Here is a 113514-nt window from a genome sequence, read left to right as displayed (position 1 = left end):
GCGGGCCCCGAGCGCGGAGCCGTGCGGCACCTCCCCCCGGAGCCCCGTGCACCCTGGGTTTGAGCGCCTCCAGGGACAGGGGAGCCGCGGCTTCCCTGGGGAACCTGTGCCAGTGCCTCACGGCCCTAACAGCGAAAAGATTCCTCCTACTGTCTAACCGAAATCATCCCCTCTCCAATTTCAAGCCATTCTCCCTCATCCTGTCGCTCCATGCTCTTGTAAGCAGTCCATCCCCAGCTTTCTTGTAAGCCCCTTCAGGTACTGGAAGGTCGCTATAAGGTCTCCTCAGAGCCTTCTCCGAGCCGTCTCCAGGTTGAACAACCCCAACTCTCTCAGCCTGTGCTCATATGGGAGGTGCTTCAGCCCTCTCATCATCCTTGTAGCCTCTTCTGGAGCCATTGCAACAGCCCCATATCCCTCTTAGGCTCAGAATTCCAGAACTGGACACAATACTCCAGTTGAGGTCTCACAAGAGAGAAGTAGAGGGTCAGAATCACCTGCCTCGACCTGCTGGCCACGCTTCTTTTGATGCAACCCAGGATACTGTTGGCCTTCTGGACTGGGAGCACATGTTGCCAGCTCATGTCCAGCTTCTCATCAACCAGCACCCCAAGTCTTTCTCTGCAGGGCAGCTCTCAATCACATCATCCCCCACCCTGTATTGAAACTGGAACAGGCTGCCCAGGGAGGTGGTTGAGTCACCTTTTCTAGAGGTGTTTAAGGGATGGGTGGACGAGGTGCTGAGGGGCAGGGTTTAGTGATTAATAGGAATGGTTGGACTCTATGATCCAGTGGGTCTTTTCCAACCTGGTGATTCTATGAAACTGGAGGTTTCGGACCTTACACTTGGCCTTGTTGAACCTCGTGAGGTTATCAGAGGCCCACTTCTCCAGCTTGTCCAGGTCCCTCTGGATGAGCCCCTGCAGCTGAGCTCACCACCCCAGAACTGTGCCAGCATGGTTTGAGCAATAGTGGCTTGTAAATAAAGCAGGTGGCCACGCTGTAGTTTAAAACTGTGTTTGGTTTTGGGCCTCTCACTGGAAGATGGACATGGAGGTGCCAGAGCATGTCTAGAGAAGAGCAAAGCAGCTGGTGACTGGTCTGGAGCAGAAGTCTTATGAGGAAGAGCTGAGGGACCTGGGGTTGTTTAGTCTGCAGGAGGCTGAGGGGAGACCTTATCACTCCCTTATCACCCTTTACAGCTACCTGAAAGGAGGTTATGCCGAGGTGGGTGTTGGTCTCTTTTCACAAGTAACAAGTGATAGGATGAAAGGAAATGGCCTCAAGTTGTTTCAGGGGAGGTTTAGATTGGAATAATTTTTTAACTGAAAGAGTGGTCTAGCATTGGACCAGGCTGCCTGTGCAAGTGGTGGTGACACCATCCCTGGAATTGTTCTAAAAATGTGTAGATGTGGTCCTTTGGGACATGGTGTAGTAGGCAGGGTGGTGTTGGGCTGATGGTTGAACTCAATGATATTAGAGGCCTTTTCTAATCTTAATGATTCTACAAAAAGCTGCAGGGAAAAAAAAGGTATACCAAGAAATATATATACACACACTAAAAAATTGACTAAATTGTCAACTAAATTGACTAAAGTCAACTAACATCTGTTAAATGTGTAGGTATGTCTGCATTCACAAAGTGTTCATGTAGCTGCAGCCAGTGAGCACAGGTTTGTGAAGCTGTCTCCCACATCCTGAGAAACTGTTGTATCCCTGGTATCAGAAAAGACTAACATGATGTCGTTCATCTCTAGTTCAAAATTGTTTCTCTTTCCCTTTTGGCCTACTGCTTTAGCTTCCCGACTTCCCTTACTTCTGAGAAACTCTGCCTTTACCATAGTGACAGAATAATTTTTGCTTAAATTTCAAAGTTAATATGCAAGAAAATACTAGCCCAAAATATTTCATCCACAAAGGTGGGTAAAAAAAAATTCCTACTCAAAATCTGATATCAACAATAGAAACAAGATTTCTTCCCCCCCTACACCAGAGGTAGGGGAATAAAAAAAAGGTCTTGCAGTTGTATACAACCCACAACATCATGTGAGTATTTTTGGATAACCGTAACAGTACAGTAATAAAATACAGTTTTATAGATCCAAATGTTTCTAAATAGATGATTCACTTCTCAACAAAAATCTTAACTGTAGGTCTAATCTATCTATTATTTCATTATTTGGTATTATTCACTTGAAGTTGCTGTGGACCCTATATCATTGCAAGACACCAACATCACTAAAAGTCAACTCCTACATTGGAATTTTGGACAATCTATTTCCAGTTGAAAAGAACCATGCTGGAAACAGCAGAAAGTTACTGAAATCTCTACCATGCTCAGAGGAAAAGGTTCAAGTAGAGGCAAAAATAAAGCCAAGTGTTAGACTTTAACAAGTACAGAGGGCAGGCATCATTAAAAAACCATATCTATTGGAAAAAAAAAACAAACAACAAAAAGAAAACCAAGACAAACAACCCCCCCAAACAAATAAACAACCAAAAAACCCCAACCAGAACAGGAAAGAAAACTTTTCAAGTTAGCATGAAGATGCTCATGAACACACAAAATCGTAACAGTCCATATATAGCCTGAATATGGAGGTCTTAAATTAAAAGCAATCAGTGGCATAAAGAAGCTCATGACAGGGGTTACTAATGTGCTAAACACCAACATATGGTCAAATGCACAGTAAGGCAAAAACTCCTCCTGCAGCCAGTACTAAATTGTAGAGACAAGTAATTATTAACATGTTTATGAAGTTAGTAAAGAACATTTTAATTACAGATTTTTGTCAAATCTCTCAGGCGACATGTCTTTCAATTTTGTTGCTCAGTTGTGTAATCACAACTTTAATTAACATTCTTTAGATGACTTCTTGTAAAACAAGAAATTGAAATACCACAAGAGCAACCCTAAATGATACTATTAGCTCTGCAGCAATTATGCTAATAGACACTGCTGCACATGTATCAACACTGTAAATCTTCCCAAAGTTTGGGAAATGAAAGGAATGAAAGAGTTGTTTGTGGTCACACCATCAGACATATGGCAGTCATTAGGATTCAAGAAGGTAGGAGAAAGCAGAGAGCCTGGTTTGCATCAGATCTTGGGGAGTTTTGTCGTTGTTTCTTAAAGTTTAGTTTAACATGCAAAAGCAAAATTGTACACAACTGAGATCAGACACTGCCACTTTTTCTAGCCTTTCAGTTTCATCATAACTCGTAACACACTGATTTTCACTGTAAAAAAGAAAAAAATCAACACATGAAAAAGATACTATACATTAATTTCTGTAGAATTCTTTAATGCAATGGAAACATTGCTTTAGAGTTTACCACACAAGTATAAATTTCTACCCATGTGCTCTTTAATTTTGAATACTGTGAAGATAATGTTGAAGTTGTTCAAATTACAGTGTAACCATCCTAGGAAGATTAATTTTCATAAAAAATAAACATCGCTGAGTTCACCTGCCGCACTAAACAAACTGCAGTGAATGTAAGCCTCCTGTGGTTTAGGTCCATCTTTAAAAGCTGACTACGAAAATAGCGATGTGAAGATGAAAAAGCTTGCAAATTTGCAAAACCAAACCAGTGGAAACTTGGGAACAGCAACACTTCCATGTAGCACGTCAGGCTCTGCTTGTGTCCACTTTAAAACAAGCCCTTTGATGAAAAAAACTTGACCCATGCTAAAAACCAGCTCCATATAGCGTCAGCTGCTGGTACTTGTTACAGAAACCCTTGAAGAATGAAGACATTTTTATAGATAAAATATTACACACAATGCACGCTTCATTACACGTAGATCCTGCCCTTTTCAAACTCCATATTCTCCTCCCTCTCAGTGATCAGGTTCTCCCTTGACCCTGTTTCCTTGCTCCCTTCACTTCTCACCACATGGCCTGGCAAGCAGAGTGAGACAACGCAAGCAAGGAGGGAGGCTCCTTTGCCAGTCACTTCCTCCATCTGTTGGCACTGCAGTTAAGCCGCTCAACTTCCTCCTGGTGCTGTCATTCTTAAGGCAAAAAAGGATTTTAAGAAGTTCAATATAAGCCTGGACTTCACTGATAGATTTATCCCTATCTGAAAAAGAGTTTTCCTAAGCAAGACTTAATACTTTAACATTTCCATTTGAACCACATCTGTAATTTTACCCCTGAAAGTAATTGTTCTAGTGGAGTCCACATATCCACAGCCTGTACCCTTAAAATTGCTAGATCAAAGTCTCTGCCATAGCATCTTCATCTGATTGCCAGGGTTGTCTTGCCATTCTAGCGCTGCTTCATTTCTTCTCGATTGAGACCTGGGCCAATTTCCCCCCCCCCGAGTTCAGATATTTAAGAAAATCATAGAATCATAGAATGGTTTGGATTGGAATGAACCTTAAAGATCATCCAGTTCAACCTGCCCCCTGCCATGGGCAGGGACACCTCCCACCAGGCCAGGCTACTCAAAGCCCCATCCAGCCTGGTCTTGGACACCTCCAGGGATGGGGCAGCCACAGCTTCCCTGGGCAACCTGTGCCAGTGCCTCACTGCCCTCATAGTGAAGAATTTCTTCCTAATGTCCAATCTAAATCTTCCCCCTTGAAATTTAAAGGCAAATACATGTGAAAGAGTTTGAAAAACACTTAGACACTTAACGCTTATTAACAAATATCTGCCCCCTTCTTCCCTGTAACCATAGTATCAGAATACATAGGACAAACAGGGGCTTCTGGTATAGTTCTTATTGCAGAAATGGTGTGTTCTTATGTGTGTGGTAGACTATGCTTGCTTTGTGCCATATGTACTTTCCTAGTCCTTAGTATTAGACATGAATACACATTTTGTATTAGGCTATATTCACTTCTTTTGAGTGACTGGTTTGTATACATCATCTGGATGCCTTTCTGCATTAGTGATTATTCTGAATAACAATGGAGATTATTTGATACATTAAAAAAACCCTTCCTTACTCATGAAAAACAGAGCAACTATTATAAAAGTAATTATTTTTCAAACTTCCTTTAATTAAACAGAATATTTTTGGGGAAAAAAAAGATGTGTCAGAAAGACAAGAAATGAAAGTAAGACTTTGCCAAAAACTAAGTGTGTTGGGGGAAAATGTAACAGCCTGTATTCAGATTATTGTGATGCAGAGGGAAGAAAAACTGCTAAGAAAAGAAAAACCTGACAGATAGCGTGCACAGCACTGATAGTTTTTGAGAAGTATCTGACTGCAAGGGAGTTGGCCAGGCAAAGTTATTTCAGCAGCCCTGGGCAGAAAGCCCCTGCTAACAGAACTGATGGCATTCAGACGGGATGCTTTCTGAAGGAAACAGAAAAGGTCTATACGGCTGTCGGTTACCTGAACATAGTCATACCTATAAATAGAATATAGTAAATAAAGATATGCAGTTGAAATAAAATTCTCTTTTTTTTTTTTGGAGGGCTCTCTGAGTGGTTGTTTGGGTTTTTTTGATGGTTGGTTTGGGGTTTTGTTTTCATTTTGTTTTGTGGGGGGTTTTTTTAAAGCAGAATTTCGTCCCATTTACAGAACACTAATTGCTTGTTTATGTTTCCATCTTTCTATGCAATGTACATACTAAAAGAAAACCTCAAGATAGATCTTAGAACTATCAACTGGAAATTTATCCCTAAACCTGGAAAAAAAGGGTTGAAATTACTAATGAACGTGTGACCAGCCACACACCACAAAGTGCATTGTCACAAAGCTAGGTCTGGAATGAGCTTGCCCAAAACCATCTCACAGCTCAAGACCAGACCTGACCTGACCATAAATCAGCACCTATTCAGCTTCTTGCCAAAGCCTTTTGAGAGGGGACTCCCAGGGCAGCTCGGATGGCTGGCTGGAGAAAGAGAGGGACACCACATTTTCTGATCCGTAGTCTGATACTTTTAGAGATGGCCCTCTTCCTGCTACACCAAATGCAAGGATCCTGTACAAAGATCATAGACCACAGGTACCACTATAAAAAAATGGGGGTTAATTAAATTCATAGCAAGATGCGGCACAGCCTGTAAATGCAAATACCAAGCGTACTTGCATTCCAATCCTAAATTTTATCCTATTCCTTATACAAAGGGGAAACAAAACCACCACCCACCAACCCGCTACAAAACTACATTATTGCTTCAACTCTTTATATATTCTTTAAGCGTACCATGTTTCCAGAGCTTGTTGGTGCCTCTCTGGCACTGGCCACAGAATTTCTGTCTCCGCTTCTAAGCTGAGCACTGGAATTTGGGATAGCTGCAGTCACAAGGAGAAGGAAGCTCACTGCAAGGCAGGTCAGAGGCTAAATCCTGGTCCTGGTTGGCTCCTTCTCTATTTTCTTCTTTCAAAAAGTTATTTAATGGCTGAGTTTACTCTGTGCTCCCTCATATTGAGCTAAGGGTAACATTTTCTTTAGGATCAGCACTTCTTTCACTTACAGAGGAAAAATACCCAGTTAAGACACGAAACAGTATTTCTGCAATTTGGTTCCTAAACTTATATTTACTTACCTTAGCAGAAATGAAATTATTTTTCAAAAATTCTTGCAATTTCACTTACTTAAACAGGATACACCAGTGCGTTGAACACTGAAGTCTGTTCGTAAAAGATCATACAATGAATTTGTGTGACCGGGGAACAAGCAACTCTGTTACCCTTAATGCTAGTTAAACATGCAGCTCCACGCCTAAGTAGAGATTATGGAGCCTAACTCTGAACGCCATTTGTTTCAACATTTTTGTCTCAAATATGAATGATTTTCAAAAAAAAAAACCAACCTAAATACGTACAACCGTGATTTATATGCATTACTTTATATGTATTACTATCATTATGAGGATATCCTCAGCAAAGGGTTGAAGCATCATTTTGATGCAATTAACTCCAGACCCAAACCGAGCTATTCCAACAGGCCAGTAGTCCAAGGCATCTCCAAAATTCCCAGGCCAGCATTGTTCACTGCTAATAGGTAAGGGAAAAAATCTCAACCAAACATTTAAATTAGTCTGTGTAGTTTATAAGTGTGTAAATCCAGAGCACAAGTGCACAGAAACAAGTAGCAATTCATTTCTCTAAAGTATATTCCTTGGAAATAGCATAAAAATGTGAATTTTATTTGAAGTCTGGTGGGAATACAGGAAAAACAAGGCATAATTATACTTTTCCCCCTATTCTGGCCATCTATTAAGAAAATGTAGTAAAGGCAGCTTTCAGCTGCCCCGTTGTATTTGCTCGCATTCAGTACCAATCATCAGCTTTCCAGATACCAATGTCTTTCCTCTAAACAGGGTTTGAGAATAGGAATCTGTACCTGTAGCTTTAAGTATTGTTCCTTGGGCATCTCCCAGCACTGTTAAATTATACAGCTAGTCACACTAACTAGTTAGAGCTAGTTAAAGAACAGCTAAACTTGAATAAAATACTGAGATGCTTTAAAAGTACTTAGGCAATTCTAAAACTAATACTAAGCCTGGTTCTACTTTCATAAAGTCATATAATCCCTAGGTTGAAAAAGACCTTTGAGATCATCAAGTCCAGCTGTACCTGGCCACTGCTAAATTATATCCCTAAACAATATGTACCTTTACATGCTTTGTATTGCAGCTTTTAAATACCATCAGAAGACTGGCTCCACACGCTCACAAAGGTGCAACCAAGTCACCTGGGTATGCTGTTCAAGCCTCACATACTCACAGTAGCAAATTAACCAAAAATAACCTCAAGCAGCATTTTATAACATCTTATTATACTAGTACAAGTGGCCTTTCACAAATCGATGTGACACATTTTGTTTCATTGCAAGGGAAAGGCTTGGCCACAGCGATGGATCCTGTAAGAATCTTCAAGAGTGAATCAAGATGACTACTACAAATGCTTATTTTATAACTGCAAGAAAATTTTGTGAGTCTCCATTTTAGCAACATTGTTATTTTATGTTCTAAACTGTATGGATTTTTTTTTTCTATTCCATTTGACCAAAGTAAACCAAAATGTTTCAAAATTAGTAAGTATTTCTAATTCTATTTCTATTTACTTTTTGTTCTTAAACACAGAAGCCTTGGCTCATACTTTGTGGCTTAGAAACTGATAATTTTACTGCCTTACTAAACTGGGCATCACAGTGAGATACTTATTTTGCAAGATGGTTTTACCAAAATGTTCAGTATTTCTTAAGTTATGTGTGTATACAGCAGATTGCATGACTATACATTTCAGCTAACTTGTTTCTTACAAAAACACTGAAGCAGAGATGATCCCTTTCAAATAAAACATAGGAATTTTCTTTTAAAGACCATCTAAAAATAAACCCACCAGTATCGGAACAGTCTATCTCTGTTTGATGACAAAAGCCTTTCAGCCAGTCCTGCATGCAATACCTGCTATTCTCTCACTTATGTTACAGAAAATTACCGTACAGGATGCTAAACCATAAACATACGTGGGGAAACTTTTAACGTCAAATAAATTGTTCCAAAGATCTCAAACACCTTTTCTTTTTGTTCCACTCTGCACCTCATCAGGTTGAGGCCTGCACCCAAACTGCTTGTTCAGTTAAAACAAAAAGGGGAACAGAAACCTCACAACTCGGCATTTGGTTCATCTACACCCAATCAACTCAATGTTTTTGTGGAACATTTATTACACTAATTGCTGGACAAACCCTCCTTTTTGTGGTCACGGACCACATTAGTATTCCCATGTAATAAGACAGGAAACAAGAAATGAACCTTAAGAACTGGTGTTTGATGCCATACACAGAGACGAAGAGCAGATGCAAGAAATATGGAGGATAAACTCCAAATTTAAGTTCACCTGTGGATAGTGCTCAGCTTCATAAGAGTGGTAGGTGTAAAATACCCAAACAGATTAATTGGTATTATTGCTTTCTAAAATCACACACTGATATTGTACAGCAATACCTTTTTCTTGAGTAAATAAATATCCTTTGGCTTTTCATGACACAAAACTCTATAGGAAAAAGGAGGGAATGGAAGGTTTGTCCAGGGCTGCGAAGTTTCCAAAGTATTTTTTTCAAGATTACAATATATATTAATTGACTGCTGCACTCAGTAATAGCTAGGGTTAAATTTCGCTGCAATCAAAATCTTGGTTAGATCCTAGCGCAATGTGAAAACTATAGAGCTGCCCATCACTCCCTATTTAGCTACACGGAGCAATGAATTCTAAATTACTTAATTAAAACATCAGATTGCAATTTGCCTGTACGCCCTATGTGTGGCACTATGTCACAACTGCCTTACGTGAATGGACTTAATTATTTCTTTTTATGTAAACACAAATCTCAGTATAAAAGACTAATGATGACATTTATATCTGTCATCTTTTTTCAATGTCAGTTTACAAATTTTCAGCCTAACAGAGCAGCGGTGTTTGCACCTGCACTTCATGAGGGAATGGTGATTATGTCAGCATGTAGAAGTGTGGCCATTAGTACTTAGCAGATAACGCTCGTTAAGATTATAGCATGAAGTGATACCAAACCATCTGTAGAGTCAATCCTGGTGCACAAGGCACTGAGTTTTTCTTTTGATTTTTGCAAGCGAGATTTTGTACTTTTTTACAAGAATTTACGCGCACGTATTTGCAGTTTAAAATTACTTGTTAATGACAAATCAAATCCTGCCTAAATCAAACAGCTGCTATCTAATTTCTTTAAAACCCCGAGCCAAGGGCTGAAATCGAAGTGAAATTCTGTTTCACCCGGAGCGGGGGATGCCCCACGTCATAAAAATGATGAATTTTTGGCGAGTGCGGAATCAAACCGACAAGTTTGAATGTAAAAGGAGCTGGAAGGATGGGTTTGTCAGCACAGAGCTGTTTAACACCGTCGTCTGATTTGAGTAAAATGCTGAAATAAATATAGCTAACTTCATTTTTTTTGGTTTCTTGGAGTTTGCAGCTTTTTTTGATAGGAATGGTTGGACTCGATGATCCAGTGGGTCTCTTCCAACCTGGTTATTCTATGATTCTATGAAATACAGTGATGAAAACTATACGCATAAATGGCTATGCACTGTTTTGGCAAAACAAGAAAACTTACCTGTTTGAAGAACACTTACCAACCGACACTCAAACTACTTCTGCACCGATTTCTACTGGACTTTCCACCAGCACCCATCCCTCTAACTAGCGTCCCCGCAACGCTAGTAACTCAAATTTACACAAGGCTAACATCAGTCTAGCGTTCTTTCTACCACCAAAAGTAAGATTCACATTTTCAATTTAATATTCACATCCTTAGACCATCCAAGAGCTCAAACAGACCTGCAGCATGAAGCCCCATTCTAGCGTTATAGGTGAAAGTGAGCTGTATCATCCAGAGTTAATAACATGGCTGTGATTCTGAATATACTTTGGACAACATGTAAGTAGAGAAAATCTATTACTCGAATTAGAGGAAGAAAACTGCTTAGAAATCTAATTAAGGAGAAATTTTAGACTACCTCATCGAAAACATTATACTGTCTGTACAGGCTGAAAATTGCTGTTTTCCATAACAGTACGAAGAGAAAAAGCCTAGAAATGAAGAGTGGATCCTCAATCATAATAACAATTAACATTGTGAGCGCTTCCAAATTTAAAATTAAGAAAGAATAAGTGTAATCTGTTAACCAAGGACTAATACCAGCAAACTTAGAGCAAAACCATTTGTGTCACTACCTCAACAAGTGAGGCCAGCCTAGGAAACAGGTTGTTTTAGGCATTTATACTTCACTATTAGAGATGCTCACAACAGCAGTTGAGATCTAAATATAAGCATCACTGCTCAATAACAAAACCACAAAGTTTTAAAAATAACACATAGTTGGTAAATGTTTCAAGGACAGACGGATTTGGGTTAGGTAAAAGATAAGCAGCCCTTCCAAATCTTTTCCCTCAAATTATGCTGTCTGTTGAGAGAATAAAGAAACACGAGTTTGAAATATTCCAAGATCAAAGAAACATAAGTTTGAAATATTCCAAGATCATCTTACTCCTTGGGTGCACGTGCGAGTGCAGGAGTTCACAGTATGGATTCTTCTCCCCATTGACAAGCACCAGAACAATTATGTAGGACAAAGAGCGAAGAGATCATCTAACCACATCTGTTAATGAATAACAGGCACCTTAGCAATGGAGATGCGCTGCTGTCATTGCACTGATAAAGTGCTTAAAGCCAGTGTCCTAAAGCAAAACCGTCATTACATTAGTTCCTGAGTATTTGCCATGCCTAAGGATGCTTCAACTGTAGCACCAGGGAAGAAGAGCTTATTATTGGAAGACCACAGACGCAGAGTTGAGCTATAGCTCCAGAATCTTTATGGATTTGAGCTACATTTGATTGAGCCATCAAGGTCCCCTACTCACATCGCTACTTCTGGCTCCCAGAAGACTAGGAATTCAGATTATTTAGCTGCTTGATGCAGGATTTTAAATCAGAGATTAATTTTGAAAATTGTTTTAGCTGCACATTTTTTTGAGAGGTACAAAGAGGTAATTTACAATTTTGAGAAAGTGTGGTTGGTATCTAGGCACCTTCATAGAGGCAAACATGGGTTTGCTGTTTCAGAGGACAGAGTTTACACATCCAAACTGAACAACTTGATTTATTTAAAATTCACTTCAAAATGCATTGTGTTTAGTTCTTTTTTTTTTTTTAAATGAACATTCAAAGCATCAAAATATTACTAATTTAAAGAGAACCTTTGTTAAGAATAAGATAATTTACATACTGTAGATTGTGGCTGTGAGGGGAGGGAAACAACCAAGGGTAGATTAGACACAGTACTAAGGCCAACATGCCAGAAAACAACACAGCTTTATGCTCAACTGTTAAATGACCTGGGCAAAATAAAACAATTAGGTGGGAAAATAAAACCAACTGCTTCCTTGAGGGTGTTCGTGTGAAAAAAAAAAAAAAGGTGTTAGTAGGTTTTCTATCTAGACCTAGCTCATTCACATATTTAAAGAACTCTATCTTCTTCTAAATAACAAAAAATGTTTCTAAACCAAGGCAGATTATTATTTGGAACTGGCATAGTAAAATAAAGGATCACAGTATACAGAGCTTAAAATCCTGTACCAGGGAAGAACAACAAGTGGTTTACAAGGGGATCATTTAAGTATATTATCTAATTTTTAAAAACAGAGATATAAAATATTGGTTGCATAGGGATTTAAATATAAGGCCAAGCAGAAGATTAAAGTAAAATAGAGATCATAAGAAGGGCACTATGGTGTCAAAACATAGTATTTCCATTTGAATTAATGTCTAATTCAAAATCACAGTATTTTGCTAGTACTACAAACAGTGAATGTCAAACTGTCCCATTAATCTCGAACTGAAAACCGACATTAGAACTTCTAAATAGTACAAAACTAAAGTTCATTCTCTAAACCTGATCAGTGTATTAGCACAGTAGTGCTTGGTACGTACCTGATTTATTTACTCTACCTTCTGTAAATAATATAAAGGTTATTTCTTGTTAATAAAAGCGTGAGATCACAATATTGCTGCAGGCCATCAGTGGTTTGCAGCCTTACTTGATATTTAATTACTCAGTCTTTAAAAGTGTAAGATCCCACCCTGCAGAATCTTCACCTGTTGAACACAGAACACTGTCATTAATAAAATACAATAGAAGTTCCACCACTAACAACTAACACATAAGCCGGGGTTGTAGGTTTAAACCCAGTACAATTCATTATTATTAACTCACAGCAATTTTTGTTAGGAAGGTAACCTGTAGACTTCCAAATCATCTTGCATGTATTAAATATAAACAAGTATGTAACTAACTGTCGTCTCTTGGCATTTCAAGTAGATTATTCAATTGTGAAAGTATTTCTGCAAAAATCAATTTTAAACTGTTAAAATGATGTTCAAATATTAATTTCTGTATCTACATGTAGCTTAATTAACCTAAAATTGTAAGGAATAGTAGTGTAAGGAAAAGAGGTATTCTCCAGATGAATTAGGTGTTGAAGTACACTAACTGGGAATACCTGAACCAACATCATAACTGAAAAAGTGCATGAACATGGTAATACTACAAATGTGTTAACTACAGAACAAAAGGTTTCTGAAAGCTAAGCAATACTATTTTACATGTTATTTACAGGTTACAATTTTTCCAGAGACCACACAGCCAATTTATGATCTTAAAATTCCTTTGATATATTCAAAGCATCCTTTGGCTTCCATCCTATTCAGTCAAGAGCCTATTCACACACCAGTAAATCAGGTACTGTACAGTCGAACAACACTGCCATTGTGGTTCTGTAATTCTTCAAAATTCACTCCTTTCTGTTCTTTGAAGAAAAAGCAGTATTTTCATTTCACGCTTTTCGTAGGTGTTTCAGATTCCGTAGACTGTCTCCCATCAGTCCATGCCTCTCGTGTGCTCTTCAGTGCTAGTGTTTTCTGCTGGTCGACCACAACGTAATCAACTCTTTCATCTGCCACGCTGCTGCCCGAACCACTGCTCTTTTTCTGGGAAAGGCAAAAGGAGAGTGGAAAACATTTTAAAAATAAATTAACAACAAAATGTTAGCAGGTGTCCCAAACAGATACAGAACAAGCACAGGTTTCTCTAAAAAGTCTGAAATGATTTCCCCAACTGACTGCTTTACAGCTAATTAAGATGATCTTGCTAGAAAGTCCTTCTTTCCCAGCAACTACTTGTTAAGAAATTTTGAACTCTTGATAGCAAGAGTTGATTTGCTTACCTTACGAGGTGGGGTAGATTTTCCCGAATCCAGGTCCAGATCTAAATATTCTACTTGTTTATCTCCTTTAGGTTTTACCATAGGGCTGCTTCCTCCATCAAGACTGTTGCTTCCAAACAAATTCTGAAATTATAGTATAAATAACTTCAGCTACAAAAGTCCATGCTAATGATCCACATTATCAAATATGCTTATTATAAACTGCCAAAATATTAAAGGTTGAAAAATTGACTAGGAGCACTTACAATCAGCTAAACCATGCAAATTTCATTGGGATTGTATAACAAGGGGATATATTCTAAGTTAAAACTAAGACAGAGTTGAAAGCCAGTGGGGGGGGAAGAACCCCCAAACCAACCCCCCAAATTTGAGGTTGTCACCAAACCAATCTGTACCTTCCACCTAATGTCCCTTTCATATAATGAAATAAGAATGGAGTGTGGTTTGTTCTTTTTAAATTAAGTTGTTACATTTGGAATTAATGTATTACAAACTTTATTCCCTTAAATTGCTGTTAAATACCTTGCAAGAATTTCAGCCTTACAATAGTAGCAAAACTTCAAATGAAACTTTTACATTTTATTCAAAAGCCATCATGATTAAGCTGAAAATCAAAAAGTATTATTCAATTGATAAGACCAAAAGATTAAAACTTTGGAGAATTTGTGTAGTGTTGCCTGAACTGAAGTTGCATTGTATATGCCTAAATTTCAATTAGCCCAGACTTTTACAACCTCACCTCCTCTGTCCTCTCCCAGCCTGATCCCTCCCTCTTAACAGGTGTTATAGGAACAGTACAATAGAAGGACTCTTCTCTAAAAGATAAAGAAAAAAAAGGAAGACAGAGGGCAGCAGTCAGCAAAAAATGAAGAGGAAGACAGAAGGAAAGACAGAAGGGTAAGGCTGACAGCAAATTGAAAGAAAAAGCAGAATATTGCTGATTTTATTTAATAAAACAGAAATATGACATGTCCAAACAAGATGCTTCGAAGCTGAAGACAGAAAAAGATGAAAAAGCATGGGCTCCTTTCTAAGATGCAGTTGGAACAAATAAAAATTTCCAAAATATCTATGCGATTGGCACATTTTAAAACAAAGGCCTTGAGATAGCTGGAAACATTCGGGTTCTCTAGAAAATAAAATATTTTATGGGTTAAAAGCTTGATGGGATGGGCTTTTTAAATTGAAGTTATCCATTATATCTGTATCATCCAACTCATTTAATATTAAGTGCTAACGAGGACAAACGCAAACAACTGACACAAAGTTTATTTTTGTTGCCCAAATTCTCTAAACAAATTTCTGCATATTTAACATACAAAAGTCAAATTCTGTATCAACGTTTCCAGCCTAAATGAAAAAAAATACTACTCTTTAAACAAAAATAGTGTTATTTCAAATAAACTAGACAAGCAGAACATATGCATTATAACGCAAACTTTAAATATACGTCAACGAAAATGAAAGGAATTCTGTAGAGAACAACCTTGAAAAATGAACGGTGCAAGCAAACAGAAGATATTAATGACAAGCTGTCTGAGCTGTGATATTAATTATACCGTCTTGGCAGTGATGTTAAATCCCTGAAGTGGCATTGTAAGAATCAACAGTAATCCCCCATTTGAACTGCGATTCTGCTGCAGTGAGAACCGTGGGCATAGGAGATTTGAAACCCTTGTATAAAATGCATCTATAAAAGGGGATGCTACCAATTACTTACCAATGCCTCTTGCAAGAGAGGGGCTAAGTTTTTACATCCCCAGCTCCCCACTGCTGAAGCGCACTTCACCTGGGAAGCGCACCTGCACTGCCGGCAGGTCAGACATCGTACAGAGCACAGACCAGGATGCTCTGCAGGCTCGGGAGCTTGCACCGAGCCAGAGCTGCGGGAGAGAAGTCAGCAGGAGAGGCTCGCTCAGAGGGACCTCAGAGGCAGTATCGGTGAGCTGGAGGGGAGGGAGATTGGGGAGATCGGGGAGGGCATCCAGAGTAGCAGGGGATGGGGAAGCAAGCAGCACTGCAAGAGGAAGAGAATCTAGGGTGTAGCGAAATGGGCTAGCACATGCCAAATAAAGAGGCAGACAAACGAACAGAACAAAAAGGGGGCTAGACAGGCCCTCCCCAAAGAAGGTCTTTAGTAATGCTTTAAAGACGAAAAATGCTACTTTATTCCCTACTAAAAGCCCGAGCCATAAAAATGTGGTGAACACATTGAACTATACTGAAAAAAAACCCTCAAGACACAGGTTTCCCTCCAGCACTTTCGGGCTATTCTGGACCACATGTTAGTTTAAACTGAAGCCTGCTGCTGCTCTCTTACTTTAAAATACTATTATTGGTTCTTCTTTTTCCCTCTCCTTCCTCTCCAACGAAAGAAAAAAACACAGCATGCATCATTAACTTTCCCTAACTAGCTCTTCCCTTACAGCACTGCATGCTGAATATGTGAAACTTTATTATCTGAGAATATTATTCCCCGAAGGGCAAAAAAATTACAGATCTTCAATACAAAAGACCCCTTCTAAACGCTTTTTTGAAAGAAGCCTACTAGATGTACACATAGCTCAGTTTTTATAGAACGTGAACAACAAATAATAGTCTTTTCCCCCCCCATCCCTTCCACATTTCTTGGAAGAGGTCCTTTTAATACAGGTTTTTAAGCAGGTCTCAGAGGTTCTAAGGTAACTTATTTCCACTGGTGTTATAATACTGAACTGGTGCACAGCCCAAGATGAGGAATTACAAAGAACAGCGAGTTTCTAAGGAAGAGGAAAAACAAGGCAAGTATTGAACTCATTTGTACAACAGATGTTCTCTCTCTATAGGTTTATGCTTTTAACTTCTTCAGTGAGATCTTGCCAAAATTACAGTTTTTCTAAAGAGATTTTTTTCAATTATTATTTTGATCTAGAAGTATACAGGGAGTGATGTTGAGTGGAAGGATCTGTGCTTGCATGATTTACAAGTGAGGACTGCACAGGAAGAGAGTAGTTAAGATGTAGATTTTACATACTGGGTCTTCAGTGGACTGATTTGGATTCATGGATACATAATTCTCTTCACTGTCGTGCGAGTCACTGCTGGAAGTTGTGCTATGAACTGAATCCGGTCTGGGAGACAGGGGAAACCTGGAGGAGCTAATTACCAGGAATTATTTTACAAACAATACATCTCGAATATTTTAAACCTCCTGGTAAACAACAAAAATAAGCATATTAGAGCTGAAATTTTCACTCAAGTTTACTAGAGAGTCACATTTTTTCGTTATATACAGTCTCTCATATTTAATATTACAAACCAAAAAATTCATAAGGACACACTGTTTCAATGCACACAAGCATACACACACCAAAGGAAACCTCCATTTGTATTACAATGGCTAAAAAGATATTACAGACACACACACATTTATTAACACCCTAGTCAACAAAAACAATTAATCTGAATGAGGAAAAGCTAAAAGACTTACTCTCGTGCAAAGCTTCTGGTGATGGGAGATCTAACGGGGGCTTGCAATTCTTCCCATTCAGGCAAAGGTTTTATTTCTAGTGGAGCTGGTTTTGCTATATAAGAAACAGACAATCTTAAAGCACAGAGCATTCCTAAACAAGCTTAAAATTAATAACTTTTCAAAGCCTAAATAATATTTTTTACATGGTAAATACAAGGTAGGAAAAGGAGACACTCTTCAGTTCTTAGAAAGATACATTAATTTATATTTTTAATCTTTCCAGGTACTGAAAAGCAACATCAGTTAGGAAAAAAACCCACCATTTAAGAATTTTACAAGATACGCTGGTACACAGTAATTCTGTTTTGAAAAGAGACTCTAAAAATGGCAGCATCATGTTGTGGCTTTGCTCTGCCATGATGACTTGTTGAACAGACAAGCCCAGGTTGATGGACTTCAGTTCAGCAGAGCCAACTCTGGGTACTTTTCTTGGCTCAGGGACAATTCTTATTATGCAAACTCTGGCCTTGCTGCATACATGTGCCCTTACTGATGAGGTTTCACAGCTCAAAGTGTGGGCAGAATGTGCAACTGAGACTAAATTTGCAAAAGTATGATATGAGCCAATACCCAAAAGTGAGATGAGCTCCAATCCCAAGAGGTGCTTGGCTTGCTTCAGTTCTTATCAGCAGATGAGCAGAGTAGTGGCGTTTGCGCTATTAATGACAGCTAAAATTGTTCTAGAAGAGATGCCATATTTATTTTCCATTTTCAGAACAGAACCACAAACAGAGCATTAGTGAGAAACACATCAGCCCTCCCTCCCACTTTTGTGCTTCACCCCTCCTAAATGTTAGGAAAAAAACAAAGCATAAAAGGACTCATGGAAATTTTTATTTTACTTTTTTTAAAATCACACAGTCAAGCTGCTGTCAGTTTGAATCTCAACTTCATCCTCCCTAAAACTGATTTTAGAAACTAAAATGCAGTGTCATTATAATAACATTCTTCCTCTCCTCACCACCCCCCCATCAGTCTGCTGCTTATTACCAGTTTTACCAAGGTTAAATGTCAGGCATGCAGCACCAGTTCAAGAGGAGTAAGAGCTGTCACACGCGAACGCATGAGGAACTGACAGAAATCTGTTGCTTAATCATTGTCTCAGAAGGAAAAAGCAGAACTGTATCATTATACTTTCATTCTACTCACTCTTCAGATTGAGTATGAAAAGTCAGCTCTATTACATATTGAAGATGAGGACTCATGAGTCAAATTTTCTGGATTGGTATCAGCTTTGGTACCCCAAACCGTTTTTGTCTTTTCTCTGTTAAGAAGTCATAATTATGCACTCAAAGCACGTCAAGCCTACTCCAATAATTCTGCCACTTTAACCCACTTGCTCATAAAAAGCTGTCAACACAGACTCAGAAGAAGAACTACAACTCATCTACGTCAAGATACAAGGTATCACATGAGGGAAGAGTGGCAGAACTGATCTGGATGTAGGCAAGCCGATACTAAAGCTTGAGTGACACGAAAATGATCAGTGTGGCTCAAGATCTCCGCAAAGGCCTAAGACTACATGGCGAGTATAATCATCGGGCAAAGTACTGCCCCGCAGTAGGAGTAAGGACTTTTTCCAAAGCCCACTGAGAACCAGCAGGAATGTTTCATCCAGTTGCAATGGGCTTTAACAACCAAACGTTATGATCAGTGACACTGCTGTGAGATTTTTAACATTATTTGTAATCTCCATGTGACTACACCAACTCAGCACCTTCAATAAAGCCCATCAGACTAATTGCAATGCTCATTAAGATGCACATACTAGTAAAATGTTCAGAGGGTCAATAGTTTGCCTTATTTCAGTGTTTAGTCAACAACAGGAAACTTAAGTAAACTCTGATTTCAGCTTATTGTCTAACAGTTTCAAGCAACTTAGAAGTAAATCGTATATACTTGCTTCTAAATAAAAAGACAAAAATAAATCCAAAATATGAACTGCTAAAACTGATCAGAACACCCATGTTTATATCAAGGAGATGTTTCCGTATGCTGCTCCAAGTGCCAGGAAGACTTTAATTCCTTATATAGGAAACTTTTCACTTGGCAAGGAAAATGCACCCATTATCTTAGATTGTAATAGTAATAAAAAGACTAGACAAGAGTTAAAATTATTCTAGAATAACATTTTTTCATTTTTGTTTTACTTATTTTTATAAAGCTCCATATACATACAGTGCTAAAGTACATACCCTTTCTTCTTGTAGTAAAGTCACCTATGGTTTGTGAATCAGTTCGCTCTAAACCATGTGGTTTAGGTCTTAAAATTTTAGGACTTTGACCTAATTGGTAAAAAGAAGACTCTCTTAATAATATTTTATTTATAACTGGAAAACGGAATTTTGTAAATAAACAGCACAACCCCCTGCAGAAAGGTTAACATCACAAGCATAAGCAAGCTGCTGAAGGAGAGTTTTACAGTCTAGCTAGGTCTCATACTAAGGGCTTAAGCACCAAACCAGAAAGAAAGAAAACACTGCATGCAAGCAATTTGTCGGAGGCAAGCATTAAAAGTGTACGAGAAGGCTAAAAAGTGCATCAACAAACATTGTAACTGATCATTATTATTAACTGGTTTCAAGTTGCACTACATAAAAAAATGCCACATTAAAGTAATATCTAGCATGACAGAAGAATGTCATGTTTCAGATACAAACTGAGGTATTCTTAAAGAAATTAAGTCCTCTTTAATCACAGTATTACTTTGGAAATAGGGATACTCTTCGGAGGTCTCCTATCCACCATGCCTCTCCCACTTGAGAAGCCCCAAGAATCTTCCTTCATACTGTATTTGTTAAATTTACTCCCCAGAAATCTACATCTGCCTGGACCAAAATCACCTCTCCGACTTTGAAGACACAGGGGGGCTTCCTCTCTAAGCTCCCAGTCTGCGTACTTGTCCCTGCCACCATGGCACAACTCAACCTCTACCACAAATGACCATCATAAAATTACGTTCCCTAAACCTTTTTTAAAATGTATGTACCTATATACAAGTGCAACAGAGGCACTTGCCCTTCCTCCATGTTATGCTATCGCACACTATCACGTTGTTAGCATCACATTCCCTTGTGTCACACTATCACACAATCTAACACTTTAGATATATCTGCTAACCAAGTGAAAAGCACAAACTAAGAAAATATTAGTCAATAAGCTCCCCACAGGCAGAAAGATAACTCCTCTCCCACCATGGAAATTCTTAGCCAACTTGACCAAATTCTGTGAGAGTTTCAGCTCACATTGTCTATTTTAAATAAATAGGATCAATAATGCATAGGAACTCTAACCTTTCATGAAAATATCTGAGAAAGGGTTAATATCAGAAAAGAGGAGTGCCTTCAAGTGGTACACTACAAAGCCATATTAAAAGCAAAACTTCACAATAAACCAAATGAAAAGTCTAAGTGTGATTATGTTAGAAAGTTGCCCTACAGCACAAAATGGAAAGTACTATCACAGACTCACATGTGGACTGGTACTACCAGCAATGAGCAAGAATTCTTTGCAAAAAATAAACTTGGCAACAACCACCAGAAGTTTGCAAATCTCTACCCCAAGGGTTTTGCACATGAAGTGCTCTATTACTGTTATCGCTGAAGTATTGGGAATAATCAAGTAACAACAAGAAAGGTAAACAGAAAGGTTTTGTACTCTATCTTAACTTCTACACATCACTTCTGAGAGACCACGCAATTAAGACAAAATTTATTTATTTATTGGTAGGGACGCATAGTAACTTCCTTAAAAAGAAAAAAAACCATGAAATTATTTTTTATGGACAGTTCTTTTCCATATTCAAAACCAGATGCTCCCGTAAATGGCTCGAAGTGCTGACAAAAAGACCAAGCAGTTGGGCAACGCTGACCGAAGACCCAGATTGCGAGTGGTATACAAAGCATTTCTCTGAAGTATGCTGCTGACTGGAGCTAAGTCAAAAGCATGACCCAACATGCTGGCATAGCTCATTCTGAGCCAATTCAATATTCACAAGTATCTTCGCTACAACTCTATGATAAAAGCTTGCCTATATAAAAAGTCCAATATCTTAAAATTGATTGAACAAATGTAGAAGTTCAATCATCTTTTATTAAGAACAATTTGATGCTGAATATAATAACCTAATCATATTAACTTTGTCTTCCACAGTTTTATAATCAAATTTAACACAAATCTCGCCCAATAGAACTCAATTTAAGATGCCAATCAATGCACGGACGTACAAGCATGGATTGTAAGTATAGTGAGAAATCTAGCAGAGGTAACACAGTTAATGAAGTTATTTAATCAGTGTGTATTTTATAACCTCTCTACTCTTATAGCCTAAGACAGGCTGAAGTGTCAGAAGCCTGTAATACAGAAGATAAATGCAGGAAACTCAGGGCAATGACTGATTAGTTCTACTTTTGTTAATAATGCTAACGTGGTCTAGTGTAGCTGACCTTCCTGGACTATGATTATCCCCATTTGTAGCACATAGAGATAACATAATTGCCTGCTTTATACTTAATTTAGCTCTTATAAACCATTCTGGGACTTTCAGAAGAGCTATATAAATAAGTGCAGGTCCCTACAATATCTCTTCTGCATCAGACAAGAAGATACAAAATGTTCCAGCATAAAATAAACTCACTGAGCTTTCATCTCTTGCGGCAGAAAGACTGTTCAACACAAATAAATTTGGTGGCAAACAGCTTGCTGCTACCAAGCAGCCAGGATAATGCAATTCCTCTAGTTTTATATGTCAGAGAGGATTAAAATGGTTGTGCAGGGCTTTTTTTCCCTCCCTACAAAGCAAAAAAATAAAAGGCCTAATCTCCATCGAGGAGCTTATAACATGCACCATGAAAGACCTGATGCCAGCCAAAGGAACCGGGGAAAAAGGAACACAATAACAAAACTGAAGTTACTCGTTTGTTTGTAGTGCAGAATTCCTCTATCCTGTTCTTGCTCATCAAAGAACATAAAGCAACACAAGCTGGGGCACAGAAAGCCTTTAACAGCATCCCGTACTCACTCAAAAGATATATTTTTAACAAATCCATGAGAAAATTTGGAAGTACCATTCTTTATCTAGAAATTGGCAGTTCTGCCACTGTCTTTATTCAGATCTATGAACAGAAATACGTATTTTATAGAACTTAGTAACTTAAATACTGTGACTAAAATTCCTGGTGCTGCTCCCAAGTGAGCTTTTAGGTTACATGGATATTCTAGGGAAGATAAATCTGGGTATAAAGATATAGGTGTTACATAGACAGATAGATAGATTTTTTTTTTTTTAACTGAAAAAGAAATCAGTTGTGTTGCAACACCACTGCATGCAAACCTACAGGGAGAAAAAACAACAAATACATTATGGCAAGTGAAACCAACCAAACAAGAAGTGAAAATTAGATGTTTTCATTGTTCAGTCAAGTCACCACCTGTGGAACGTGAAGTGCTACAGCCAGGAGAGAAAAGCTCAGCTTCTGCACATTCTATCAGACCAATACTGTGCGAGGGCACCCTGAGCTGAAAAAAATCACTAATGAAGTCTATTTTTCTAACAAATGGCTGTTTGTAAAAACTGCCAAGCAGAACAAGCTACTATGGATCTAGCATTAGAGAGCACTCAGACGGCATGAATTCTGCTCCTGGCATTTCGGTGTGTGTCAATGCTGCCTTTGTCTCAGAAGTCATCAGGAGAAGAGTCCATTTCACATGTTTGGTTTTGTTTCAAATAACGGTTTAAACTGCAAAACTTTTTGGTTTTTCTTCCATCAGCTAATGTATTCTCTACTTGTTTTCCATAAAGCACTTGGAATATAATGTTGTTGGGAAAAAAAGGGGGTCCCAACACAGCAAATTCCTGATTCAGAGTAGGTGGGTCCTAACATTTTTGGTTTCGAGGATGTAAGCCACACACTAAAAAGCCTCATTTGTTTTCAGGCTATTGCCTTGAAGCGCTAGCACTAAACAAGGATCCTGTTAAGAACGCTTCTTTCTGACTGTGCCTGCTTGCTCCATAGCTTGCCGACAAGGGATTTTATTTCAGGAATTTGCAAAACAACCTCACTAAAGAGGCTAACGCTCTATTTAAATGCCAGCTATTTAGGGCATAAAATTTTAAGGTAAATCCACTAACGTGACATAGAATTTAAGAAATGCGTGATCTGTTAATGCTGTTTCCTGGCCAACAGGACTAATCCTTATGAGACAAGGAGATCAGACGTAGGAATGTTAAAGCAGTGCTTTACTTGGAATGGTAGGCGGAGAGGAAAAGGCAAAAACAGCCACATTAAGTGCCCTGCATCCACAAAAGTAGTTGCAGAGAGTCAGTTTCTCTTTCCATTAAAACATACACATCTTCCCCCCTTTTCTCTGTAATCCGAGGAAACTGAAATTTGCACCGAGGTCTAAGAATTCCATCACTCAGAACCACTATAGATTTTGCCTTAAAAATATGGCCGAATCTCACGGTCTTACTCCCACAGGGTTTATTACTTGGTTTTCAGTTCTGCAGAATAACCTCCCCTTTTACTCCTCTTCCTCACCCCAGTGAACTGTGATTCCCAAGTCTTCAGCATAGAGCTCTACAGGTATCCTGAATTTGCTGTTTTCATCATTACAACTATTTCCCTGCCAAGGCATATCTAATTAGAAACATGTATTTAGTTATACAACATTCATATCTGTTTCCATGCTAGTATCCAGAAACAAATTGGAATATCAATAATGCACTTAGTTCTGGGCAGTGACACTACATGGATGGTGATAACTACAGTCTCTTCTAGACAGTAAAACCAAACTGAAATAAACTCATTCTTTTAATATTATGAACTACAAAAAAAGCAGTCATCTACGGAAAGATTCTCCAGTCTTCTTGGACATCTTTATCTTCTCAAAATAACTTCTCTCAGAGCACTGCTACTTTGAATGCTCCAGAAATTAAGAATGAGTTGGAAAAAATATCTGTTTATAAAGAAATCCAACTGCATCTGACAGCTAAGGTTCACTGGTATTCATAAAATATTTGCCAAATGCCATAAAAACTATTCAGAGAATTGGTTACCAAAACTATTAATTACCCAAATACTATTTGACTGCTCTAATTTGTGAGCAACTTTACACATCTGTATTTACAAAGCCCACACAGCATGATGAACTAAAAGCATTCAATAACAAATACAGTATTTTAAGACCAAAGTACAATATGTTGGAGAGTTTATTAATTAGAAGTTTAAAGCTGCACTAAGTTTCATGAAGTCCAAGAGATACAACTTGAGATCAGTTAACCTTTTTCTGAAAAAAAAATATCAAAAAACCCCACAAAAACCTGATGTTTATCATGTTCACTAGAAAAATCAAGTCTAAAGTTAAGTCTATAAAAACGTCAATGGACTAACATGACAATATGTATATTAAAAACTATGTTTCCTTAAAAAAAGTATTAAGCACGGGGAAGAAAATAAAAATTGTAGGAAGGGAACAAAAAATGTGCTGTTATTACCTATGTTCTCTAGTTCCTGCTCCCCCTAGCATCTTTGGAGTTCAACACTACCATCTCTACCACTATTATCAGAAAAGTTGTGTTTAGTTTTTTTAAAGCCATTTTGTCCAGTAAACCATAGCTTCCTTTACAGCTGTGATGCAGCCATCCAAACAAAATCTTTATTTGACATTATTTGTTGTTTCAGAGTTTTGTAAGATAAACCACAGCTGCGAAGTAAGGACTGGTACATTGTAGCAAGGAGCTGTCTAGATTTCATTTAAAGCTATTAAGTAAAAACTAACCTTGTAGAAGTAATTTAGTACAGTCATGGAAGAAGCGTAATTTTCAGCTAAATGAAAGTCTTTGGAGCTTGCGGGAAAAAAAAGAAGAAAAAAATTCAATGAATTTGCTTCAGGAACTCTGAGGAAGCACGATAACATCCACCAAAATCTTATTTTTTAAATTAATCAATGATCCGGTGGGTCTCTTCCAACCTAGTTATTCTATGATTCTATGGTTTAGCCTCCAAGATTAAATGGAAGGATTAAACACATGGATTTATTGAAACCAAAATAAACAGCACTTCTGCTCAGAAAAGTCATCAGGAAGATGAGGTGGGTTTTTTTTTCAACGTATCTTCAGGTCTTCCTGCTGTAATCACTATTCACAATTTTTTCAATGCCTGCTTGTCCTAAAGCCTGAGAAGATGAGTGATCCTTTATTTAAGAATATGCAAGACAATCATGACAATGTAGAATACTGCAGTGTTACCAACTTTTAATTATTATTTTTAAAGAAACCACAGAATCACTAGGTTGGAAAAGATCCACAGGATCATCGAGTCCAATCATTCCTATCAACCACTAAGCCAATGTCAGCTCCTATTGTCACAAGTGCCTTAACTGTTTCTCTGCAGTTTTATTTCAGGATGGTGTTGTGCTCTTGCTGTATCAGGATGTGCAATACATTCCCATTGTCCAACTCAGACACTCATATACATAAATATTTAACAAGGCAACTGTTCACTAGGCTATTTATGACTAAATTCATGATTAATGAGGGTTCTTAATTTCCTTTACAACTACCTACTTAGTTTGGGGGTTTTACAGCATCATACTACACTACAACTCCTGGTCATCCAGAAGCATCACAGTGGAGCCTATGGGGCCAGAACGCGGCAGATGCTTCCTGCTCTAGACACAATTACCTCTTTGAAGTGAGCCTGTGCTCTTAAATAAAAAAAAAAAAACAAACCCCAAAAAACTGGTATTTTCTATGAAGTTACCATGCTTGGGAGATTCTTATGAGTAGTCATGGCAAAGATACAGTCTCACTTTTATAAGCAATCCACATATTTGTGGTTTAACCACATAAATTATTTCTTGTAACATCTTAAATGAGAAAAATTTATAAGAAAAACAACCAGAAAATTTTTAACATTTTTAAAACAATCACAAATCCCAACTCCATGAGAACATTTTTCCTCTCCCTTGGTGTGTTTGTTTATTTTCTCATGCAAGGTACATCTGGGTATTTTTTTGGCACGAAAAGAAATGTATGCCTCACTCTAAATCCTACCTTACCACTTGCTGCGCTGAAAATTACCAGGGCCAAGCAGCAGGCTTTTTTAAAGGCAATCATATGGACTCAAGTTGCAGGAAGCATTTCAGACTAAATGGTGATACATTCTTGTTAAAAGATAAGCCTGTTGTGAAAAAAATAAAGCCAAAAATGCACTACACTAGCTATTGGTTATTTTTGCCAGCAAAATAACCTGTGCAGTCCAACCCAAAACTAGAACTGAAATTGCTTAAAATAAGCTCCAATGCAATTAAACTCTAACAATATCCGGGCAAACACAATCACTATTCAAGACAAACAGAGCAAAGTCCAGTACCATGTTGTAGGCTGAGAATCCCAAGTTCCTTCCTGCATCTATCAGCCATCCGCTTAGTGATCCTGAGTGCATCATTCTATCACAGTGCCCCATGACCTTGAATTAGGATCTGTGCTAAACTGACCTCTCTCGTAAAGTGTTTTTAAGTACTATGGATCAAAAACATTACAAAAATGGCAGTGTTACACTACATTCATATGAATGACATTTAACTTCTGATTTTCATTCTGTCGCAGTCATGAGTTGTTAGTTCAGCCATATGCCTATGGGTTTAGTTATTTCTCTTCAGAACCTTATAAAACCCACATGCTGCCCTTCAGAAAAGAGAGGTTACCAAGTTATAAGAAGTAGGACACCAAACAGACTTTGAAGAACTAAATTCTGCCATCATTAATTCCATCATTGACTTATGTGTAAAGTTAAAAGCTCTTAATACCTCTTTCCATCTTGACTGGCAAAACATAGTTTTTCTATATCCAAATCAAACAGTTAAGATGCACACACACACTGAACATGAACATGCTATCAGAAGTCCTTCTGAATAGCTCCTAAACAAGAAGTTAAAAAAAAAAATCTTATTTTGTAGTTGTTTGGTCCTAAGGTCTCGCTTTATGCTCACTTCCCTACCCCTATTGTGCGCAGATGCTCACAGACACCCCTCATCTCTCAAAAGCTGCCTCCTGACCTATAAAAACCAATTCACACTCTACCCATTTTATTTTCAACCAAGCCGTTTCCTTGATCTCTGACTGACGTCACATTTATACTGAAGATTAGGATCGTCTAGACAACAGACCTCTGTCAGGCCTTAAAACCTTCTTGTGGACTGCCAGCACAGCCACCTGGGACCCGTCTTGCTACACAGAGCGGCTCCCCGTGGAGCAGCAAACCGTTCACTACAGTCCTGCAAGCTGTCAGCAGGATAGAGATCACAGGATCCACTGCCTTCTATCACAACCCTTTTTGGATATTTTGAAGAGCCCCAGAGGAAATAGAAGCTGGAAAAGAAGAGAACCTGGCTGTTCTTTGCTACCTTAGTTCTCTAAGGAGCGTTGTCCTCACGACATTCGGACACCTTTAATTCTACTGCTCCTTCTTGGATAAATGGTATTTTGAAGAAGGAACATGTGACTGTCAAAACAAACGTCACATAATCACTCTGTGGCAAAACCAGTCACAGCCTTTGTGCAATTCAGAGAATAAGACCCAACCGCATGGATGGATGCAATATGTCTTTAGCTTGAAGCCTTTTGCTAGCAACAATGCTTCCAATTTAGCATCACGACTACATGCAATCATGGCAAGCTTAAGCAGCCAAAAAAGCAGAAATATAAAATCAGTATAGGCAATGGTTCTTTATAATAAAAGAAACAGCACCCTGAAAAAAACAAATTGAAAAAGAGATTATTTTTGTCATTCAGTTACAGATGAATGCAGACAAGCACCTGGCCAAACGCTCTCCATCTTGTCCCAAGCAATATATCACTTACCTTTTGGTATGCTTCTCTAAAGAAATAGTAAAATGCTTTGATTCAAGTTACTGGAAACCAACACCATGTTTTGAAATTACTTTCAAGACTTCCAGAAAGTACTGGAAGCTCCCTGCATTTACAGAAGCAGCTGTGAGCTAGAAAAATGAAAACTACATGAAAATGTACTATAGTCCCTAGCCTGTATATGTATTTATCTTTTTAAAATTTGTTATTATTTTTAACCCATTTTCTTAAACAAAGCTTTTCCAGAAACCAGTGAGAAAAGACACAGGATACCTCATAGCTCACCGAGGCTCCCAGCCCAGGCTATTCCTACGGGTGGGAAGAGTGAAAAGCCTCAGGCTTTCACAGCAGGGCTGCACAAGTACCCTCCCCTCCTCAGAAGAGCGTGCACATGTGAATTCTAGACCTATGGATTACCTACATTACGTTTACCCATTTTAACCATTTTTCATAACTCTGTCCTCTGTCACGGTCAGTAGTTCTACATAACTGTAACTATTCTTACAGATTTGGAGATTTTAACAATTCAATTAATTATCCAGAACACGAGGTGCTTGTATCAGAGCTGTGATGTACGTATTGCAGTCACTGCTGCTGATAGACAGATTGCCAGATGCATGCTGCCTGACACTTTATTCTTCACACAGAGCAGAACCAGAACTAACCGAGTATGTGTTTCATCTCAGGTTTACAAATCAAATGGCAGAGGTGAGAGCAGGCCCTATAAAACAGAAGGGCCACTGCCATCACCAAGCTCTCCATTTTTTACCCTTGTCAAATTGCTGCCTGCAAGGAGAAAGCCCTTAAACCAAAGAAAAATAGAGGAGACACTAAGTTTATACATCTGAAAACAAAAAGCAGAGCATTAATTTTTTTGCAGGCTAGTTTCACTGCGTTATTTCTTTGTAAAATGCATGTTTAGCACTGAATGTAACAAACTGCCCTGGACTGACCACACAAGAACTTAACTGACCTAGAGCTAATGGTGATGGTGATACTTCTCAGTAATGAGAGGAGCTACCAAAAAGGCACTGTCACTTGAATGCAGTGCAAACACTATTTTGGAAGCAATCTATAACAAATAAAAACAGATACAGCAGCTTCAAACAGAATTTATATCTAGAGGCCTTATCACCAACACATCTGATCTCTGCAGTAATACCAATGGTCTTCAACAGAAACTCTTGGACCAATGGCATGTTAAAAAATGAGCAATCAGCAGAGGGTAGCTATTTTATGTACCATTTCCTACCTTTCTATGCCTGCCTAAGTTTTACTGAATGTACTGGCCAACTTGATGCCTTCTATGCAGTAATTTGTACCAGGCAACCATTGTAGTACATTTATCATACGCAAAGACAACCTGATAACAGATGTTGCTCAAAGAAATTGAAAGCTGGAAAAGCACCACAGTAGAATATAAAGCACACACTCATTTTAGTTAGGTAAGGATCCACGAAAACAAGAGTTTTATCCCATTTTAATTCAAAAAGGAACTGCAGTTTTATTTTCCCAAAGGCTTATCAGGAAGGAGCTGTTTACATTGAGAAATAAACTACTGAAATGAGAATATATTACCATCCTGATGTGTCATCACATCTGATCTTCACAACAATGAAAGACTTGCAATAGTACACTTAATAAAATTTGAGTGAGCCAGTGTGTGCATAGAACTAAGGTAAACTATTCAGTGATAAATTGGAATCATTACCCTTCTTGGTAGCTCAATATCTTCACAAAGGTTTTTCAGCCCCCAAGCATTTGCTATACAATATTTTCTTTGGGGACAGTTTTAGTTAAAAAATACCTTTTCTTCTAAATTATATTAAATAATCGTATTTTTTTATAGTGATAATTGATTCTGAAAGTCTGCAGGCAAAAGATAGAGACAGTCACTCTACACTCATTAAGAGGTATGTTAGTACATCTAAAAATCTTTTTCCCTGATGTTAGGTAGATGTTTCTAGCTGTAAAGCATTTGAGGATGGGAGCAAAGCAGGAGCCTTATGTGCCACTTTTAGAATGCGAAACATGAATTCAGTTTCAAGCAGAGAGATGCTAGAGCAGCGATGCTGCCACAGCAGATGTCTGTGCTATTGCTTTGCCTTGCCAACAGCAAAAGTGAAAAGCTTTTCAACACAGACACTTACTACTTTTGAAGATTAAACATTTTATCAGTAAAATACACAAACTGGCCAGTCGGGGAAAATATTTTAAAGCGGTTCAGTGTTTATTTTGAGAATATTTTCCAGTTTCAGCTTTCACCAATCCGTTTCTGCCCAGTATTACTTAGGAACTAAACAAAACTACTGTCTGGCAACACTGAAACAATTAGACATAAGCAGAGAGCCAAAGTCTTAAAAAAGGTTGTGCCTTGGTTTCTGAAGATGGACAGCCAGAACGAGACAAGCTACTTTGCATTTCACACTGAGATCATCTATATCATAATGATATTATATACTTCACTTAATTACCAGCTGTTTTAACTTAGTGGTAAAAATACTAATTTAAAGGTTTAGTTAGTGAATATTTTGGATCACTTGAATATTTGCCATCAAGTTTTCCCCATGATGAAGTCAGCCATTCTCAAAGTAAATACTAATTTCTAAAGCACATAATTTTAAAAATAGGACTTAACCCAAACCCAAAATAGTAGTTGCATTTGACCTCATGTTCTTTAGTTCCCACTTCTACAAGAAAGTTAGTTATCTTGTCTGAAAAGCTGCATAGCAGGGAAATACATTCCTTAAGCATTTTCCTGTATTTCAGATAGGCTGCATGATAAAACACTTTATGTTAACTGGAAAATTTTAGCTTTCAGAATCACTAACCTTTAGTGATTCTCTTTAAAAGTATCTCTTATAAGCACACCTCAATAGTATCTTCTTTTAAGAACACTGGTGACCCAAATAATCCTTATTTTAAGGAAAAGTAAACACAGTACAAAACAGATTCAAGAAATTAATTTTTTAGGATAGCTTGAAGGGGCCCTCTAAAATTTGGGGGGGTTCCAATTTTGTCGTTGAAGCTGTTGCACTTTCCTCAGACTCATAAGAGTCACCTTCCACACAGCTGGAAATATTTCCAAATAAAGCTATTTTTCCTTCTGCTTTATGACCTTGTTTAATCTACCACACTCTATAAAGGCAAGATAGTTTTCATCTACTACTGTTTATACATATTTCAATAAAAGCACGGAATCTAGCTCCTGTGATAAAGCAAATATATCTTAAGAGCTGGCTTGAACTAGCTGTTCCCTCCTCCTATTTGGATCCCAGGGAAAATACAAATGGTAACCTCACAGCTGACACGTTAAACATCTTCCCATGATTGCCCTGTGTGGCCACTAACACTTAAGCGTTAAGCAGCCCCAGCATTAAGTTATTTTCCTTGCTTTTACAGACTGAAATGAGGACTTAACATTACCTACTTAGTAGTTAACACTATTTCTTCAATCTAGTTCTTCCTTCACTTGAACACATTTGTAAGAATCTGTAAGACCATTGCATACTTTGAGTAGGACTAAAAAGCATTGTGATATACAACTCGTTCTTGTTGTAACAATTAATTTCTACTAAGTATGTTAACATCAAAAGCAAATACCTAAAATAGTTAACTAAGTTAAAAATAACTTTTACTTCATACAATGAAAACTTTTACTGATCCTGTACCAAGCATTGCTATGGCTTTAGATTATTATTCCATCCAACGCCTCGTGTGTTCTCCATCCATCATAAGTCACCTAACTGTCTTCTATGTATAAGGACTAAAATTTACATTTCTGAGTATTATCTGTTCTATGTCATTTTTTCATTAGTAACTACAGCAATAAAATGCAAACCTAAGCTTGTATTTAATAGTGTTATTGTGATGTTTTAATATGGTTAAAAGTAATTCCAGGATTCCTTTATGTTATCGCTACCTCATAGGATAAAAATTATAGTCAGAATTTGCAGAAATATGACAATTTTCCACTAATCAGAAGCTGGGACAGCTATGTTCTTTTCTTAGATGACAAAAATCAATTTCTATTGGACATTTTCCTCACCTTTTCTGTCTGGTTTGAGGTTCCGATCCACTGGTGGTGGCTCACATTCTGCAACAGGTACTGACCGTCTGGGAGGGGTCTTTGGGCTGGACCTGAAACCCATGTGAGCAGGAGGAGGGACTTGCTTTCCAAATAACGGAAAATCAAACGTGCCTGGTGTCATTGGTACATAGTTTGTTTCCTGGATGGGTTCAGTGAAGCTGCTGGAATGCTGTCGTGGAGGAGAGTTGGGATTCATTGGGACATAATTTTCATCTAGTTCTTCACTTGAAACACTTCCCACTGTCAACATGCTTCTGTTTTTCTAGAATTAACATATATTTCCTTTAACAAAATAAGTTATGCAATCAGCTGTGAATCACATGAGCTTTTTTAACCTAATCTACTCAGATTAAAATATTCTACTGAAACGGAAAAATCACAAACATCATGCAGCTTGGTTTTTTACATGGGAACAAAGAGCATTTAAGCACTGTCACTGTTGCCTCTCATCAGATCAAGTCATACTTACAAAGTGGTTATGGAAGCCCTCCAATGAATTAGATCTGTCATTCGGAAACGTTCGTGGAATATCATAACAGTCTTGAGAACTAATTTCTAAAGAAACAAGAAGAGAAAGTGGCTATTTACCATCCCTGTTCCTGTCATTTGGCACCAGGCATCCAGAGTCTTGTTATTTACTGTCTGCTTCTGAGAGCATAGAAACACACCTCCTGAAGCTGCTGCCCATAGATTTTATTTATATACTTGAGAGGACTGTGTTCACAAACAAACTTAGCACTCATCTGTCACCACTTGAAGTTCTTATAGTGGCTTTTTTCCCCAGCAAGAAAGAAAAAGTAATTTTTCCTTTGAAAGGAAAACTTTGCTACTTCTTTAAAGCAGGCAGGTGTAAGAATTTAGTGTAAGGGTGGGTTTTGAGATACTGGGCCCTCGTGAAAAAACTATTCTAAAACAAACAAACAGCAGATGTTATTTAGGGACAGGAGGAAGGTTTTCTGACTGAACACCGTTCCCGTGGAGGGAAAAGTGCTGTCTTAACAGGATTCAGTCTACTGCAGGAACAGGTGAAGTCCTGCTCCCAGCAAGGTTTTTCAGGGGCTTTCCATTTGAATGAACTGCTGCAGAACAGAAGATCTCTCCATTTTCAGGGTCCTGGCTCTTGGCAGCCCATGTTAAGAACGTTCTCAGCTTTGTGGCTGCTTCTCTGGTGGACAGGGTTGTTTGGGAAGACGTCTGGTGGGTCCTGACTCCTGCTCACCCATGAAGATGACAGACTGCCTTACGCTACAACAAGCACACTCCTCCTCCTGGTGCCAAGACAGAAACTGTGGGCAAACTCTGGGTTTTATCCCCACCTTGCCCTGGGAAAAAAACACTGAAGTTCTCTGGAGATTTCCACCTCAGAGGGAAAAAAAACCACTTCTGCTATTAAGTGCCAAATTCAAACAGTATTTTCAGACAGGCTAAGTCTTCTGAGGCTGACAATCTCAGCTTTAATGCAGGAGTACTCACTTAAAAACTTAGCAAAATGAGATAAGTGAAGCAAACAAGGGTCTTTCAGGGTGTTACTTTGTCATTTTAAAACACTAACAATCACCGTATTATCAAGCTTAGCCTACAAAACGAATGAGAAACAGAATAATGCTAACTAAGCACCTGTATGATCACACCCATTCTGTATATTGTCTCCTCTAAAAGTCCTGTCCCTGTCCTCTTCCTCATATCAGCCTTCACAACTCAAACAATTCTCCTTATAAAATCCCCTCTAATATCAGAATCGACACTAACCACTTTAAAATTTCACTTGGAAAATAACACTGTAATGCCCACCTGCCTCCAGAAGCTGAAAAAAAAGTGAAACTCTTAACCCAAAAGTGGTTAACAGGACTTAGAACAACTGCTCCCTGTAACAACAGCTTCCCAGCCTCTACTTCTTGATGCATTCCTTGAGTTTATATCTGAGAGAATAAGAACAGGAGCAAAAAAATAGGCAAAAAAAACCCCCAAGAAACACCAAAATCTTTTAAGTTAAAGTAGTTCTATCAGATTTGCTAGGACCTAAAATACACCCATCTGCTAAAAGAAAAAAAAGTAAAAAAATTGCACTAGCACATCTGGAACACCAAGATTTAGGTGACTCTAAAGAACAACTTTAATTTTACATAAAAAATGCAGTATGTATATCTGTCACAAGGAGAAAAATAAAGGTCAGTGGCAACAGGGTTGATCCCAAAAAAGCTCTGGGTATACACCAAGTCCCACTGACTTTCATGAAACGCTTTCAGCTTCTGCAGAGTTGGACCTTACTGATAATCTGTGCTTTGCTGTTTTGATGGTTTTCTTTCACAATCTTCTCTTTTTCCTCTTACATATTTTAAGCATTGCAGCCACAGACTGCTTCGTGAAGGGCTACACACTCGTTTCTAAAGGCTAGAAATGCACCTTGTATCATTCAGCCCACTCGTATCATTCAGATCACATCATTTATCACAAGTTTACCTCTTTTAACACAAAAACTCTGGAAGAACAGCATAAAACACAGAATACTGACCTTTACGAAAGATATTCAAATCTACAGTTGAAATGGTATTACTGCGTGAGGGTGGCACTCCTGCTGTAGGGATGCAATAACTACTATCAGTGTCTGAAGCAGTGCGACTAATGCTACATGTTTCCACAGGAGATCGATCAGCAGCATGGTGAGGTTTTGGTGGCCGAGGTGGAGGAATATCTGGAATAGTCTCCAGTTTTGAAGTCTGAGACAACGTTCCCTCTGGAAAAGTTCGTGGAATCTGATAAGTACCTCCAGGTGTGGGGGGAATGTCATAGCTAATGGAGATGTGTCTCATCTGCGTGTCTAATGAAGATGCTGCTGATGGGGTATTGAAAACATGTTGCTCTCCTTCTGCATCAGTCCCAGATGGAGACGCTGCTTTCGGTAAAACATCTTGTGAGTAACTCCTAGGCAGGTTATAAAGGCTGCAGTCTGCCAGCGTCAGTCCAGTACGAGAAGGCGGAGAGTCATAGACACCTTGCTGCTGAAAGAAGCCGTTCACAGCGTGCTTGCTCGCTGATGAAGCAGGGGGTTTGTGGGAGGGTACGTTATCATTGCAGTCTGTTTCAGAAGAGCTGGATTTTGCTGAGTCGGCATGAGATCTACACAGAAGATTGTAAAGATCAGAATGCTGATGAACGTATAAAGAAAAACAAATATTACAAATAATAAACATGGCATTTAAAACGTAAACAACTAACAAGGATATCAGCCTCTTCCAATTTTTTTTTTTTAAATGAAATGCAGGAACTCAGTTATTAAACAAACAGTAGTACAGAAGAAGGATCCTAAGTAACTACGTACAAATCCATGCATGTGAAACAGATAGCAGAAGTGCATAGCTTTAGCAGTAGCTAAACAACAAGTTGATGTTTCATAAAGCAAGTGATTTCCAAGAAGCTAATTTAGAGCAGAGTTTGTTTGCAGGCTGGGGTATTTTTTATATAATTTTTCTTTTTAATCTATGCTTCAAACTAGCAGCAGTTCAATAGCACCGTTACAGGTAAAAAGAATACACTCAGCCCTTGGATTTACAGTACTTGCTAGTTCTAATTAGCATTGAAAAAGAGTTAAAAACATAGCTGCTTGTAACACCTTTGAGCACATCCCTGAAGTTGTATACTGGCCATATAAAAGTGGTCTGAAATCCTTAAAGGAGAGAAAAATAACAGATAATAATAGAAATAAGAGGAAGATAGACTTCTTTAGGGAAAAAAATACCTGGGAAGTATGGGCAACAGAGTGCTTTTGTCTTGAATTCAAGTCAAGGCAGTGTTGTTAGATAAAACTGCACAGTAGTTTACCTTTTATTTCTTTGGAAATTTCATCTTTTGTAAGAATAGCACTCATTAATCCTGGTACTAACCAGCACCAGTAAACGTACATGGAAAGTAAACACATTGCAATCTCTATTATTTTTTTAAACCTCCCCAGTTACCTTGCTCCAGGCACAGAAATTCTGTTATCTGACTCCTTGCTTAAATGAACGTCAAGAGAGTGGCCAAATACTAACACAGGTGGAGTTAATGCAGTCCATACACTTCTTGATCAATCATACCATGATATTTCCTATTTTCATTACCACAGTACCATATCATTGTGTTAATGGATACATACATATGTAAATATTCCAGCATGCATGTGTATCGATGAACAGCTGCTATACTACTCTTATAAGCAACTGGACCATGCAGTTTATACAACTTCTGAGGCACAACATACATAAAAATCAGCAGCATGACTACCCCTGGAAGCATTTTTCCCCTTATTTTAAGACGCTCTGTACCTCAAAGTGTTCACAACCATAATTTATGTTTCAGATTTCAATTGGTTGATAAGATTGCACAAAACTTTAAGAGCTAGCTGGATTTATCTACAGGGGTTCTGGCAACCTGAGGAGCAAGGAATCCAGTTTAGCTATTTAGGCTTCCTCTACGGACATTGGAGAAATGGAGACTGTGTGAAATAATCTGTTTTTCTTAGATATCCATCTAAAGGCAATGAATCACTCCCAAAGTGCCTCTCTGCCAGCTATCAAGGGAATCAACATGATGAGCTTAGACTGGACATCTGCAGTCAGAAGAATGTCTCCTAACCAACTGGCTTTTGTTCTGTTTAATAGCAGATATACAACCTTCCACCAGTAAGAGTGGCTTATAAGATTTCTTCTCCAGCTTTATTTGTATTATGTTTTTCTGTGTTGTATTATGTTTTCTATGGTTGGATTCGATAATCCGATGGGTCTTTTCCAACCTGGTGATTCTATGATTCTATGAGCTTGTTCTTAGGGGTGTTTTTGGTGCTCTGAGTTTTTTTCTTTTTCATTAGAAACGGACACTAATTTTGTTCTCATTACTACTTCTAACATAGATTGAAGTCCTGTGTCACTGGTCAGAATGCTTTCTAGGTGACTCTGAACATTAACTTGCATTTAGTTTAACAGATCCCCCAAAAAGAAAATATTTTCATTAAGTATTTATCCTAAGCACAACCAAGAAAGTGAAAATTCCTATATTCCTTATGATGCTGACCATCAAAAGCTTATCTCATTGGCTAGCAGTTTACTTCTTTTGCCTCAGAGCTTCAAAGGTTCACTAATGAACTACTGGAAGTTTAACATGCTTGCAAAAAGTACAGCACATAGGAATTATATGAGGTTACAGAGTGCATAATAAATTGTGAACACAGTGTGTGACCAGTAACACTGAGCTTAGCCCCTGCTCTTTACTCAAAGGATTCATTCAGGAGCTCCTCACATTCTAGATGTGCTCTTCTAGTTCTGTGGTATTCATTTGAACCAAAGACTCAGCAAAAGTCATGTGTGTTTTGTGCGCAGCTACGGCAAAGATTGTGATCTGTGGGCAGCCTAGAAAAGCTGGACACTATGATCAATTGTAGAACCAAAATTGTTAGTTCTAGTTCACTACAATATACTTCAAAATGAAAAAAAAAAAATCAAAGCTACAGAAATAAAATATAAACACTACCATTTCTCTAACATACACACACACAAACAAACCAGAAGAGAAATGCACATAATGAAAAAGCATACACTTGCTGTTCTTCAGTTCGTGGCTGGAACACTGGATCACTTTTATCTATTTTGCCATGCACCAGAATGCAAATGACTTAAACTATTTTCCCGCACACAAAAGCAGAGCAAATGTCTTTAAACATCTTACCAGTTCTAAGCACTATGGTATTTTTACAGACATTAAAGACACATGATAATGATGCTGTGTTATATTTGACTCTAAAGATGCACAACATGCAAGACTATATAATCAAACTTCAAGATGCAACAACAGCACATGTAGAATGCCAGGACTTAAAGATTACCCATTGTATGTAAGCAACAAAGGGTATTGCTTTTAAATTTAGAAGATTTTCTGGGTCTAATCAAATGCTGCTGCTGCTTCTTTGACTGCAAGCACTTGTGAAAACAGAAGACATTCAAAAAACATGACACATAACACAGCCAGGCATGTTGTTTTCCTAGCTGATAGCAACAATTTACATTTCTCATGTTAGGAGGGCATTTCTGATTTACTTCATGTTTTTAAAAGCAATCTTTTGGAATAAATCTCTTGGTCTATTGAAATAGTTTCCAAAATACAAATGGGTTGTAACTAATCTCATTTTGTAAGACCAAAAATGTTTGACGACAGTCTGAAACACAGAGCAAAAAAGCAGGTGATGCCAAAATGAAGACAGGGAATTCAGCCTCTGAGTCATAGAATGGTTTGGGTCAGAAGAGAGCTTAAAGATAATCCAGTTTCAAGCCCCTGCCATGGGCAGGGACACCTTCAACTGGATTAGGTTGCTCAGAGCCTCATCCAGCCTGGCTTTGAACACCTCCAGGGATGGGACGTCCAAAGTCAGTATTAACTACTGATCATAAAAACAACAGGTACAATTTTTAAAGACGTCTACAAAGTATTTGATTCATGTTACCTCTAGGAAATTTAGGTGAGGACTAGAGTTCAGGGACAGACTTTACTCCAGCTTTTACAAAAGAAAAACAGATGCAGGATGTTTGTTTGATGACTTCTGAACTTAAAGTTACCTGAAAACTTTAATTTTTCCCATGTACTTCAGAACAGCTCAGCAAAAAAAAAAAAAAAAAAAATCAATTGGCTTAAAATAGTCCATTAACAATTGGTTTTTAAGATAAGTATTGGGGTTTTTTTACACCTCAGCTGAAAATAGTGGCAAAGCTGGGTATAACACAATGAAAATTCCTCACTGTCTAAGCAGAGGATGGATGCAACACAAATTCACACGCGGGCATCACAAACCTGCAAATTATGCTAAGGGGCAAAACTATTCCTTAGTCACTGCTATGACTGGATAACTCTTGCCACATATCAAGAGGAGATAACTCTGTGGCCTGCTAATCTACAAGGACTGGACATTAAGATGTGCAGAAGTGGTGGGGTATTGAGTCAGTAGAGACCAATAAAAAAGCCTGCCTCCACGTATAAACCCTACTTGTTGACAGAGACCCAGGAAAAAAGTTTTAAAAGTGTTTTAGTCTGAGGGATAATCATCCCATTTTTTATTATAACACGCTATATTCCATCTGACTTGATCACTCATTTCAAGCTGATTCTTTTCCCATCTGCAGGAATTGATATGACTGATTAAACAGAATACTACGAACAAAACGGCAGCAAAACTGTTCTTTATGTGCCAGCAATCTGGGACAAAAACAGCAGGCATAGTAAAAATGTGGGTAGATAAATAAATAACGCCCAGCTCTATTTCCAGAAAACAAAAGCCAAAGTTACATAGTTTTTCTATTAAATCTCACAGAACACCATGCAAGACACATCTCAAACAAACAATATTTTTCAGGCAAGTTAATGGCTCTGTGATTAATTTCTCACACACGTTCCAAGAATGGCTACTGTTCACTCACTGCAGTGGAATCTTTTTACTTTCAAAATCTTCTAATAGCAGGTATTCCTGCCCTTCTTCTGAGAGAAAGGGTGACCCTTGGCTGGTTCATAAACATAGGAAAGATGAGGAAGATAGCGTTTAGTATTTCAATACACCTCGCAAATAAGCCAGAACATTAAGGGTTTTGGAAACAGTCTTTGGCTGCATTTTCTTATTTAGGATCCAAATATGAACCATAAAATGTCACTAAATGCTACAGACTAAAAATGCTCTTTTCTCAAGTCAACAGTGATCAGAGCATAAAATTATTTTAGACAAAATACAGCATGACATCTGCAAGTGCTGCATGCGAGATACACTCACAACAGCACGTAGTGCATTGCACGACAATGTCATGAAGCATTTCAAAATCACTTGTTGGTTCTGAAGCACAACAATTCTTAAAACTTGTAGAGAGGCAGCTTGCATTCTTCCTCCGTGTTTCACAGTTACTTGCCTCACCCGGGAAAGAGCCCCAAAGCCTTGAAATAAAATTCAGTGGTTCCCAGATTATCTATAAAGTAACATGCAAAATTAGAACAGAAAACGTTCCCTCTGCATATTAGCTACTTTAAAAACCGAAGGGAAAACGTCATAGAAATAAAACGTTTAAGTAACAATACCTCCCTTCTTAGTTATCCTTTTAAGTTTTCCATGTTACACTAGAAGAAAAAGGTTGTATGAAATACGAAGCTAAATTGTTCCAAGCCTGAAAATTAATAAGAAAATGATGCAGCCATTTACTTTTCTTCTTCACCTGTAAGGACGTGGACTGGGGCAGCGCACAGAGTGCCCTCTAACTGATGAAATTAGTAATGTGCTACATAGATGCACAGAACTCTAATCCCACAAGAAAAGGTCTATGTCCTCTATACTGGAGCCCAAATCCAGCAGAATACCTACTGTACCAGACACGACACTTAAGCAGTCCTATTAGAGGGAACTGAAACTCCAGCATAACTATTACTCTAAATGTTCATTATTACAGCCTTCTTAATAAAAGGACATAGCTATTTAGTAAATGTAGTTAAACAGAATATGCTAAGTTCAGATAATTGCCAAGCAATCACAATGTCAATATTTTACTATCTTCAAATATTTCTATAAAACAATTTAAACAATTTCTACACTCCCAAAGACTTTGTTCAGTTCTTTATCAACTCCCTCAGAATTTTCCGTCCACTGGACCTTCTGCCTTCCCCAATACGCAGACACTGGTGACACAGGAGAGAAGGTATCTTCCTCGAGAAAGCCTGCTGTTCACAGGCTCGATACCATGCTGTGTTTTGTACCACCTTTTACATACCACCTCTTCAGACTTTACTCCCACTACTTAAAACCACATTTCACACAATTGTGGAAGTCAGGTCAGAGAGTCAATTGCATGTCCCAACATTTATCTGGGCACTTCAGACCCATTGCTGGTGAGCCAGGGCACAGAAATGAGAAGTCAAAATTTCTCTGCCAAGCCATTCTGGAAATGACACCAATCTTTTTGATAGCATTTGGCAGGAATGGTGACATCCTTCTTGGGCACCATCAGCTTCTAAACATCACTAAAACACTGAAATCTTTAACTCTGAGAAAGCAGATGCTGGGTTCCCCCTTCTCTTGCAGGAGGCTTTGGGGCACATTGCGCTGTCTGTAACCAACACATTCCATACACTGGGGGAACTGTAGGCTCATTCCTCCGTTTTATAAGACTGTAAAGGGTGGATACTTTTCTACCATGTCATCATCAGTAAATGGAGCAGGAAACTCCTCAGGCACAACAGAGTAAGATAAAAATGCCAAGGGAGTAGAGAGCACATGGCACAGGTAAAACTGGCAGAGTATCAAGGCGCTTATGAAGAAGGCACCACCACTAAAAGGTATGGCCCTAAGGGAGCATGCGAAATACTCATGAAAACACTTTCAAAGGAGAGCTTTCCTCAGACTTCCATGTACTCATCTGCAATCACAAAAAGGATGTGACTTTTTTTTTTTTTTTTAAGTTTTCTGGAAATATTCCAGCAGATTTTATTTAAAACTACTGCAGAAAATAATCTTGCCAGAGAGATTTATAAGGTTCTCCCATAGAGTACTCTAGGCTTGAAGGGACCTCTGGAGATTATCTGGTCCAGCTATTCCAATACCTCTAAGCAAAGCCAACCTCAAAGTCAGGTGAGGCTTCTTAGGAGCTTGTCCAGTCAAGTTCGTTTGTGGTTGGGGATTTTTTGAAAAAATTCTCAGAGGACGGAGATTCTAATAAGACCCTGGGCAGCCTGCTCCAGGGATGGCCACCATGATTCATTCTGAAAAACCACAGCGATGCTTCCCAGGTAGCTACCATAAATATCATATCCTTCTATGCAGGAGGTGCTGTTCATCTATCCAAGTTAATAGTAGCAGCTAGAGGAATAAATGTGCATTTAAATCAGTAGAAATTCTCAATTCTTTCCTTAAATTTTCCTACTGCACACTTCTCTGGAGAACAGTCTGTATGGGTACTCTTTATTCAGTAAGAAATAAGGCTTGCTTGAGCTTCTTTTTAAATACTTGTTAATTGGAAAAAGTTAAAATTCAGGACGCAAACTGAGTGATTTAAGTCTCTTGTGTTCTTAGTTATTATAAAATAGTTATCTCTTGCTAGAGAGTCTGAACCACGTTAGTAATAGTCAACAAATACCATTCCAGGACTGTGATATCCAGTGATGTGGCAACCTGGCAGGTGATAATAAATATCAGCATGTTCTACTGAATCTTTTCCATGAGAACTTTAACCGGCAAAACTGGGGCACAGAATACGGAAGGGAGAAAGGCTGGATTTTTCTAGCTTTTTCTAGTCCTAGACCGGACTAAGCACACTAGATTTTGGCTAAAGAAAGGGCATTTCTCTGCTCTGTGCCATCCAAGCTACAATGAAATGCTGGAATCACTGCATTTTTCTGATACTTCATACTGGCAATTGCTGTCCACACTTTTGGAGAAAGCATTGTGGGTCTAGTGTTGATTAAACAACTTACTATTGTCGCAAAAGTTACAGCCACCTTCCCCTCACGGCTTATGTGCATCCAAATGTTCAACGGCTCAACAATAAAAAGGTGTTTTTAGCACAAACATTATTCTTGGCCTGTAATGCAAGTAAGCGTTATGAAGAAAAATAATATCACTTACCTCATAGGTTCAGGTTTTTTACTTTGACAGTTTATTAGCAGTAGGTAGTCTTGAGGATCTTCTTGACCAGAGGAAGGCTCCAGTGGGGGGATGTTAATAAGCTGGTAAGGAGGAGGTAGGGAAGGTTCTGCTTGCATGGAAGGTTGTGATGTGTTGATGGGCAAGGGTAACTCAGCAGATGGTTGTAAAGGATTGACCGGTGGCTTCACAGCATCTGCAAACATAGAAGAAAGTAATTGCTTTTACAATGAAAAACTAGTCTTAAAAGACTATCAAAAAATACTTAACAGCGGATGAGGAAAAATTAGTAGTTTTAATTCACAACTGTAAATTCGGTGGACATAAGAACACCTGCATATTAAGATTTGCTTGAGAGTATTTATATGTAAACCTTTATATTCTCTGTATGTTTTTAAACTGTAATCAATTTCTTAACTATGCCCTGGAAACAAGGGGTTATGCCTTATTTAATCTGTTTTCCGGTCACAGAAAAAACCAAAGATTTTAATGGCTGAAGAGGTCTAAGAACACAAACCTGTTGCTTTAATCAAGAGCAGACAAAGGCCCATAGATTATTACTTCAATATGGTAAAGTATTTGCACGTATTCATTCCGTTTTGACCAAGGTCACTTCAGCATTTGAGATCAGTCACCAGCCAAGAACTATCCTCTTTCATTATGTGAAAAGCAACAGGAACAACACTGCTTTTGCAATGGAACATCCCATACGACTATAAAAATAATGCATACGTACAACAGGCACCATGTTCCACTAAACCCCCTCACTGCATACCCTTACTTTTTATTTTTGGGCAAAACATGAAGCAGTTGTGGTTTGTTGTCGTTGTTTGGTTTGGTTTTTTGGGGAAGGGAGATAGAGGGTGGTGTGGTGGCTTGTTTTGGGTTTTTACTTAACCTTGTCTTCATTATTCTTATCTATTTCCTACTCCTCTATATCCTAGAGTAACTTTCCTTCCAAATACACGTATCCTGACTATTATCTGGGATACTGGAAAACATTGACACTGTCAAACATTAAACAATCATTTCATTTTTCATTGTTTTAATGACACATTGACTAAAAAAAACATAATTAAGCAAATTGTTCTTCAATTTTCAAGGCTCCTTTGTACCTGCAATTCATTGTACATTCCGATTTGTGCACCCCAAGAATGGATGCTGATTATTAACATCATTTAAATTAATATATTATTACCCAATGCAGACTGCTCCTGTTAAGCTTACAGATTATGCACTACAAAGTAATTTCATCTAGCTTCTGCTTCCCAACACTATCCTGGGAAGAACCAGATCAGCAGACAAGAACACAGAACTCCTGCTTTCAGTTCTGTGTACACTATGTACAAATGATTTAGACGTGGAAATAGGAACAGAAGTACTGACTTTGAACTCCCATGGCACTTAACAGAGGCTCAGTAATTAAATCCCACCACACCCATGTGGGTGGAAGACGTCTAGGTGTATGAAAACTCCTCAACTCATCCTACCTGAAAAGGTAGGATAACCTAAAAAAAAAGTTTTTTATAAAAGGTTGTGCCTGACCTATCCACCAAACTAGTTAGCAGAACAAAGACAAAACCAAACTGCACCCAGTGACTCACATGCACAAAAATAAAATGGTTCCTTTACTATATGCTAAAATATTAAAATAGTAACAATTTTCTATTATTTGGGAATTTCAAGAGCTTGAAAAAGTCTGTTTGAGGCACCTGCTAACATTTTTTCATTCCCCTGAAGTTGGGAGTCAATAGTAGGAACAGAGGAATGCCTGAATAGACCTACCAGGTATGTATTTCTCACTTCTAGAAAAGAGGTAGTGGGAGAAAGGACAAGTAGGTCTCAGTCCTGTCCCCTCCAGAACCAAGGAATGCGAGTAAATTTATGCACAAGCAAAAGCAGACAAGAAAGGCTACCTGCCAGATAACACCTATCATTCTCTGGTAGCTACACTTACAGACAAGATCCTCGAGGGTTTTGGTGTAGCACACTCCCCACCTCTGTTCCTTGTCCTTGACTACACGACCTTCATGTCATTGGATCTGCTCGGCGCCAAGTTCACACAAGGGGAAAAAAAGAAAACAGACAGGACATCCCTGCAGCTTCTAAGGAATGGGTGTGTCAGTTAGACCACAGGTAGTCAGGAGAGCTCTACAGGTATATAGTAAGATGCATGTCTACGTGAGGCAGATGTATTTAATCAAACCATGCGCTAGCATTCCCAGGAAGAATGATAAGACTCAAAGGTAACTTTCCACAGAAAAATAAAATGGAGAAGCTTGGAAGAGGATCAACATTATCCACCCGCTTTGGAGAAGGAGTTACTTTTTTGAGGAAGTAAGATAAAAGCATGTGTGTGAGAGAAAGCCAGCCTTTAGCTTCTTTTTCTATAACTTGTAATTGGTGAAAGCAAGCAAGGTGGCGAAGACCATTAGGCTAAACATATTGGCTCAGATCTGTAGTCTCCGAAGTCCTCAGTGGCATCTCAGATGGTGACCTGCTGCAGACAGACTGAGCACAAGTAGCAAGGCAAACCTGCCTTATCGCCCTAGCTTCTGGGGCTTTACAGCTCTGGGGCCACTCAGTGAAGAGGTTGCATCCACAGACTATGCTGACCAGTATCTGACCAACTGATCTCTAAATTCATCCTACCCCTTTTGAGTATACTTTTGACCTCTACTACTGACCTGTGGCAGCAAGATCCACATCATATTACATGTGGCATGAAGAAAAAACTTCTTTATTTTAAACCTGCTGCCTGATAGTTTCACTTGACATCCTTCAGCTCCCATATTAAGAGAAACAGTGATCAATTGCCTCCTTGTCATAATCCCCATTACTGAGTTAACACAACTGTATCACAGCTTTACTTAGTCAACGCTGCTTAATGTTTCTTGGTACAGAAGCCATTTCACTGCAAATTTGGCTTCCCTTCACCCTCACCTAGCTTACCTTTCCTAGCTCTACTAATTCCTTACTATAAAGGGAAACTAACTATTGAATAAAGTGTGCAAAAAAACCCAAAAAAGTCTGGGACACACGTAATGATTTACAAAGACATAACAGTAATTCATTCTGTTGCTAACCTAACCATTTGCCTTTCCATTGTTCCTGAGTATTGAAGGTGACACCGTCCAGCTGTCCAGAAGTTTCATGAGCTCTTCCCCGAGCAAGGATTTGGAGCCCATTAATGTTAATGGATACTTTCCTTGTGATGAGCTCTCATTTATTTTGACTAGAAATCCCTGCATCCTCCTACAGATCTGTAGGGGTGGGGTGGGCTGTGTGGTTTGGTAGGAATTTTTTGCAGTGGATAGAGCACTGAACTATTACAACACCAACTTTCTGATTTGAAAGTCATCCTCATACAGGCATTCTGTATGTGTTTAATAACGTAGGATACTGCCCAATTTAAAGAGCAACTGAACTTAGCCTAAAGCACTTCACTGCTGGGCTACTTCTAATTTGCCTGATGCATCCAAGCTATTTTACATTGGACTATGAAGCAAACACCAATGTTAATGACTTGCATCACTGAGCAAATGAACGCTGTTTGCTTATCTGTACCCTCTCAAATATTCTCTTTAGCCACGAACTTCAGAAGCTGATATGAAGGAAAGGGTTTCTCCCAGCTGCCTATTATGATTTCAAAGAGCAGAATCATCAACTTGCTCCACTTTGGACTAGCAGATTTTTAGGGAAGGGGTCATCTGCACACCAAAGAGCGCTGCAAGTCATTTGGTTTGTTCCCAGAGCTCAGACACTCAGACTGCTTTGAAAAAACAGTCCGAGAGCTGGAAAAACATTCAGAATATTTAACATGCAAACGAGCATAACAAGAATCCTATTTTGTTTTTATAATTCCTGCATTCAGTAGAGCTAGAACAAGCAGCTTTCTCAAAATAGGGCAAGTGTTTTATCTTTCCTTGGTTGGTTTGTTAAGAGCAGTTACAGGCATCATCTTCACTAGAATTTATCTTCTTTTCCTCATAACTATTCTTATATTTGCCTCACTAATAAAACAATCATAAAATTAGTGAGGTAAAAAGAACAATTCTGAAAAAGAATAATACAAAGCTCCCCTTTCTTCCTTCTTAACTATATAAAGCTTCTTTACTCCACATGTTTCTGTATCTGTGCTTTACAAACAACATAAAAGATTTGAGTGTAGGAGTTTGCATTTAGGGTTAGATTTGTGTTGGTTTGGGTTTTTTTAAATGAGAGCAAAAATTAAATTGTTTTCTGCATCATGACATATAGTCTTTTAATATTCTAATTATGTAAATCTTTGAAATGTTCTCATAGTGAACAAAACAGAAGCTTCATTACAGCAAGCATTACTTTAAATGTTGAAACTGCAATCAAAGTAAGAAAATGCATTCTTTGCAGATTGTAGGTAGAAAGACTAAAATAGAAATGGGATTTTCCCCATAGTAACAGTGAATCAGCAACAGATATACAGTTGTATGATGCTACTATTCTTCTGCAATTTTTTCCACCAAATCCGTTTACTATGATACAGATGTTATAATTGAAACAAACAACAGCCAACAAAATAGTAGAGCAATAACCTTAAACAAAAATTTACAGATACAACACTGGAAGTCACAATGAAAAAATAACTTCACTTTAACCCTTAAAAGGACCTTTTTTCCCCCTTTAAGTAAGTCTGTGATTAGCTGTGCTGCTTAATGTTGCGAAATACATTCTGAAACACACTGCTGGAGTCTCCTCTAGTGTCAACTTCTACACGGTCTCAAGTGAAAGATTTGGGAATCAAAGGGCCACGTGTGCATGCATACACTGATGGGCACAAATGAGTATTTACTCTGTTCTTACACTTAACTCAATAGATGTGAGCCAGATCCAGCCCCGAAGATACACAGACTTGTTATTCTGGGTTTGATTTTCAGCATAAGCGATCAGCTTCCAATCAATATGAAACCTATACAGGGAGCCTCTATTCTGAACCTTTCTGCTATACCCAGAGAAAAACCTTTTAAATACTTAATAAAAAGTTCCTGTGCATTTTGTCAGTTTGTTTTCTTAGTTTAATATAATCTCAAAGTATCTCTCTCTTTCTGAAGATAACAAGATACCTCATTTAAAGAGCCCTAATGATGAATTCAGTGGTTTCTTGTTGCATATTACAATCAGGACAAACCTGACTCCTGCATCTGAAAAAGAAACATGACTGACTGTTCCAAGTTCCTATTACAAGCTGAAGCTGCTAGCTTTCAGAGCTCACACCTAAAATGTTAGTACATACTATCTGCAGTTCATATGTAATTTTAAGCTGCGCTTTTGGTTACCCATTTAAAATTTTAAAATACCAAAAGCACTTCCACTCAGAATTTCTTCTCCCTTTCCACATGCAATTTTCTTTAGAAGACCACTCAAGAGAGAAGGGGGGAGAAGAACCATCTGTAGCCTGTTCTGTCCATCTGAAGATGGTACACAGGCTGGGTGACGCAGGAAAAATAATCAAGGAGGCCTGTTATATACTAACTTCTGTAGCTGTTTGTGAAAAGAAACAGCGCAGCCCACCATATTAAAATGGTTGGGTTTTTTTCTTCTTCTCTAAGACACAGAGCTCCCCTCAGCAGGGCAGGCTGGCTCTAGCCATGCAGCGAGTTAAACCAGCTGGGGCTGCAGCGTGCTGTCTGGAACTGTAGGCACCTCTGAGCTTCAGAAAGGTTTTCAGCACTCCACATACTGCCCCACAGCACCTCACGACTTGAGAATTAGTAATCTGCAGAACAGTTTTCCAACTCGACCTTCTGTAATCCCCTCTTCCTAGCAACTCATCACGTGATGTTAATGCCACAAAAAGTGTCCAGCAGGACCAGGGAAAATTAACTTTATTACCTAGGCATATTAGAGTCAGCTTTTTTTTCCTCAAGGAAGAGAAGAATCACCTTCTACACGTTTTTGTCACATGCAACTGGCAGCTTAAGATAATAGTCCCAAAAGCTCAAGGTTAAGATTCTGACCGCAACTCCTCATTGTAAATTCTATCTTTTTAATATACGTATTTTTTCCTCACATACTTTTAAGGGAAGACTTACTGTTGCAGATTTTGTGCTATATTCATCATTGCCTTGCTTAGCCATTCATCCTTTAACCAACTGATCTGAAGCCGAAGACTTCTTAGTCTTCTCTGCTGTGTTCTCTTTCTCCTTTGCATAACAAGCAACAATTATCTCAGCTCTGCCTCCCTTTCCTTAGCTCTTCAGCCACCAGCTACCACCTCTACCAATCCTGCTATGCCAAATCCCAGGTCCTTCTCTGGTCCTGCTTCTTCCAATTTTATTATTCCTCTGCAATTGTGCCAGACGAAATCTTGCAGCTCTGACAGCCTGCTTCACAGTCTATCCTTTCCCTCCCTCCTCTAAGCAACTCCACCCTCAAATAAACATACTATGTTTGTACATCTCACATTTGCCTCCTCAAAGCAACCAATCAAAAAACACTCCACAAAGAGATGCCCTCATGCCACTGTTCCCTCTAAACCTACTGCCATACTTGTAAGACAACAGACCCACAATCTTTATGCAGAGGGTCTCTCTCCTAATGCTTAACTTGGTTCTTTTGTGTTATTCGTCACTGCACTCCAGGTCACCAGTCCCTCGTCCTCCTGGCATGTCCTCTTGGAGCTGACTTTCTTTCTGGTTAATCACATCCAAGAGATAAGAAAACCCCTCAACTTGTTAAGTACATAATCTCAATGGTGTAACGTTGTTGCAAAGACTCCTTTTAAGCTTACTCCAAGGTATTATTCTCTCATACTTCTCTCTATGCTCCCCTGGAGCCTCCCTGCCTTCGTCTAAAAGCTCATGCTATTTCTCTTCACTTTTGAGTCCTTCCATGACCAAGGTGTCTAATATTAATCATATGTTACTGAGATGGAGATTTTGATTTGCCAAGTGTGCCAGCCTCTGTCATCTTCTTGTCAAAGGAAACACTTTTTCTCTCTTACAGGCAAACCCTTCATGAAGGAAAGGGACACTAAACACCTCTAATGTCCACTATTTATTTATCAAAGACCCCCTGAAAATTTCTTCTCAAAAATCCACAGAGTTCAACAGTCCAGCAGCTGAAGCACTGACACTGCTTATCTGTCACAATGGTCAAAACCACCTTATTTGCTTTCACCTCTTCCAATGTTGATGTCTTTCACTGCAGACACTAAGTTATTCATGGCAGAGCCTGTTTTCTGTTCCAAGCTTGTGTTACGGGCAGCGGAGGGCTATCCTGATCTGACATGCAGATCTCCAGCACAGCGTAGCAGCAGTGACGCCTGACCACACAGCATTTCAGACAATACAAGGGAGTCAGGATTAGAAGGTGGAGTTATGTTCATTCTGCCCGTCATTGATGTTGCACCCAAGCTACGATCAACCTGCAGGGCACGTATTATCAGAACACCATTAAAAAATAGTTACCTGATGATAAACTTACTGTTCAAAATGCAGAAGGCATGAGAGGCAGATACCAGACTGCAGCTGCCTGAACAGAAATACTGCAAACTTTGAACGTGCCGTGTGTGAAGCAAGATGCAGCTCTTCTGTCCTTATGACAGAAACTTTCATTACCACATGTAATAATTTGTGTAAATGTAATTGCAGATTTCAAAGTCTTGTTCTTTCCTTTCCTTTTCTTCTTCTGCTTTACTTTGTTATTGCTAACTTAATTCAAATGAACACACGCAAGTAACACGTTTGCATATAGTTAGATTATTTCCTCCTTCCTCTGCTTTGCCAAGCACTCAATTCACTAAACTACAGAAACATGGAGCTGGATCACAAATAAAACATTCATCATAGATGTCTACTCAATCCTAGGGAAGGGCTTTCACAGCCTGTGCTTAAATAGCCTTAGAAGGTTCTTTTACTATCATTACATCACTTACTGAAAAAGAAATTACTTCTCTCTTCAGATAAGAGCTGATACATGTCCTCCTTATCACAGTTTATTACAATTTGAAAGTCAACTCTTCGCGCAGTATTTTTTTCCCAGGAAAACTAAATCCTTCAACTTTCCTCCTCCTCAATCACTTTTAAAAATCCTTTTTCTCTGTATCTACCATTTCTTAAATGTTTATTTACCCTCATCATTCTGGAGGCTCAAGCCACAGTATTTCATCTGAGGTCTGCCAGGCAGAGCAGAATGGTCATTTCTCATGTCCATTTAGTCTCTCCATCCTAGAACGTCTCTCACCGGAGTTCAGAGCACACAAAACACTGGCAACATATTTTTGCTTATAGTTAGAACTTAACCTCTAAATGACCTATTGTATTGTGACCTTAAAGAGAAAACGTGAATGTTAAAAATGCAGTATGAAACTTGGCGGTGAACCTAAAGTCCACGCTCGCATGTAGCTCCCCTCACCTCTGCACATACATTCTTAAAAGAAAGATGCTACAGAAACAAATTTTACAGCTTCCGTTTGGAAATAAAGAACACCAGCTGATGAAAACATAAGAAGTAGCTAGAAATTTCTTTACAAAAGCAAAAGGATTATTTAGCTTATTTAAAGAAAAAGAAACAATTCCTTCATGTTTGCCTTGATGTATGTTGAAAAGACCTAAATCACTGCAAATCCTTCCTTAAAAGAAAGTCACTATAAAAAGCCATATACCGTAACCGTAATGTAGTATTACAGATTACACCACACTGTGATGCAATCAGAAAGCTAGAGGCTCTGTGGCTTGTAAATATGACTAAAGAACGTAAATATGTCTGCTCAGTCCAAATACAATGCAGATCTTCAGAATGAACAGATTTCATGAGCATAAATCAAATTCTAGTTGGAAGGTCTAAACAGAGCACTAGATACCTAAAAATTACTGTGAAAACTCTCATTTTTAAGAAAAGGAATAACAGAAAATACAAACTTTTTATCATAAGAACTTCCGAGTCTTCACTAAGTATGGAAGGAGAAGCTCAGAGACAGTCTAAAGTGCTCTTTCATGGTCTCTCCACAGTTATGATTAACTCTTTCTCCTTCATTCCTCCCAACAATAAAATAACAACTCTGTAGTCATTTTCTAATGGCACTAACCACCACGATCTCCTAGAGGTTTTTCCTTGCAAATCCAAGGAGGTAATTGGACTGGGCTTATAAACGAGCAGCAGCAGGAGCAATAAGTCAGTGGTATCCCTAGACCTTAACCGGGCAAAGTATCCCAATGACGGTCTTCTCGTAACAAGACCCTTAACCAGCCTGGCAGGGGACAATTCGTCTAACTTTGGAAAAAACTATCTTCCACTGGCAACAGGGAAGGTTGGTTATACCCCATACAATCTCTTTTTGTTTAACTCCATGCTAAAATAGGAGTGGTTTCTTACTGTCTGCAGTGAATTCCATCCGGTCTTTAACTTCTCAAAATAAACTGTAGGTTAAAACAGATTTTATAAAGTATGTTTATGACTCGCCCTTCCATTAGTAGGAAGATTTTTCTTGTAAAAAGAACTCGGCAATAAACATTCAGCAACTTATTTTCCCTTCTTCCTTTTTTAATTCTTCCTCAATACTAAATACTAAACTCATAAAAAAAAGACAGTACTGTCAACTCTCAGTTATGTAAAGTAAAGGTGTTGGGATAATTCAGACAAAGGTAAAATGCCAAAGATGAAACAAGCCGAGTATAATGGGAAGGAGTTACTAATACAATGGACTGAAGCAAAAAGCAGTGTTGGTCCAAGCAGACAGTGAGGGCATAGTTAATTTTCTCTGTATTTGTAGCATGTTTCATCTTCAGTTCGACAGAAGATGGAGCATCAACAGAAATTTAAGAATCAGCAAGACACCAGCTCTCAGCAAGGAAAGGCTTCATGGCTTTGTGGGGACCCTACCCTACCTCTCTGTTCCACACAATGAACCCGCGCTCTTTTGCACTCTCGCATACACAAGAGATGCCAGGTAAGCACATTTCCTTCTTAGCCCCCAGATTCCTAATTTGTTCCCAAAAGCAATGATTTCTGAGTGCCTCCTGCTCAGAGCTGCACTGGTGCACTAGTGTATTATCCACTGACGTGCCTACCTCTCTCCCATATGTTAACGGATGCTGGGCAGACTGAATACCGAATCACATGGCAATCACTCTGAGAAATATACTGTGGGTAGTCTCGGTTACGTTTAGGATGTCATAAAAACATGCTGGAACAGTCAAAACAAGCACCCTTCACCAAATACGCTATTAGAGTGGTAATTCATAGATGAAGTTTTTGTTCAAAAGTGCAATAAGGAGAAAGAAAAGGCCCCTTTTCAGTAAGCAACAACATTTTCCAGTCATTTTTGAAGATTTGGCAGGAGTGGAAGAGATGCAAGCCATTTTTTCCCCACATCCCTCAATCCACAATCCTACATCAAGTTTAATTCTAGATCCTTCAGTCAGGCACGCTTTATTTATAACTCTTACCACTTCTATTTAATCTTTTCTTGGGACTGTGCACAGTGCTACAGCAAGTCATGCAACCCACTAATCTCCACAAGGAATGCAGGAATAATAAGTAAATAAATAAGGACAGATTCAGGACAAGCAATGGCCACAAGGTATTTGTGGGAATGAAACACATCATCCTGTTCGCTACAAGCTGCTTTCACACAACGCCTATTTTGGTAGGATTAGAGCTGGATTGTGGATAACTACAAGTTATTTTTTGTTTGTTTCAGCCAGTGGGGGGGCGGATTTTTTTTTTCCAAGTTACAAAGCAGACGGAGAAATGGTAATATTAGAAACTTGACATTTTGCACTCATTCCTGCTTGCATAACCATACATTTTTATACCAAATGGGATTCCTTTGATGATTATGATGATCTTCTGTTTTGCATTATTTTACTTAAAGATTTTCCCTATCCTCTCAAAACCTAATATCATGCAAAACAGAAAAGCATCACCCTAGTTCTATGGCACTCTTAATTTGCAGCAAAGTTTTAATATCTCTCTGTGTTCTACTTACATCTTTTTTCAGAGTAACAAAAGTTTCATGGCCAATGCATACAAGTTTTAAAACACAGGCCAGCTAAAGATAGCCATCCGATGTTTGAAACGTACTTTATATGTAGGCATTGCACTTTCTTATAAAAACCAACAAAACTTACCCTCATCTGTGGGGTTGAACCCACAGATATCACAGATACATCGAACCCACTTATTCATCTCCTCCTCGCTGTCTGCTACCAAATAGAAAACTCTGTCTATAGTGTTGATATCAAAAATATAACTGTTTTCAAACTCTTTTTTGTTGAACGTTAATCCAGCATCCACTTGTTGACACAAATTTAAGTCAATAATACGGATAGGTTTCTTGGCATGGTCATTTTTGTAGTATTCCAATACATCTGGATCCCCCGTTAAACGGCCACTGCGAAGCACAAACCATCTCCTCTTCCATGCCTGAAAATTGGAGAGAGAACAAAAAGGAGAAAAATTAGAAGGAAGAAATCATACTTTAAGACTGTTTACCTTTTGTGTACGGTTTCAGCCTGGGTTGAACCGAGTGATAATAAGTAGTTCAATTATAATTGTAGGAGATTATATACCAGCCACCTACATTCAACACTATCTATTTACATATTGTTACAGCAGTGGACTAGAGGATTAGCGAATTTGTATTTTAAACTTTATTCCTTCTGTATTTGAAATTCGTTTTCAATAACGAATTAAACCATTATTTATGAAATGAGAAAGGATGCAGCAAAGAAAAAAGGGTGGAGGGGACCAGGAGAGGGAAAAAAGGTGTGCACAACTTCTGAAGGAAGCTGATGCAGGCATGGGGAAGGCAAAATGAAATACATCTTAAAGTGCTCCACAGTGTCTTGTTTCCAGTATCTGCTGCATTGGGCTGATGAATTTTAACTCTGAATTTTTCATTGATACTGAACAATAGCAACCTGGATTTGAGGAACAGACAACGCTCACATTGTATGCTCTCCTCTACGTTACGGGAACTTTGCACTCAGAATTTCATAATCTTTCTGCAACAGTACTTCTTACAGAAAAAAATCCCTCCATTATAATTTTGAAAAGCATTAGAGAGATTAGGACAGAGAGAACGACCAAACAGTGAAGATTTCCTGCATAAAAACCCAGTCTCTGAGGAAGGTATATCCACAGAAGAAACATTTCACAATCTGACGCTATGCTTATTATATCAGCCTCCCTGCTGCTGCAAAGAGAAAGAAGCTGGTCTGGGAGAAAAGCACAACTAGAATGCCTCATCTTCCAACTAATCTTCAGCTGCCTTTCATTCCCATGGGTCTTTGTTACCTGGCATAATTCTCGCCAAAGATGCCAACTCAAACCAACAAAGCAAGGTCTGCAGCCAACAGTCCTGGTGTTACCAACAGTATTTTTGTTTCCCCACTTGGTTCCCCAGCTCTATCATTCTTATAGCATTCTATGCTATAAGCTTCTTTATATGCACAAACACCCAGATAGCAGGCACAGGAGAAGAAAATACACACACTGCCATTGCCCACTAGAAGAGCAACGCATTCACAGTGAAAAATTTGAAAGTAAAGCCTGAACGCAGTGAGGAGCCATCACTGCTTTGTCCATTTCTGTTTTGCACTTTTCAGCAAAGCTGGAGACTGCAGCAAATCAATGCAGTAGCCGAGCCACTGCACCTTACACCGCAGACTCACACCATGCCCCAAACACCCCGTTCAAAACCTCTTTAGGATATTCAAATGGCCGGCAAGTTCTCCTTTTGGCCAGCCCTGGCTGAATGCTAATCAAGGAAAGGAATGAAATCAGCAAGGATGGGCCCAAAAGAGGTCAAGATATGTGATGCCCTTTACGCATGGGATGTAGCTTTGAAACAGGAGTTTCTTATAATGTATTACGAAAAGACTCGGACCCATTTTCTTGAGGCACAGGAGTGTTTCCATTTCATTTTTATGTAATGTAGCTGTTACTGTCAAGCAAACTAGCGAAGGGAGGACATAAAGGACAAAGAGGGAGAACTGCACTGCCATCTTCCAGCTCTGAACCAGCACCTTCAGCTTTGCGTTAGAGACTCACAAACCCCTCACTGTCAAGTGGGGACGCCTTTTGTGGGTATCAAGCTTAGGAGGCTGTTATGAAAAGACAATACAGAAAACAAGACTAAGGCAAAAATGCCAGGCAGCTTAATTAAGGCTTATGATCCATTCTCTAGCTACCTCTGTAAGTTATTTTAAACCAATTTTATATTTTATAAAACAAGTATATTTACTGTAGTTGTGAATACAGCATCTGCCTTTAAACGCTGAACTGCGTGAGTCAAGTCAAGGTCTCAAGCAACTATTTCCACAGTAGCAGTAAGTTTAACTGAGTGAACTGTAAACCACAAAAGCAGAAGATTTAACAGATGAAACCTCTTCAATTTAGATTCCCATGCAAGCATCTTCTAGTAGCACAGCTGATAACAGTGCTTAACAGTGAGCCAAAAACACCAGCAAACCTTTGTTTTGTTTCCTGTTTCCAAATCAAGTGACAACTTTGATGCTGGGATAACAGGAAACTTCAATACCATAGGCTGTCTCTCCAGACACGGTCAATTAGAGATAACCGTTACGAACCAAACTGCAAAACTCTGTTGCTTCAGGAACTAGCTTTATCTTTAACCTCAGCCTTCAGTCATTCAGATGAAATTTTAAAACTTAAGCCAGGAGGAAAGAGATTAGAGACAGGAGAGCGACAAGAGCAACTGAGAAGCACAACGCATTTTGTCTCACAATTTGAGTAACATCATCAACAACCTCTTACCAATCAAGTATGACTCTTCCAGAAGTTTATTTCTAGTACTGTGTTAAGGAGTAAAAGAATCTTAACAATCCTGACAATCTCCGTAGAGCATTAATGAGTAAATGAGTAAAAAAAAATCAGAAAAATCAACCAGCTAAATGGAATTTGCTTTCAGCCCTTCAGGCTACAAAGTAGTAACTATAAAGGACTTAAAACATTGAATTTAGCCTACCAGCACCTGCTACTATTTTTGAAGAGTTTTCACACAGCGCATATGTGAATGTTTATTTCAGTCATATAATGAGTCACACTCACTGAAACTGGCACAGATTATATTCAAAAAGAAAAGCAATTCCATAAACTACACACTAATAAGGCAGATACAAAGGTTCTCTGGATTACAGTACAAAGCACAATTTAGCAGCAGAATAAAGCTTAAAGCTAGACAAGCGAACTGACATCAGCACCCTCGCTAATCACAGTACAAAAGTGCCTCTATATTTTGTCAAAGTGCAAAATGACCCCACATAAATCACTCTTTGTTATTTGAAAATATCTGGGATTCTTAAAGCTTGATCTATTTTTAACATTTCAGTGTTTGCCATTGTAATGAAAGCTGCAGACTGCCCCACTGAAGTACAGAATACTGTGTATATGTGTAAGGAAGAGAGCTTCTTCAGTACTGGCCTTCCAAAAAGAAATCTCTGAAAGAGAGCATACACATCTGCAAATACATATTTATGCTAATTTATTTTTTTTTACCCATTTGGGCTTTTTCATTTGAAAATTTTGCATTTTCTTTTACAGACCATGTTACAGACTATATCATAAAATCACCAAAGAAGATACAACTGACTTAAGCCACTGGAAAATTAGAGTGACTAATTATTACGTTATTGAAGATATCAGCTATCCATTATCAAACACTGGTTTTCTGTGCTAAAAGTCAACTGCATTAAGTTTGAGAAGTCAAAAAAACAGCCAGTGTGGGATGTAAACATTTTGTCCCAATATCATTTAATTCTAGAACTATATTTGAGCAAACGGAGAAAAGGTGGGGTTTTTAATGAAATACTTTTATATATATATACATATAAAATGTGCATTATTAATATAAATAAGGATTTTAAAATACCTTTTGTAAGTATACCAACACCTAGTTACAAAACAGAGTATGCAGATCAAATAAATCAGAAGTATAATTGTTCCTTTTAAAGAGTGTAGCATGGCCGTCACAGGAATCAAGTTCACAAAAGCCTGTGTAGGCTTTGTCAGTTATTACAAAACAAGGTTTAACAAGATTTGCTGCTTTTGTTTCAGACTAAGAAAGGCCTTGTGTGCCCCTCAGCTTGTTTTCTCCTTCGAGCTGCAAAGCCTATCAGCTGGCCTAACATAGGACATCCCCGTTCCTGCCAAACATTGTGCTGTTCGTATCATGAGACCATCGTATCATGAGACCATCATAACTATAGAAACAAGCTTGTTTGCTTGTTTTTGAGATAGCCTAAAATGTGACAAGCTGCTCACCCACAAAGCATCAAATGATCAAAGGAATAATGGAATTCTGTGTTTTTCACACAGCTTTTTAGAGCAGCTTACAAAGCAGAAACAAGCAATTCTGACAATCTTAGTTTTTCCACTCACATATGTGCAAACTGCTGATTTAAAAGCGAGGGAATCAGCTAAGAAATTGGCAGAAAACAGAAAACATTTAACAGCGTTGGAGGCTTTCTTCTTTTTTTTTTTAAGAGACTAGCTAAAGTTGTATGCAGCACACAAGATTTACAATACAATCACCTTATAAGAACTGCATCTCTTGAAGACAGAGCTATACCTCCCTTAAGCCTCTCTTAATCTTTACATTTGTGGATCATGTTTTCCCCCATCATATACATTCAAGACTTACCTCATTCAGCTGCTGCCTGCAGCTCAAAGATGTAGGAAATAGGGGATGTAAACGTAAATGGACAGGGAAAGGAAGGACGAAGGGGCAGGAAAGAGTAGATAATTTACATTCATGTTTTAAAAAGGATTTAACTTTCCATTTGGTTTCCCTCAAGCTGTTGCTCAAGAGGCCAAAATAATTACATTAAACGTTTAAACGAAAGCTTAGAAATGTAAAAGCAAAACCAACCTTTTCTGGTCAATTTTACACAGCATTTGATGTCATGGCATCAAGTAACTCTGCTTACTGATAAACTGGCCAATTGTCCTTCTTTGGTTTGCTAAGTATTATTACCCTTAATCCTCAATTCATTTAAAGCATTTTCCTCTTCTAGCATATTTACCACCTTTTCCCTCTTAGGTGGCATCCAGTCAGAAAAAAAACCTCCAAAACTGTGGAGTGCTGTAAGCCAAAGAGCGTATTGCTTACATCCCTGCTCAGGTAACACCGCTAATAAATCTTTCTCTCCTGTATGACTAGCAGATCCAAGAATAAAGCTACAAATCCCAGACTTTCTCTCTCATCTCTAAGGTGTGCAGACATTTGTGCTTAGGTTTTGATCTCTATAGTCCACAGAGAGCACTTTAAAAGGGCAATATTTGGCATCCTCTTTTCCCAGAGAAGTCAACTAAGACTTGTAAGAATGAGGCCACTAACCCAGGGGCACAGGGAAGGATTAAAAAAAAAAAAATCCACTTGATGTTTTACAAACATACAACAGAATATTTCCTTGCTCCAAAAGAACCTACAAAGTAGAAGACAGCAGAGCATGAACCAGAGAGAAGTAGAGGGAAGGAAAAAAAAAAAAACCAAGGTCACTTCAGAATACCCTCCTGGAGATTCGTTTAAGTCCTGAACATACTGTTAAGGTCTTCTCACTTGTCTACTGGGATCAAGACTTAAGTTATCTTTATGATTTTTGCTCCCAATTATTTCATCTATCCCTCTCCATTTACTTTTTTCCAGTCCAAAGGTTAAACAACACTGGAACTGCTACAAGTCTGACAAACAAGATGATCACAAACAGGAGAATTTGAGTATTTCTTCTCCTTTTTGCCACAACATTTCTAGTGGTCAGGTGTTCCGTTCATCACAGGAGACAAGCACACCTCAGGTACAGCTTCACTAACTCTTGCATCAAACCTGTGGTCTGCATCCCATTAGAAGTTCAAATGAACTAGAAATAAGTGCTCCTTCACATGATGCTTCTTTTTAAATCCTGTCTGTGGCAGACAGAGACCAGTGACAACTGTCACCGATGAGCTTCATCCCACAAGGCACATATTTGGGAGGACTGCCGGGAAGTAGCCAAGAGAGGTCACGTTAGGTAACCGTACTTCCAGTACAAAACTACTTTTTTTCATCTAACTATTCTTGCAGCTTGCAGAACTAATGCCAAAGTCATGAAATTTCAAAATTTCAGCTGATGATTTCCCTGAGAAATTAACACTTGTCTATTTCTACAGGGAAATAAATTAAGAAGCGTTTTTCAGAAAGCGTTTTCTAGAAATCTTTTAAAGCTTTTTTAAAACAAAACCAAAAACAAAGAAACAAACCCAAAAAAAGTCATATTATGAGCACCAGAACTGAAGGGTACGTAGTTATTAGCTACTTCAGGAAACCACTGTCATAACATCTACTGGAAACTGCCATCCTCTTTCCTAAAAATGATGGCATCGATATAACAACTAAACTGAGCATAAACCAGCACATTTAGTGTCTTAATTGTAACAGCAGAAACAACATTCCCAAGATTTGACAATATTCCAAACATTCTGCTTTTAGCAGTGTTAAATACCAAGAAGTGTAAACAGATTGCTGCAAAATAAACAAACGTGATAAGAGAAAAATACTGACTAGGACTTTCTTTAAATACTTAAGACTTGTTTTCCAGGAAGCACCATCTTTTCTCACTGAGCAAAATAAGGAAAAAACAGTCTCAGTGGAAGTTTCCACTCTCCTGGCCATCATCCTGATCATCTGTTCCGAATACACACAAGGCCAAAATTTCCTGTTTTCAAACTATTGTCACCATTTTCTAGTCTTGTGCTGTCGATTCTAACTTTAGCTTGTTAAATAAACAAAAGAAAACACTGAAAACACAGCTGAACAATACTTCCACACAGATTTACTGTGAGCACTGTTTCTGAACTGACGTTTCAGCATGTGAGTTAGTCTCCCGGCGTTACACGACTAATTGAAATGTCCAAAAAACTGCAAAACACCAGTCAGACAATGGAGCACCAAGCACCACTTTCTTTTGTGAATCTAAAACTAAAATGAATATTTTCATAGTCCTTTCCATTTTGCATGGAGGTTCATGCCTTTTTTTTGGTTTTTGTTTTGTTTTGTTTTTAAAGCTTTATGCGAATTCCCAGTGCAATTGAGCAGCTAGGTCTGCACATATCATCTAATTCACATTAAACTGATCTTTACTATGACTGGTTGCATCAGACACTTCAATAAATACTTTTCTGCCCTCATTTCATTGTCTCCAAGCTAGGACAAGTGACCAGATCATCCTTTACCTTCCTACATCATCTTATACACTTCTTGTACCTGTAAATATTGTCATTTGTGATCACTTGCAAACTTGCCTTTCAGTTCTAATTGTTCTGCTTTATACCACCCACCCTACACGGCTAACACGTAACTCCCTAACAGTTTTACCAGCAATGTGTTCCCTGTGTGGCCTTAGCTCTGCTATGTCCTCTCACTGCTTTGTCAGCAATGAAAACATAAAACTTGTCATGGCACGATGCTAGTCACAGCATACGGTGAACTACATCTGCTGCAGGTCCCTTACCCGCACATCTACATGGTGTTTAGCTTGCTGCCCTGTTTCTAAGAACATCTCCAAAATTTGGTCTTTTCCTCACCGATCATGAGTATGTTCTAATCATTTCCATTTCTAGTCTTTCCCATATCCATCCTAATTAAAATACTGCCAGGACAATCCCCCTTCTCTCATTCCGATCACATCATCTCCTATTTTAAACTCCTCCATTTATTGACTCACTTTATTGCAGTTTGGAGCCTCTTTTCCTATTTTTAGGCTTTTTCTTCTTAGGAAAGTCAATGCAGCTACTTGATCCCCTTCCTCTTGCAAGTCACCTCCTATTGGTTTGCTCTATGACTGATAGCAGATATGGTTCACTTTTCCTTCTCTTCTACATCCCTCATCTTTCTTCAACTTCTGAAGTCTCCCTGAATCAATAAGCAAGGGCACGGCATCTCCTTCCTTCGAGATTCCTCCTAAAGATCAGACTTCTTGATAAGTATGTAAAACCACCCAGCCAAATCACAACTTGGCTTTGCATCAGATGGATTTATTTGAAAAGCAATGTTTTTGCGTATTCACCTGACAAAGGTTTGTTTGTTTGTTTTTTAAAAGTTGCTTCAAGTCTTTTCATCAGCTCTTAATTAGATTTCACTTCTTCCCCCCCCCCCCCCAAATGTGATTCTAAGAAAGCAAACATTCAGCATAGGCTCTGCCCTTTTTCAAAAGTGTCTGTACGTTACTTATCACAAGAATTACTGGACTGCTGACGAGACCCCCTTAACAATACAAGCCAGAGAAGACACCAGCCATGTTATTTCACTCGAGTTCCACTATCGCGAGCCCATGGGTGTACACAGTGACGAGTTGCATGAGAGCAATGCACAGGAAAATAATAAAAAAACCCTCCCCAAAACAAATATATAAAGACACAATAAATCCAAAGTCGAAAGGTCAAGCCTGCACTCCATTGATATCAACAGCTGCTTTCACATTAATGGCCAGGGATGAAACATTTCACCATATATTTTTGTTTATTAGCTTCTCATTTCCTAGAAGGACAGTCATTGTGAAGTGGTGTTTGTAACAAAGTGTGAAAAAAAAGGCCTGTTCTTCTAGATCAAAAGCCCAGTGCTTTTTGTAATATTTTGCACAGATTCACAGTTTCCCTCCCCCCTACTTCTTACTTGTCTGTATAGATATCTCTCTTCATCATCTGTGAAAGGCTTATACACAAGGAAAAGGCAGACACTAGAACAACATAAAATATGCATTTCCTGACACTATTTTGGATCCTTCGAAAGGACACTGCAGTTTCAACAACCATACGACGCAAGCTTCACTGCTTCATGTCTTTATTACTCAAGCATGGTCACACTCCATACAAAACAGATTGCTAGAGATGACGGAGGCCAGGCATTCTGCACATCATCTCTTCAACAAAACATTCATAGGCTTAAATACTGTGGTTTGTACTACCCATAAAAGAAAGAGGATCTGAGCTAGAGAAGCAGCAGTTTCTCCAACATCAATAGGGAATGATGAATTAATGGGGATTTAGCAATGAATTAAAGGAGGATTGTGCAAAGATACCCCATTATTTGTACAAATTGCCTCCCAATTAACTACCCTGGTTTAACCTACTAATTGTATGCATAATGAAAATGCTCCTACACATCGATCAACACACATGGAAAAGTCTCCAAAGGGAAATTCAGACAATGTTTTAAGTAATGTCTACAAATTAAATTTAGGACATGTTGATGCTCCATCCTTACCCATTCCGTCTGATAGCAAGGCTGTACACTAGCTGACATTTTTGTAAATCAAGCATCCGTAGACCAAAGCAGGAGGCTCTTTTGTAATTGAATCAGCTGCTATTACAGCAATGAAAGGACCAACTTACTCAAGCCACTTCACTCAGGCACAGAAAAAGGAAAGCTAAAGAAAATCTATTGTTCTGACAAGGTATTACAGAGAGAATCAACACAGTGCTTTTAAATACTGTGAGGTACTTTCTTTATTCTAGGAAAGGGGATTAATCAGGAAAAGCATGCTCAGTGTTTACATTTTAGGACCAAAATAATTAGCTTTTCCATTACAAATCATCAGATCTGCAATGTGCATGGACCAAGCGTACAGATATGGCAGGAAGAGCTGCTAAGAAAAGCAAAAGCCAAGGTAAAAGTCAGTATTGTGTCCAATGTAGACACCCGTCCTTTACATGACCAAGAATATCTACTAACTAGGCTAAGCAGAGGGATTTTTTTCTGAACAGAACTGACTTAAAGAACTCCAGGGAACAAATAATTTCAAAATAAACAAACACAAAGTAAAAATTCTTTGCAAGAGTTTATGATAAATTGCTTTTCCTAGGCTAATTAAATGGAGTTTCTATCATAACAAAAATATTGTTTTGCCAACACTGAAAACAATATATTTTTAGATTTAAATATCTTGCTACTAGTAACAAAATAGTTAAGAAATTTAAAACCAAGCTACATACCAATAGCAAATTTAACTACATACCAGCATACCTGAGAATTAAGATGCTTCAGTATAATTACTTTGATTAGCTTACAAAACACTCCTTTTGCTCTCACCAACTCAGTTTCCTACTGTTTCCTAGAACCCTCATGCCATACATTATTAGGAGCAACAGCTTTGTAGAGTTTAACCACCACAACCAATTAATTTATCCGTTCTCTCACACCCCAGACCAATCTTCTGAATCAAGATATGTTCTGAAACCAAATCCCTCAAACGGCGTTGCCACAATTACTTACCACAAAGGCTGCGCTGCCCTGCGTGAGGAACCTGGGCGCCAGGACCAAGCCCTGCTCAGCCAGCGGCTGCTCACAGCAGCTCGCTCCAAGCCTCCCTGTTGACAAAACTGAAGTGCTCGCACTAGAGTTGTAACAGCCAAGAAATTACAGATGGTTCTTGAATAATGATACAAATATTAAGATAAACTAAGTGTTTTAGAGGGCTGTATTACCACACCTACGCATGCCCACGTATGCCTATAACATACTGAAGCAATACACCACAGAGCTTCTACTTGCATTTCATGGCATAAAAGTTTTATTTTATACTTTTTTTTTTTTTTTTGAGTTACTGATACAAGTAAAGAAACAGGTGAAGATTTAGGCTTGTGCTTCAGAAACAGAATTTACCTGGAAATCAAACCAAAAGCTACACCTCTTATTGAGTAACAAAAAACCATTTTTCAAGCAAAAAGATAACATTCTTTAAGGAAGCCCCTGTTTACTTACTCCAATTCATTCTCCATATACTTAAGTTACAAAGCAGAAAAGCAAGCAACATCAAGAACAAGTTTTTTCCAGTTTACCTCTTCAAGTCTTCAGAAAATTTAAGCAATGTCCTGGCCATTTCTGTAGTTGTGTCTACCCTAAAGTAAGCAAAGCTTTCTTTTTCCTGCCGGCTTCCCACCTCACTCTACACCACCCTGTCCTCATAACCTTTGACCAACAGGAAGCAGACACAATGGACTGAAAATAACAGCAATTGTAAGATTTTGGATGATTTAATAGATGAGGGGTGGGCTTAAGTTTTGAAAACCTTCCCTTGCTTTGGTTTTTCAACAGTTGCTTAAAATCTACTATCTGCATAGACTTATAACTTCTATTAGAGATCCTAGGTTGAATAAGGCTACAAACTGTGCAAAACACTATTAAGAGCACAGAGGTACAAGTTCTTGCATATCTTGAGATTCCGCATTTAAGTCATAGTAATTAGGGCGATGCTAAACAAAGAACTGAATTGTCCAACTGTGTAAGTGGAAATTGCTTACCACATTATGTCTTCTCTTTTTTCAAATTTTTTTATTTATCTGAGCTTTTAGATCACCAGTAAGTGTAATAATAAAATAATATGGCATGAATCATAGAATCACCAGGTTGGAAGAGACCCACCAGATCATCAAGTCCAACCATAAGTGAAGTGGACCCCGCCGTGCCTTTAAACATTGCAGTTAAAGCTGTGAAAAAAATACGGTGATGTAAAATCACCAAACAATTTGCTAAAGCAAAAAGGACCTTTGCTACTTCTGAGTAGCTGAGGTGTGCTTTGTGGTGTAGGAGTGTCTTCTCCCAGGAAAGCCCAAGCAGTGACTCCATAGATGTCTTCATTACCAAGAAGAAAAGAACACATAGGCTTTAAATTGTACTAACATCTTGGCATGAACACCTGAGGGTTACAGATTCCAAAGTCCAGGCAGGCAATTAAAGCATTTATTTTTATTTGCTTTAATGCTTTTTGTCTTGCACCCCAAGTATCAGCTGATTATTATTTTGTGAACCCACAACCACGTCCTGTCTCTGTCATCCCTCCCCAAAGCCCTCAGGTTCCTCCTTTGTGGTTTCACCACAACGCATATGGGTCACAATGATAAGAGCAGAATGAACTAACTCAGAGAGACTCATCTCTAATATAAGAGCTACAGTATGTTTTCTGGAGAAGGGAAGGGAGGCAAGATAAAGAGTCAGTCTCGTTTTTACACAGACTCCTTGCCCTGAACACAGGATGGCTAAACTAAAGGTTCTTCCACAATCACAAAAGCTGGTAATAACTTCTGCCTTGCAAATGCCAAGCAGAATTCCTGGCTAGGAGGATTACAGTGGAAGAGTTACAAGAATGCCAAAAGGTTCCAATATAATTTTGAGTATGTTTGTTATCCCATGCACACAATTTATCAAGTGCTCACTGTACCTCTATTGCACGTCAGGCGCTGCTAGAGTTTTGTGGCATTTTATCATGGAATTACAACAGAAATATCTTTTTCTTGGCCAGGGAAGATCAGACATTGCATTTCTGCAGGATAAGATTGGATCTAGCTTGTCAATGCAGTATTTCATTAAGGTCTGCAAGTGCTCAAAATAACTACAGAGAAGCCCCTCATGATGCATTTCAGCACAGTATCCACAACAACTTCCAAACACGAGATGTCCATATTGCACACGCGAAAGCTTTCAAGCATAGCAGCAAAAGCCACCACTGACATGTTGTAATAGTAGCTTGGAGCACAAATGGTTCCACATGGAGAGTAAATATGAGCTTCTCTGTAAGCCTGCAGTTTAAGAGTCCCTTGAAACCACTTTGTCTGCTAATAGGATCCTCCTTTTCCCTTCCCCCATTTTAAGACACAACCTGATGCCATCACACCAAGGAATAACAGAGAAAGGATATCCTGCCTAGATTTTCCATTATACAGATCAAATCATCAATCTAGAGAGGCCTCTGCTTGCACATAGGATAAAAAGAAGATGCTTCCAACTGATAAACCCTGAGAGGAAGCAAGGTTGGCTCCACGACTATTTTTAAGTAGCTAGCTTTCACACAATGGCCTAAAATTAATGGCCAACCCCCAGGGTCCATGAAACCTTCATTTAAAAAAAAAAAAAAAAAAAAAAGTAAGGTTTTAGCATACTTGGGGGGAGGGGGGACACAGAAGAAAACAAAATAACTAGAAGGTGGCAGATATAGTTGTGTAACTTCCCAGGCTCACCTTGAATTAAGTTTGCATGTTTAGTTTAAATAAGTGAAAAAGATAGGATGGTTTATGCCATTTTCTTTAAAAACAAAGCATTTCCTTCAAGTATTGCTGGGAGAAATCCTACTTCACAGCTCTTATTTTTACTAATGCTCTTTTGCTGCAAGTATCATATGACAAAAAGTAAGTGAACACAGAAAAATATCTTTATGTAGCTGTATAATGAAAGAAGGAACTTGTTCCTGAGCCCTGATTCCCAAGGCCAGCCACCACAGCTGTGCTGCAGCTCCCAGCTGAACAGCTCCCTACATCTCACCACCTCACAGACAAAGGGCATTTAGTTTACCAAATGGCCAGCACTTCACATTTAGCTCAGTTAAAGCATCACACATCTAAGGCTTCGTCTAAAGCATGATACTTTATGCATCTGGGCAGATGATGAATACAAACATCTTTGGTATCATCTAAGGATAAATGGTATCCTTTCAACATTAAATACATTAAAAATGCAATTTTCATGCCATGCATTTCTTTGAATAAAGAACAAGATGAGGCAAAAAGCCCTTTAAGATCACATTTGTAATCTAGGAAATGACCAGAAACTCAAGACATTTTAAATATCACCATTAATCTCCACCTTTTAGTGCTGAGAAAGATTTCTTCTTACAAGCATTTATCCTTTAGAAGGCTGTGCATTTGGGGTTTTTTTGCTGTTGTTCTTTTTAATAACAGCATCCTTCTGATAAGTAACAGAGGATCTTGGAAAATAAAAACTGCCTAGAATTTCCAATCTTGACACAAACTATTCCTCTCCTCCTCTGTGGACTCGATAAAAAGTGAACAATTAGTTAGCTGATGCTCAGTGAAATTGTTCATTTCTCTATTTGTATGATATCACATCACAGAGCAGAGGAAAACATTAAAAATAAATTAAACAAAATAATTTATCATTAAACCACCAACACTGCTATAAGAACTTCTAGCCCATCAGATTTTTATTATTTATTATGTAGTTTAGAGCAGATCCCAGTGTTACAGTACCTTTACCATATCTGCTTGCAAAGCACCTCACATTTTTAAGTTTTGGTCTTTGACAAGGAAAGCAAGCACCACTTTATCCAACTGTTTTTTGCACCGTTTTATGAGAGTTTCGCAAGTAGTTTCACTTACTATAAAAATGTTTAGTTTTTAACTTAGAGGCAGCAAAGAAACTCTAAAACTGGACATGTTATTACTTAATTTATTGGCTCTCTATACATCCAAACAGCATCCACTTTGTTTACTAACTGGAAACTCTTACTACTGCCAGCACTTCAGGAACAATGTAACCGAAAAGGGGAAAACATGTTTTTCTCCATTTTGTTTGTCATCTAACAGCATTATAAAGGTACACATGTACCAGTTTGAAAACATTTTTAATAGCTGGTAACCTCAAATGGGCAAAACATCCTAGCTCAGCAGATACTTTGTCTGAACTTGTAATTTAACCCTTTTCATTCTGGAACTATTTAATAATGACTGCCAGATTTGCTACAACACTGATTATATTTCAGTATTATATCATAATGACACTGAAAAAGTGTTTTCTACTTCTAAAGATGATCATTGTTATATCCTTAAAATGGGGTGAGCTTTGAGGCAACAGAAAAAGGAGTGAAATCAGAAACAGGATTTAATATCTTCTACAAAATTTTCCAGCTCTTAAAAATATGTATGAGAGCACCATTTATATGAACCCAGTAAGACCCACACTGATTTAGTTTGATTTTAAATACAGATATGAAAAAAAATGCCACTATAACAACTTATTAAACTTCAAGCAAAAAATGGAAGCTTCTCATTTTCCCCACCACTTAAAGTGGCATCCAAAGTCCTTCCTCCCCTAGGAGATTCTATTGCAACCTGTATTACATTGTGTGACAAGGATTCACTTGTCTGTGGGGTACAGCAAGGTGAGAGGGATGCTACTAGCCCGGCCAGATGCCACTCACCAGATTCTCTGAGCACATCTCCCTCCAGCTCACCTGCACAGCCAGCAGCTCTGACATGAGAGGCCACGGTGTTTTGTTTCACCTGGGTGAGATTTGGCAGAGGAGCACACTTTTACATCCAACGTCAGCTCTTACAGAGGACGTGAGGCACATATTGAGGTCTCCAAATGGATGGCTCCCCTACTTCCACTGCCTGTCAACTACCAGACCCAAAGGGCTAACAAAAATACAGAAGAAAAGTTAAATAGCCACTCTAAGCAATCCTCAGCTAACCTTCACATTGGAACACGTTGGGTTTGCCTCTGCTACAAGCCTTCTAGAAAGCTGCAGAGCTGAAGCTGCCTATTACAACCTGAATCGTGACAGCAGAACTGGTAAACCAATAACAACAATGTCAAACCATAATTTTTGAAACCGCTGATGTAGAATGATTATAATCTTCACTGTCACTGACTGCAAAGACAAGACACCTACTAACGTCACATTATTTGTACTGCTGCAGTCAGCTTCCTATCAGGCAGGTGCCACTTCACTGCAGCTACTACATGATTTGACAGCTCTCATTTTTCTCGATAGGCGGGGAGGCCAAAGACTGAGCGATATGGAAACAAATACACTCTCATTTTTGATAACAGGCTGACATGCCAGATCTTACTCTCCATTATAAAGTTTTTCAGAGAAAATAAGATAGATTTCGGGAGACTGGGCAAGTCAACTCAGATTTTACTGAAGCAAAATTACTCATTTATCACTGCACAGTGAAGATCACAAGATTTTGAGGACAGGATGATAAAGCAAGAGTGTTTAAATTTAATCAGTTCACTTTGGCTCAAAACCATGCATTGCTTGCTTTTTCTTCCAGAAAGTATAAACTTTGAAACACGAGGCCCCATGGCATGTTAAGTGTCTAAATACTGCTAGGACTGCTCACATGAGCTGGTGATGGACACTATCCAAACTGTTTCAATCCAAAGGAAAGTTATGTTGGTGATCAAAGCTGTTGATCAAAGTGACTGAATCAAAGTAACAATAAAGAACACTTATACCAAATCCTGGCACCTTAACCAAAATATGCTGATCAATGCATTTGTTAGGAATAAATATTATCCATATTGTGTGCTTTCCACCTCTCATAACTCTGCTCCAATGCTGCAACAGAAGCAGAGGTGAACAGTTTAATAGTTTGCTGCATTATGAATGCCCTCCCCGCAGCAGTAGGGATAGATTATTTTCTGCAATAACGTGTGCTTGAACTAGACATAGAAATTAAACACTTTCTACCTGAGCAAGGTAATGACAGCATGTAGTACTGCTTGGAGGAAAAGCTATAGCTGAACTTCCCTGAGCATTTAAAAGCGGTATCATATCATATTGACAGAATGGATAAAATTCCCACAGGACATAAGAGAAGTTTCAGAGATTTTATCAGACACAACAGAAATGAACTGACAGGGTAGAAAAGCATACACAAATGACTGCTTTCTCTTTGATTCACAGTATTTAGACTGTTATTTCCAGCCCAGGTTAAACAAATTGGTGTTATGATACTATTGTTAGGCTAGATTTATAAACACAGTCATGCCCTGTTGGAGGCAGGCCAGCCAGCTCCACAAACATTATAAAAGAAACAGTGAAGAGGTAGAACATGAACTGCTGCTCAGGTTCACCCACTAGGGTGTTATGGAGAGGGAGCAAGGGTGAGAAGGAAGAAAACAACACAGAAAAACACTGGAGCAAAATATGTTGTGAACATGCTATTTTAAGAAATGTAGAAGGTCTCTTAAAAAAAAAAAACCACCAAAGTTGTTTTGTATTCAGCAAAGTAACTCCTGAACATTCCATACAGAGACAGACAGATCAAGCAGTTTCAATCAACATGTTTCATGCTCAGCTCAAGGCAAAAGAAATAAAGAAACACAGGATATAGATTTCTTAAAGGGAAAGGAAAATTAGCGTACAAAGCACAAGTGACTATCTGCAAAATTTTTCTTAGTCGAGAAAACCACTTGTTCTTTTCATGACCTAAGAAGGACAAAATATACTTTCTAGGTAGCCTAGCTCTCCCGCTTGGTCTCTGAGGAGAAGGGCTCAACCTTATCCCCTTTTCTTCTGCAACAGCTCAGGCACTTGACCCCAGTTCTTCATTCTACCCAACATTTCTATAAAAAAATGACATTTAAAAAAGTAAACTTTTTTTTTTTTTTTCCTGATTTCAAACCAAAGGAGAGGTGTTTTGAAACAGGCTATTTACAGTTGTTTACCAGGGTGCTCAGTTTACAGATACAGAGTTGAAAGTAATTATGTGTGAACCAACAGAGATGATTAATTCTTCAGATACTATGATCAGCCTATGTAAGCGGAAAAAAGCAACTTTAAAGTAAGAAACAAAATACAATTAACTAATAGTAGCAAATACAATCATGGATTAATCTCCCTAGCTTACACTGTCTTGATGAACCTGAAGTCACTTATCTGTTCCAACAGCCAACAGGGACAAGATATCATCCCTGTGAGTTCATTTTCCAAGTGGGCCCAACATGCAGTAAGGAGAAAAAAAAAAAAAACAAACCAACCAAACCACAAACACATGAAGAAATAAAGCCAGGAACTCATTGCCTTTGAAAAGGGCCTTGTGAGAATTCTCATTTATGATTTGCTCTCCTCCATTCATGGCAGATGCTCTGGAAAAGGTAAGCTGGGTTGCAGTCATACCCACAAAGGAGGTTTCTACTTTCATAATCAAAACACTTTCCTTGTTTCAAGGGAAATACTCCATAATTTTAAGTTGTGTTCAGAGGAACAGGTCCTTTGCCAGCAAAATACAGCTGCATACCAAAGCCTTGCTCTGGGCGTAAAGTAAAAAGTAACTGCAAAGCAGTGCCATTAACTGAGTACCCTCAAACATCCCAGTGCAACATCAGAACTTGAGGAAGGTCTCCAGACAGGGGATCTTGAGATACTTCAACTCAGCCAGCATACTTGGAGAACAAGTTAAAGTTGACATGGAAAACATTTCCATTCCTATATATAACAGATATTCTAATAGTCAAGTAATTCACCTCGGTCCACTATAAAGAAAGATGACTACATAAAAGTAACAGTTTGTGAATGGCCCATGGAGGGGGACGGGGACACAATAAACAAATTCTTAATGCCTGCCAATTTTTATTTTCTTCAGCATTTAGCATTTGATGAAACAGTATCATTTTGCATATAAATTATTAGCCTGCCTCTTATTTGAGTATCACTAATAGCCAGTATAACACTGAATTTTAAAATGAAGCACACAAGATGATGTCTCCTATCAACAAGTTATGTCACTCTTATTAAACGAGGCAAATTAAATCTGAAAACTTGGTGTGTTCTTCCTCTGTTGACAGCATTTCACAGAATACTGCTGCCTATAACCTCTTAGTAATTAGAGCAAGTTTGTATTTTTATCTTTTGTCAAAACACACATAAAAACATTCTCCTGTATATTTGCATATTTCCCCACTTCTTCACATACTGGAACAGGTTCTTCTTGTTGTGGATTTTGGTGGTGGGTTGTCTCAAGTTTTTGGAGAGTTTGGGATTTTTGAGGGGAGCGGGTGGGTGTTGGTTGTTTTGGGTGTTTTTGGTTTGTTTTGTTTGGGGTTTTTTTGAGGCAGGGGAGGGTGTTGGGGGGTTTTTTGACACCAGATCCTAAACAGGTCTTAGACAAAGATCACTTCCTTGCAGAACTGCTGAATAAATAGATCACATTTGACAACAGAGTTCAGAAGATATCACATTGCTGGAGTTCCCTTGAAAAAACAATAGAGTATCCACGCTTTTATCTCTCTGGATGTGCATACATGCTTATTAAAGTCAGACAGTCCTTTCTCTACGCAACACAAATGGACTAACTGCTCACAACACACAACAGAAGTTAGAAATGTTTCTTCTCTTTGTTTGCCCTGTGTCTCCCTCCCCCAGCAGATTAACTGGGCTACACTTTAATACAGAAAAACCCAACTATACTGCAACAGTCATTACTGCCAGTCTCAGAATAGTCTTGACCTTCCAAAACTCTGTTCCAGTAACCTTTGCATTAAATACAGTAAGACCAGACTCACAGAATTAGAAACGTTTGTTTTCCATTTTTAGCTTTCTAGCAAAAACAAAGCTCAAGTATACCAGTAGGCAAGTACACTACTTATCACTTGAAATACAATGTTTTTCAATGAGCTTCTTAAACCAAGTAACATATTACCAAGTCAAATAGGATTTCTATATACCACCACTATGAGCATGTGCTGCCTGCCACTATTTCTAAACAGGACAGAGAAGAGGGTAAGGAATGCCCCTCACAATATATCTCATCCTAGGTCAAGACAAAGCCAATCTTCAGGAAAAACAGTTGCTTTATAAAAACCAGAACTGTGATATGCACTGTGATATTCCCCTTTGTTGCAGGGACATCAGAAGTTACACAAAGCAGACACATGCCCTTTTAACATTAATACTACAGAATTTCACAATGAAGAGCAAAGCATGATAAAACTAAACTAGCACAAGCCTGACACTGACTTTAAAAGAAAATGACATCATCATCCAGAATCTTACTTTAAAACACAGAAAGATGGAACATCGTTCATAAGCCTCCAGCTGCTGTGAATTTTATCCAGGAGAAAAACCCAGCAAGATCTCCCTTTCAGAAACACTCCAAAGAGAGCACTACACTTATTTAGCATCAGTTCCCAACAGCAATACAACTGAAAGCTCCGCAATCTGGTAGACTCAATGAAGGTTTTAATCATCTAATGAGATTACCTCATCCATGTGTGGTTTCACAATGCAGTCTCAACGGCAGCCCATTATGCCAGTCCCCTGACATGCAGTATCAATCATGCTAATCGGCTTACTCTGCTATCACTCCCACAGCTAGATGACTGCCACGCACAGAAAATAAAACCATGAAGAGTTTCTACTTCACAGGATAAAAAGAAATTGTGAACCACGTAGATAAAGCATTGCTAGCTCCAATCCTAAAATTAGTGTCACTTCCATCCAGCCACGTTCCATTTTTTAGATTTTACAGACCTTCCATCCTTAATCATAGCAAAGCTCCCTTGTGCAGAAGGTGAAGTTTACATATACCAATTTGCACATTTACAGTTAATAAATTTCACACGGAAATATCATAAGGCTTCACAGAGCATCAGCAGCTCCCTTGTCTGAAACACGAGCTTCTCCAGTTATCATCAAGTGGAGCTCAAAAAGCACAGCACACTGGCTGTTTTACTGTTACCAATATAAAAATGTTATAGTAATTAATGCTATTCATTTACCAAAGCAAGAAGTATCCAAACTCAAAGTAATATAACACATGTAGAAATAAAACTTGTTCTATTTGACTGATGAGGCTAGTGAGAAAATCTGAATATTGAAACTAAACTTAGCCTATATTTTATTCTTAGGTTGTATGGGAAAAAAATAGCCCTGAGTTGAGATGCCTTCCCAGGTAATATAGGGATACAGTTATACACACAGTTTAAAAAAAAAAAAAAAAAGCTAGTAACATTACACAGCTTGAAAGACAAACAAAACAAGCCCCTCCAGTATCAGCATTTCATACAAGAGAGATTAAGCAGCTTGCCCAAAGCAGCCCAAGAATCATGGGCCAAAATCTAAGACACACTTGTTAAATTAGCACTACGTTATCACACCAGCTTTACCTCCTACACTTGTCCCAAAGCACTTGAAAATATTAGTCCTACCGGAATTTCAACACACACCTTCAGTCAATGCAAGGAAACTAAGGCAAGTGTAAGCACAGATATTAACACATAATTAACAATGTGATGTTATTTTTTTAAAGGCTACACATATCTAGATTTGGGGACTCCAGAACAGGTCTTCCTAATCCAATATACCTTCTCTAGTGCAGCCTTTAACCATTATCTGCTTTCAGTAATGTGAAGGGAAATTAAACAAAGGAGACCAGATGAGTACATAATGCTAAAATCTTGTCATATTTCGGTTGGAAATACACAGAACCGCTTAAAACTTGGCACAACCTGTAAAAAGCAAGAATCTGAACATAAAAAACCCAACCAAAAAGACAAAACAATAAATCCCAAACAGACACCACTAATTTGAAGCAGCTTTAGGCCTTTACAACCTTTCTGCTGATTATCAGCCCATTTTGCTGGACCAAGCATCCCCAAACACTTCTGAAAGCATTTTAACCCACTGCCAGGATACTCATTTAAAATGGGAATGCAAAAGGGGAAAACCAGCATGGCAATCTCAGGAAAAAAAGTCTTTTGATCTTATTATCCCAAATTAATTGCCTTGAAAGCCACGGACTCAGTTGGTCCAACTGAAGCCAGGATCTGACTCTGGATTCTTGCCTTGCTGAGCAATTCTTTTCTTCAGAGCGCAGATACCAAAAGGTAAGCTTGTGGCATCTGATGTTCCAGATAAAACACATCCTATTTTAAAAACCACCTACATTTTCGCCTCCGCATCTCCACAAACGTACTCCATGCAAGCAGCTTAATAACTTCATATTTTCATAGTGTAACATCTTTGCACATCGCAAGTGCAGGCAAATAGCTCTCCATTTCAAATAAAAAACCAGAAATAACGGACCCCTGCTACCAAAATGTGTACTAATTCTCCAAAACAGAATACAAAACTGGGTCATCGGGATTCTTTCACACAGACTTGGTTACTCTTATAGTGAGTTAACATTTTTGATTTCTCTAACTCCCAAACAAATGAAAGGCAAGACTACAATCAAGATCAGTCAGCACAGATTTATGAAAGGAAAATCATGCCTGACCACCCTGATAAAAATCCACTAGCCTAGTGGATTATAGGCGAGCAGCGAATTTTAATTGTTTTTATTTCAGGAATTCTTAGACACGTTCAGCACTGTCTCCCAAACCATATCCATAGACAAATCCAGTGAAATATGGGCTAGATAAGTGGACAGAAAGGTGGACTGCAGAGCGGCTGAACTTCCAGGCTCAGGGGCTTGCAATCAGCCCTATGAAGTCCAGGTGAAGGTCAGTTCCTAGTGGCGTACCCCAGGCATCAATACTGGAGCCAATACTACTAGGTATCTTCACTAATGACGGGGCAGAGTGAACCCTCAGAAGTTTGCAAATTATATAAAACAGAGGAGCGATTGATACACCAGACGGCTGTTGCTGGCACTCAGATAGACTTCAACAGGCTGAAAAAAGGGGCAAATGAAAACTTCATGAAGTTCAACAGAAGGAAATACAAAATCCTACACCTGGGAGGAATAACAACAGGCACCAGTGCACGCTGGGAGACAGCCAGCTGGACAGCCAGCAGCTTCATAAGGAAGGACATGGTAGACAAACTGATTGTAAGCCAACAATGTGCCCTCATGGTCAAAGCAGCCAACAGCTTCCTGGGCTGAACTAGGCAGAGCATTGCGAGCATATCAAGAGAGGTGATTCTTCCTCTCTGTTCAGTGTGATGAAACACATTTGTAGATCTGGGTCCAGCTCTGGGCTCTGCAAGAGACATGGATGTGCTGGAAAAGGTCCAGGGAAAGGCTGGAGAGATAATTACGGGGTTGCAGCATTTTTTATATGAGGAGAAGCTGAGACAGCTGGGATTGTTTAACCTACAGAAGAAAAGGATCTTATCCATGTAATAAATACCTGTCAGGTGGAAGCAAAGACAATGGAGTCTGACTCTTCCTAGTTGTGCCCAGTAAGAGAACAAGAGGCAATGGGCACAAACAGACGAAATTCTATTTAAACATAATTTGCCCCTGCCCATGACAGGGGGCTAGGAACTAGATGATCTTTAAGGTCTCCTCCAACCCAAACTACTGCATGATTCTATAAGAAAAGCCTTTCTACTGTGAGGATGACTGAACACTGCAGAAGGTTACCCAGAGAGGTCTCCATCCTTGGAGGTCCTCAAAACCCAAGTGGACATGGTCCTGAGCAACTTGCGATTGCTCTGAGATAGGGAGTGGGAGTGCGTCTCCAAAAGTCCTTCCAACCTTAGTAATTCTGAGAATATATAAATAATCTAGCAACTGTAAAACACTGTATTTGTTGACTGTTTTGAACTCATCGGGGTTTGTGTTTTGTTAAATCCACAAATGCACAAACCAACAATCTTCATAAGCAAAGATCTTTAAATCCCTTCCCATTTGAAGCAGCATCTACTGAGCAAGGGCTTTATGGAAACAATAAAATCACTTTGTTTATGAAGCAATTTTGAATGGTCTGTGAGACACTGCAAACAGGGAATACAACTGAAACTGTAAGACTGGTAGACAAGCTTCTACACAACCTGATCTCTCCTCATTTAGAGGTTAGAGTGTTAATACAGTTTAAAAAAAAAGCACAAAATCAAAACTCTATATGCAAATCAGCATTGCTTCTTCCACTATTCCCTCAAAATAATCATACTAACAAAAAGGAGACAAGAGAGAGGAGGGGAGACAGGGGAGGGGAGGGGAGGGAAAATGTATTTGACTTAGCTTCTGAAAAAAATATGATTAGGAAAAAATCTCTAACAACATTTTACTACTTCTAAAGTATCAAATATTGACAATAAATCAGCATTATTATTCTGCCATTACCATAGCACTGCAATCTATCTAGAAAGAGCAGCAGTATCTGTAAGTATGCAACACTTGCAATGCAGAAGTACCTGGTTTTAAATTTCTTCACCTTTTATAGACATAAATATTTAATTCTGTCCCAGCCAGCAACTTAATATTCTTTCCAGATTTGAACAATATTACAAAAGTCTGCTAACAGCCTTCTGAAACCAAGATGTTCCTGCCCACCCCTCCTCCCTGCCCAAAAAAAAGTTCCTGTAAAAATACTTGAATGCCTCTAAGGGTCTCTCAGCCTTGTTACTGAAAAATAACAACAACAGGGGAGAAAGGACAGAGAAGGACATTTTCTGCAAACAAACCCTTAATTATCTCATTTTCACTCCTTTTCTCACAGTCAGCTTACAACAGATATCCAGGACAAAAAGTCATTAGCATAACCAGTTAAAACATGATTTAACTAAGACAATACTATAATGGGAGATGTTAGGCAATCTAAAACTTTGAAATTCATTGGTTGGTCTATCTGTAATAAGATTCCTGATGTTCTTATGTTAGTTTCCATAGGAATCCAAAATACTAATCAAATGAATAGTCAAAAAAGTCTGAGTTGCACTCTATGTGGAAAAAATACCAAAAATACATAAACTTTCGTATGAATTTTGTTTTACTGTGCATCCCAAGTTTGCTTAGTGCTTGTTTGATGTTTTATAAAACAATCATTTAGATTAAAGTAATTCCAAGCCCAGGCAGGAGAGTCATATAAAGCCTGGGGAAGCTGCATTAGGGTGCAAGAATTCATTTCAAATAGTAGAGTGCAGGCTTTATTGGGTTCTGTCATTCATTTATCAGTGGTACCATTATTTTCCCACAACTGGTTTTGTTATTCACACAGAAAGGCACACACTCTCAAATAAGAACACCATATTGCTGACTAAACGCAGTCTGAGCATCATACAGATATTCAAGTACTTGTTCATAATGGTTAAACAGCAGTGAATCACCAACAGTTCTCAAAGGATAAAAAAGGGAAAAGAAAAATATCTTTCCTGAGAAAAATAAAGAAAAATTATTGGGCACATCAAGTAATTACATTTCTGCTCATTTTTTCTTGAGAATCTGGAATGGGGAAGCACGATGGGGAAGAGTAGTACGTAAGAATTCACATGTGCAGGTGATGTATCATTCAAAATAGACTAACACTAAACAAAGAAATTGTCTTCTTTTATATAGAAACTAAGTAACAAATTCATGCAATTCCGGAATTTGCTTAGTTTTATTGTCCTCCTAGTTCCCAAAATACATTTCCTAGTCCAAGATATTCTACAATCATGTTAAAATTGCACAAATACAGAAAGAACCAGTGAATGGAAAAGAGTGAAAGACAGGAAGAAATTGATTTGGTGTACAGGATGAGCAGGAAACAGATTTGTGAACTGCAATTTTAAAAATAATTAAAAAGTTTTCCAATTACTGTCATATATCAAGAAATCATTACCTCAAGTTTTGTATATGAGACCATAATAATGCTTGATGTCCAACATGTCATTTTGGGTTATAAAAACATGGTATTTCTGACACATTTCTTGTTTGTCAGAACTTACAGATTGCTCCACACTTCTAACCAAGGCGTTGCAAGAGGCACAAATGTTGAAAGAAGGTTTTAAGAAACATCTTCCCACCTGACAGTAATTTCTTTCTGACTCCATTATGATGAAGCAGAGTGTGAAGCTGCACTAGAACTTACACCCACAGAAAACTTTAAAGATGAGAAAATGCTTCTGGAGATGGACATTTGACCACATTACGTACGGGACTGGGGTTGTTTGGGTGTTTTTGTAGTTTTGCATATTTAAAAGAGTCTGTCCTGGGAAAGTGCAGGTGCTCCTTAGGCCAGCATGCTTTCAAACCTCACCTACAGGATTTACAATGGATATAGTTGAGAACCACAAACCTCAACATATATGCTGTACGGCAACGCCAAGACCACGTCTGTGAAAAGGCGTATCTCAGCCTGCCCTTGCAGTTCCTGTCTAGTACACTGAAAAACCAAAACGAACAGCACTAGACAAGATACACACGCGCATACATACAGGCTGATAAACGCACGGTATTCAAACAGCTCAGAGCAAGGAAGGCTGATCACTTCTACTGATATTATTCCCCGACCAGCTCCCTCAGACAGGCGAGCAGTGAACAATCATTATCGGGGGACAGAGCATCTGAAGAGTAACAAGCTCCAGGGCGTTGTCTTACTAATAGTCAAAATAAAAAGCTGGCCTAGACAAGTCTTCAGAGGCACTAGAGCTCTAGCAGAATGAACCCGAGACCTGAGATCTTGCTAATAAGCAACCTGTGATATCTTCTAATCTCTGTAGTGCAGATTCAGGTCTCAAAATAAAGGATAACATCTTCTTTTGGACTCTGCCTCCTACCCCTAATTCCTGTTATCCATTATTACATACAGAGATATGGTATGCATACATCAGAAACAACATGATTTTACAATTGTAAGTTACCGACATTTGGTAAGACAGTGTTTTCAACCATTGTTCCAAGACTACCAAATAATCACTCATTAACATATGAATTGAAGCTACATAAGATTTGATGGTATGAATTTATCGTGAAAAAAAAAATCAAGATGGAACAGTCTCATAAATTTAACTTGATTAAAAGCGCATAAAATATTTTATGTGGTACAGTGGGTTTTGTGGAAAAGAGAGAAGTACAAAAGTGCACGCATGAAACAAGAGACAAGACACATGTAATGGTAAGCTGTTCCAGGTGCAAAGTATCATGGAAGAAACAGACCTACAAAGAGAGGGAAAAGTGATTAATTGGCCCCAAGAAAGACCTGATGAAATAACTTAGCGTTAGCAAGAGTATTTGTGCAAAGCCCTGCCGACAGCAGACCAGCTTTGTGACCCCTCCTGCTCTGGAGGGAGATGCACTGCAGCACATACCTCACCTGCCTTTATACATTTCTGAACACACCTCTAGGGCCGCGGTTTTCAGAGGCCACCTGTAGGAAAGCTCTCTGTATAGACTGCATGCAGCTCTATTGTGGATACTTCGTGTTTCTGTCTTGAAAGGGAAAGCCAGTCGTATTTATTTATACTTGATCAGAGGCACCTCTTAAGGTCATAAACAACTCTTGCTCACCCTTCAGCAATCTCCTGACAGCTGTGCATGAGTGCACACACACTCGCAGACATGTATTTTGAAAGAAGAGGGAGAACAACAATGGATTTCCTGCAAGTCTGGCATCCTGTTGTTTTTCCGTGGTGATCTAGAGAATTATCACAATCCCAGATGTTTACAAGGGGAAGTAGAAACTGCAGTAACTTTGCTCAGGGTGAGACAGTTGACTCCCTAAGCACATTATTCTAAATGCAATTTCAAATCTTCACTGCATTTTCTATAGGGGCTCTCTGTTCCAAATCCTGGAATTGCAAGCTGTAGGACATTAAGAAGCATACATTTGAGTTTCCAGCCACTTCATCTGTGTATGAGGCAATGAACTTAGGCAAAGTATTTTTAGACTTCCTGCAATCAACTGCCCTCCTAGCCTTGCTCAATGCATGGTTGTCTGATTTATGCAGTTGTGCTAACATTCACTCTAGCTTTAAAGTTTCATTTCTGTGTTTTCCATAAAATATGTGCTGTCAAATTCCCTCATGCAAGAAGTTGAATCACAAGTGATTAAGGGTCATCTAAGCTAAACCATATTGTGTAAATGCTTATTAAATTATACTTATAAAAAGTAATTTGTTTTATCTACATAAGATAATTGTGTAAACTGAACAAAACCCTAGTAATGATTGGGCGTGTATAGAAAAAGACGTGGCTAAATTCTGCAGAGTAAGTTTTACCATTACAGACTCATACAAGCCAAGGTTAATCTTGCTTAGAGAGAACATATATCTCCTGTAAAGGAAAATAAAGAAGAAAACGTTGCCTCAACTTTACAGACCCTGCAAGATAGAATGGCTGAACTCTTTATGTCCTATTTCCTGGTATGGTCGAGAAAATATTCAACAGTTGAATTGTTTTGAGAAGTAAGAGTCAAGAAACAGGGTGATGATCGGTATCATCTAAGGCATCTTGTGTCCAAGGAAGGACCAAATTATAGCTGTATAACCATGGACAGAGTGATTACTGGAGCAGCCTAATTATTCAGCAGAATTGAGTAACAAATCACTATTTGATGCAGCTCCAGACTATACACTATTATAATAAATACTGTCATTAACGATGCTTTTGCATTATCTCTAATGAAGAAGCTTCAAATGAAAGAGCTTGAGAATAAGCTGTGTCCCACATCTCCAAGTCAACAAAGGAATCTTGGAAGCCTTCCACTACTAATTTGCAGAAATGGGTGAATAAGATTAGTCCAATAAGATGCTGATGACACTTCTTCCATTAAGAAAACAAAAGATGCCATCAAGATGTGGTGCTGTGATTTTAAACTGTTACTGATATGTTTCTTTTGGACTATGACTCTTGGTGTACTGTGGCTGGCATTTACAGAAGAAACTGATTGCTACTTTTGGCAACTGCCTCAACTCATTATCCCCTCATTACTACTAGTATTCTTATTAAAATCTTAAGTTGTAGAAAATTGATCACACTGTCCCAACTACTCCAAAAAGAAGATGAGAGTAAATTTCACAGACTAAAGCTCATGTAGACGGAATTGAATTTGCTTTTTTTCAAAGGCCCAGCTAAAATTGCAATGCAAAAAAAAGTATTTAGTGTTTAATCGTACGTTTTCACAGTTATATCTTGTTAGAAAGAAATTTTAATTCTTTCCAAAGAATGAAATCAAAATAATCTCGTTGTCATGTTAATAAGAACAACTGTTTTCCTCAGACTGAAAGATAACAGACAAAGACTTTAAATGAAGAAAACAGTCTCGGGTGAAGAAAGGTGGAGTGACCTCTAATAATGGTGAAGAACTAATCAAAATAAGCAGAATTACACTGACCCAATGCTGCTGAGGCTTACTACAAGGCTTATATGTTAGCGACAGTACAGCACCATACTCATTGTTTCCAGTTACAATCTTGGCCTTGAGAAAACCAAGACTAGGTTCAAGGAGTTAAAAATTAAGCCACATAAAAAAGAGGATCTTTAACTTTGTATTATAGTAAGCACAGAAAACATCTCTTGTTAGGATAAAAAGGGCCTGGATTAACCACATAAGTAAAAAAAAAGTCTTTTTTGCCATTTGAGTTTTCAGAACCTCCCTCCCCTTCTGCACAGCACAACCAGCAGCTCTACAAATGGATTACCCAAAGAGAAGCATCTCTAATTTGAGCAAGTTTTGTACATCAGGTAAAGTTTAGATGGCTCTTCACTGGGGCAACACGTGCAAAAATATTCAACTGCTTTACACACTTTTCTTTCCCTTTTGCATTACATGCAAAGAATTTTCCTGAAATATCCTCTGAAGGCAAGACTATGCTTGCCATCACCTGCAGACCCAGAAGTAGCATGGTGGTTTCAGAGACATCTTACCCACACTGAATTCCAAAATTTTGGTTATAGACCACTGCTTTTAACACGGACTTGGTCCGTTTTCAGACATTTAGCAGCCCAACACAAACAGCAGTAGCTCCAAGAAGATATAAAAAGATATAAAAAAAAAATCACTAGGCAAAACTCCAGCTGCCATATCGGCTCTGGGTTTGCACGTGTGGAATATCAACAGTGACAACAAAGGGTGAAACAGAGTCCAGACTGTAACAACTCTTGCATTTGGATAGATACATCTCAGCAGTCAAGGCATTTGTCACTAGACTAATTTCAATCGTCAGGAAACACACATTTATCTTGTTTATTAGTGATGCATCAGGGAAGACAGAGGCCATCTCCCATCTTGTCACTGTCATACTCTTAATTGAATAAAACGAAGTTTGTAGATCAAACAACTGAAAGAAGTCAATTTGAGGAGAAAGCATTCGTTCCTGAAGATAAAGCACCAACACCTTTGTCTTTAGATCATGAAAGAACGAGAAGAGTTATGTGTTTCAATAGAAAATTATAATCCGAAAGTTACAAATAATTAACCTAAGAAGTACAGATAAGAGTAAAGCATAAACAGAAATTTTTGTGGATGACAAATCCATTTGGAATGAAGCCATGAAGTTGGTATTTATGCCAAGAGTATATAGACTACTTGTAATAAAGCACAAGGCATACAGCTGTTATACCAAAGAATTATTATAAAAAATACATATACAAGGAGAAGCATGCACACAGAAAATACTTAAACCCACAAGAGAGCTCAAACACTTACTTTTACACTATCTGGCTTGACAGACTGAGAAGGTGAAATGCCTTGCCATCTCCTCGATCCCCTCTGTTTTGCCATTTAATACTCTGCGTTTCTTTTTATTGAGCATACAGAAAGACCGATTAAGTCACGATGAAATAAGCAACTGGAAACTACTTCACTTCTCACTACATATATTCCCATTTTGCATTACTATCCTGATACCTGAATAAGAAAGCCTAGTTATATTCCATACAGGCTGTTAAGAGACCACTACTCAGAAAATAGTTCTTAAATTTATTCTCCTACGCTTTTAGCTGGAGAGTGAAATGCAGCTAGGGGAAAAATGTTGATTCAAGCTTTACAGGGAAAAAAGCTGTTACAGGTGAAAACTGCGTATGTAAGATAGAGAAAATTACACAAATCAAGTAATACCTCAGATCCCAGTCCAAAAGCACATGTCCATAAGTCTACAGTAAAACAAACACCAAATAATCAAGAACACACTAGAAAAGCCCCCACAACCTTATGCATGAGTGTTTCTTCTACATAATTTGTTGGGTTAATTTGAAGGCATAGTCAGAGCAAAACTCGTCCTTTAAAGCCAAGTCAGCACAATTACCCCTAAAAGCTGATACAGTGCAATAGTTAAGTTTATTTTCAGCAGGAGAATACCAGCACCTGGGACATCACAGCCAAGACTAATTCTACCTTTCGTCACTACAGGAGCGAACACCAGGTATCTCTGGACAATGTACTATCTCACATGAGTTTCTTTAAGACAGATGCTGAGTAAGGGAGAAAAAAGTCTGTTCTTCACAGGGAGAGAGACAGTGAGAAGGACCTCTCCCAAACACACTTTCCTTCCTCTCTTCTCTTTGTCTGTCTCAGGGTTTTTCTTAAAAACCAAGGAGTTAGTCACTTGCCAGATACATCTATCTAACGCAGTAGGAAAAACCAAAATGTTTTGCAACAGTCTTGGTAAACTTGCAGTCACAGATTTAGACACAAACACAAATAACAGCAGTACCACAGGAGTTTAAAAAAGTAACTTTATTAGCAAAGCCTGTATTTCAATTGTTTATTTGGCTTTTCAGATATTTATGAGAATCCAGGTGGTTAGCAAACCCCCAACAGGATTTTTTTTCCCTCCAAGCTAAATGTTCTAAGGAAGCACAACCCACTGGGTTTTTTTCGTTAGCTTTCTGTGGTATGTTTTCAAACATTCTCCCTTTTATTATTATAGCTCATGAGGAGAGCTCATAAAAAGATTATGAGGAACTGCTTTCTCTAAAAGTTGACCAACATTGTTTTAAGGGAAAGCATATTAAACACTGTAGTAAATCCACTTAGTGTTTCACTGCATGTTTGAAGTCTCTTTACATCCAAGTAAAAAGTCATCAAGATTACAAGTAAAAAGAAATACCAAGTTCTAGGCTTGTGAAATGGGTTTAATGAATTATGACACACAATGCCTGTCAAGATTACTTCGGTTTTCACACGATTTTTTAGTAACCTCCAAAATATTTTAGGCAAAAAGCTTGACGGCAAAAGCCTGACATGTTCCAAAAGAAAAGGTAAACACAGAAATGTTCAAGATGAATTCGGCTGCTGCTTTTATTTATTGCACCAGTAGCTGTGATGTACAAAGGAGCTTCTGCTACAGCATTAGAAAATATGGCTTGTATGGCTTGCACACCTGCCTTTTTGTTACATGAAGAGAGTCTACTGACCTTAAGCGCCAAGTCTGCTGAACAAAACTTTCATCAATGAAACACAGTTGCTTAATGACTTAATGGAGGCAGACCATTAGCTTACAAAGCAGCGTCGGTGTGTCTAACCAGAAAGAAAGTAAAATTATCCCAGTGGGACAGAAAGGGAGGGTAGTAAGGAGAAGAAAGGAAGCGTCAAACACACAAGAAGGATTTGGATATGCTGAAGACAAGAGGACAGAAAGACAAGACATACCTTTCCCTTGGCGCTGCCTCTCTCTTATCTCTGACTCGCATCACCGCTCTGCTCATCAGAGTGGTCTTCACAGAAGCTGCACATGCAGCTGAGGCTGGCCCACAGCCAACTGAGTGACTTCAACTGCTCCATATTAATACGGCCACAGAAGCAACAGGCAGGGGACAGGGAAAGAAAATGGAGCGGGTTGCACCCTTTGCTCAGTGCACCCACCCCCCCATCCTTGCTGCCAGGAGGCAACTGAGCAAGAAACCTGCTTGCTCACGTGGGGCCAGCACTGGAGCGTTATCGATGCCGGCACCTGCTGTGCCACCTAACACGGGCCACAGTTTGGTTCAGAACAAAACCAGACAGACAGACAGACAGACATGCCCCTCGCTGCTGGGTGGCTGTCACTGTTCAAACAGAAAGGGGTTTACATGGCAACCAGACCAAGCCTCCTCAGCCTTGCCACCGTAAGTGCATCACGGTAAACCAGACACATGATCCAGCGCTTCCCATGGACACTTGACAAGCAGAACTTCTTCATGGTAAAGGGTAAAATTAAACATTTTAAACAGGTCTTGAACATTTCAAAGACTGATAAAATGCACTAAATTCCTGCAATAAATTATCTTGCACATTCTGAGCTATTTCCTGATAGGCGAGCTGTTCAGTCAAAAACTTAAAGGTCAAATTTGCATCAATAGCCTCGCCAAAAAGTTTGCTACAGAAAAAAGAGGGGAGAAGGAAAAAAAGGAAGAGTAGACATAACAATAAGAAACCAATAACTATATTTTAAGTAAGATAAATTCACGTGCAGTGCAGAATCCGCTTGAAGAGGTGAATTATTAGTCTTGTTTTGAACAATATTCTTTAAGTCTCCCTAATTAGTGATACTTATTCTTCTCTCCACTGTTGCTTGGAAAGCCGTCTTTCTTAAAAAAGAGAGGATGGGGATTACTGACTGTCTCAGTTTTAATCTTTCCTCACTCTCCCACACAGAGAGCTTTTTTTTCCCTAAGGACACTTCACAAGTACTTCATTATATCAGAATTTTTCCCCCAGTATATATATAACAGCTTCTCGACATTTTTAACTCATTCAGGCTGCAGCAAAGCATCTTGCCACAGAAGCTTTAAAACAGACACATTACTGGTAAAAGAAAGATTTCTGATTGCTTAAGTTATAATAGTACATTTAAGCAAGCAAATACATGAAAATGCTAAATGTAATTTCTTACCTATGTCACTTGCAGATTACTAATGAGCCCACATGGGTCTGTGCTTTTGAGCTTTTTTTAACACTTTCTTGTAATGAAGGAGAAACCGAAGCACCTGTATCTTCTAGGATCAGCACCTACCAATTAGAAAACTGAAAATCTTACCCAAACCTGTCTATTTCACAATTAATCAAGAATGCATAACATTAACTCATCCCACATTCAACCAGCTGGTATGTTAATGACATCGTATTCATATTAAAGCTGATATGCTACCACATTCAGATGAGGAAGAAAAAAAAAGTACAGCCACATTCATGTGTTATTTTCACACCTCATACTGTCAATAAAGCCTTTCAAGAACAAAACACTCAAAAAGGAAAACCCTGTCTCTTAATGCAAACTGGCACTGCAATTTGCAAAGTAAACAGAACAGCTTTTAAAGCTGTTACAACTTAGTACCATTTTTGCAGTGATTAATCCATAACGAGCCACGCACAACTAACATTCAAGAAGGAAGACCTAGCAGCACAGCTTCAAGGCTGCCACTCCATCCACCTTGGCTTCTCCACCTGAGTAACACAGCAAGCTGTGTACCCAGCATCACTTACCCCTGTCATCCACCGGTGCAGCTGTGTCGTCTGTTACATGAGACACAGAGCGCCTTAACTCCCTTCAGCCCTTCCCCTCCTCACTGCAGAAGTAGGAGAAGACCAAGAACCTAGCAACTTTTCAACAACTTGCTTCGGCTTTCCCCTGCAAGGTGATTTACCCTGGAGACATAGATTTAGCCCTGAAAAAAACACAACCCTGTTACCATCAGGCGCTGTGATCCAAGAGAAAGTATTCCTGTAATTCCCCAAGAGAACAGGTTCAGCCCAGCTGACAGCACCTGTCGGTCTGAATGCCTTATTAAAAGCAATCAAGATGATTACATTATGCATCAAGACATGGTTAAGCAGTACAGTTTTGCCGGAACACTGAAAGACCATCTGATCTTCCTCTGAAGAAATAAACTGTGAAGACACAGGCAAGAAAAAAAAAAAAGAAAAACTGCGATAAAATAAAGTTTTTCTTCAGTAGTTTCTGGATTATAAGGCTACAACTGCCCACACCAATTGAAAGCTCTGTGGAAGTCAAGTGTGAATTTAGTGACCTTGCTTACGCAGATGGAAGAGGCTCTAATATCATGAAGTTTCCCTACTCCTTTTGGATTTTTTTGTTTTTTCTTAGGTGCAAATTATTCCCACAACTCCCTTTTCACTGGGTGTTGGTTCACTTCTAAAGCTCCCAGTAAACCACCTCTCCTCTCGAGCACAGACTTTTTGCTGCTGCAGGTCAGCTACTCTCCAACTTTCTATACTTAGAGGCCAAACAAAGAATTGTAAGATGTCCTGAGTTCCTCAGCAACAGTGGCAACACCTACAACATAATGTGGAAGACCTTTGATAACTCTTGCTTATCCCATTTGACAATATAGTGTAGGGATTTCAAATGGGAGCTCTCCAGTTATTTTTAATTGAAGACCTTTCACTCCAGGTTTCCTCCAAGTTTTGGATGCTTGACTAAGGGAGACAGCATTAGTTTAAGTCAGAAGAGCTACAGAGGCACACACACACACATTGCAAGTTTGTACACACTTCTGCATGCCTCTGCATTAGTACTTTTAACTTGGAATGGCTTTTTCTTTGAAGGCTGAGAGAAACTTACAGCGTAATAACGTGAACGTTGAAATTTATGCTTGGATTCAATGCAGAGTAAAGATTAATTAGGAATATGAAAGTATGCTTTACTGGACCACCACCAAGCCTATCTGGGCACCTCAAAAAGCTCCAGAACCACACTTCCGAGGCTCCGCTATTGTAGCCCAGGGGACAAGTGAAGTGGTCCTTGGGGTGGTTTGCAGCCACATGTTAAACAGTGCATCTGTCATTCACACAGCATTTGGGCCAGCAAGCATTCACCAGCCCACAGTCTTCTTCTACAACTACTTTTTTTTCTTTTGGGGGGGCGGGGACAGACAGACACAGGGAAAGAGGTTGGCCTGAAGGGTTTTGCTGATTCCTCATACAAGACAATTTCCAAGACTAAGGCATTCTCTTATAAGCCTTGCAATTCCCAACTGCAGAATATCACAGGCAGCCAAGAACATACAAAAGGAACAAAACAGAAAGAACAATTAATAAAAGATTTTTCTCCCAACATTCTGTTATCATTCTGTGGGTCCTATACACAGACTCGCATCACATCTGTGGAATAAAAAGCACAAAAAAAAAAAGTCTTTTTGTCTTTTTTTCTTCAGAAAATTACACCTCACAAGGTCTCCGCAAACAGCAGAGGAGTGGATGTCTCCTCTTCCTACACAGACAGAAAGGATGAGTCTACCGAAGAAGTAGTTAAGCCAGCCAGCACGCCAACAGGAAAGGTTTCACATTTCAGCATTGCAAAAAACCCCAAAAACACATAACAAAAAAGGAAATTCTGCTTCCATGCATCAGGCCTGAGCAGGAATATTCGCTAATGAAGGCTTCTGAGTCAAGTAATAAGTTCAACAGAGAAGTTCTTCCAAGTCATTTTTTTAGTTACTCAGCTAGAAGTCTTTGCATTCTATATCACGATCCAACTAACGAAATTCCTTCCAAAACCCCACCCTTGCCTCCATGCCAAAAGTTCAGAAATTTGAAATTCTAGCCCCATCCTGGATTAACAATTCACTGGTCTGTCACCAAGTCGTATTTCGCAACCAGCCTTTAATGTACTTGTAACAAAAAACGTCTATAATATCCTAAGCTGCCAAGACCTGCTCTGATGCTCCTGCTCCACTTGCTCCCACTCTCATTCAAAACTCCAGTGCAGCCTGAAGGCAGAGACACAGGAAAGGGCACCTCTGCCAGGAGCCCAGGTATTTTTCTGCCACGGCTACCGAGCTACCTACAGATTTTAACTGAGAGATTCACAACACATCAGTAAGTCTGAAGTGGAATCCATCAAGTTATTTGTCTCATTTCATTCTTCCCTCATGAATTAAGGAAAAAGAACAACTATTAATCAGGGATCAGCCCGCCAGTAAACTACTGCAAGATGCTGCAGATCATGTAACTTTTGGTGTATGATAATAAATGAAGAATCTTCCAGAGCATAGCACTCACGGCAATAACGCATAGTTTCTCTACAAGTATGCTAGTGTCCATATGTTCTTGAATACTTTAAATTTTATTCCTCTAGATAGTTCTTTCTGACAAGGCTTGCTAATAGCAAAAATGATTTCTGAACACCAGGAGAAAAAACTTTAGACAATCTGAAATTGAAAGGCTAATAAAAAGTATTTGGTTTTAGGATTTCTAATTATTTTTCACACTATATTATGAAATTCAAAGATGAAAAATTTTAAACAGCAAAGCTATCTGGAAGCAAAGCGTTAGGAAACAACATGACAAAGGAAGTGTATTTATAGGTCTGCAAATGGAGGGGGGAACCACTGAAGCAGCTGCATGGTTTTTGCACAGCAGACAAAAAAAAAAACTAAAAAAGGAGGAAAAGGCAAACAGAGAAAAAAGTAAAGTAGTTCAAAACAAAGGCTCTAGTACTTAACTTATTCCCGTCTCAGGTTATTGTGAAAGGCGGGGGGAGGGATGAGGGGGAGTGCTGGGCTTTTTTTTAACATTAAAACTAGTACTTTTTTCCCCCTACCTGATCCACTTTTCAGAAGTGCCTTTCCCAGTTTTCATAATTAAACCCATTAAATAAATAATTATACGGCTATGACGCATGTTGCTATGGCAAGGATTGCGATAGCAAAGATTCAAGCTTTTATGACTTCACTACAAGGTCACATAGAAGACTGAACAAGAAAAATATACGGTGAAAAAGGTTACTTCCATTAACATCAACTGCAAGGGAAGATACTACGACAAAGTACATGTCTGTGCTCTGGAGAGTGGTCTGAAGCACGAGTGTTTTATTTTTCACTCCAGTCTCTGCAAGAAGGAAGACAAATGTGACTACTGCCTATCTCATCCTTCTGGTTTTGTCTGAAAGGTGCACTAGCACATCCCTCAAATAGCATGCGAGGCCCCAGGGCCACACACGTTTATTTGCCCGCTAACCCAGTTGAATGCTCTTTTGCCTTTCAAAGTATCCATAAAAATACTACAAGGCTGTGATCTTTAAAGGGAGTGCATTCCTCATCGGCTACCTTTAAAGTGGCATTCAAAGAAGATAAACACCACAGCCTGCCTTCCCATAGGCACACGGGCATCTTCCACATCCGCCGTTCCCACCGGCAAAGGACAAATCCAGCCCAGGTGGGGGAGACACAATGAGGCACACAAGCAAATCAGTGGTGCCAGCCCAAAGTGGGAGCACTGATGGGGCCCTGGACAGCTGGATGCACTTGGTAGCACGGCAGTCTCACTGGAAGGCGACACCTAGGGTAGCACTGGCCTCACAGAGTTCTCAGCTGGGGAAGGAGGGAGGTGCAGGAAGCAGCCTCCAACCTGGACAGGGTTTAGGGAGATGAAAACCTGTACCAACCAAATTTCCCCCCTAAATGGTTAGAAACCCACGTGCTTCACTGTCACCCAAGGCCATAATTTATATTATGAGAAAGCAGCTGCCTGCTGGCCAGTAGCTACTCACAGCCCAGTGTTGCCAGCCTGGCATCGGCCCTTCGGGTGACAGATGATGACGTGCCTCAGAGATGCACAAATACCAGTTTCAAATGAAAATCATCACTAAGTTAAAGCAAGGTGCCTCTGTCTTTTTACTATTTTTACCAGTAAATCTCGCCCTAAAAATATTTGTCTGGGGGAGGAAGAAAAAAGGAAGATTTAGTGGGGTGTCAACTAAAAACTTCTAATCAAATACATACATGTATTTGAAAGCAGATGAACTGCTTTGATGCTTCTCCATGGTGAAGTCTACAACTTAGCATAGAGGATGAGGCAAACAGACTTTCACATTAAGAGAAGAGGGGGGAGACTCAAAATTAGAGATGAATAAAGCACACACTTGTACTGAACTTTCAAAACAAGTTATTCCAGTTCGTTTTCTTCCTGAACTGACGTAGCATAAATAGGAACCAATGAACTAATGAAATGCAAAGCTTATCCTGAAGCATGAAAGTATTACAATTGTGCTGTGCTTTGCTAATTTTAGAAGACGAAGAAGGACGACTATACTATAATAAGTCAAATGTAAATATAGAAGGCCATCATCACCCATCATGCATTCAGTCCACATTATTCAACCCTTCTCAGCCTTTTCTCAATTGAAGGCAATAAGAGCATCAGGGAATTCCTCTACAACCTCCAGTTTGCTAAACAAATCTATTCTACTCCAGAGAAAAGTTTACCAGTCACCATCTCCTTTACTTCAAGGCTGAACCTCTGCCTGTAGCTTTCTCCACCCAGGAGACACAGAAATGTCAGACAGTACAATCAAACGCGAAGTCTAGAATCTTCACAGTGCTCCAAGCCCGTTGACAGCTCCACCATCGCCTCCAGATCCCATGGGAAAGCCAGGTTTTCATATCTGTGGTACCAACACACTAGGCTAACTACAGCATAGTCTGAAGTCCGCCTGTTTCTTCGTGACACTCAAAACAATCGGACTGAAAACAGAAAATAGAAACCCACTACTGGGAAGTTTCAAACAAGGGAACATCTTCCCTTCTAGCTACTACTTCAGATAAAAATCACTATGGGTCACAGTCTCTCCTGTTATAAAAGTCAGCAGTTTGCACAAACCTTCTTCCAGTAACACAGATCAAGAAGGTCAGATAACTACACAGAAAAACTGCAAAAAGCCACAAGTTAAGCTATACGTGAGTACATCCTTACTACCTCTGCTTTAAATTACCCTGAAAAACTCTGCACAATCTAGCCTAAGCAAACCATGACATGCACATTAGGAAGGCTGTCAAAAGAGGAAAAATCAGGAAGCCCCAAGATTATGAAGCTGCATTTCCTTCCAACCTTTTGGAGACATGGGAAGAGAAGAAGGGAAAAATAACCTGAAAATGTTTGTTTCACTGGAGCCATATTTTTAGTTTTATGGAGAAATTTTATTATTGCTTTCATGTTAAAATTAAAATATCTAATTATTGACTGTGGCAGAAAGAGTTAAATATTTCTATTTTATCAAAACAGTTTTCTACAAAGGTCATCAAATCAATGGGTTATAATGAAATACTTCAGTTCATGTAGATAATATTTCTCGTACAACTTTTGTTGGAAACTTCAACATTCTTGTTTAAGAATCTTCAGGTTCTGAGGGACACACAGGTGTTACATGCTAATGTTCAAAAGGGACAACTGTAAGGAATTCCAAGCATTTAAAAAAACCCAACTTTTACAACAGACCAGATTCTCTAGCTGAAGCAGTTCTCATGAACAAAACTGGCAAAAAATAAAGCTGACTGCAGAACTCAGTTCAAAACCAGACTTATTTCATGTTATTCTGTTTAACAGAATCCTGATCAAGTTGCACTAGCTCTGATTAATTGGCTTACTTGAAAAATTCTTTACTACGTTTTGCTTAGTATTAACTCATCAAGCTTAGTCAAAGAGGAAAAGAAAAAAAAATTAACTGCAGCAATTTTCCTTAGCACTGGAAATGTTACGCTGAATGACTATTACATTCTTTTCACACTAGATCTTCCCAACTGAAGAAGTTGTTTATAATAGCTATACTATATGAAACAAAAAATGTTCCTACAATAAACTTCTAAAGCTCACCAGAAGACCACGAAGACAGTGGGCCTGGGAAGGAGGTTTTTGTTTGCTTGTTTTTAAAAAATCACCTTGTTTTATACAAACTGCCCATCAATACCAACATTTTCAATTCATTTCAGAATAAGCCCAAAGAAAATCAGTGAAATGTTCAACTTCCATCTATCTTCCTTAGAAACTCAGTTCCTGACAATCCCCCCCCTCAATGCTTTGATTTATTTTTTAAATATGCCAAGATGGTTACAATATTTTTTGAGTACGTCTGATTTCCCACAATCTACAAAATAAAAGCGATATCACCATCATGAGGTGTGTCTCAAAAGCATACAGATTTCATACGCTATTAATGTGTCATACCACAGGGGCATATTTTGTTAATGCTATGTAAGATATTACAGCACGTTCACTTAGCTCTGCAGACTAACCACACTCACCTAACAAGACAGGCGAGTTTGGCTTATACCATACGTAAACAAGCCTTAGAGCAAACATGCAGTAGAACAAGTTGAAACATTGGTTACATTAGTTAAACCTCATTACACCTGAGTAGCCTCTTCATTTCCAGTTATGCCCATTAAGAACACTGCAGGTTAGCAAGATCAGAAAATAACAAGTCATCATCATCTCCATCCCCCTGTTCCAGGAATACCTTGCAAAGAGAGATGCAGGAGAACAACTGCGAGAGTGCGCAGAGCTGGACCACTTCCAGGTTGCTTTCACATCCTTATGCAGAGAGCTCTATCTTTTTTCCCCCAAGCATGCTCATTGCAAAACTCAAGTATACAGGCTGATCACTTATAACTCCAGCAGTCTTCAGTACCTGGAACTACTTTGGTACTTGCAGGACCCTGGTGAGGTGGCCCATGCAACTAATACCTCTTGGACAGCAGTGGGCTTGGATTACGTTATGGCATTCAGGACACAGAGATTCCCTCCTGTGCAGAATAATTAATTCTGTTTTGTTACACATCGTTTTTAAAGACCTGTGAAAATGGAAAGTAGTAGACCCAGTGGTCATGTCACCGCCATAAAGGTATCTCCCAGCTCCAAAGCTCTTCAGGCTTGCCTCACACAGGCTGGGAGAAGGGTAGCTGACACAGGGAAGATAAGACTGATGCTGCAGGAAGCACTCAAAGACTCCAAAGCCTTTTACCCCATTAAGATGAGGGAATTCATTCTGCTGGCTTCAGGTTTTGCATTTTTTTCCCCCAATATATTTATTTATTATTAGGGTAGTGAGATCATCAAACAAAAGAAAATTTGGCTTTATAGTTAAAGTTGCATTCTTTCAGGGGTCGGCTTTCATATTTGTGTTTGCTTTTATATCTCAATGGAATTTGAATCATGTACGCTATTTGGGGCTTTACTGAAGGATGACCACAAAGAAACTTTACAGCTGATACAGAAGACGGCAGCTTATCTTGGCAGTGCTCCTAACAGCACACAGATAATTCCCATGCTCACCAGTCTGTATTCTGTCAGTTGTTTCTATGCACAGATTCAAGCCATTTCGGCATTAAAGATCTCCGTATAGGAAATGCCCTAGCTAAAATGGAATCTCTCACTCTACTCAGATGAGACTCAAAAAGAGCAATTAAATTCAAAGCCATTTTTTAGTGTAAACCTTCCTGAAAACATCATCCACAGTTCCATCCCTCAGTCAGGCACAATCTCAGAAAGATGGAAGACAGAAGAAAAAATACAGGAAATAGTTATTTTGCTCTGTAAGGCATTCATGTCCATTTGGCATGTTGAGGGGAGAGGGGATTTATAAAGGTAATTTTTAAATGTGACAAATAATAACATGTCAAAAAATAATATGCACAGAACAAGTATACTCAGTGCTGACATCTTCCTTGTCCAAAACCAAACCTTACTCTTCTAAACATCGCAGCATGTCACAAAAATACACAAGTGAATGGATTAACCTACAAGTCCTTTGTACACATAATAGAAGAAATTAGCCTTACTTAAGAACTGAATTAAAAAAATGCTCAAGTTCTAATAGTTCAGAAAAGAGTTTAAGCAGTTCATCCCAAAACTAAGTTTAAAACCAAACAAATAAATCTGTTAAAGCAGACAGTAAAAATAACGAGAGGTAAACCTCTTACAGAGATATGAAAGGCTTTAAATAGAGCCGTCAAGTAGTCTCAATTTCAGGAGTTTATGAAGAAAACAGTTGTTGCATTTACAGTATGATTAGCAAGCCTAACAAAAGCACCCACGACACCAGTCATAGCTGGTTCTGGCTGGGATAAGGCTATGTGCCCACCCAATGGCAAACACGGGCCACGTCATCTACGTGTTCCTGGAATGGGCAATTCTAGTGGTCAAGAAACTTAATCATTAGGAAAGTGCCAGTATAATTTAAAGGAACAGATAATGCAAACTGTAAAGGCAACTTCCAAGAAAACATAAGATATACTTAACTTGGTAGCCAAACATTAATGACAGCAGTACAGAGGATAAAAGTCAGAGGAAAAGAGGTAGCATGTGCCTCTGATTTAGCATGTGCCACTGATTTAAAGCCTAGATAAAATGAGCATGGGAGGTCATCCGTGGACAGGTCACTGGCAAGAAAGAGCAAAGATGAAGAGATACAAGTTAACACAGAAGCTGCAGATCCCCAAGGGAAAGTGAGACCAAAAGGAAAAGAAAAAGAAAGAAAGAAAAAAAAATACTACCTTTTAGCAGAGACATGAATCAAGTTACCAGAGTAGCAGGGTATAATGTCACAAGGCTAAATGCAAGAGCTAAAGCAAGAAGTTATTGATTGCTTCTAAGGTGAATAAAGATGAAAGGGGGAAAAAAATATAAGGAATGTATGAATTATTGACACAAGAATCAGCTTGGAAAAGGTCATGTGTAGGCCTCTGCAGACATCTGAAGAAGTCATGAGGAAAGACTAAACCAGGCAGAAGCCAAGGCTTCCCAAACATGGAGCTGTCCCAACAGAGAGTTTTCCAGGAAGGCTCTTGGCTCTGAATTTTGCTCTCGCCTCCCCTTTACAGATAACCTTCTGGGCATACTGCAAGGTTTATTTATTTTCCCAAGTTTTTGACTGAAGGATACAGGGATGGGTGTGAAGATTTTCCTATCAGAAAGTTAGAGATATCTTTTGTTGGCATATCACTAATTCCTAAACTGTTCAAATTGTTCTAATTACTATATATACACACCAAGAGGTTACGGTAGAAGCTGAAAAATACACATCGTTCTTCATTATATTTAGAATATGTACTTATTTGGACACTGCAGTAAATTTTACCACACTCAATGGAAGTCCAACATGTTCTTTCAATTAATTTCATTAACAATACTTAATTTTTAATCCAGAGCTGTAACAAGCTTCAAAGACTCTCTCGTTTTGTCTTTCTAACATAACACATGACTAACAGAATCATTTAGGTTGGAAAAACCCTTAAGAGTGAGGGGTTCAAGCAATATGTCCTCATTATCACATACAATACACACTCAATAATTACCCGAAACAAAAGTTTCTGAATCATGCTATTGAAACCTTAAAGATTAATTGAGTTCTGCCTAATCTTCACAACATGCCCTTGGGCAAACCTGTGAAGATATCCTTGTAAATCAAAAGCTACAATTCTGCAATCACTTCTGCATCTGGGGACCTTTTTCCACAGATGAATAAGAAGTTGTTTGAATGCTACTGGGGAACAACTGCTGTTCAGAAGAAGTACTACTTTCTTCCAATGAGTCTCTTTTTACCTACACAGATGGTAGTTTAAGGATCTGTTGAAAATAAAAAAAATAAAAAAAAATTTAATCGGTGTGAGATGCTGCACTTCTTCATGAAAAGCCAAGATGAACACATTGAGTCAACAGCTCCTATTTTGAAAGAGTTTAATTCTCTAAGGAGATGACTGCTTTTCCTAAATGATGCAGACATGTCTGCTGTTGTCTGGGCCAATTCAGAGGCTTGTTATTCACTACTCTGCTGATTTCAAAATCAGACTACCCCTTCAGAAGGTTGCAGACACTGTGACATCACGTTTATGATAATTTATTGCACAATTACAGTGGCTACATCCCTGGATTTTATTTTGTGGGAAAGTATGTTTCTACTACAGTCTCAACCATTTTCTTGGCTTATGTCCATGCACAGAGTTACAAGTTTTGGTATAAAGCTAAGTGCCATTTTTTCCTAACATTATAAAGGTGTTTTATAGCAACTTAAAGCTGTGTAGTTCAATTGCCTAGAGAAATATTTGCACTTTAAATTGAGACTTATTGGAATTTCACAAGCAACTTGCAGAAGCACTGCTTAACTATTCACTAAAAATCCCATAACCCTCCACTAGATTTGACTTCAATATCACTTATGTCTTCTTTGAGAAACAAAAAGCTGAACACCCTTTGAGGATACAAGATTGCATTATTGCCATTCATCTAAGGAGATGACAATCACTGAAAGTCAATGCAAGAGTATAATTTAATAACCTCAAGTTCAAATGAGATGATTTGCACATCAATGTGGTATTTATTGACTAGAACTGATAAAACAGTAGGGTGGAACATTACTAGACTACATAAAATGATGCAAATGATTGAAAAATAGGGCTTCATTATACTTCGGTCAGTGTTATCTTCATTTCAACCAGAAATACTTTCTATTACAAGCTTAAATTAAAAGGCAATAGTAGACAGGCCTTGTAATACTATAATTACAGGACGCAGCCCTTACATTTTTGCTTCTGATTCAGCAAAACTTTCACCATACAGTGTCCAAGGACAGCAAAGTATTTTCTGTGTTGTTTAACACAGCATTTATTTGAATACGTACTTTTTGGTTTCAAGAACTCCAAAATGCAGGAAACAAACGGATAAAATAAAAATATATTCATATAGTTGTTTCCACATTCAGTTCCTACATGGTTCCTAAGAAATATGTTGCCATCCTTTTAGACCAGAACATGTTATAAACAGGATATTGTTTTCTATCTCATTTATTTCTTCCCAATGCTCTAGCATTGTTCATTACCCAAACTGCACCCCTAAGAAAACTACTTCTATACTCCAAATACAGAAAACTGGTTTCAACCTCAACCATAGGAATCAGTAACTCCTCCCACTCTTGTGGAAAGAAATATGAATTCTTCATCTCACATAGGCAAACAGTGTAAATAGGCAATGACAAGAGAAAGGGCATCCAACCCATTTACACAGTCTAAGATGAGCTACCAGGTCAAAAATCTCTCAGACTTATCTTGGCGAAGAACTCCATCTTCTCCTTTACTGACAGGATGAGAATAAATGGCACAAGGGAAAGCCCCATGCCCCTGTGCATATGCAACCTAAACTAGGAGAAACTGGAACATGAGGCATTCCTATGGCATGTAACAGCAGGGTTCTTTTGCTTCAACTGTCTTTCCTGAAACTGGCATTAAAGTAGGCTAGAGTAATACTCTGTTGCTTTGTTTTAGTGGCACAACCTGTCAAATTATTTTTCTCTTTTTTTTTTCTTTAATCATCTGCACGGAGAATATACTTCTGATGCTACATGCACAGTCAAATATTAAGGTCAGTTGAAAAGAAGGTACTCTCTTTTACAGAAAGGACAATTAAGAAGTTAGTAGAGCATTCAAGGTGTTCTTACCTTACCTAGTCTGTCCTACATATATTTGACTTATTCTCCTCTTCTTCCAATCTTAGTAGAAGGAATCAGAGAGAGAAGTGAGTATGCACGGATGGGTGGTAAGATACAAATGCAAAGTTGCCAAAACAAGACTGGATCTTTCCTCTGCTGTCTCCATTTACCAGGTTAAGTTCACTTAACAGTCCCACATGTAGATGCAGTGTAGAAGCTACAGTGCTCAACACACTGTGGCTGCTCTATTGCCATTTAAGAACAGAAACCAGAAAAGAGAGAGTGCAAGTGCATCAGGAGAGGTGGGAAGTCCCCATGGGTGTTGGCTATGTCTTCTTCTATGCATCATTCTGGAGTCAGTTAATTCAAAAATCAAAAACAACATGAAGGTTTTTCAAAGCTTAGAAATCAGAGTAATAATAGGAAAACTGAGGATGAAATACTCATTTTGCAGCTTTTACAAATATGGCCTAAGAGGTCCAGCGAGCTGATGGAAGCAGATCACGAGCCTCCCAAGTGACCTGTGTTATCTTCTTGCCTTGCAGTGAAAAGAGTCCAGAAAATGAGCAAAGCCCTAGTGTTAAATCAGACAGTGCTTATCGCAAGTGACCGGCTAAATGTCAGACACCACACATTTCAGCAGTGCACATACATGCAAGGCATGAAAGAGAGGAGAGAAGAGGCAACACCAACAGGGGAAAGACTGGAGGCAACCTAGTTGCTGCTGTCATTAACTTCAGAAGCTCATAACCTACTGTTTATACTTTGTTTTTATCATCTGCTACCATCCACCTGCCGGTCCTGATCAGCTAAGCAGCTGCATCAGTTTAGAAGATTGGAAAGACAAGGGGAACAGTTGGCCACAGAAGCATGCAGTAAGCAGCTTATCCAACCTGTACCCAAGTGAATTAGCTTCCCAAGCACACTGTCAGAGGGACATCCCCCCCATCACCACCTTCATAAATACAATTTCAACGTTTGGAAAGGTGCCAGGCGTAAAAATGTTTGTTTACTGCAGGCAGGAAGAACTACCTATGATTCAGACATTAGGAAGTGACAGGAAGGACTGAATTATGCAATTTAAAAGTAGGAAAATAAACACAAAATAGTTGCAACGAGAGGAAGGAGGAGGGGGAGAGAACACTGGAGGCAGAAGTTCTGGATCTTCTCTCTCACTTATGCAGGGCTGAAGCGATCATCACAGCGGGAGGCCACCATAGGGTTTCTTCACCTTTTAACCTCATCCTAGAGCCCCTAGCCAGGGACTTTCCTCCTTAGCACTGAGTAAGAAACATCTGTCCAGCTCAGTCTCACAGTTGGAAAGGACAGATCACTGTCTTCCTTATTCTCTATTTTGTTTAAGCAAACAGAGATTTCAGAGAGGAACACTTCCCTCTGCCCTCCCTTTAAACAACAGCTTCCAGAAGCAAAGATCCGAAGGCAGACAGAAAGAAGCCTCTTTTTCCAGCCAGCTAAGGAAGGCAGGAACATACTTCAGCTCGGTCAGATGCCGGTTGCAGAGATTGATAGGAAAACCTCTTCCCGTAAGCAGAAAGCAGGAGAAGCACCCCAATGGGAATAGCCCTGCCTTCCCAGCAGTTGTTGGAAGCAAATCGAACATCTCGGCAGCGCTGCTTACAACTTTGCACCTTCCCTCCACAGTTATGAGATCGACTCTCAGCAGCAAATATTTCGCAAAGTTTTAATTTTGTTAAATTGCAGTAATAGCCTGCATAATTAACCTGCCCATTCCAAGGCTAGAACAGCAAACAAGATGATTTGAGTCACAGTCAGTTATGGCTGCACTGTAAGAAAATGCCACCAAAGAACACTACCAAATTTATGTAATGACCACGGTGCCTCCCTTATATAATCAGTAAAGATCTTCCTGGCACACTCTTTATAAATCAGACAAATTCCTAGATAAACAAAGCCATCAGGTCACTGAAAAATGCAAAGGAGTGTGAATTAACTTAGCACTTAAGTACACATCATAGCAGAAAATTCTGCAGTTACTTGTCCTGGGACAAAATTACCCTGGGATGAAACCAGGGTTAAGTTTCCCAGTTTATACTAATGAGTCATTTGAATGCTACTCTTTGTTTTTTATCATCACCCCCCAGCTTCATTTGTCCCTTCCCCTCCCCAAAACTCCACAAAGGGAAAAACAGATTTTACCTTACTAATGACTGACTCCTGAGTGCACGTAAGTGTGTTCTGGCAACAGACCTTTAGGAGTGAATAACTTAGTTTCCATAGTGCTGACAAGCTTCTGCAATTTAATTTCATTTGCGCACACAGACAACTGTATTAGATAGGTCATAACTAAGAGTGTGACATGACCTCAGCTTTGAGGGCATTATTTCACACTGAGTAACAACTCATTATGCTGCAAAAGTTATCCACACAGCACGATGCAAATAATTTCAGCAATAATTGTGTAGGAAGAGTAAATGGGAACGCATTAGAACATGCACGATCCAGGAAAGCACACTTGTAACACCTTATAGCTATTCTCCTGCTTCTTTAAGTTCTCTTAGCAACAGGAAAGGGTTTTGTAAGCAAAAAGTTTATCTTATGCCACCAGGAGAACATCACGCAGTGTAGCACGTAATTGGAAGAAAGAAACATTTCTTTAACGAAGGCACCACAAGAAATCATGGAATTGTTATATAACAAGAAATACACTCAAAAGGGTAAGTTTTTATCAGTTTCTGGCTTAAATCTCAAAGCTTATATAGATCATCACCTTCTAGGAAAGCCAAATTGCCAGATGGGATCGTGCCTCTAGCCTATCTCTAATCCTTCCAGCAACATGAGCAGAACTGTGAAAAGACTGGATCGCACAGGTAAACCCAAGGAACTGGTTACAACATGACATTTTCAAAGTTTCCTCTTGTCACACCCCAGATCTCCAAGCGCCCACACTCGCAGCTGGAGGATTCTCTCCAAGCTCCCTAGAATGTGGACACCACATGGCAGAGCACTTCACTGCCTCATCTGTCCTGGGCAACAGCAGCCTTTTCTGTTTCAAACTGCATTCCATACCCTCTCCATTTTTTTATTTTTCTAAATTAAAACTATTCAAGGACAAATTGCCCATTCACCTCAAGTCCACGCATTACTTTGACAGCCACCCTCTTAGTTGTTTCTTGATAAAACAGACATCATAAATAGGATCATCATAAACTTATCATCACTACCTCTTTACAAATATGCTCCTTACTTTTCAGTGTTTCCTGGGAAGGGGAAGGCTTGCAGTCAGTATTTCACCATATTTTTAAGGATCATAGATATTTATATCTTTTTAAAAAAAATTATAACTGTTCGCTAGATTGTCTATATGGACTAAGGAATTCATCAAGATTAGTGACTGCTCACATACTCAACAAAGATTGGTTGTAAAAAGCAATCCTTCCAAAGTATCAGTCCTCCCCTGCACTTTCCCCCAAATCAGGTGCAGCTTCTCTACTACATCTGATCCTGCTTAAGAATCTACATGGAAACACAAACGTCAGAAAACTGTAAAAGAAACATGCATTAAGTGTGAATGGGAACATTTGCCTAGCATATTACGTGACTCAGTGCAGTTATTCCTCATACAGAGGGAAAATCACAAACTGCCATACTATTTTAAGAATTTATTATTTGTATAAAGTGGTATCATTCCTTTTTGAAACTAAAAATCCATTTTTCATCTGATATCACGCGCGTATTTACCCTTTTAATAACTCTCCCAAATGGACTGTAATTCTTGTGTGTTGATTGCATCAAAGGTCTATTTGAAGGCAGGGGTATTAACTGTGTTTGAATAGCTTCCCGTATTCTTATTCCATACCCCAAATCTAATCCTGTGAACTCCTACTGTCAGCAATAAACACCTACAGAAGGTTTATTTTGTTTTTAAATCCCAAGCCCCAGACCACATAGAAAAATAAACCAAAGTCTCCCTATTTTTGTGTTGGTTTTCTTTTTTTTTTTTTCCCCTCTTTTCTTTTGAGACAGAAATACCGAAGAGTGGAGCTGTAACACCAGAGAGAGAGGAACGTGCTGGCCTGCACCCCTGAAACCCATCGCATTCCTCCTGGGGTGGAGACAGGCTTACCCGGGAGGAAGGTAGGCAGCAGATCTGCCATCACCCTGCCCCAAGGCTGGCTGTGCTGGGAAGTGGGTGGGGAAGCAGATTTAGTTTGTGACAGCCACTATCTCCACTGCCACGAAGGGTTTATCTAGCCTTGGTTTCACTCATAAAGCAGCAGAACAAGCCACATGTGACCAGCTAGCTGGCTGCAAAACTCTCCTGTGGGAAAGAGGCAAAGAGACAAGGTTGCTTGCCTCCTGCTAGGCAAGGTCATACCAGTCCCTACAGCCACCCCCAGCCACCCAGTACAGCCACCAGCCTTGTTGGCACACAGTCCCATGTCAAGACTGCCTGTCAACGTAGCCAGCATGCGGCAGAAGACAAAAACTACCTCAGGTTTAAAAACAGTGGAGGCAAAGCTTTCTTCTGGCTTCCTAGAAATTCCCAGAGAAGAGACCAAGCACAGCTCAAGAAAAAGCATTGTTTCTTTAAAATCCCTCTACCAATATACTGCTATACAAAATAAGAATGAGCAAAACCTTTTCATTTCATTTCATAGAATCATAGAATCACCAGGTTGGAAGAGACCCACCGGATCATCGAGTCCAACCATTCCTATCAAACACTAACCCATGCCCAATGGTTCTTCCTGACCTCAGCTGTCCAGAACTGACAAGCTGGTATACTGACTTGGCACAGCCTCCTGGAAGAAGTGTCACCTCTTTTTCCTGGTACATTTTTACACAGAATTATTTGTATCATTACGTACATGTATTATGTATAATGACACACAAGCCATATGGACATAACTGCTTGACTCTTTTTAATTATATGTTTTTATACCTCCAGTTCCAGAAGAGACAACTACCATGCTGTCATTTACCCCAAATAACTGCCATTTACCTTAAAAAAAAAAAAAAAAAAAGGAAGGAAGAAGTGTCACCATAACCTCAGGAAGTTTAATCTTAAAGTTGTAATTTTGGTGCATAAAGTGCAATTAAATGCATTTCATCTCCTTAGTTAAAAATAAATTTTAAAGAGACAGTTAGACTTCAACAGCTAATCCAGTCTCTTATCTCACGTAAAGTTACCTCATAAACATTTCCCTCTTGGATACTGCTAAGGAGATGGTGAGATACTATATAATATAAGATTATTTTTCACAACTGAAAGTGGTGTGGCATGTTTCAAAGATCCTCAAAAGTTAAACAAGAGCAAAAAAACTTCTGTCAACAGCTGGAAGCAAGACCAAACATAAGCACAAAAACAGACTACGTAACCTTTTATTGGAAGCCAGGTTGTTCTTTTTAAAGAAAAAAGCTCAAAAATACAACTAGCGAATTGCACTGAGCAATACTTCCAAAGTAAATACTCTTCGTACAACTATGAATACTTTTCCAGAAGTCAAGAAGTCAGAGAATTCATAAAACAGAAACTGCAATAATCTAATCAAGGATTGATAGAGGGGGAATTTAGAATAAAAAATACTTTCTTTTTGGTCAGGAGATGGCAGAATTCCGTGCCCCTCCCAAACAAAAGAAGAGAAAAACATAGTACTGCCTTAGAAATACTGGTTTGTACATATGAGGAGTTGAATTCAAGGTAGAGTCCCTGAAACAGCACCAAATTTACATCGGACTAACAATATTCACCCATACACAACACCTACCTGCCTTGACAAGATTATCCTTTTCTGTATGATCTTTCTGCCTGCCTTGCTCAAGAAATTTGCATGACTTAAGGTCTGTCCCTTCTAATGAAATATTGCAATTAAATTGCAACAGTTGAAATTGCTTCTATTGGCAACAAAATGATTAGTCACTGAAGCACAGAAAATTTTAAAGTCATTTTCAAGAAATCTGAAGTCTGTCACTGCAACACTACAAAAGAAGTTGGGAGGAAAAAATAAGGAGCTCTTATCTTGGCTTGATGTTTATTTACTCCACATGAAAACAACACTTGCACCACATCAGGTGTTGTCTCCTTCTTGATTCAAGAAAATATTTCACCCAATGTAGTTTGGTGACTTCTATTTTTAGACTAGAAAAAGCGACAGCACGACGAAACAAGCATGAGATACCCAAACCAGAGCCATCTACAATACACAAAATTGCTCTCTCCCTTAAAATTACTACATTTTGCATCAGTGATGTTCCTTTCACTTTTTGCCATGACTTTTGTCAAAGCCATGAACCACATTTAATGGGAAATACATGCATTATAAATGCCCATAAGAGATTACATTTGATTCTAATTATCTGATCAAAAAGCCACATCAAAAAGACAAAAAAAAAAAAAAAAATCCACGCCTTGGAAGCATCCAAATAATCATGCCAAGATTTTTAAAACATAAAGAGAGAGAAAAAGGACACTGGAAACATTTTTAAGTCTGTCACTTCCCTCTTCCTAAATAAGTGACTGTTGAGTACAAATACCAAAATGAATGAATTAAAATGGGAGAATTATCTCCCATCTGAAGGAGCGACCCAGTCACCAGAAGGCCCTCCAGAACTGATGCTCATTTTGACAGTCAAGGCCTATAACCTGTTGTTTGGTGGGTTTTTTTTAAGATAAACAACTGAATAAAAATATTCTTTTCTCAATATATCCAATTCACCTTTCACACATCTGCTTTGGGCTTACAACTGATGGAGACACATGCAAAACAAGGTCATCTGCATGTAACTGGAAGTTAAATTTAAAGTATTTCATTATTACCTCTGGTTAGTACACATGTTGCTTACACTGAATGTTCAATGCTGCAAGACTTGGTGCATACATGGAGGAGCAGCCACTATATTAGTTTTTTTTCCACTTCCTCCCCTTGTTCCTTCTCAGTTCTTAATTGAATTTTAAGTCCCTATGGCCAGCTATACCAAATATTTGTAACACACCCACCAAAAGACACAAGCACAGTGAAAGGGTATCCTCCATAAGCTGCTATACATCCAATTGAGAATGATCTGCAACATCACAAAAAGTCAGAATTTGACTATTTCCTTATCTCAGTTACGGTCCCAAGTTAAGGGTTACTATTTAACAGCTGTCAAGAAAAACTGTCTAAATCAAGAAACATCTTTAGAATATCTGGCTTATTTCATATGTCCAGCAGTTTCCCTGCACTCCAAGAGAAACTGTAAAATTTCTGGTACTTGAGACTCTGACTTTTCGACCTACACTAAGAAAAAAAAGCATTCAAGTAATTCAGATACTGTCTGACCGTCGCAACTCAGACACTTTTAAATTAACAGTGTAAATCAGTGTGCTACTCTACATGAATTCAGAGCAAACACCACAGGTCAAGCACAGACAGTGCTGTAGCTTTGGCAGCAAAGTCAACACCATCTGCTAACGTCCTGTCAAAGATGATAAATACTTGTATGATGAGTTCCATGCTCCTCAAGCGAGGCTTACACCCAACCAGCAAGCTTCAGAGGTAGGCATTTCCCCAAAAATCATACCCCTGATTATTTCAAGCATCTTCTGTCAGCACACAAAACACTGCAGCTTCCTTCTATAAATAATAAAAATATTACGTTCAGTTGCGCTTCCTAACTCATGGTTCAGGGTTTACTAACCCGTGTTTAAAAACATCAAGAGTCAAAAAACTGGTTCCTGAACAGTGCATAGCAGAAGGGAAGGGATAGACTTTCTTCCAGAAGGAAAGGTTTCTGCACAAACACCGATTCCTGCAAGGTCTTCAGCAACTCATGGAAAAGCACTGGGAACAATCAAATTCAGACTATTAAGATGTCACATAATTTTACTCGATTACACTTCTCCGTCTGGAGCTAACTTGACCCAGGTCTACAGGGGCAGCACTAAATGACATCAAACAAGCTCACCTTGATTTTGGTTCTTTGTTGTTTCTGTAAACCAAGCAGCTTCTTACATCTTCTCACTAAGCTGATGCAAGATCACAAAAAAGCTTTAATGCTAACAGGTGCCTTCCAGAACAATGGTTTTTGTCACGTGCTACAGCTTTTACCAGATTACAACTATTCTGCTGAATAAAACATTTCTTAACACCATTACATATCTTAGCACATTTAAGTATTACTCAAGACTGAAGAGGCACCTATGTGATTAGTGCCAAAGAGCAACTGCCAAACAAAACCACAGTAAAATATTCCTCTTCTATTACTTTTGTTTCTCTACTGTCTACCGTTCAAACATCAATAACTACCTTAATAGTCTGGCAGTTTTCAGTCACTGTCTACAGCTGAGAACATTAGAATAAGTAAGAGGATGCTACATGTAGCCTTGCCTGAATTATATCAATGCCCCTTATGTCCCGGGGAGGTCAAGCTTACTTCTTATTTTTAAACTCTGTTTTTAAATAATTAAATACAAAATCAATATAAGTAGTCAAATAACCACAGGACTTTTAATAATAATTAAATCAAAAAGAAGGTTTCCCAGTTTACTTTCAAAATCATCTTATGAACTCTCAGAAGAAAGGAAGTCTATCAGGTACAGAAAAATCTGAGTGAACTTAGCCTAAAAATGTGTTTGCTCCTTTCCCAATATAGTTTACGTGAGATGCTTTTGATGAAGATTTAACTTTGATTAAAAAAAAATATTTCACTCTAAATGGGACATGTTAGGATACTGAGAACTTTTACACCAGTAAACTTGCTACAAACCAGTTCCATAAACTGACCATCAAGTCTAAAATCTTGATTGTAAGCACACCCAGTTGCCATACTGAGCCCTAGCCACAACCCAGACAAAAGCATAGTAGCTCTAGGACAGAATTTAGGAGACTTATTCCCATTCCCATTCCCTCTCCCTTGCTTTACCAAGGACAGCTGTGTTTAAATATCTGGTGGTTTCTTAGCAGAATGACAGTGAAAAAAAAAAAATCCTTTACGCTGCTACCACAAAGAATCAGCTATCCCAATTGGCACGTGCACGGCAGAACTACAGTGTAGCAGAAAACCAGGAAGCCAAGGTTCACTGTCACTTTTCAAAGGACAGATGGACAGAAAGGGCCTTCCCAATTTACATCTTTAAAAATAAGGGGAGTAGAGCAGAAGAAGTAGAGTAGGTTAAGGTGAGGACATAAATGTTTGCAAAGCTGAAGGGAACAGAACAAGTGAGGAGAGAAAACAATACAGAGGATAGCAGAAGCTGTGAAAGTGAGCAGTCCTCCATCTCTATGCACAAATAAATACTTTTATGTACTCATACAGCCACTGCAGAGACCTGTGCAGGATTCAGCCCCAGCTCCCTTCCCCTTCTTCTCTCCTAAATCTACATCCTTGTCCTGAACCCCAGCTGATACCAGAAGTTACTGTATTTTCCCCAGGGATCCGCTGCTGAAAACAACCAAAGAAACCGCTCTGAACATCAGCTCCAGGGGATCAACACCAGGAGCCAGTGGTTATCAGAAAGTTACTTCCGTAGCAAAATCGCAGGAATGAGACATGAAAACAGGACTCCTTTTAAGCGGAGGGAGGGGGAGACAGTCACGTCATTAAGGCATACATTCAAGCAAATCTGATTTTTCCACCTGCAGGGCAGGGCTGGTTCAAGTTTTTTTTCTCTTTTTTTAGCCTCAAAACGATTGTAAGCTAGCTTTAATGCCACGTCCAACTGTTTCAAACTAAAAATTGAAGTCCCTGTGAAACATATGTCTGTGTACTAGCTTCAAAGTTCTCCTTTTCACCCTTCTGAAGAACTGAAACCATATTTAACTACAATTTCAGACTTTTAATCTCCCTTCCCAGATGGTAACCTGGATTTGCCCCAACACTTCCATGAAAAAACTAATAGAGCGTGAAGTTGCAATTTTCCATATATATATATATATGTGAAAAGTATGCGTCCCAGAAAAGCAGTTTCCTATTGAAATCACTTTCCCATCTTTTCGTCTGGTACAGCCTCTTGAAACATCACCAGTATAAAATACAGATTTGAGAAGTACAGCTCTTCTGTGCCTTCTCCTAAGCGTAGAATTACAGAGAGCATACGCCAACACTTCAATCAGTGCACTCAGTTAAAGTTCATCGTCTTAAGTACGTCAACTTTTTGTTTGCTCGAAGACGGCAATCACGATGTCAAGGTCACTTTTAGGTCTTTGAAGTGAGCGTGAACCTTTAGCCTACAACTGATCAAGCACTGCAGACAAGCAGGAGGGATTTAAAGTTCTTTAAACGGTACCTTTCTTTTATACAAGCAACTAAGACAATGTGCAAGATTTAAACTTATGACCTTACGGCCTACGATGCATGCAGATGCCAAAACCAAGTTGTGCTCATATAAACCTGCAGTAATATCATTCTGATACTCTGCCTCCTCAAAAAAGCATATCCTCCTTTCAGGTGAAAATTAAGAAATTGATTCTTTAGGATAGGGAATCACTTGACTAACACTGTAATTAGTTTTCCTCTCAAAGGTTCTGATATTATGCCAGTATGGAAGTGGAGCTATAAATATGCATGAAAGGGCAGTTAAATGGAGAAAAAATAAGTGTATTTAAGGACTGATTCATAGTATCATTTTAGAAGGGCAAACCCTTGCTTGTAACTCTATCCCATCAACAGACAGGATAACTGTATATATTTAGAGCTTGAGAGGGAAATTTATTCAAACTTTGAAAACATTAATATCGCTCTTAATTCCTACACATCCTGTCAATATACACATACAGATTGAGGATGGGCCAAAAATACAGCCCGTGTTCAATCCAGCAGGGAAGCTCAGCCCTGCCATGACCCAGCAGGACATTCCCTTTGCAAGTCTGATCCTGTGTCCCTTGCATAAACAGAATTTTTACCATTGGGAACCGGAGAAGGGGCTATCCCAAATATTTTTTAATTTAAAGAGAGTCTCATTTCACAATTTCCTGGCATTTAAAAAACTGACCATAACGACAACAGTTTTTAAAGAGCGGTTGTTAATCGCTAACAGATGAAAATAACATGGTCACATTAATACCCACTTTCATGGATAGCGACCTTCCAGAACATAAAGGGGCTGCAAGAAAGCTGGGGAGGGACTGTCTACAAAGGCTTGTAGTGATAGGACGAGGGGGAATGGCTTTAAATTGGAGGTGGGGAAGATTTAGATTAGACATAGGGAAAAATTTCTTCGTGGTGAGGGTGATGAGGCCCTGACACAGGTTGCCCAAGGAAGCCGTGGCTGCCCCATCCATGGGTGAGTTCAAGGCCAGGTTGGATGGGGCCTGGGGCAGCCTGGTCTGGTGGGAGGTGTCCCTGCCCAGGGCAGAGGGGGTGGAACTAGATGATCTTTAAGGTCCTTTCCAACTCAAACAATTCTACGATCTTTAAGGTCCCTTCCAACTCAAACAATTCTACAACCTTTAAGGTCCCTTCCAACTCAAACAGTTCCATGATTCTCAAGTGAAACTGAAGGTTTAGTGCCTTCAAAAAAACCAACACCAAAACACAACATTGATAACTGCAAAGGCCATTTTTATTTAAATATCACCTGACTGGCTAAATAAAGATTAAGAAAATAAATAAAAGGCCCAATATTTGTACCAACTACGCAAGATGCCGCGAAGCAACCCGGGTGCCAATGGGAAAGGGCCGAGCAGGGATGACTCCTGGCATCACCCATCCCTCCTACGTGACTTGACAGCGTCTCCGCTGCCCTGTCACGAAATCTGCCCTCTCAGCAAACGCGCTCCATTTTCCCCGTGAACTCCAGCGCCAGCTCCGCTACAGCCTCTGCTCCCACCGCTCCTCCTCGGCTACAACTTCCAAAGTCGCAATAAAAAAAAATAAAAAATTAAATAAAAAAAAAAAGAGCACTTTTTCTTGCAACACCCTCCACCACCCGCCCCTTCCAGCCAGTGGAAAGGGCTCCGTTCTCAAGAGCAAAGCCCTCCCCCATCCCAGCTGGAAGGGGCATCCCCGGCTCCCAGCCCACAGCTTCGAATCCCCTGGCTCTCCCCCAGGGCAGCGGCACCGGGACGGAGAGTGTTTACATTTAAAAATCCAGAGACACCGAGCCCGGATCCAAAGGGAAGACGGAAAAAAAATAAGAACTCCGCCCCTCTTCCCGACTCGCTCGGGAAAGCGATAAAAGCAAAGCAGAAACATCTGACCGCTCAGCTACACCCCCTCCTCCCCCCCACTTTTTTTCTTTTAAGGGGGGGGACCAAAAAAAACAAACAAACGGGAAAACAAAAGAGTCGGGGAAGAGCCGCGGGGCATCCCGGCAGAAACGGGGAGGCGACGGCAGCGGGAGGGACTGGGGAAGGAAGGAAGGAGGGGAGCCCCAACAGGAGGGAAGTGGGAAAAGAAGAAGGGGAGACCCAACAGGAGAGAGGAGGGGACAGGGGGGCCCCGATTAGGAGAGAAACAGGGAAGGAAGGAAGGAGGGGAGCCCCAATAGGGGAGAAAAAAGAAGGGGAGCCCCAATAGGGGAGAAAAAAAGAAGGGGAGCCCCAATAGGGGAGAAAAAAAGAAGGGGAGCCCCAATAGGGGAGAAAAAAAGAAGGGGAGCCCCAATAGGGGAGAAAAAAAGAAGGGGAGCCCCAATAGGGGAGAAAAAAAGAAGGGGAGCCCCAATAGGGGAGAAAAAAAGAAGGGGAGCCCCAATAGGGGAGAAAAAAAGAAGGGGAGCCCCAATAGGGGAGAAAAAAAGAAGGGGAGCCCCAATAGGGGAGAAAAAAAGAAGGGGAGCCCCAATAGGGGAGAAAAAAGAAGGGGAGCCCCAATAGGGGAGAAAAAAGAAGGGGAGCCCCAATAGGGGAGAAAAAAGAAGGGGAGCCCCAATAGGGGAGAAGCAGAGAAAGAAGAAGGGGAGCCCCAACAAGAGAGAAGCGGGGAAATAAGGAGAGTCCCAACAGGAGAAAAGCGGGGAAGGAAGAAGGGGAGCACGGTGGGGGAGAAACGGGGAAAGAAGGAGGGGAGCCCCAACAGGGTAGAAGCAGAGAAAGAAGGAGGGGAGCACGAAGCGGGGAAAGGGGAGCCCCAACAGGACAGAAACGGGGAAGGACGGAGGGGAGCACGGTGGGAGAGAAGCGAGGGAAGAAGAAGGGGAGCAAGGAGCCTCGTTGGGAGAGAGGCGGAGAAGGAAGGAAGGGGAGCACGGTGGGGGAGAAGCAGGGAAGGAAGAAGGGGAGCCCCAACAGGAGAAAAGTGGGGAAGGAAGGAGGGGAGCACGGCAGGGGGAGAAGCGGGGAGAAGGGGAGCGCGGCGGGGGAGAAACGGGGGAAGAAGAAGGGGAGCCCCAGCAGGAGAGGAGCGGGGAAGCGGGGAGGGGAGGGCACTCACGTAGCGTTTCAGCTTCTTCTCCGGGGGGGACTTTCGGAGCCAGCCCGAGCACACCACCTCCCCGCCGCTCATGGCCGGGCCGCCTGCCCGCCGGGGCGAGCCTGAGCCTGAGCCTTCTCCTTCCTCCGGCCGCTCCGCTCCGGCCTCGCAGGGGACGGGGCAGCGGGGTCAAAGCGCAGCAACAAACCAGCGGGGCTGAGGTTGCCCCCCCCCCTTTTTTTTTGGTTTTGATTTTTGTTTGTTTGGGGTTTTTTTTGTCCTCCTCCGAGCGGGTCACACGCACATCGGCAGCGAGAGACACGACGGGGGCAGCAGCAGCCGCCGCCCCGCTCCAACTTCGGTCCCAGGGCAGGATCCAGCCGCCGCCCCGCCTCGGGACCCTGGCCGGGATCGCTCCTTCCTTTTTCCTCCTCCCCTTTGCACCGGGAGGAGGGAGGGATGATCCCGCACGGCGCTCCTGCCTCCTTTCTCCTCCGGGAATCGGAGCGGAGCGGCCGCGGCTGGGGCTCGCCCCGCGGCTGGGAACAGGTTCTTTCCCTCCCGGCGAGCGTGGGGAGGGCTTATCCCGGCATCGTCCCCCGCTTCCCAACGCCACCAACCCACTTTTCTCCCCAGCCGCGGCGGCGGCTCCCCCCGAAACTCCTTTTTCAAACAACAAGGGCCGGGAGGGGAGAGGGGAGGGGAGGGAACGGAGGCTCCCAAAGGGATCCTGGGAGCTGTAGTCGGCGGGGACTGCGGCGGCGCGGCCGTCGGGGGTGGGAAGGGCGGGGGGAGAGGGATGGAGAGCGACCCGAGGGGCGGGTGGGGCTGTCGGGGACGGGGCTGCCGAGGGGGCTGGAGAACAGGCCTTATGGGGAACGGCTGAGAGAGCTGGGGGTGTTTAGCCTGGAGAAGAGGAGGCTGAGGGGAGACCTCATTGCTCTCTACAACTACCTGAAAGGAGGTTGTGGAGAGGAGAGAGCTAGGCTCTTCTCCCAAGTGACAGGGGACAGGACAAGAGGGAATGGCCTC

General features: G+C 39.4%; 1 protein-coding gene across 8 annotated transcripts; it reads right to left on the bottom strand.

Moving 5' to 3' along the window:
• Positions 1 to 11909: 11909 nt before the first annotated feature.
• On the bottom strand, positions 11910 to 112938 carry GAB1 (GRB2 associated binding protein 1). 8 transcript variants are annotated; one of them, XM_069855296.1, is made up of 12 exons: positions 112504 to 112938; positions 53941 to 54235; positions 42815 to 43028; positions 39639 to 39719; positions 34715 to 35319; positions 32672 to 32757; positions 32161 to 32464; positions 19438 to 19527; positions 17201 to 17294; positions 14471 to 14546; positions 13732 to 13854; positions 11910 to 13495 (listed from the first exon to the last, which is right to left on the bottom strand). In XM_069855296.1, the coding sequence occupies exons 1-12, from the start codon at positions 112573 to 112575 to the stop codon at positions 13337 to 13339; spliced, it is 2199 nt and encodes a 732-aa protein (XP_069711397.1). In that variant the 5' UTR covers positions 112576 to 112938; the 3' UTR covers positions 11910 to 13336. The 8 variants fall into 8 exon arrangements, with proteins under 8 accessions (XP_069711397.1, XP_069711401.1, XP_069711396.1 ...); XM_069855300.1 differs by lacking the exon at positions 14471 to 14546 and adding an exon at positions 16745 to 16868 and having other exon boundaries at positions 32161 to 32371; positions 112504 to 112934; XM_069855295.1 differs by lacking the exon at positions 14471 to 14546 and adding an exon at positions 16745 to 16868 and having other exon boundaries at positions 112504 to 112932.
• Between the last annotated feature and the right edge of the window lie 576 nt (positions 112939 to 113514).

Source organism: Phaenicophaeus curvirostris, chromosome 4 (assembly GCF_032191515.1).
Source record: "Phaenicophaeus curvirostris isolate KB17595 chromosome 4, BPBGC_Pcur_1.0, whole genome shotgun sequence".
Lineage (NCBI taxonomy): Eukaryota > Metazoa > Chordata > Aves > Cuculiformes > Cuculidae > Phaenicophaeus > Phaenicophaeus curvirostris.
Note: the sequence above shows the minus strand (reverse complement) of the source record. Positions and strands in the feature narration are given on the sequence as shown.

Excerpts from the sequence above, each read along its gene's own strand:
- GAB1 (XM_069855295.1), bottom strand. The coding sequence starts at position 112,575 with ATGAGCGGCGGGGAGGTGGTGTGCTCGGGCTGGCTCCGAAAGTCCCCC. Across the intron at positions 43,029-53,940 it reads GTTCAACCCCACAGATGAGG|ATGCTGTGAAGCCACCGGTC; the intron begins GTAAGTTTTGTT and ends CTATGTTTGCAG. Across the intron at positions 39,720-42,814 it reads AAAAAACCTGAACCTATGAG|CCAAGGGTCACCCTTTCTCT; the intron begins GTAAGTGATATT and ends TTTATGAACCAG.